Genomic DNA, 104960 nt, shown 5'->3' on the forward strand with positions numbered 1-104960 from the left:
CGCCTGTCGGAATAGACACTTATTGGTGTTCCAAGGGTGCACTGATGAACTAGCACGTGCCGTCTCCACTTGGTAGAATTTGCAGCTGGCGGCTGGGGTCTTAGCAACAATTGACAGCGATCTGCGTGCTTGGCTACGCACGTGTTTCCGTTCTTCTACGGATGGTGGAAGGCTCTGAGGGGCTCCCGAGCTGCCACGAGGGGCGTCGAACTCAGTGTCGTGCTGGGCATCGCATTTGTCTGCCTATAAGCAGGCTCCTCTGGTTGAGGAGACTCTCTCCGCATCGACAACGCAGGCATCGCTGCGGGCTGAGTGCTCGAACCCCAGAGGCCCTTCTACGGGGTCTGCCGGGGGCTGCAGGACTCTGCCATATCCGCGAATGCGCTCGCCTGCACAGGGACGCGCTTTTCGCTAGACGACAGGAATGAAGAAAAGGCAAGAAAAAGAAATTGAGCGGGATTCCAGTGGTGCGGCGCCACCGCAAAACTCCAAAGAGTGGGGAGCAGCTGAATCTAGCACCTGCTGCACGACTGAGGCTGTCGGCGCGCAACGTCGGCGCAAGGCTCCAGACACTCCGTCGCCTCGAGCAGTCCAAAGATTCTGTCGACTTCCAGCAGCGCATCTGCGAGGAGCAACTTGCCCCGAACGGTCGCGCCGGCCGCCACTTGATGAGACAGATACAGCGCGCGCTGCATCTTGGCCTTCTCGCTCGAGAAGTCCTCCGCCGCGTTCATCCTGCTTGTCGTCTCTCCCTGCTCCGCAGGCGCCTCGCTCGTCGCAGGCGCGTCGGGCTCGGCTGGGCGCTTCTCAAACGCGGGCGAGGAGGCAGCAGCGCCGGCCGCCGGCAGAGGCCTGCGCTGCGTGGCACACCGCGCAACTTCGTGGACGAACTCGAGCCAGTCATGGAGCAGCGGAAGCCGATGAAAAAGAAGAAAAGCTGAGAGCGCATCTGCCGCACATGCCAGACTTCCTTCCTCCTCTGTGCGCCCAACCTTCTTCGCGTCTCGTTCTTCAAACGGCCTCATGCTCTTGCCTCCCTGCCACCTGTGAGTCCCTGCAGCCCAGGCGCCGTACGCTGCGCTTCCGCGAGGCGAAGGCGAGGCGCTGGCGCCCAGGCGAGCGCTCGACAAGTGAAGCGACGCAAGGCCTGCGGCGGCGTAGTACGTGACGCAGAGTTCGAAAAGAAGGGAAACGGCATCTATTCGAACGTCCGTGCGTGGCGCCCTGCCCGCGGGGCGCCCTCGCGGGATGCACGGACTCGCGGCGGAGCTGCTTGGAGGCGCCGTGCGCGCCCTCGGCTCCGGCCTGGCCATGGAGGCGGCAAAGCGAGGCGAACAAGCAGCCGCCAGGAGGAGCGATGACGGGAGCGGCGTGAGCGAGAGGCGGCGTGTGTTGCCCTCCACGACATCTCCAGTGGAAGCAAAAAGGAGTGGAGAAAAATGCGACGAAGCCGCAGAAACAGACTCCAGGGCTGCGCGCCGGAAAAAATCCTGCATGCGGCGAAGTGCGAGCGCTGCCAGGACGTCGCGCGGCGACGGAAGGTGCCTCAACGCGGAGACTGCAGAAGGTAGTCCCGCGCTTGCTGCCGCCGTGTCAAAAAAAACTCTCGTCCGGCAGTCCCCTTCGGATCCGCGATCCGCGTCATCGTACTCTCGATTGGAGAGCAGGCGCCGCAGGGGCGCGAGCGAGACAGGAGCCGCCGCGCCCGCGTGCGCGGGCTCGCCCTCGAGGAGACAGTTTGAACAAAAAGGCGCCGAAGAGGACGCATCGCGCGCAGGCGAGCCCGATGACAACCTGGGCAACGCAGCTATTTCCCTGCGATGCGCATACTCTCGCTCGTCTTCGGTTGATGACGGCGAGAAGCCGGCAGGGAGCGCGTCGGCGCCTGGTGGAGTGCCTCGACTGCTGTCGCTGCTTCCCAGGCGCTTGGGACGCGGCGATGGAGAATGAGAACGACAGAGAGAAACGGCGTTTGCACTCAGACTGTCCTGCCACACGCGCAGCATCGCCTCGTCTCTCTCTTCTCGGCTTCGCTCCAGTTCCCCCTGAAACCAGCGCGAAAGGCGTCGTCGCAGCCAAGCGCCCTCCGCCGCATCTCCCGGCTCCCCGGTGTGCGTTTCGCAGTCTCTGTTGGCACGCACAGCTTCTGCGCGCTCAGCGACATTCACCTGAGGCAGTATTCGCTTGAGGGCCTCGCGAAGTGGAGTGCCCTCCCCGCCCAGCGACCGCGGGTCTTGGGCTCCAAAGCGTCTCTGCCTCGCGGTCGGAGGCACCGAACATCGAGCCGCCGCCGCGCCCGAAGTGTCTCGGCCCGCTACAGCTTTTGAGAGATTCTCGTCGTTTCCCTCTTCTCGCTGCCACGCCTCCAGCGACTCCACGTGCGCACGCAGCTGCTCGCCGACTGCGGCGGCGTAGGCGGAGGCGAGCGCCGCAGACGCGCGCGGGGGCTTTACGGGCTCGGCGGTGAGACCGGAGCGGAGGCACGCGTGCGCGGGCAGAAAAGATCTGCGGGTTCTGCGTGCAGTCTGCTGGATTTCGCAGGAGACCGGCCGCCCACGGTAGGGGACTGCCGAGTCGCGCCGCTGCACGAAAAACCCGCCCAGGTGAAGCAGCCGCGCGAAAAGCGACGGCGCAGCGGGCGCGTCCTCCGCCGCACCCTCCGCCGGCATGCGGAGTCGCGGCTCGCGCCGAAGGACCAGCGGCGCGTACCGGTCGCTGGTGACGTGGAGCTGCAGGATCCGCCTGGGCGAGGGCAGCCATCCCGGCAGCCATAGGTCGACTCGCTTCACCTCCGCACGCCTCCTTTCGCGCACAGCCTCCGCGTCTTCGGCCTCGTCTGGAGTGCCCGCGCGCCGCACGAGGAGCGAGACAGGCAGCGCCACGCGCTGACCCGCGTCGGCGTCGATCGCCGCGAGGTGTCTCGGCTCAGTCGCCAGCACCCAGAGGTGCCTCGCCGCCTGCAGGTGGGCGCTCTGGTCGGCGGGGTCGCTCGGCGGCCTGACCGGGAAAAGCGCCATCACGAGGACCGCAGTCGCAAAGAAGGAATTTTCCTCGAAGCTGCGCCGCCCGCCAGCCATACAGACGAACCCGATCGCCTGGTGAAGCAGCAGAAGCGCCCCGTACTGCGCGTCTGCTTCGTTCTCCTCGGCCGCCCGGGCACACGCCGCCGCAGTCTCCGCCGCCGCCGTCGCGCTCGCGGTGTCCTCGCTGGCCAAGCCCGCCGCCGCGGCGGCCGCCACGACCGCCGCCGCCGCCGCGACCGCGGTCGCGCCTCCAACGGTCTCTGGGCGCGGGCGCGAGAGCCGGAGCTGGCGCTCGGCGAAGAGTGCGGAGAGGACTTCGTCGTCGCAGGATCCCGCCGCCACACAGGCCAGCGCCAGGCAGCAGACAAGCGCACAGAGATCGCGCGCCTCCTCGTCAACATGGGCCGCGGTCGCGGCGAACGCGGCGGCGGGCGACCCCGGAGCCGGTAGCGGCAGCGAGAAGCGCGACGGCAGCGACAGAAAAAGGGCGCTCTGCGACGGCGAGAGAAGGTTCGCGCAAGAGAGCGGCGCGGGAAAGGGGGGGAACGGAGACTGGGCGCCGGCCGACGACGCCGAAGACGGCAGGCGCGACGGAGCCTCTGCGGTCCCCGAGGAGTCCCTGGAGACGTCGCCTGTCTCCACCGGCGCATATTCCGGCTCGAAGCCGCCTCGACTGTCTCCTGCTTCTTGCAGTCCTGCCGCCTCCTCGGCCCCCGTCCGCCGCCCGTCGCGCCGGTCTCCGCGCCCGCAGGCCTCGCGCTTGCCGCGGCGCCCGCGGGCCGCCGACGGCGGACGCCCGAAGCCAGGGCCGCGCAGGTAGTGCAGGTAGCGCAGCAGCAGGTGGATGCAGCGGCGGCTGCGGGTGCCCGCGTAGCGCAGCCCGAGAGCCCACAGGGCGCCAGCCAGCGCATGCGCGCGGTACTTGGCGGCCGCGGCAAACGGGAAGCTGAGCGGCGCGGCGGAGCAGGAGCAGCAGGAGGGCGCGGCGGAGCACGCGGATGCCGATGAGCCAGCAGAGGACGCGGGCGAGCGAGGCGCGCCCGCCGACGCCTGCGACCGCGGAGAGGGCGGTGGAGACGCGCCCGCAGAGTCGGCGGGCGAGGAGCGTGCGACTGGCAAAATCCGTAGCGTGGCAGGGCAGACGACGCGGCGGAAGGGAAGCGGGTTGCGCTGGGATTCGGAAAAGTCCGAGGGCAGCAGCCGCAGGAGCGGCGGAATCTGCGCCGCCACCCAACGGTGCGACGGCGTGATAGCCGACCAAAAAATGAGCGCGCGTGCCAGCACCTGCAAAACCAGAAACACAGACACAAACGAGGAGAAAAAGTATACGAGGTGAGTGGCGCAGGGCGCTGGTGTGAACGCCTTTCAAGAAAGGGAACGCCACTCGCGCCTCGCACAGGCGGACGCCAAACAACTTGGACTCCAAGATGTGGGGACGACACTAAAGCTAAAAGCTGCTGTGAGTCGCGGAGAACCCAAGGGCGGCGACCCGATATCAGCCGCTGCAGACGAAGCTCATGCGAGACCGAAGGACTCAGACCTCTCCTGCGCAAAACAGCGCATCGAACAACGCCGCTGCAGACGCCAGAGGGCTACGGGCGGGGCCAGATATCACATACCAGCACAAACGCGTATACATATATATATGCATATGGATGGATATGTACGAATATGAGTATGTTGGATATATATATATATATATATATATATATATTGGCGCCGAATTACGGCACGCCTGCCGCAGGAGGTACGCACCTTGCAGAGAAGGACGTGAGGGAGGAGATCCATTAGCTGGTCAGCGGAGTTGGGCAGTATGAGGCCGCGGCGCACTTGATCGTTTTCGCTGTCGAGGAAGGCGAGGCCGAGGGCGAGCGCCGCAGGCGCAGAGACCTCGCTGGCGTTGAGGCAGCCCCAGTGGAGGTTGCTGCGGTGTGCGTGGCTCGCGAACGAGAAAGCGTTCTCCTCGCCTTCTTGCTCAAACAGGAAGGCAAACCGTGCACCGTCCTCGTCCGGCTCGCTGCCCCCCCTGGTGGCGCAGTCGCCTCTTCGTCGTGTGGGGTGCCGTCGCGGGACAACTCCTCGCAAGCCTCCGCAGGGGGGAAGCCACGGGAGGTCGCGGTCGCCGCGACTGACGCGTGAGGTGGTGCATGCGATGCTGTCCACGACTCCTGTAGAAGCGGCAGGCGACTCGCCGGCCCCACGTGGCGAGGGCCTGAGACCCCTGAGACCCCGGAGGCGAAGAGAGAAAACCGCGCAGCCGCGCGCAGGGGGCCCCTGCGCAAGGCGCCCTTCAGCGGCTCGCGGTAGAACGACCCCCACGGGCGCGACGTGTTCAAGTTCGCGAGTGTGATCAACTCCCTCCAGAAGAGAGACAGCTCGTCCTCCTCTTGCTTCTCTCCATCCCGGCCGCAGCTCTCGCGGTCGCTTCGCGCCTCGCCGACGCCTCCGCCGCGGGGGGCCGCCCGTCTGGAGGCCCCGGCGCGCGCAGCGCCTGCTGCTCCATCGCGCCCTGCTCCTTCCCGCGCTTCGCCCGCGCCTGCGTGGCGCGCCTGCGCGAGGCTCGGCGCCTCCCGCGAGGCCCTGGGCTTGTCGGCGCCCTCTTCGCCCTGAAGCCTTCGGCTGCGTCGCAGGCCACGCCCTCCGTCCAGGCGACCGCGGCGCCGGTGACCGAGCCACACCACGCCGAGGCTCCAGGCGGCGGAGAGCGCACAGGCGTCGCGGTCGAGGCCCTGTTTGTCGGCGAGGAGACACGGCGACCGCAGCAGATGGTGCAGCAGCGTGGCGGACATGCCGCGGCTTTGGCTGCGGGCGAAGACGAGCCCGAGGGCGACGAGGGCCGCGCACTGCGGTGCGGGGTGCATCTCCGTCTCGATGAACTGTCCCGTGAGCGCGTAGGGCAGGTGCGCCGCGCACAGCTGCAGCAGCGCCTGCGACCTCGAGCCCACGGCGCTGCCCGCCAGGCCCAGCAGAAGCCCCGTCTGCACCGTCTCGCGGTCGAACGCGTCCCAGAGGAGCCGCAGCGAGAGCGTCTGCAGCTCTTCCTTGCGCGCGCCGCCTGCGACGCGGAAGAAACCACACAGCCCCAGCGCCAGCACTAGGCCGCCGAACTCGTGCGGTCCGTAGGCCTCCGCGTGGCGGCGCAGGAACGCGGCGAGCTGCTCGTTGTGAGAAAGCGAGTCGCGCTTGCAGCGCTTCGCCTCGCGCTCAAAGGCGGCGGCCGCGGGGGCCGCCGCTGCGGACGACGGGCGAATCCACGGGAAGAGGTGAGCCCAAAGACCGTCGCGGCTCGCCGCATCGGCCCGCCTCTCGTCTCCGTCCCTCGAGCGCCGCCGCTTGCCGTCTCGGCGTCCCGCGCCGCGCCCAAACTCGGGCGAGTTGCGAGAGGCGAACCCCTGCGATGCCACCCCGCCCCCAGCGCTGGCTGCCGAAGCCTTCGTGGCGTCCGTCCCCCGCAGTCCCCGCCCTTCGGCGCTCGTCTCTCCCTCGCGGCTCGGGCTCCAACTCGCCGCCGCCTCCGCACCGCCGCCCGCAGGCGATCGGTGCCGGCGTCTGTGGCTCGTCGGCGTCGCGCGAAGCGTCGCGGCGGGCTCGATGGAGATCGCGGCGGGCAGCAGCGCGAGGCCGGACGCGCAGCCGTTGTGGAACTGCGCCCACGCGTCTCCTTCGGGCGGCTGTCTCTGCGGATCTCGACTCACGAGCTGCGCCGGCAGCGGCACGAAGGTGAAGGGGGGAGGCGCTCGGCCCCCGCGTCTGCGCCGCTCGCCGGAGCGCCCGGGGGGCAGAGACAGGGCGGGAGCCACGGCGGCGGATGCGAAGAGACTCGTGCGGCGTGAGAGCGCGGCATCGCGCGTGAACGACGGCGACGACGCCAGTCGGGCGGCGGCCGCGCCTGGCGGACCGCGCCCGGCAGCTGAGAATCCAAAGAGAGACTCTTCTTCTGAGCTCGCTTGCGAGGCAGAGTCGTCCACGACGAGGAAGCGGCGCGGACGCTCGCCCCCTCTCGCACCTCGCCGGTCGCTTCCGGAGCCCCTGTCGAGCTCCGCCTCGTCGGCGTCGGCGGAACTCTCTTCGCCGTCCTTGGCGACGGCCGCGTAGGGCGCGAGGAGGACGCGGAGCTCGATCGGGGGCACGTCGAGGAGCGAGAGCGGCAGCAGCTCGCGGTCGCGGCCGTCGCGCGCGCCGCCCTCGAATCGCCCCAGCGCGCCCAGCGTGAGCGCCCCTCGCCCCACTGCCAGGGCCTGCTGGAGGGCTACGCCGCGGTCGCGACTCGCCAGCGCGAGGGCGGAGTCAAGCGGAGACAGCTTCTGCAGCAGCAGCGGGAGCGCACTGGCGCGCCCCTCGTCCTCGCTCCCCGCAGCGCGCCCGCTGTGTCGCGCAGTCGAGGCCGGGAGTCGCGGCGAGGAGATGCCGCCGAGCGACGACGCGAGGGGCGACGCCAGAAACGACGCAGAGACTGCGTTTTGCGGCGGCGGCACCAAGTGCTGCGCGGCGGGCGCCAGCAGCGCGTGGCTCTCCCCGATCGTGTCCAGGACGTCGGCGGCCTGCGGCGAGAGGCGCGAGACAACGACGCGCAGCGACGAGGTGTCAAGCGCAGACGCGACAAGCAGCAGGCGCGCGCGGAGCTCCGGGCGCGCGGCCGCCCACGCGCTCATGTTGGGCGCGACGCCGCCCCAGCGCGTCAGCACGCCGGACTCTCCCGAGGTCGAGGACAGCGACGACGGAAGTGGCGACACAGGGGGCGAGGCCTCTGCAGAGACCTCGCGCGGCGCCAGCCAGAAGAAGCCGCTCGTCCGCGCCTGGCAGGAGGCCTCCAAGTGAACAAGCTCCTGCAGGTCGAGCGACGCACGCCACGGCGAAGGCGGTGAGGGCGCCAGAGGCGCCGCCGAAGGACGTGAAGGCAGCAGGGGCGAGGGAGACGTCGTGGAGGCCGCGGACGAAGCGAGGAGAAGAACTGCGTTGGCCGCGAAATCGCGACGACCCGCGAGCAACGCAGCGGTGACAAACAGATCTCCCTCCTCCTCGCTCTCCTCTGCGGCATCGTTGCCTGCCTGACCATCACGCACCAGCCGCCGCGCGCCCAGCACGTCCGCAGCGGCTCCAGCGAGAAAGGCCAGCGCCTCGCGCAGCGCGCTCTGCGCAACGGGCTGCAGATGGACGAGGTTGCGCGCCGCGCGAGGCGTCTTCCGAAGGAGGGCGCCGACGATGCGCCAGGCTTCGCGCGTGCGCTGCAGCGTCTCGCAGTCGGCCGCCGCGGACGGCGCGGAAGACCGCGCACGGCGCCCCACAGGCGCAGAGGCATCCGATCCGGCACAGAGAGAATGAAGCGCGGAGGCCAGGGAACCTCCTGCGGCGGACGAGCGCGATGGGGCGAGCTCGGAAGACGGCGAGAGAGAGCCGCAGCTTCGCCGAGCTTCGATGCTTCGGAAGTCGAAGTGCAGGCCGACCTCTGCAGATGAGAGCGGCAGGGAGCAGAGACCGGCGCCGTGCGCACCTTCGCGCTCTGCGAAGAATTCCCCCCTGTCGCAGGGAGATGGGAAAACCGAATACGCGGAAACACCTCCATCGAAACCTGCTCCACCAACTTTGCCTGTGGCGGCAAATCGTCGCCTCTGCAGCTGAAAGAGCTGCTGCCTCGCCTGCGCGCGGACGTCTCGCTCGGCATTCTCCTTCTCCAGCGAAAGTGGGCAGACTGATGAACTGACCTGCGCGCCCCTGACGCGACCGGCGCCGTCGCCGCTGACTGTCCCGCCCTCGCCTCCCTGCCCGTCTCCGCGCCCGCGCGCCCCGGGCGAGAGGATGCGTGTCTCCTCTGCGGAGACAGTCTCCGGCGCCGTCGCGCCCTGGCGGCGCTGACGCTCAAGGCGTGCCAGCGCGGCAACAAGCCTCCGGCCTGGGCGGCAGGCAGCGGCGGCCCGCTCTCCCGCCGGGGAAGCAGAAGAAGTGGAAGAGAAAGGAGGCAACGAAACGGCAGCAAAGGGGGAGCGAAGTGAACTCGGCGCGCCTGAGCTGCTCTGCTTCTCCTTCTCGCCGGCATTCGACCCCTCGGCCGCCGCCGGAGGCGTCAAAGCAAACCGACGCTCGAGCGAATGATACACGGAAGGCAGGGCTTTCCACCTTCGGATGTTCTCCAGCGCCGCGGCTCCTCGAAGCTCTTCTTCTGCGCCGTCTGCATCGCCTCGCACCTCAAGCGCCTCGTCGACCTCGCATTCCAACTGCCCGCCTCCGCTGTCTCCTATGTCTCCGCTGTCCCTTTCGCAAGCCTCCATGCGTGCTTCTGCAACCAGTTTGGCGCCGCTTTCGCTTCCCGCCTGCGCGGTTTCTGCGCGCGGGTGAGAGGGGATCCACGCGCCCGTCACGCCCTCGTTCGCCGTCGCCTCCCTCTCAGGCAGCGCGCCGAGCAACGCATCGAGGCGCCGCGCCTCCGCCGCGGAGAGCCGCGCCGCGTAGACTGCGAAGAAGCGCGGCAGGCGAAGCAGACGAGCGAGCAGCAGCAGGAGCCTGGCTAGAGGCCGCTGGACGACGGCCTCCGCCGCACGCAGCAGCGACGCGTCTTCGAGCAGCGCATGCAGACTCAAAAAAATCTGAGGCAGATGCGGCCTCAGGCCGAAGGAAGGCACTGCCGCCAGAAGCGCCTCACGAGGCGACCCCCCGCCCTCGCACAAGCGCGGAATGGACCCCACAGCGCCCGACGAAGAAGCTTCCAAAGGCGGACGCTGAGACGCAGATTGCGAGGAGAGCGCGGGATTCGTTTCGTCTGCATTCGAGATGCAGTCGAATTCTTCGGTTTCGTCCTCCAGCGCATCCTTGACCAGAGGTCCTAGGAAGGGGTCTGCGTCGAAGGCGTGGAGCGCGGCGTCTGCGCGTGAGGCGGGTGGCGTCCCCGCGCCCTCTGCCGCCCCTCGAGCGCCGTCGGCCTTCTCTTCAGCCTCAGCGGCTCCTGCCGTTGCATCGGCGCGTGTGTGGGTCGCGCGCAGCAGCTCTCCCAGGAGGCGCTGAGTCGCGCGCCTCACGAGCTCGCGCCGTGTGCAGGCAGATGAGCACGCGAACGGGGAAGGCAGGAAGGAGCACGCCTCCGCCTCCTCTTCCCTCTTGTCCCGCGGGCATCGAGCCCCTGCGCCCGGCGTCGCGTCCGCCTCTGTCGCCTCGACGCGGAGATCCGCAGCGTGCACGACGGGGATAAACGGCTGGTGTGCGTCGCGTTCGCTTCCTCCTCGTGATCTCTCCTCTTCGCAGGGGCCGCGCTCCCGCGGCAGAGAAGCAGCATGGGCGCTGCGTCCCCCCCACACTGCGTCTGCGGTACCTGCTTCATCTTCTCTGTTTCGCTCGCCTTCTCGCAGGCCGCTCGCGACCGCCTGCGCCGCGGCTAGCGCCGCGCCAAGCGACAGAGCGACAAGACCGTCGCTACAGCAAGCAGCGCCCGGCGCGGAAGCGGCAGGAGTGGCGGGCGCAGAGGAGGCAGCGAGGCGCCGAGCTGCGGAGATGGGCGCGGAAAAAAAGTCTCTTGAATGCTTGAGAGGGAATCGCGTCGCCTCCGCGAGGAGGACGAGACAAAAGGCCGTCCACTCACGCTCTCGGTCCGGCGTCTCAGACGCCGCGAGGGCCCTACAGAGCCCCCTGAGGCGAGTCGGCGCAGTCGGGCAAGCCGCAGGAAATTCCAACGATGAGGAAGAGAACGAAGACGCCTCCGCAGGGGAGCCAAACTCCCATGCGACCGCTGGGGTCACCCGCAGTCGCACGGCCTCTGCCGCGTGCGTCATCGTCCTCTCCCTCGCGTCTCGCCGTTCGGCCGCAAGCCCTGCGGAAGCGCGCGGATTCAACACCCAGCGGAAAAGCGACCTGAGGAGGCGCAGCGCGGCGCTCGGCGGAAGCGTGGGAAGCAGAAGCGAAATGACGAGGCGCAGAAGCGGATGCGAGGGAGTCACCTGCAGCGCGCAGCGATACGTTGACAGGGCAGCGAAGCCGCCAGAGGAGGTAAAGGCCGCAGCAGCCCCGAGAGCTGCCGGCGCACGCGGCGGAGAAGAAAACGCAGACAGGGACTGAGAAGGCGCGGGGCGAAGCGGAGCGAGCTGCAGAGAGAGAGGAGGAAGGGAAACACAGCGGAGATCTCGAAAATTGGCCGAAGACGAAAACCGAGAAACAGCTTGGTAACGCTGAGAGAACTGAGCTCCGCGCAGCCGTCGAGCGACTGCGGAGCTGCGCCGCTTCACTGAGGCAGGGCACATGCAGGCTTGCATGAACGCCGAGGGAGAAAAGCAGATCTCCCACTGCCAGAGAGGCCTCGCATTCCGCATCACTCGCCAGCTAAACTGCGACTGTCTTAGCATCGGCATACATGCAGGCCATTTTTATACTTCCATATTGCTTCCACGAATACCCTCAGAACCTCAATATATATGTATACGCCTATTTATGAAGATACGTGTACTCGCATGAAAACGTATACTCGTATATGTGTGCAGCTGGATTCACAAATGCAACTGTCCCTGAGTTAGCAAGCGTCTGCCCTCTATGCCCTGGAATGACGTCCCAGGACGCGGAGCATACCGCAGCCCACACTCTAGCTACACAGCCGGAATCTGAAAGATTTTTTAAAGTGTTTGGCTTTCAGCTTACAAACGTTAAGTTGAAGCGGTCTCCGACTGCATGCGCCACCGCCACGGGGAAGGGCCGCTGTGTCTCGCGCGCGACTTGCTCTGTCTCTCTGCGGCGCGCCTCCTGGGGCGAAGACGCACACGCCGGCGAGAGGGTCAGCGAGGAAGGCGGAGGAAGGAAAACGTGCAAAAACGAGAGAAGATACGCGCCTGCGTAAAGCCCCAGAAGGCCGCCGCGATGGAGGACTACCAGGTACGCTGGCAGCGACGTCGCGCGCAGAGATGTCGAAAGGCGAAGCGACTCAGGGGAAGCAGAAGAAGGCGTGCGAGGAGAGAGACGAGAGCGGGACGACGCGGCAAGGAGAGGAAACGCGAAGGACAGGGACGTGGTCCGTTCGCCGGCGTTTGTGTCCAAGAGGTGAAGCAGACGTGAAACACTAAGGGAGAGCGCAGATGACGAACTCGCCTCACTCTCGTCAGGCGTGACCGCGACGAACCCCACGACGTCCTTAACGCGTTCAATGGCGCAGGCCGCCAGCCGCAGACAACAGGAAGAAGACGAAGCCGGCGAACGAAGAGACGACCGAGGATAACAGGAGGGCGAGGAGGGAGAGAGGGAGGAAGACGTCGCGAGCGACGACGGCAGCGGAATCAGCGCAAGCGTTTCTGTGCGCTCATCCAGCACCACAAGTCGTAGGCGCGCCTGCCGCGAGCTGCGCGTCCCTGCCCAGGGATGCTTCTCTACTCGATTTCTGCGTCGTCCCTCGAGGCTCGGCGGCGCTGCAGCAGCCGCTGCATCCGATTGCGTTCGTGCGTCGCTCCGTCGTGGACTGCCGCGTGACGTCTCTGTTTTAAAAACGCCGCTTGCGCCTGCGACTGCCCTGCCGCCGCGGGATCCGCTCTGGTCTCCACAGGCCCTGCTGGCGGCGGGCAGCGAGGCGGGGAGAAGAAGAACTTGCGGCGGCGACGACGTGAGAAACGCAGGCAGCAATCCCGCGCTTCCGCGTCGAGACCTGTCCCCTCTCACGTCTCCGCTGTCCGCGTATCTGCAGTGATGTGTTCCCGTCTCTGGTGTTCTGCGTTCGGTTTCCTCCTCGGCGTCCATCGCTCCTTCTTCTTCGGGCGCGCGGAGGCCGTCCTCAGATTCTATTCTCGGGTCGCGTTCGAGGGGCTCTGCATCCCCCGGGAGTCGAAACGAGAAGAGCTGAAGCGCGTGCAACGAAGGAGCCGAAAGACGGAGACGTGCCTCAAGCTGCTCCGCGAAAGGCCGCGCCGCGAGGCGCCGCGCGGCGCGCGGCCCTCCGACCGCTAGTTGGGCGCGGAGACACCAGTCCCCTCCGCGGACGCCTTTGGCCACGCGCCCGAGAAGGAGACAGAGCACGCAGAACCTCGTCTCCGGGGCGTAGGCGAGGCACAGGGAGAGTCCTGGTACGCTCGAGACCCAAAGGACCTCCAGCGGCGGCCAAACTGTAGATGCCATCGAAGGCGAAGAAGGAAATGAAGACGAATTTGACTCAGACAAAGAAGGACATGGAGCAGAAGCGGCCGGGAGATTCAGAAAAGTTGACCAGGAGGAGGGAGCGCCTTCGAGGGGAGGTGCATCTTCCCTTTCGTCGCTTACTCGGTCGGGTTCCTGCATCTCTCCGTCTAAACCCGCGGCCGCAGCAGCGCGCGCTTCTTTCCCCGAATGATCGAGACTGTCGGCTGTACGTACACCAGGTCTGCGCCTCCCCGTGTCCCAACGGTCGGCGCCGCACGGGGCGCCGGCGCTCTGATCCCCGCTGGCGGGTGCCGCGCACTGATTCTTGGTGCGCCGAGGCGGCGCGCCTCCTTCGCGGTCGACTGAGGGCGAGGCCCTCGACGCGACGCAGCAGCGGCAGCACGTGAAGAGCAGCGGCCGCGGCTCGAGGCGCCCGCCGGGCGTCGTGACGCTGAACGCCACAAACGAACCGGCAGAGGGCGACGAGGAGAGCGAGGCCGCGGTGAGGCCAGAGGGCTGCGACGAGCCGCAAGAAAGAGCCTGAGCCTCGCGGTCGTCTGGCGGCCGCTGCTGCGCGAGAACGACAGCCCCGCTCTCTCCCTGCGGTGTACGTACACCCCAGAAGGTAGTGGGGACGTAGGGCAGCGGGACGCGGATGCTTCTGTCGAGGCTCGCCGAGTCGAGACCTGGCGAGCTCCGTCGGTGCTTCTCGCTAGGGAAGATTTCAAGGAGGCCGTGGCGCCCGTCCCGGTCTTCTTCCTGCAGCACCGCCACTGTCATCTCGCCTTCTCCCCACGCACGCCCCGCAGCCTCACCCGCTGCTGGCAGCCGCAGCGTATCCCCGCGCTCCGCGTCTTCCGCGGAGATGCTGAAGGCCACTGCGCATCCAAACGGCAGAAACGCAGCGTGGACAGGTCGCGCACGCGTGCGAAGCGCCCCAGAGGAGGCGAAAAACGGCGAAGACGCCACGACCGCGAGACCGCGGCGGATATGGAGCGCGAGTTCCGCGGCGAGGACGGGGCCGCCCTCGCGACCGTGCGCCGCCAAAATGTATCTAAAGGCGCTGGCTCTCTGCGACTCCCATGCGACTGCCGCGGCAAGCTGTCTGCGCACCTCTGCCGCGTCCGCCTGCAGAGACATCGAGGCGAGAAGCCGCGCGGAAGCGTGGGTGCCAGAGAGCAGGGCGAGCTGCGCCCGCTGGAGGCGCCGCGCGCACACGAGAGACACCCCCGGAAGACGCGTTCTCCCGCGTGGCGGGCTCTTCCCGAACGCCGCAGAGGCAGACTGCGGACAGCTGCTCCGCCCATGCGAGGCCTGAAGCGAAGCGAGCCGCGGCGGAATCTTCGCGCGCTGCCTGAGGAACTGAGCCAGGCACTCGGCGTCGGCGAACGCCACGTCAACCTCGCCCGCAGCCGCGCAGCGGGCACTGGGGGCGGCGACCTCCCGTCCGCTCAGCTGCGCCAAACGCGCGAGTGTCTCTCGTCCCGCAGGACGGAAAACGTCCTCAGAAACGACGCAGCAAGGGAAGCTGCCCTGCGCCGCGTCGGGCGCGGCCGCCGAAGCACCCGGCAAGACGCGCGAAGACGCACGCAGCAGCAACGGCGGAGAGAGTGGAGAGCCGAAGGAGACTGCGGGCTCGCGGTGCGCGTCTGGCGCCCACGGCCCACCTCGGCGAGGCGGCGCGCCCGTCATGGCGAAGCGCCTGGGGCCCGCAGAGAGCGAGTGTCCTGCCTCTTCTGCCGAAACTCATCTAGCTCTCTCCGCCGTCTTTCCGCTGTCCTGCGACTCTGCGCGGAGAGTCGCGTCGCGGCGAGACAGACAGAGAGCAAGAGGCCTCCCTCTGAGCTGTCAGCTCAGGCATGGCGCCGGCGTTTCTGAAATCGCCAGAAGGCAAAGTGAGGAGCGACGCGAGAGGAAAGGCGCGTCCCCCTGTTGGCTCATCGCCGAGAGGCCGGGAGAACGCCTCTTCATAGACGAGACACAACAGAAGGAGAAAGGAAGAAGAGGGGAACCGAGCGATCGCTGAACTCCCGCGCCCCGCCTGTGTCAAGGGTGGGAAAGAGCGAGCCGCGACGAGACTCAGCAGGGCAGACAAAATGAGCAGATCAGGATGCCCGACTTGAGAAAGAGAAGAGGAAACTGGAAGGGCTGAAGGAACAAATAGCTCGTGAAAAAGCCAAACCTAACCACCGCACAGAAGCTAGCGCTCCGACGTCTTCAGCGCCGAAGACAAGGCGTAGGCGAGGAACCAGAAGAGTCAAGAAACAAGGAGAAGAAGGTCTCGGAGAGAAGAAAGACTAACGACCGAAGGAGACGGCGAAACGACCAGATCATGCAAGAGATGGGAGGCGAGCGCCCGAGGAAGACGGAGGTACGCTGGAACAGTGTCTAACGATGAAGAGTCTACTACGAGGGAGGAAATGACGCGAGAGTGAAGATGCCAACGGCTGCAGAGGGTTCAAAACGACGAATTCTGCGATCGCACAGGGTGAATATCTCTTCACTTCTCTCAAGGCGAAAGCTCCCTCGTGCTGGCTCAGACGAGTAAAACGAAACGAAAGAAGAACAGAGACTGAGACCCTTGGTGGGCGCCCAAGAAGGACGCAGAGAGCAGACACAAAAGAAAGACAAAGAAGTAATTGGGCAAGAAGGAAGTCCTCTTCCTCTCTCTCAACCTCCAGGCATGTCTTGCTTTTTTCTTCGTCCACGCTTTCGAGAAAAACACCGACGCGCTTGCGCTGCACACCTCTGCATGCAAACCCACGAGATGAGACCACCTGACGCTTTTTATTCTCCGCCTTCTCTTCCTCTTTCTCTTCGCAGATTTCTGGATCTGCTTACCGGCAACAATTGTGCTTTGCAGTTATTATCGTGCCGGATGTGTGTCTGTTTCATCTGTTGCCTCACGCGCCCTCGGGGTTTCTTTGCGCTGGCAGCAGTAGACCGCCGGCGGAGTGCGCCGCGAGGCTGTCCCCAGCTCACCATTTCTGACGCAGCTCACAATCTGCTAAGAGGGGAAGCTAGCAGACGAGCCGCGAGCTCGAGGGAAAGCTTAGGACGCGAGGGAGAGAAATGCAGGAAGCTACGCAGGTCAAAGGTGGGGAGCAGGGAGGAGGCCCAAATTGACACGACTATAAAGTGTATCGGCTGTAGAGAGAGAAAAGACACGCCTCTTGTTTGAATTCCGAGGCAGTCTAGCGATCCGCGCTCTCTGGGTCATTTGATATCTTCCGCAAATGGCGCAGACAGGCGAAATGAATTTACTCCCTGCTCCGCCCCCAGTTAGTATATAGGGTACATGTGTGAGTCTACATTAATACATGTAAGTATTTGTATGTATGGTGTGTATGGTGCAAATCTACACCAACGTAATGAATGTGAGTTACTACCAGAGGAATGTCTCGTCACGCCCGCAGCGGCTCAGACGCTTCTGAAGGCAGACTGGAGCTACAGGGAAGACTAGATTAATAGATTTCAAATGTAGAAGGTACAGCACTGCATAACTCGTTCGACGAGTGGGTGCCCGATATTCAATGGCCAAACACTCTACAGCGACCCATTCAACCCTGAAAAGGTGTCTATAATCTTGCACCCGGAGCCGTCTCGCGTGCCGTTTTGATTATGCTTACTCTCGCCAGCCTCTTACGCTGTCGATACGGAGTTTCGTGGGGAACTCGCACGCGTGCGCTTCTCTTGTATCATCTTAGGCGTCCTGTGTGTTAAAATGCTCGCGCATTATCGCGTATTTATACATATATGTACATGTACAAATATTTCTGCATACATAATTATATAGATATATATATATATATATATATATGATGCAACTGTATGATACGTGTGCGGCCTGCCGTCCATTCTCTGCGGGAACCGCAGGCGTCTGTTTCTGTCTCACACCAAAGGGACGGGCTGTGAAGAATACTTGGGATGATTTCCTTATAATAATAGTCATGCATTTGGCGACGGTCTAAAAGCGGAAAAATGCTTCTCCTGCCCGCCTAAGCGTTATAAAGGGTGGAGGCGGGCATCGAGGGCTAGTCCTCCGCAGTCGCTCCACTGCGCGTGACGTGCTGCGACGGTCATAAACAAGGCGTGGCGCATCTCGAGCAATCCCTTATCGGAATTTGCAAATAGGTGACTCAACAGCCTGCAAATGCTGCTTTCCTGTGTAACTCAACAAAAATGAGCGCTAAGCCTTCCGCTCTCTTGTCTCTCCCTGAGGAGAGGGGATGATGGAGGCCGCGCGACAGCGAATGTGTGAGAGAAGGCGGAAGAGGCAGGCTGAAGAATCTGTTCGCCGCTGTGCGGGCGCGCCTCAACATGGGGAGAGGAGCCCGCCCGTGCGTGACGCGAAGAATGAAGCATCGGTGCTGCGCCTGGAGGCAGATAGTATGCGCGGGCGTATGACAGACACAGCGAGTTGGGAACGGAGGAGAGAGGCAACAGAGGCCCTACATGAGTAGCGAACCTCGAAGCGCAAGTGAAAACGACTTGAGTGCCGGCGCCGAAGAGACAAGAGGCAGCAAAGAAAAAACGCGCGTAAGCAAGAGGCTTGGTTCGCTACATCCTCTCGCAGAACGTCTGCTGCTAACAACTGAAGCCACGGTTCCCGTGTGAGGTCTCTGTCGTTTATTGTGTGTGCCGAGCGAAAATGTATCGCGTCTTTCCACGCAACCCCGAGTGCCTCCTTCCGCTTCAAAAACGAATGCACGCGCGCGCTCCTTCACGCCCTCCTCCAGGTCCCTCTCGCTTCCCCCCTGAATCGAGTCGCTGTGTCGTCCCTTCGTGCTTTTTCTTTCTCCTCGGGATCTTCTCTCCTCTCCCCCGCGTTCCTCTCCGTATCTAGCCGGGAATCGCTTCCGCAGAATCTGACGCTGCACGAGCCCAGAATCTCTGCGCACCCCGCTCTACACCCTAGACCGCCCGCCTTTCTCCCGCCCCCCCCCCCCCCCCCCGCCCTCGGCTGCTGTGTGCCGCTCTGCTCGGGAGTCCCTCCGCTTGCGCCTCAGAGCAGCGTCGCCAGCAGGTCGCCGCCCGCGCCTCTGCTCTCTTCGAGACCCTCTGCAGCCCCGCCCGCGTCGCTGCGCTTCTGCAGGAAGGTCGGGCTCGCCAGGCCCGCCGACGACCCGCCCACAACGGGAAGCGGCGACAGCGGAGACGAGAAGGGCGGCGCGCCGCTGCCTCGCGCGTCGGCTGCTCTCTCTTGCGCTGCGTGAGCGCCCGCGGCGCCGATGCCCCTCTCGGCGCCCTGCAGCCTCCGCGCAGCCGCTGCGCCATCCACCTCGCTGCGGAGACTTCCCAGCGCATGTCCTGACGAAGTCGGAGCTGCAGACGAGGACGCGGCAAGGGGCGACGCGGCGGGGGCTGCCTGCGACGCCGCAGAGCCCGAGGGCTCCTCGTCTGCCGCGAAAAGCGAAGGACTGTACGCGACGTCGCCCGCAAGCACGTGCCGAAGAAGGCCGAGACGCGAAATCGCGGACCCCACAGCCCGGCGAACCGAGACAGGCGAGGCAGCGGACGAAGCGAGCCTGCAGTACCAAGCAGAAGAGAAAGCCAAACGCCAGCTGAGAGGCGAAGGAAGCCACATGCGTGAAGGCAAGTGCAGGGGACTCACGAAGCCAGTCCTTGGGGTTTTGTTTGGCTATGGAATATGATCTTGCTTATTTTCGGTAGTGCTGTTCAGTAGGCGACTTATAAATCTTCTGCGAACGAAAGGCGAAGGCGCACGCCGAGACGCACCCCTGCAGCTGTATCCGTGAAGGGAGAAGGGCACCCAGGCGACAGCGAAACACGAGTGAGACGCGAAGTTGTCAAGGCGGGAGGCTGAACTTGGGATCAGCAGTGGATGCACTTGTTGCTGAACTTGTTCCTTACATGGCGTTGCCGGTCCTCCGCTCGGCCTCAGAAGCCTCCTCCGCGTGCGCCGCGGCCTTGAGCGTCGCGAGGATCTCCCCGACGTGGCGAGCAAGCGTCAGCCCGCTCACCCCATCGCCGGTCCTGAAATCGAAAACGCGCGAACACCCGAAAGAGCACATCCGAGGAGACCTGCTGGGCGTCAGCATGCTGTGAATCAGACACTTGCAGCCGCATCACCCCTCCACGCATAGCAGCAAGAAGCGCGGAAGACAAACGGAGGGAACGCCAGCCAGAGATCGCCGTTGGCGTGCAAACAGAAAGTGGGCGGCCCCAACAAGGCGGCCTCTGAGTCGAAAACGTCGTCTGTCTGAAATGAACCCTATGCTTCGTCTCTCGTCGCCCCCTGACCTTCCCGGTGGCGCGTTGCATGCGCTTGCTCCTCTGTCTCACTCGCCTCCACTGATGCCTTCTCGCCTCTCGGATCTGTTATACCTACGCGGCACCCTCCCCTAAAGTACCCCACCAGCTCTTGGACCGCTTGCGACGAAGATAAAGGCGCTAGGTTTCAATGCCCTAGAAAAACAGTCAGGAGGCAGACGCATCGGCTCCCCAGAGTCCTCTCACTCGCCGCGTCTCCTCGCGGCCTCTTACCGTGCGCCGTATCCAACTTTGATCGAAACGTCTCGAGACAGACTGCCTCCACCTCCTCGGCCGCCCTCGTCGCCGCCGTCCCGTTTCACCGCGGTCGGATTGCTGCAGGCGTGCGACGGCGGCTGCGCGGCAGGGTCGCCAACCTGCGGTGCATGTACACCGCTCGTGCCGACCTGAGGCGTCGTCATGAAGAAGTCGCCGTTGCAAACCGGGCGCGCCGGGCTTGCACCGAGAGCCGCCGTCGCCGCGACGGACACAGAGGCCGTCGACGAGGCGTCTGTCGCAGAGGCGTGGCACTCTCGTGAGACGCTCTGCGGTGCCGGTGGAGAGCTCCTCGCGCCGCTGTCAACTTCTGCAGCCCTCGCGATCGCCTTCCGCCCTCCAAGAGCCGATGCAGGTGGTGGACAGAGCTTGTAGAGCCCGGCGTCTTCGTCGTGTCGAGACGGCAGGCGATGCTGTTGAAGCGACGCCGCAGGAGACAGAGCGGAGGGGCACGGGCGTGCGGTCTGCGCGGCGCGCGCCTTCTGCGGCGAGCGCAGCGCGAGGGCAAGGAGAATCAGGGGTTGGAGGGACTCGATAGGAGGGAACTTGAGCAGCCGGCGGAGGCATAGCGTCTCATCGCTCGCCATGAGGTTTTCGCGAATGAATCGCAGCATCGCGAGCGCAAAGAAATCCGTCAGCGGAAGCCGCGAGGCCGCAGAGGCGCCGAGCTTCTCAGGGACATACGACGGCACCGAGGACGACTGGGAGCTCCCCATCGGCGACGCAACCGACGCCACGGACGCGCGAGTGCTGCTGAGAAGGTCAACGCCGCTTGAGGAAGCGGGCGCGGAGGTCGTCGAACCCGAAACAGACGAGGCGACAGCCGAGTTCGCGGGGGCGGAGGAAGATGTCGGCGCGGAGGCAGAGGAGGAGGTTGCGCCATTCTGGAGGTAGGCGTCGGCGAAGACGGCATCCCAGATGAGGATCGTGTCTTGAACGTGGAATTCGCGGCTGAAGAGGAGGCGCAGCCAGCGGAGGAGGAAGAGCTGCGGCTGCACATCCATCTCGACGAGGTGTTCGTACAGCGCGCTGTCCGTCTTGCGCAGAAGTTTGTGAAAGATGTGCCCGCAGCGCCACAAGATCGCAGACTGCTGCGTCTGTGGGGCGGCGGCAGCGGGCGTCGCGCCGAGCCCACCGAGAGGCCCGATGCCCTTCCCGAGGATGTTGCTCATGGGGGACGCTGCGGGCTTGGGCGGCGGCGGCGGAATGTACGCGGCTCGCATGAGGAAGTCGTTCATGAGGGCGTTGAAAAGCGAGAACGAGTCTGCCTCGACGTCGTCGGGGACGGAGGACAGCAGCACGCGCACAGGCTGCGGAAGGTCTTCTGATCCTCCTGTCGGCAAAGCAGCAGACGAAGAAGCGTCGGGGGGAACTTGTTCCCTCGCGCAGATTAGGAAGAAGATGGCGAGCAGCTCGTTCATGCCCTGTTTATACGAGATGTCTGGGTTTTGCCGACTCCAGGTGAAGAGAATCCGCTGAAGCGCTTTTCGCGTGGCCTCGCGACAGAAAAGCGCACGATCTGCGAAGGTCCGCTCGACGTCTTTCCAGATTTCTTCCATCAAGCAGTCGTTCAGCTGCTTCTGACTCCACGGGTTGTCCGCCGTGGAGGCCAGCGGATGAAATTTTTGGGGATCCAGCGAAGTCAGACGCTTTGCACTCAGGCGCTGCTGATCTAGCAACTGGCGATATTTCTTCCTATGGGCCTCCGCCTGCGCAGCCCACTCCGCGGGGGCGTCGCCGCGGAGCAAGCCGAGGTAGCGCTGCCATGTGATGCGCCGAAGAAACGGGTACGACGAGGAGAGGAGATCGTCGGAAGAACTGGACACAGATGAAGAAGAGGACGACAGCGCATCTGCGTCTCTGGAGCGCCCGGAGGCGAGGACTTCGTTCGCCTGCGAGGAGAGCGGGACTGCAGTGAGAGACGCAAACAAGTAAGAAGTATACGAGGAAGTAAGCGGAGGCAAGCCGTCGTCGTCTTCGTCAGGCAGGAACGAGGCGCCACCCAAGCACGACACAGGACGACTCAGCTCCTGGGGTGCGGTTGAGCCGCCCCCGGCAGAACTTGGAGAAAACATCGCCAGGGGAGGAAAACAGACGAAGGGAGGGCTGCCGGAGACTCGAGGAGGAAGGGCTCGAACAAACACGAACAAGATCCTCCGGACACCGAGGCGAAGTCAGTGCTGCCTCTCGTTCTTCAGACGCTGGGATGCTCGGCTGCCTGCGGCGAATGTCGTCTCGAAAAGCAACCAGGTTTCATCAGGAACGGGAGTCACCCGGGAACAAGCACTTGAGCGCCTGATGACGCTGCCGTTTCGCCTCTTTCTCGCCACGTTCCTGCCGTCAAGACAGCGTGTCAGGGAATGCGAGACGATGGGAGGAATCCTTTTTGGCTCTCGAGACAAAGAAAAGATTGGGGCGTTTAGGAAGGGACGCGCGCCGGCGCGCCCTCGGAAGAAAGCAAGACAGAGGAGCGGGCACCTCGAGCAACACTGAGAGAAAGAGAAGAGCGAGGACAGTCTCTGGGCCCTTCGGAAGAAGTTGAGTTGGAGTTGCAGTCAAGCGTGTAGTGAAAAGCGTCTAGTTTTCATAGCGGTGTGCGACGTTTGCGATTTCAAAATCGAACACAAAACGCTAGCCTGCAGCAGCCGATGGGACACGGGTGTCGCAGGCCCTGCCTTCAGTCTGCTGCTTTTCGGGACGCAGCCCTTTGGACTCGTTTTCGCCAGTAGACAGAGACGTGAACATGTGAAGCGATAAGATTGTTAAAGGGGGAACAGATGCTGCCTTAGGGTACAATCCGTAGCCAGCTTCCCAAACACACGCTTACCGTTCAACAAGCGAAGCGCATGTGTCAGCGCTCGCGGCGCCACCGGGAAAAGCCGCCGCAGAGGGAAACCCCCGACGCGCTCCGCCCTCCTCGTCGCACACGGAAGCTGTACACGAAGCTGGCTCTGAAGGATGCCAGATCACTTCGGAACTCCACGCGCCGTCACAGGAACCCGAAACCCGGGCTTCACAGCGGCAACTGACTCCTTTATCCTCATGTCATGTCCAATGCGCCTGCCTGATACACGCAATGCGCTCAGCGTCAGGGGCCGCGCCTGACTACAGGTAGAAACCTTTCACCAGGGTCTCAAACGACAGTCTACGATGTGCTCGCTTGGTTTTTTATCCGAAGCGATGCCATTGCATGTCCTCCTCCTTACTGTGATGGATCCTCCACCTACTCTGTTCCTTTTGGCGTCGCACGCCGGACTACTGCCGCAGCTCAACACGGCCTCGGGGTTTGCAGACGGGAGCTAACTCAAGAGAAGAGACTCTTCTTTGAGCCTTCCAGAGACGTGTGACAGCGTGAACACAAGAGAGTGTGCGGCTACACATGTGTAGCCGGTTCCCCTAGACTTCTCTCGGCTGTAGTAATCATGCGCCTCCCGTTTTGAGCCAGTATGAGCAACAGTCTACAGGCCTGAGCATGCCGAGGGCGCGCGACGCTTCATACAGCCACAGAGTAGGGCGCCGAGAGGGCGGTATGTTAATAGGAAAATGAAAAAGCTTCTCTCGGCGCCTCACCGACTCGCAAGACGCTCTGTGTCAGCAGTTTGTGCGCCGCATTGGCCCAGACGAACGACCGCAAGCGGCCTCATCATCACAGGGCCATTTGTGAGACGAGCATTGCCTCATGTGGGCGCGAGATACATGCGCGGCGACTTCACTGGGAGAGGCAACTCTGCCTCGAAGTGGATATCTGCTGAAGCTTTTTGTACTGGATGGTTTAGATCAAGGACTGTGCAGGAGCGGGGAGGGTGTAAAGGCACTTCTGGCTGTGACCGCGGAGCCAGACCGAGTCACACAAGCACCACAACGGCATGGAAGCTTGTCTTGCGTCTCGCGTGCCGGGTAATACATTGGCATCGCAAAGCGGATACTGAGTCGAACATATTGGTGACCTAGGAATCACTTGCTGCGTCGGTGGGAGGGACACCCACACTGCAGACAGGTATACACACACTACTTGCTGTCAATTGCAACAACCGGAAAGGACTGTTTAGCCCAGTCAACAGGGACGAGCGAGTGCACATGTGATGCATGTTCACCTCATTACGTGTTTACACGATTCTCTCGGTACCTAAGGGGCCGAACGCTTGTCAGCCCTCACGGTGACTCTGGCACATCCAACATGATCGAGACCTTCTTGTGCTTTTCCGCCAGAAAGTACTTGAGTTTCCTTGCTCTTCAAAAGATTTCGTGACAAAGCGATAAGTGATCCCCGGTCAGCAGCAGTAGACCAGACAGTACTGAGGTACCGAAGCCAGACACTCAGCGGCCTCTTCTAGAATGAATAACGGCAAGATGGCGGACCAGTATGTTTTACACCGGTCACACCTCCATGACGCAGCAGTAGGGACAGTCAGTGTCAGGGGAAAATGGTTCTCATATCTTAAGCGTGTTGATTTTCATAGGCTCAAACGGGCGATGCGAAACGCGCTGTCTATCCGGAAGGAGATCACTCAGCCTTCAAGCATGGTGAATTTGTGCCATCTCAGAAGAGCTTCGCATTCAAGTCAGGAGCATGAAGTTCCATCGTTATGCAGACACACAGAGAGACACGGTGCTGTATCTTTCCACAGTCACCACATGCGCACAACTCTGGCGGTGTGCAAGCCCATAGTGAAACCCGAAGCTCTCCTTTGCTCTGCATGTTAACCTAAGGAGCTCACTAAATTCCCGTCCCAGTAGCGAATTCTTTTTTTTTTCAAGCACCGGGTACGGAAAACTCGATCAAGCTTTCACTCGAGAATGACATAACGTCCATGAATGAATGTGCTGCTCTCGGCGGTTTGTCCGAGTGGTTAAGGAGTTGGACTTGAAATCCAATGGGCTCTGCCCGCGCAGGTTCGAACCCTGCAGCCGTCGTCATGTCGTCGGTTTGCCTTGTCCTTTCTTTTACTTCCTTTGAAGCAGCTAATCATTATTCTTCCTTTTATACGAATCTCGAATTTGTCGCTGTAGTCAGTTTCACCCGAGGCTCCTTGTTCATGGTTGTTTTTCCAGTCAGGGGACGACGTCGTCCGAGGCACGCAGGCACATCGTCCGAAGTGTCGTGTGGCAGAGCAAAAATATTCTTTGACAATGAGCGCTCTTGGTATTTCCAAGGTATTTAGCTTAACCAATAGAACATCCAGTGTGTCGGGGGTTTCCAACAGCACTACATGGGAGAATACGGTTCTTGATGGAGAAATGCACTACGATGTCTAGATGTCCACGTGCAGGGTGTGGTGCCGTTGAGTCTAGCGCTCCAACAGGTTTCGATTGATGTCTGCTTTCGTGGCTACTTGCTGCTTCGGGTTTCTTTTAACGCTTCGTCCTCCTGAGATTGCTAGTTGAGGGCTGCAGCTGTTTTAGCCGCGCTGCTGGTTCAGCCCGAAGTGGTTTCGTGTGTATCAAAGCGAACCGCAACGCACGCACAAGTTACCCGCGTGCCGGCATCTAGCGTTGGCTGAAAAGCGACCCAAAGCCTAGTCATGGGAACTAAAGAGTCCAGTACTGAAGGACTCTTCTACCCAGGTGCTAGATGGCGAGTGCGCAGCAGAGGTGACGCGGTCCTTGAAGCTGAGTCAGTATCGCCGCGCGACAACTGCGCATCAGTCGAGGCTGGACAAAACCCCATAGAAAGCAAGCTCTTACTCAGCCAGCAGACAGCTTCGTAAGGAAGATCACTACCACGAGTCTGACTCTGAAGAGTCGGACATCCTGAGAGAACCTGAAGAAGACTCCCCTGGCTGCGTGATTGACAGCAGCAGCGCGTGTGCTGAAGTGAACGTGTCAGTAGGCTGTCGCCGCCATGCGCGGGCGGGAGAGGGCCGTGCGCACACGGGAAACCCAACGGCTTCAAGATGCCTGGAGCTCAAGTGGACGGATGGTAAAAGGTTAATTTTATCCTGGGCAAACCGATGTCCGACACTCTGTTTTGGGTTCGAGCTCGGGCTGTCTCGCGAAATCCGAGCGACAGATGCATTCTTGTGTCTTCTCTGTGGCGGTTGGTTACACAGACACACGTCGGATCGCTGTCCGTGAGCACTGTCGCAACACTCTTCCTCTCTTCTCTTTTGGCTCCAGAGCGACCGACGCCACACTTACACTTTCCGTCTTCGCAAACTGGAGGCGTTTTTGGTGAGGCGGCCGCTTGGCATTTTCGTTCGGGTCCTCTGCTCGCCCCTTCTCCGTGCCCCCCCCTACGTCTGTCTCCCCGTGGCGAGAGCAACGGCAGGACATGTATTGCATCTGCAGGCCTTCCACTTTCTGCCCCTGTTAAGACATATGAACAGCTGCCTTTGTTCTCACCGTCTTTTGTTCTTTTTGTCTTCATGCAATCACAGTCCCGGGTGGCTATTTCGTCGTCTTTCTTCGCCCTCCCGCTGGCCGCACAGGCCCTCCGTCGCTTCTTTGGTCGCGCAGGGCTACCCGCGAACGTGTCGTGAGGCGCAGACTTCCCGTTCCGTCACATTGGTCGACGCTCAATCGTCTCCTCTGTGCCGGTAAAAAGATGCGCTTGTCTTTGCGTCGGTGACCTCTCCCTTCTTGAGTCAGGTGTATGTACGCAGGTGGATGGCGCACTGGGGTTCGCATCGCCACGCCAGAGGGACGAATTCTCGTCCTTCTGTGCGGCGGCGCACTTCTTTTCAATCTTTCCTTCCCGTCTCCGTCTTCCTCTCTTTTCTCCTTTGCTTCTACTTCGTTGCACTCGCCCCGCGAGTTGACGCGCACACGCTTCTGCCTTCTCTACGTTTCTCGCCTCTCGCGCGCTCCTCTGTGGATCGCCCCCTTCACCGTGGGAAATCAAGCGAGTCCGTCGATCCCGACATCCCTTCCTGCGTCCGCTCCGCGTCTTACTCTCGTATGCCGGTCTCCACTCAGGGGGCTCTTTCCCCCTCGATCTGCCCTCTGTCGCTGACGCTGCCTCTCCCGCCTTCACACGCTGTCTCGCCCTCTCCACTGCCGTCCTCCGTCTCTGCGTCGGTATTGTCGCCTCATGCTTCATTTGGGACGCGAGAGGAAGATGGCGGCGGCGCTTTTCTAAACGCAAGGATGCGTGCCGAGCGGCCTGCGCTGTCGAGCCCAATTCATCCGCATGCACCCACCGCCGAGCCTCTGCCGTCGCAGGCCTCGCCTTGGCGACACACCTTCGACCCTCCAGCAGCGTTTGTAGCTCCATTCAGACCGTCGCGTCCGAAGGCGTCCACTCTCTTTGCGTCAAGCACCCGAAACTTCGCCCTGGCGAGCGAGAAGGTAGTCCGCGGCGCCGCTTCAAACGCCCTGGCAGCCTCTCCTCGTTCGTCACATCTGAACACTCCCCAGTCAGCAGGACAAGCCGCTTCTCGCCGGCCTCAATCTACCTCCTCATTCCTTCGCTCTGCCGCTGGACGAGGCGCCGCAGGGGATTCGCAGATGCGGTGGCGGTTTCGAGACTTCCCTGCGCCGCTGGTCAGCCTCCTGGAGGGCGACTGCGATTTCGGGGTTGTGGCTCGAGAGGACGCAGCGGAGACAGCCGCCGGAAAGCGATCCAGGCGCCGCGAAGCGCCAGTCCTCGTGGAGGTGGAGCTGCTTCCAGCCGCCCGGTCGCGCCGGTTCACCGGAGGCAGGAAGCGAGGTCCGCTGCAGCTGCCGGAGGACGCCGAGACGAGGGGAGCGTCTCGCGCGACGCCGCGCGGCATAGGGATGTTGGAGATGAAGGTTCGAAAAGGCAAAGAAATTCGCGAGCTGTCGACGCCAGAAATCGAGCGCGTAAGCACCTGGGGAGCTGCCTGCAGACATGCATGTATACATTCGTACAGTCAAACATACATACTCACGTCTATACATACATGTATCTGCATTTGTATATATTTTTTTCTTGCATGTGGATCTGTGAATATGCGTGTGTACGTCGGTACCTAAGGGAGGATTCGCCCTCACGTTGGAGATTTCCTGCTGTTTGCTTGCGTAAAGCCTGAACCTTGGTGACTGCGGACGCGTGTCGTTCCGTGTGCTCAGGAGATTCTGTGGACGCGGCAGGAGATTGCGCGTCTGGAGCTTCTGAAGCGTGCGTACAGCACCGAATATAAGCCACATCTGCTGAAGGAGGCGCGGCATTTGCTGGCGCAGCTGCTCACGATTCGCTACGAGCGACACCTCGGGCTGCGCAAGGACATCGACCCGTGGCAGCAAGGCCCTCTGGTGGCGTCGGGCGGGTCCTGTGCCTCCACAGCCACGGGCACAGGCGCAGAAGTCGAACAGAAACCAACCCCGCCCGCGGACGCGAGGAGTGCGCCTTCCCCCGCAGCTGCAGCCTCCAACGAGAACGCAGAGAAGACGCCGAAGGCGCAGAACTCTTCGCCTCCGGCGTCTCCTTCTCCTCGCGCGGCGGCGTCGGGCGCCCCTTCCTCGTCTTCGAAGGAGGGCGGCGCGGCGCCCGCGCAGACGAGAAGAGAGCAACAGAGCGAACCCCGCAAAGCACCAGCGCACGAACGCCCGGCAGAGAAAGCCGCGGAGCCGCGTAGGACCGAAACCGTGAGCAGCGACAAGGCCCCTGGCACGAAGGCAGTCCAGGGCGCTTCGCTCTCCAAGCTGACGACTCGGGAGACGCGCGAAACCGATAAGGAGGAGACGAGCAAAGAGACGACCCGCGGCCGTCCCAAAGGGCGGAAGACCCTCGCCGACGGAGATCCCCGCCCAGACACGAAGAGGGAAGTTGCGGCCTCCTCTCAGTCGCCTCGTGCACTGGTTTCCAGCGAGTCACCGGGCGAGCTGCACGGGCGACAGGGCGCCGAGGCACACGGAACGCCGCGCAGAGCGAAAGAAGAGAAGACAAAGTGCACCGAAAAAACGGCGAGCGTCGCGGTGGAGGCTGAGAAGTCCGCGGCAAAGGGGACTCAGACGCGGCGCGTCAAGCTCTCAGAAGGAGCGACGGCCAAGACTGTGAAGACGTCGAAGGCGGATGAAGCAGCGAAGGAGGAGAAGAAAGCGACGCCGCAGGCTGGCGGGAGAGGAAGAAAGCACACACAGAGTGCGACGGCGGAGCCTGAGACTCTCGAGGCGTCGTCTCACCGAGCGCCAAAGGGTTCCTCGTCAGCGCTCAAGAGCCGCGGAGGCGGCGCTGAGGCAACCGCTCATTCTTCCAAGCTTTCTGTGCCCCCCGTTGCGCCGCCAGGTCCCCTCCTCGCCTCTTATTCGGCACCCGCCTCTTTCTTCTCTCTGCAGCCCGTGTCCGCTGCGAGGCCTCACTCGTCGTCGTCGCTTTCGCTCGCGCCTTCTCTCCCGACACCTTCTTCCTTCAAGGAGTTCGTCGCCTCGGAGTTCGCCCGGGCGGAGCAAAATCCGGTCTCCTCCGTCTCCTCGTCGCGGCTCGCCAGCGACCGCCGCGGAGGCGTAGGCGCGAGGCCCGCTGGAGAGGACGGGGGACGGGTGTCTCTGATGAAGGACGACCAAACCCCCCACGCCTCTGCGTCGGCCTCCATGTCTTCTCTTTCTTCTAAAGGGACTTCGCAGAGGCGCTCGCCGCACGTATCGGGCGAGGCGGCGGCACGCAACGCGAGACCAGCGTCGGCGCTCACGCTCTCGCTGTTCCCACGCGGCGGCGGGCCTGCCGCAATTGACTTGCGGAGGGACGCCGCGGCGCAGAAACCTGCGAGCCTCCAGGGGATTGAGCGGCTGTAACAAGACCAAGAAATGGTTGCGAGAGAAAGAAGGAAAGCGCGACGGACACTCCCATGGCCTCGCAACTCGTAGAGGCGGCTAAGCGGTAGCCACTGGTGTGCGAGAGGACATCACGCATGCCGCGTAATACCCTGAATTTATATGTGTCTATCTTTATAGAGACATACGTATTTATGTTGTATAACCTTAGGGAGGTGCGGGAGAGCTGTGTGAATACGTAGAGCCTTCTTCTACTTGCGTGCTGCTTACGTCTGAGGCTTCTCAGCGTGAGGACACCGATGCCTGGTGGACTTGCATGTTTGCTCCACGTTTTTAGTTGCTTTTTGTGGATGCATGCGGGGATACAGCGCTGAGAGAAGCCGCGCGAGGCTCTCGCGAAGCGGCTCTCAGGCAGTGAAGAGAGAATCTGCCAATGTGATTTGGCGTGCGGGTGATCGCTACCCAAAGGGCGAGGGCAACCACGAAACGAAACAACAGCGGCAGGCGCGTGAGTGCGCGCGAGTGCGAGGCGAGCGATCCGCGTCGGTGTGTGGACGGCAAGGCCCCCGAGTTTCTGTCCGCAGTGAACTGCTCAGAATGATAGCACAATGAGAGAAGAGCTAGGGGCGAGCCTGTCGAGTTATTGTCTTCTCTTGGGATTTCGTGGCTTCGACTTCGCCCCCGGTGCGTCAGGAGACAGCCGGGCGCCTCAGGAGGTGGGAGAGGGGACCCGCGAACGTTTTCAGGTTTTTCAGACTTTTTCTTTTTCTTCGAGTGCGGAGGCGAACGCGCCTCTGCACGCTTCGCAGGTCGTTCGTCGCTGCCCTGTGTCTCTTGACCGGCAGCGTCTTTGAAGCAGAAGTTCTGTTTGGCGGTGCCCGCGAATTTGCGGTCGTATGTGGAAGCCGCTGCTGAGCGGGCGGCGAGGAGAGGCACAGTGGATGCTACATACAGAGCCGCGTGCCCTCGCCGTGTTCCGCTGGCAGCAAGAGATGGGAAGTGCAACGAACATTTGAATAAAAGCCGATGCATTTGGCCTCATCCGAACTACGCAGTAGACAGGCGGCTTCGGCTGCCCATGAACGCCCCTAGACAGGGGACCTGAGGCGTAGGTCAGGAAGTGCATGGAGACGGCATTCGCGCTACAATAGGCTGAAGGCTGAGCGCAGACGCTCAACAGGCTTGACGCTTGAGCGTTAGGGTTCGGGGTCTCAGCTTAGATGGCGCCGCGGGTTGTGTTACAAATTTTTAGTCAAAATTTCGAAGCAAAAGCCTCCACGCGATCGACAAACCCCTCCGTGTCGGGAGCGTGCGTCTGTGATCTCGCTTCTATTTGCCACAGTATCTAAAAAGACTGATCAGGCGCCTCGCCCAGTCTATACGCTCATTCTTCTACACTCTCAATGGGGCGAACGGTGCGAGCTGGAGTTGTCTGGAATACTATTATTCCTATATCCACCTGCGCAGCCAGCATTTTAGAGCAGAGGCAGAGGTTGAGCTAGAGGGGACTCTACTCTACACCCCACAGGGTCATTTGCACATTGGGCTGGGCCCCGCGTAGGAGTCGTCAGGAGCGCTTATCAGGCCGCTGGCGAACCCTCCTCCCACGCGGGCTCTTCGTTTCTTCGAAAGCGCGGCGGCCGTGGCGCTGAGCGCCGGAGGCGCGCGAGAGACAATGTTTAAATTCGCATGCAGAGTTTGAAGGCCGCACTCTGTATCGGCGGCGGGACACCAACTGCCGACGCTTCGCCGGAATGACTGCGCGTCTGCCGAGCTACAGACCGCGTCGCCACGAGAGGACTTTGACTGTGCGCACACGCGGTGGGGACACTGGCGACAACAAAAAACAGTGACGCGGCTCGTATGTGTCTCCAGAGACACCACACGCAGGTACATACACATCCACATATTTTGCCGTCTGCGCTGTCGCCCAGGCCGCAGGCGCCCCGAGCGTGACAGCCCGCACATTCCGCATACACACGTGACACAGGGCCGATTCGTTCCCAGCGCAGACGAGGAATGTCGAACGAAACGAGTCAGAGATTGGGGGGCTGAGGCGAGCGGGGCCTGCGCACACCGGACTTGACTGTGGAAATTGGTGCTTGACAAAAGCGTCTCTAGCGCGCTAAAAGCTGCGAGTGAAACGCTGTGGATATCAGCGACGAGACTCCGCGGCGGAGAAGTCTTCTCTCTAGCACCCGCAGTCTCCTTCTGTCAGCCGCGCGGAGTCTGCCCGAGGAGAAACCTCAGTTCAGGGCGGCGGCGAAGGACGACAGCTCCGTAGGTGCCCGCGATGCTCCTGGCGAAGACACTGCAAGCTGGAGACAGTCGAAGACAGCGCCGACGCCTACACGACCGCGGCTGGAGACAGCCCGGGGCGCCAAGCGACACCGCCGGCGCCAACGACGCGGCGAGCCCCCGGATGCAACGGATTGCCTCGGCGAGGCGGTAGCGCGATGTGAAATTGGAAGGCCCCCTCCGCGTGCAACGCTCTCTTTGCGCCAAAAGCCCTTCGCACTCGCACAGCTAAGAACGCCGCAGCGAGACGCCCTAGGTGGAACAGCAAACGCTAAAACAAATGCGAGGCAACAAGGGAAACAAGAACAGACAAGGCGTCTCAGACAGTCGGGACTGGCCTCGACTCAGGCTCGCGAGACGGCGGAGGCTGGCGCTGACTTTGGTCCGTCAGAGCGGCAGCCGCTTCCGCACCCACGTTGGCATTTTGAGCAGAAAGGCGAATGCACGCGCCACAAAAAACCGAGTCTCGGCGGCGTCCATCGGTGGTAGGGACCGACGTGGGGTGGATGGAACTCCCTGCCCTCGGTTATCCTTCGACGCACCCGAGCCCTGTCGTTGGCGGCCGCACCTTCGCGCCCTTTCGTCCGACTGAATTGCTTCTACAACTCCACGTTGACGCGGGCGCCTCGCGCGCTGCTGGGTTCGAGGCCCTTGGCCCCCGCAGGGAGGAACCGCGCGTGCGTGACTGCGGCAGCGGCGATCTGCTCGTCTGTCCAGAGCATCGGCACCATGAACTCTGAGGAAAAAAAGTCACACCCGCTGACTCCCGAGGCGATGGCCGTGGCAGGAGCCACCCGTGAAACGCGAGGCAAAGCCCGCGACAAAATCCCCGAAACGAAGCTAAAGTGGTCGCACCAGCGGCCTAGAGAAAAGCGCAGAGATAACGGAGTTTCCAATCTGGGCTGCGACATCAAGAGCTGAAGCAAGGCGATCGAAAGGGGACGCACCCACGCCCCAGGGCAATACATACTGCAGCCAAGAGGGTCACGACACACACGAAGACGAGAGAGTGGAGACGATTGCACGGGCCTGCTGAAAGGAGAAAGAAAGACCGGCGAATACACCCAAAGCACACGTCTGAGGCGTCACGGAGCGCGACCCCTTCCGTCGCCCGCGCCTCTCCGCTTGTCCTCTCACCTTGTCCTTCCTCCATGGTCTGCGCCATGTCGTCATAGTGGCGGCTGCCGACCCAGCCCGAGACGCCCGGCGCGAAGGCCCAGAAGCTGTTTGAAAAGTTCCCCGTATCGACGACCTGAAGGCCAAACACTTCCCGGCAGGGGGCTTGCGCGGTGTTAAACGGGAGTTGGACTACTGCCTCACGCGAAAAGATCCAAACTCGACTTCAAGACCTCTCGATCATCGTAGTCACTGGCTTCTCGGCGCGCGCGGTCGATCCTCGGCCTCCTGCAGTGTCTCACCTGAGTCCACCTCTACAGCTGTTGCGTTCATTCGCTGAGTGGACGCGATTCGCTCGAGCGCCTAAAGCGTATCGAATTAGGTGCCGCCGCGTCTGCCTCTATGACTTGGTGGACTTCTATCGACACGTACACACGCATCTATCTGTCATCTTCGCAAATTCCGCCTGCCCGCGCGAAACCTCGATGCATTTCACGCATTCTCGTATCCCTGGCGCCCGGATCCACCTTCGCGCGCTCGCCACACCAGCCGAAGGTAAAAACAGACTTCTGTCTCTATGCGGCCCTCTCACCATTCGGAAGGCTGGAGTGTCGAGTCCTTTCGTGTACTGGCTCTCTCGCGGCGTCTCGTGACTGAGGACTGCGGAGCCGAAAACACGCGGAGAGAGACATGATAAGATTATAACTTTTTTTTGAAATAGACTGAAGCCTCTTAGCTCATGTAAAAACGGCAAAGACACGAATGTGGGTTTTACTGAAAGCGTCGAAAGGTGCTCAAGCCGCTCGTACCACGCGCGTTCCGAGACCTCAGCGGACGGCCGAAAAACAGATGCGCAGTATTTCTGGCAGCGCTTTCCTAGAAAAGTGGCAATAGGCGTCGCGGATTTCCGGCGCTCACCATGAGGCTCGCTGTGGTGGGCGCGAACCGTGCCATAGTTCCCGCCCCAGCTCAGAGGCCCGATGGATGCGGAGTGCCGCAGAAGCGGAACGGCCTCGCCGAGGATGTGCGTGAAGAAGCGCGCCCGCACAGAGCCCCAGCGCCAGGCGCGCGCGTCCCCGTATCGCTCTCTCAGCCACCGCAGCGCGGACGCCGCGCCCCTACACAGCAGCGCGACCGGCGTCGTCACGTCTGTAATCACTCGGTCTGACAAGCGGCGCACGCCAAACACACAAAACGACGCGCTGCGGAGGCTGACGAGGCGCGAAAAAGCGCGAGATCGGACGCGGAGACTCAACGAACAGAGGGCTACCCGCCAAAACTATCGCTGCTCACTAGCTACACTCTACATGCAACGGATGGAGCCTTTGGGATGCGGCCTCGCTGTACAAGGATGAAAGAATTCATATGAGGACTGCCACGGATCCCGTAGAGCGCAGACGGCAACACGAGGATGGTGAGACCGCGACGACTTGAAGGCGCGAGCGGCTCTAACGGGCGCCACCGAGGCGCGGCCTCCAAGACGAAACACCAGCATAGAAACAGAGGCGTGCGACTGTTATATGCCCTATCCAGCGAGATGACAAGAAGTCACGTTGTTGCAGAATACGCCGTGCAACGGAACCTGGCTGAGGCTCACCGCCGGTCTCGAGAGCCCGCATCAAATTGCCTCTCCAGTGATTCAGCATCTCAGTCCGCGGAAGCCAGATCGAGTGGAGTCCGCCGCCTGGAAACCGAGAGAGACAGACGCGATGCCACATTGTAGGTGTAGGTATACGTACCTTCGAGCGACGTTGCACGCCTCAACTGCTAAATATCTGCACATGCGTGGATGCTCACATGCCGTGTGACTTGGGGGTGTTAGGTTACCTGCGCTCCCACCACCATTCTACGCTTTTCACGCAGACACATGTTCGACAGGCGTAGCCCCGCGTCGACGATCCGCTGGTCCTTTCAAGAATGGAGAGAGCCGCAGCCGCGCGACACATCTGGCACTCAGAGTTCCGCCCACCTTCCAGGGGCTCCAACAAAAAAAGGAGGGGAATCACCTCAGCTTCGCCTAAATGCTAGACGCACCCCGTAGCCACGAAAGTGCCCTACACACAAAGTAGGTAAGTTTATGTAGCTGTCGACGTGTATATCTACGTACCTCTGTATCTACCTATCTATCCATCCATCTATCAATCATATATCTATATGAATATACTTTCATATTCGAGCGAGGAGGTGTCTGGGTCAGAGGCCGAAAAAGAGCTTCGCACCTGCCACGACAAAGAGCGCGAGATCCGAAAAGTTGTGAAGTTTGAAGAGCTCCTGCAGCAGCCACTGGATCCAGACTTCGTAGACCGTGGCGGCCGTGGAGTCGCCGTTCATGCGGCCATCCCAGTCGCGGAAAATATCAGCCAGACTGGAAAAGGCACGCCAGCGGGAACAATGCACACGAGACAGAACGCGTAAGCAAATGACGACACGCCTCTCACGAGACACCGCCGTCTGCCTCTCCATACGTGTTTTTGGCTACAAATATGTTGACGCCAATAGAGCCGTGGCGCCGCCGCCCTGCCACCCCCCCGTGTCTCCGCGGCTGTGGACACGTCGCCTGCATGCGGCGGCTCTTCTCCTGTGCATCCCAAACTGTTGGCAGCTTTCACTAGACACGACACGCTGATCCTGTCTCCCTGAGTCTCTCCGCGACACCTACAGGTCTCCGTCGCTCTGCGTCAGACCTTCTTTCGCGCAGGCTTGGCGCGTGGCTTCGATCTCCAGCGAGCCAGGAGGCGATCTGCCTCGCTCTGCCTCTTCACGTTTGGTCTGCTCCTGCAACTCGCCTTCTTTTGCTTCTTCAGTTGCTTCGTCTGTTCCTGCTGTGCCCGTGGGTGCTGCGCCTGGCGACGGCGCGCCGAAGGCGAAGAGGAGCTTGCGGAGGACGTAGTCGCGAAATTCCCGTCCGTTGATACTTTCGACGTCGAGCTGAAACACAGGTGAGACAGCAACGGAGACAGAGGCACTCCATAAGATTAACTCGTTCTGGATGGCGGCTGCCAAGAACGGAGAGTTGTATGCTGCGCGGCGCCGGCATCTCTACGCGACCCCAAGTCACGTGCCCCCTATGCAAGCACACGGCTGGCTTTTCTGCGCACCCAATCGCGTCTGAAGTCTCCGCTAAAAGCAGGTAGTGTGCTCGCTTCACACGCGTTGGCATGCACCCCTCTCTCTAACCCACGGGCACGGAAACGCTGAGTAACCGCGCATACGCGTGTGTCTCGCAGCCTCACCTGCATCTCCATCATGTCCTGCACGGTAATCTTCTTTTTCCGCCGAATCAAATCGCGGAGTCTTTCGTGTATTCGCCGAATCCGGTTGCTGCAGAGCGCAGGGGCGTGCACCACCACAGACACAACCGCAGACATACCGTTGAGGCAAGCCCCTAAAGCGGAACGACGACGGCTCAAAGAAGCCTGTTTTCCACATCGGATTCACGCATTCTGCGGTGAGGTCCGCTCTCTTTCATCCGAGTGTTTCTTAAAAGGCTCCCGGGTTCGCGTACGCCTGTATTCGAATTTGCAGCTAGCTGGATCTCCCCGAAATGTACGAAGGCTGCGTATCACCCTTCATATGCCAGTTCAGTTCGAGGACTTGGCTCGTTCATCGGATGTGATCCGGCACAGAAAAAGCCTCGGCTTCATCTGCCTTCGTCTCCACCTGACGCGAGATGCAAGCGCCCGCTAGCTCCCATCCGGGTGGCCGCGCGCGCAGCACCACATATAGATTTTATAAACTGCGTCGCCGATCCCTGCAGCAGCGTGATGCGACAAGGCCTCTCTCGATACGCTAATCTTGCTTGCGACCCATGGAGACTAGTGCGCGGATACGAAAGGACACAGGTAGAGCGTCGAACTGCAGACGCATGTCCAACATATATATGTATATTGCTCGGTATATATATGTATATATAGATAGACAGATATATAGAAAAATTGTACGGAGCGTAAGAGGGCGTCCAGACTCATGCGGCTATATGGTGCCGGTGTAGACCTAAGAGGGAGTCGGTCTTCGATTGAAAACTTTCATCCAAGCGAGAGGCGCTTGCTTACCCGGGCACGTAGACCTGGCCAAGGAGGTCGTCGGGGTCTGGGGCGATTTGGCAGTTCGCCGAGGCGACGAAGCCTTCCTTCGGGTTCATCACGTGCGGGAGACTCTCCGGCGTGATGATGCCCTGAGAAAAATGAAAACGACCAACAGCGGAGCAGCCGTTTCGATGGCAAGTGTCTGCGGGCCTGCCTGGTCCAGCGTGCAAGCGTGCATGAATATGACTCGATGTCTCTCAGCCGGGAAAGAAGTCTTTCCTCGATCGAGAGCCACCCCCCACACGTTTGCCGAAAATCGGGATGTGTGCCTAACGGCTCGCTGTCAGGCACGCAGGACACGTTTAGCGTCGCGGTGGATTCAATCAATTATGCGAAATGTATGTTGTCCAAGAAATCTACTTGGAATAGGAGACTTCATAGAACTCCTGTGGGTACATAGTATACAGTGCCAACTGTAGCGGCTAAACTATAGAAGAGTCGATTACTATCCATGCATACCAGGAGTACAAAGCGTTCATTCAGTTACTGACCAGGTTTCTAGGCAGAGACTGCGGGCGGGGCATCTGCCTTGCAGGTATATACCTGGACATGTATCCACAGATGTAATCCCATCTGTTGAGCCAAGCTCCATAAGATTTGAACATTAGGAGCGTGAGAAAAGACATTTCACGTTCATTCAAAGTGACCTCCTACACACCAAAGATCTTCATCCTCGCGTGCACGACAAGAGGCTGATCTACCCAGGACCTGAACTTAAGATAAGGACTGCATCTCGCGGAGTTGCAACAACTCGAAAACTACTTCTCACGTTCCAGTCGGCTGCAGAACTCGACCCATCTCTGAAGTCGCCTTCGGCGTCGCTCGCCTTGGCTCGTACAGGGACGCCGCCACTCAGCGACGCGCCGATGTCTCCTTCGCGGGTCGCCCAGACTGTGACGAACTCCGACTGCGGATTGGCTCTCGACTGTACAATTGAACAAACGAAGAGGGAGGCATTAACGCAATTACTGGCATGTGTCGGCAGCACCGCTTAGGCTGCAAACGCAAATATGAGTCGTCTCCTCGTTCTTCCGCGGTCGGATGGTTGACGAGGCCACAGATAAACAGTTACACATTGTTGGGAACCGAGGAGCGAGGACTAGCCATTAAGCAGAGACCGAGAGTTTTTGATATTTTGCATTCGCTCACGCAGACCGCTCATTTCGTCGCGCATGTTTGCACGCATCCGCAGAACGAGCTCGTTGGAAAAAGAAAACTATCCAAGAGAACAAATCCACGCGCGATCTGACGCACCAACCCAAAAAGTGGAACTTCGAGAGGAGACACGACAGGCTCACCACGCTGAGCAAGTCGCGCCAGTCCTTTCCGAAGTTCAGCGTCGGTCCAAACCCCATTGCTGGCGGCGACCGAACTGCGAAGAAAAGAAATGACTCAAATTGAAGGGAAGGCGCCGCCGATGAACGCAGGAAATCAGCTCTAGAATCGACGGGTGGGCGGCAGCGCCCGTGCACGCCGCGCACGGAGCGAGCGCGGCTTGAACCTCCATTCACCTGCCTATCAGATTGGTGTCTGTGCTTGTATCCCAGCATGCACATAAGTCTACATATATACACACATTTATGTATACGTAGAGACTTGTGTGTCGACGGAGAACAGAAGTAATACGTTCCTGCGCGGCTTTGTCAATTCGCGCGCCAGAGGCCGGCAAACACCTGTCTCTCTAGGAGGTATCGACTCAAGGGAGACTTGCTTGCAGCGGACGCAAAGGCGAGAGCTTCGTCGGGCTGCAGCAGCGCCTGCAGCTCCTCGTAGGCGTCGCTGATGAGCGGCCCATGGTGCGTGTACCGAAGGAGGTAATTGACGGGCTTCTCGAAACCCTGGAAGCAGACGCATCGTGCCACGGCTCGGGTCTCACGAGTGAAGGTACGCGAGAGAGTTCCTGTCCACGGGTGCATCGCGCTTCACAGTGAGCTCGCGCCTTTTGCCGCCTTGCTACATGTGCGAAGAGTATGCCTAGGGCGCCGACGTGCCGTTCAGCGCACACACACAGCCACAGGCTGCAGCGCTTTCCCACACACTTGAAGTCCCCCAGCCGCTACTCGCCGTCCAACTCTACGTACCCACACATGCAGGGTCAGGCCAGTCCGCACGCATATACATATATTTATCTATATCCACACAAATCTATGTATACATGCATGGAGACGTGACTGTTGCGGGCACGTGGCGGCGCGAACTGAGCTGCGTCGTGCCGAGTTTCGCTCACCCGCACGGCGATCGCTTCAACGCGCATGCGCAGGGGGACCCAGCGGCCGTCGTAAAAATAGTGTTCTCCGGAGCCGTCGAGCTTCACGAGGAACAAGTCCTCGATGTCTGTGTGCGCGACGGTCTGCGTCCAGGCTGTCTGACCGTTGTGCCCAATGAAGACAGTCGCGAACCCGACGAATCCCGCCCCCGTCAGGCGCGAGGGCTGCTCCTGCGCAGCGGCGGCCTTGTCGCCAGGCGCCGCGTGCGAGTCTGCAGGCGCACTGGCGGAGGCCTTGGCGCCGTCCGCCACCCACGGCGGAGTTGTCAGGAGCGCGGAAGGCCCAACGGCGCGGAACAGCGGAAGCCAGAAGGCTGCGAAACGCGAAAGATGGAGGAGACGCAACGGCGAGGAAGACTGGCGCAGAGGCTGCGCTGACAGAGTCGAGGGGGGAATGTGCGCTCTGCTAGGCCACAGGCCGACAGTAGCCTCCACACGGGTGGCATTCGAGGGAAATTCCAGACATATAAAACAACGCTTTCAAACAAAAACGGATACGCGTGCGCCCCGCACGCGCCACAGCACTGTGATACGCCCCCGCCGCGCTACACGCCAGCCAAGATATACATAATCATATATATATCAAAATTTGGTTTGCGGTTATATATATATATATATTTGTAGATGTGTGCGTCCATATTTCCAGGGGTCTCTGAACGATGAGATGAGTGTGTTCACGCACTCTTCCCCGACCACATGCACATGCGCAAGCGGCGAAAACGGATCCTGGAGAGGCATTTCGGCAGGTCTATTCGACGTGGGTTAACACGTGCCTGGGGCCGTGGCCTCGAGATGCGGGTCGCCCGCGAGGATCGGGTGACCTGACGCGCTGTACTTGCCGGCGACAGCCCAGCCGTTGCTTCCTCCCTGAACGCCGCACGCACCCAGATAAGCAGTTCGGAGAGAAACAAATCCGCGCAAGAGGCGAGACCCTTGCTCTCAATTCAAACAAAACACTGCAGCATCTGTAGAGAGGCAGGTGGGGAGACTTGGACAGGATCTGCGCGAGACACTTCATGAGTGAACAGGTCCTCGCTCCTCGACGCTAGTAAGGCGGTGCGGGTTGTTCCACTGCACGCCTGGCAGTGCACATAGCATCCACGCAACGCGCCCACTCAGTCCCAGGTTACAAGCCTGTACTAGCGTACAAACATGCACGAATTCCCGCACACACGAATACAGCCGCGAGCGTGTGTTTCCGTTCTCCCCACCCATTTGCCGAGTGAGATGCCGGAGTCTCTTTTCGCCCGCGGCGCCTGCGCCGCGCCTCGGGGATGCTTTGCCTGCTGGGCTTGGCTCTGTGTCTGCGAGCGCGGCGCTTCTGCGCGCCCGTCGGCCTCCGCGGTGCGCTCTGCCTTCGCCGCTGGCGCCGCTGCCCGCGACGGGGACTGCGCGTCTGCGCCCCCGTCTGCCGGAGACGCGGGCGGCCTGCGCCGGGCCCAGGCGTCGTCTGGCGGGCCTGGAGACCCGTAGGCCACGCGGACCCCGCGCTGGTCGAAGAGCGACGGAAAGAAGCCCTCGGAGTTCACGAAGGGAATGCGCGGATCCGACAGCCGGATGTCGAAAGCCTGGCAGCGAGACGCGGCACGCCGGCGGGAGAGCGCATGGACACGACGCGCGCCAAAGACAGGCGCAACGCGACAGTTTACGTCTTCGCAGTGCATGCATGAGTCACAGCGTACTTCGGCTAACTGCCTCGCCATCAAGGGGGGACAGGTCTGACTTTCGCTCGACAGCCAGCCTTGTTCACGTGGGCACCCCTGCACGGCTACGGCTTGTCTGCCTGTGTAGATATATGTGCGCTTCTCTGTGGCGCGAGAAGCCAGACGACTCGACGCGTCGACAGAAGAGATGTTCACGCAAAGAGAGGCAAAGCGCAGTCGAATGCCGACAACACATGCAACGTGCCGAGGAACTCCGTCATGCGTACTTTCCAGTAGGACCGGAGTTCCTTCTTGAGCAGAGCGCGGCAGAAGTCCACTGTGAAGCCCCGGTTGAGAAAAAACGAGACCGTCGACGAGACCTGAAGGATCTCCGTCGGCGTCCACGAAGTGTGGGGTTGCCAGTCGAGCAACGCGAACTCGATCGGCCGCGCCTGGAGCTTCGCCGCCGCTTCGTTCCACGCTGAAGATAGAACAGGGAAACAAACAGTTCAACTCTCGTCGTACCAGCGCCGCGGCGACCAGCAACAACACGGCCACAGAAGTTAGAACGCTACAGCTCTCCACTATTTCTACGCAGAAGCGTGCTTGGCAGCAAACCGAGAGTCTACGCCGATATGACACACCCCGACTCAGGTACCTCGCGCAAGATGGTGAATGTGGAAGAGCGCATCCGGGGCGAGTTCCTTGAGTTTTTTCTCCACCGCCTCGCGGTCCACGAGGAGCCTTGAACAAGGAAAAGAATCCAACAAAGCAAGGCTTGCTCTTCGGCCTCATCCAGTGGACCTAGTGCGGCCTGCTCGCGTTGAGGGCGAGATCAACGGAGAATGCTGGGTGTTAAAGACAAAATGCAGGCGTGTCTGGGAGCCAGCAGGTCTCACGCGAGAGGCACACGAGCCGCACGGAATTCATGCGCGTGAACAATCGATGTCACCAGGGTTATAGTTACGGTACTTACGTAGAAGATACAGTGTACTGTGACCTCTCTGTGCAAATGATCCCCGATCCAAAAGTGTATAACGCAAATCGAATAATGTTTGTAAGATCTGAAAATGCAGCGAAATAATCATGCATAACACGTGGATCCTACAAACAGGAACAAATGCTTGCGTAGATGAACCACTGATCGCCCACAAGAGAGGAGTCTACACCTGGAGGGGTCTCGACGCGTTTACACACTCTGCAGCAGACCCTGAGAAAACATGCGAGGAAACGGGGCTGAACAAACTGGTCGTTGACTGCAAATGAGCCGCAGCCTCCTCGTCAGCGTACGCGACTCACCGAGAGATAAAGTCCGCGCTGAGGAGCTCCTCGCCTAGCGTCTCAGCGAGCTGACCCGTCGCCAGCCGACGCAGAAACTCGAGCTGGAAGGGCCTCTCTGCGGCGAGACAACCAGTCAAATGTCACAACACAGGAACGAAATAAAACATAGAAAGGCAACGCGTCCTTGCAGCGACTCACTAGGGTACTATCCACCCGTATCATGTATGAATGCTTGGTTATATGTGGATATATTTGTATATGCATGATGTATGAGCCCGTGGCTGAAGAGGAAGTGTAGTCTGGGGGAGAAGGGGAAAACAACACTTTCATACACACACACGTGGGACTGAATGCGCACGTGATTTGGCATGGTCGCGAGTATCTCCTTGTGTACATGCATGGGCTAGCTAGTGGGTTCTTGTTGGGATCGGAATAGTCCTACATATCTATATCTATCTCTCTCCCTCTCTCTCTCTCTCTCTATATATATATATATATATATATATATATATATATATCTGTTTAGGGTAATTATGGTGGGCGCGGCCGAGTCGTTTGCCTTGCGTATCAGTACAAATTCTTGTCAGGTCGCAGGCCTTCTGAACACGGAAACTTCTATTTATTGTTCGTTATCCTCTTCGAGTCTCACCTGTATATTCAATGAAGGCTTGAACATAGTTTACGTCGTTCACTGAAGGCGCACAGTGAGCACGACACAAAACGCGCGAGAGCAGACTGACTTGAAGAAAGTACTTTCGTCTTTGCGCTTCTGAAAAACTCCACCATTTTAACGAAACTGTCTCTTAGATTTGGGGGCAGCCACGAAGCGGAACAGAGGGAGGTCCACCATGGAGGATAGAAGCTCATAGCCGGCTGCTGGCGCGTTTCGAGCTCCTTGGAAACTGGGACTCGAGCCGGCGAAACAGCGCAAAACGAGCCTCACCTACACGCGTCCGCTTTCATTTTCTGTCTATCCCGATGATCAATCGCTAGAGTGCGAGACTCTGACTCTTGTTGTCGCGACTTCAGACAACGTAGGCGCAGGGCCTCTGGAAAGGAAGCGCCTAGCGGATGCGGCGTGAGGATCCTGAGGGCGAAAAAAGCCAGGCGGGGCCTCACCGTTGTGTCCGAATATGTACGGAACGCCGTATTTATCTCGGTAGACATCGACGCCTGCCTTCAGCCCTTGAAGCTGCAGACAAAATTCACCAGTATTTGGGCTCAGGACACACACTCAAAGCCACTGCCGAAGACTGCTTGCTGTAGAGTCCGTGGCAGGCAGACGGAAGGCGCGTTCGCAGGGCTGTCGAGAGCGAGGCGAGGCGCACGCGGCCAGTGGCTCGCCTGCCTCTCTCGAATTTAGAATGTGAGGCAACGACGAGTCGCTTCACAGAGAAGCGCGGCACTGCGTCATCGGAAGAGGGGGGTAAGAGAAACGAGCCACTTGCAGGCGCTGGACGGGGCGGCGAGAGAGCATTTGAAGGCGACCGGAGTGGCAGCCAGAAGAGAGGGCGGAGTCGCAGGGGGAAAGGAGCGAAGACACCGGAGCGAGGCGCGGAACCTACCTCGTGATCCTGATCCCAGAACGTCTCGTTGATTGTGAAGAACTGCCGAATCACGGGCAGGGCGGCGAAGGAGATGAGGTAAGACAGGAAGTCAAGCAGACGGTTCACAGACCGGTGTGTGGGGTACTGAACGCACGAAGCGGCAAGCGAAGAGACAAGAGCGGCCTGAGGGACAAATGAACAGCCTGAACCGCCTAGGCGTGCGCGCGGGCGACGCCCTGCCATGTCTTTCGCCCCCCTGCACGACGAATGCGCGAGGGACAGTGGCAACGCGAAGTCAGCGCGGAGTCAGCCGGGAGAGCCCTCCTCGAGCCATCTGCCATGATCTGCGTTTAACTACGTCAGAGGCCCGCTGGCGCAGTGCTCGGCTGCGCCTGCGCCTGCCCAGGACTCTCCCAGTCTCGTTTCAGCTAGGCAAAGTTATGGCACCACGCGGCTTGCCGTGTGTGTCGCGCGTTTGCGTTTCGCGGGAGTCGGAAACTCGTCGCTCACTTGGGTGTATACGTAGACCTGAAACAGGACGGCAAGCCCGAGGATCCCCAACGCCCCAGACGCGAAGAGAATGCGCCGGTGAAGACCCGCCATTGGTTCCACGGCGCGTGCGGACTCTCTTCGAGAGAGCGCTTGGTTCTCAGCGCTGGAAATGCAGCGGAGGCAGACTGAAGACGCGTTCTGTGAGACTTTGTCGCCGGCACGCCAGCATCATGTCTCTCCCAATTGGGGAAGACACACCTCGAGCGGCTCGACCGCACACGCTCGGTCAGGTCTCGCTTCGTGTGTCGCCTGCCTCGTGGAAAAAAGGGACGAGGGCGGGTGCGCGGGGCTTTGACGCCCGCGCGAAACAAGAAACGCGGAAAAAAAATCGCGCAAGAGAGTCAAAGGTCACTTTGGAAGTCTGAAATAGCCAAGGGTTGTCTTGTCTCGCGTCCTCGCAGTCGGAGTCACGGCGACACGCGAGCCTGGCGCCGCCGCCGGCCGAAGGAGATAAGACAAAATCTGCGGATGTCCCCCTTTTTCTTCATCTGTCAGCTGTGCTCCACGCGAATTGGCTGCCGGCGCGGGAGAAAGAGAAGACTCGTTAAGCGGCGCCTTCTCGATCCTTCGGTGTCGCGCGTGACGACGGACTGCAGAGACTCTCCGCCGTCGACTCGCGCGGCGCGAACGCGTTGACGAAAACAGGGGGCCGCTTTGCAGAAATATGCAAGTTGCAGCTCGGGACGCAAGAACTGTGCAAATGTGCGCCCGGCTCGCGACGAGCTTGCGAATATCGCGGATTCTTGCCCGTGCGAGGGCGCCGCGCGGCCTCTGCGCGGCTCTCCGCAGAGGGTGGCTGAGCGTGCGCGGTGCGAATGCGGTGTGTGCCGCGGAAAAAGATTCTCATTGCGTCTCTTGGGCCGAAACTGGGACCCGCGGCAGCAGCGTCGCACCTGCCAGGAGTCAAAGCCAAGCAGGCAGCGAGCGCCCGCTCAGCTCTCCGCGGGGAAGTGACGGAAACGCGCAGAGTCCACTGCGTCCCCGTCGAGCCGTGACCTGCGCCGCCGCACAGAACGGACTCTGGGCCCCCGGGCGGCGAAACTGCTGCGAGGCGCGCCAAACCGAGGAAACTGGAGAAAACCCGCAGTCGCGGCGTTGGAGACGCGCTTGAGACCCCAACAGGTGACTCCGAAGGCATCCCGCGTGCCCTTCCACAGACTTCCCCTCGGCAGCGGAATGCGACTGACTGCCGCCCGAGGGGGGGAAGAACAGCGACGACGAAGACGACGCGAGAGAGGGAGGCGGCGAATGCCGCTTCGAGCCTCTCGGGAGTGTGCAGGCGCGACAGACAGACGACTCCCGTTGCATTCGAAGGGCCGGCTTGTCGACTCAGTCGCTCGGAGGAGAATCTGAACTCGTTCGCGAGAAAGCACGAGGGCACGGAGACAGCAGCAAGGGCGTGGACTCCGTGTCTCGCTGGCTGCTGCTCTTTCGAACCAGACGGCTTTGCGCGTGGCTCTGAGCCGCTGCTCGCGAGAGCCCCGCTCGACAGAATGAAAAAGAAAATCGGCTTCCCGCTCGCAAAGAAGGCTCCGAGCTTCGATATCCGTTGCTGGTGAGGCAGACGATTGGGTCTCTCCTCAACTCTGCGCAAGGAAACTCGAAAATTCCCGCACAAGGGCGTCGCTGCACACCTCCTCCAGCACAGTCAGGCGCCGAGGACGACGCGCCAGCGGAAACAAGAGAGATTGCATGCTCTGAGGAGAAAAGCCGGGCATGGACAGAAAAAGCTGAGAGTGAAAAACCCTGCAGTGCGATCCTCTCTTACTTTCTGTGCAACTTGGAGGGATCCTCCTTCTTCGGGAGGTCAAGCTGACTTTCTCCCTCTCCTTGACAGGTTTTTCTCTTTCTCCTCCGTCGTCTGCAGCAGCACGATATTTCGCAAAGTGCTGGCCGCGGCAGTTCTCTCTGAAACGGAGAGCAGCCTCGTCGTTTCACTCCCTTTTCTCCGTCCTTCTCCGTTTTTCAAGAGTGTCTGTGTTCGTTCACGTTTCCTTTTATTCTTGCCGCACCGGTGTTGGATTCGGCTCGGAAGAACGGAGGTTTTCCGTCGTTTTTTTTCAGCCCCCTCATCTCGTTGTCCGCCTTACGATCTCTCCTCGTCCGGTTTCGTCCCCTATTTCGCATTTATTTCGATTAAAAAACCCGGCGCAGTGCTGGATGCGACTGTGAGACACAGGCAGAAGAAGACAAACAGCATGACACCCGTGCTTCCTTGCCCGATGGATTATTCGGCGCCTCGCACTCTATAGCTCCTCGTTCGCCTCCCGTCCCCTTCTGCGGCTTCTTTTTCAGTTTTCGGAAGGCGCCAGACTCCTTTCTGGTTGTCTCCTCCGTTCTGCCTCTCATTTTCTTCTTCACTGTCCCTTTCACTCTCTCTGTCTCCAGGCTTCTCGCTCCTCGTGGCGCGTCACCCGCGGCCTCTAAGGCACCGTCCTGTGCGCGCGCGCCGCGGCGCCCGTTCGCCCTTTGAGGAAAATGGCGCAGCCTCCCTCCGCGTCGGGCGCCTCGGCGTCTGAGTCTGGCGGCGCGGCGAGCCAGTCCAGCCAGGCAGGCTCTTCTGCCTGCGGATTCTCCTCACGCTTCTCCTCCTGTCCGCCGCCGCCGCCGGCGTCGAGTTTCCCTGCGCCGCCGCCGGTCTCCGCGCCGCCGCCGCGTCGCTCGAACTTCTCCTCGGCACCCTCGGGGTTTTCTTCAGCGCCACCTTCCTTCTCGGGTTTTTCCGCAGCCCCGCAGATGCCGTTTGCGAGCTTCTCCGCGCCCGCGCCGCCACCGCTCCCGCCGCCGCCCAAGCCGCCGCGGCCGACGGAGGCGGAGCAGGAGGAAGAGGACTTCCAGGCGGCGATCTTCTCTTCGGCGGCTGCGGCGAGTCGCGGCCGCGCGAAGCAGCTGCAGGCGCCCGACGGCTGCAGCAGCGCCGGCAGCGCCGACAGCGCCGCCGCCGTGCAGCAGGCGCAGGCTTCCATGAGCGCTATCGCCGCAGGGTCCCTCAACACGCGCAACGCTATCCAGGGCTTCTCCCGCGCGGCAAACGTCGAGGCGCCGAGCGCCACCGCGCGCAGCGGCGAGAAGGCCGCCCCCAAGGTGCAAGTCAATATTGAGCCAGTCAACGCCACCGACGAACTCGGCCGAAAGGTGAGGCGGGCGCCGGCAAGGCGCTTGGGAGCGCGGCGCCGATCGCCGCGGCGCGGCGTTTCGTGTTCTGCGCGTCAGTCTTGTCGAGCCACTGTTGTTTTCTGCGCGAGCCGTTCGGGGGAGGAGGCCGCTGGGCGGGTGGAGGGAGGCGAGGGCCGCCGAGACCCGCGCGCAAAGTGTCAAGCCTCTGTCGTCCTGGCTGGATTGCTTGCAGAAATTCAGCGTGCTGCTGCTCGACCGGGGGAGGACGTGCCTTGCGTTGAGTGCGCGGCAGAGTGTTGGGCTGTGTACTTCCCGGTGTGCTTCTGCGTTCGCGTGTGTCTCTCTTTCGCCTCCGTCGCTCTCTCAGGTGTGGGATAAAGCGTACTACGAGTCCCTCGCGAAGTCGAAGGAAGATGACGACGACGTGTTTTCCTACCTGCCGCAGCCCAAGCAGAAGAAAGCCGCGCCGCCCATCGAGCACCGAAAGGCCTTGCAGCGGCGAGATTTCTCCATTGACCTGACAAAGGAGCTCGGAAAAACAAAAATCGTCACTCTCCAAACGCCTCGCATGCAGCAGGGAGGGTAGGCAACCCCAGGAAACGAAATTAGACATGCCTCGTATCATATATATCTCTATATATACGCACCCGTCTATGGAGTGTAAGGAACTAATCTGTAAACGCTTTCGAGGGTTCACGTATACGCGCGTATACATGTATGTTTGTAACTCTGTATGCATCTATGTAACGCCTGTGTGTATATATATAGATGTTTATGTAGATAAATGTAGGGAAATAAGCCTGTACATTGTTGTAGTCCGCTTTGCATGTATATATATATATGCATACGCATCTGTGGGCGGGCAGGTTCGTCTTCATCTTTGTGAGGAGTTCCGTGGTCTGGCGTATCGTGAGTTGGTGTGTGCGATAGAGTCGGAACGGGGTCCGGCGGCTTTTTTAACATCCTGTGTAGGAACAGTGTCTTCCGAGTTTTGTTTTTACTCTGGCAAAGGGAACACGGCGTTTTTTATGCGTCCTTTTCCTGTTTTGTACCATTTTCTTTTCTTCAGCTTCTGGTGCGACGTGTGCGAGTGCCTTATAAAGGACTCTGCGGCATACATGGATCACATCAACGGTCGCAACCATAACCGCATGCTCGGTAAGGCCCGGGGACACCTGAGGGAATGTCTTCCGCCGTTTTTTCAAGAAATGTTTCGTGCCATTTTCCTGCAGGTTGGTCTGCATGCTGCCTGAAATTCCGTTGGCATAGCTCTCCGAATTTTTTAGAATTTTTTTCGTGCGTGTTTTTGTGCGTCTCGTGTTTTTTCGGCGCCTTTAGGTATGACGATGCGCGTAGAGCGCGCGGCGCCGAAGCAGGTCATTAGCAAGTTGAGAGAGATGCAGCGACAGTCCCAGTTGGAGCTCGAGGGAGAAGAGGGCGAAGGGCCTTTTTCCGGCGACGCCAGAGGGCAGGGCGGGGGCTCGGAGGCGGCTGGGGCTGCGGCGGCGGGCGGCCAGGCGGCGATTGATGAGAACTACGACGACATCGACAGGATCAAGCGGCGGCTCGAGGAGCTTCAGAAGCAGGAGGAAGAGCGCAAGATGCGGAAGAAACTCAAAAAGAAGAAGAAGGCCACGAAGAGCGAGGAAGACGCGAAGAACGGCGACAAAGACGACGAGCGTGCTGCCGCCGGAACGAAGGCCTCAGGGGCAGTGAAGCACGAACAACAGGAGGAAGACGAGGAACAGAAGATGCTCAAAGCCGTGGGGCTTCCAGCGTCGTTCGTTGGGAGCTGAGTGGAGACGCACACGAAACAGGCATTTGTCCGTGCAGAGAGGAGCGCCGCAGGGCTGACAGTGAAGGGGAGACGTCCTCGGCGGCACTGTTTGGCGCACCGGAAGGTGTGCCGCCAGTTCTCGCTTCCACTTGCTCTGTTCTTATCCCGCTCGGCTTCCAAAAGTTCTCCTCTCTCTTTCCCATCTCTTGGTCTGAGAGTTGCCCCTAATCCTACTCCTTTTTGCTTCATCCGGGATGCGCTCCCTGTTTCTACTCGCTTTTCCGTAGCGCTAGCGAGCAGTAGACGGCTGTGGCGGATGACGCGTCTGTCGCAAACTTCCGCGCCAGCACACCACACGTTCAGCTACGCAGAATGAGTGCGAACAATACGCGTACCTCAAAAAGCTCGAGCAATGGTACTGCGGTGCGGTCGTCTGTCGGTCTCGAAAAGAGCCGAGGGGTAAAAGAACTCCGAGCACATGGCGGCCTGTTTGCGGACCACTCTACGCCTCACAGTCTCATCTCACGCGTTTGCAGGAGCCGGCGAGAGGTTCGGCAGTGGCTACGGCTGGATTTTCTCTTCAAAGTCTCTGAGTGGTACGGACGCGTCGGGCATCTCGAAAACAGGGCGTGCGTTCATTCACACTCCAACTCTGTCGCTCCAAAAGACAGAACTCGTGCACACTCGAACTCACTTGTTCTCACCCGCGGGTCCCTGCCATTCACACTAATTGGAGTGCCTTCACACAACAAGGCGCCACGCCACTGGCTGCGAGACTTTGTGTAGACGACGGCCCCTCTTTGTAGCGGTTTTCAGGCCAGGCTCATACTTGACATGGGATCTCGTAAAAAGACGCCCGTTGTCAGCCACACACAAGTTGCAGTGTGAGGCATCCTGTACGGTCTCTCCATGTGCCGTGTTCATCGCTTTTACGCCAGGCCCGTACAGCAGTAAGAAAGCTTGCATCAGCACACCTTCCCTGCTGTCAGTGGAACATGCGCAAGGAGGGTCCGGGGACTCAGGCACACTCGGAGAAATACAGAACGCTTAGTGCCAGCGCCTCCAAGACCCCCTGGCAAGCGTAGAGAAACGCCATACCACGTTGGGGAGGGGAGGGAGGGGCACACCCCCGCTGCTGTTACCAGATTGAGACAAGCGTGTGAGCTGGCGAGCAAGAAAGGGCGGGGATCTGCGCACACAGCGCGACGACTGCTTCGTCGACAGCATCATAGACTTGAATCTCTGCGATGGATGCAGAGCGCAGGAGCCCACACGCTTTCGGTTAGACTGCTGGGAGCCGCCATTCGGTTCGTTCTCCCATGCGTTACCTTACACACGCGGCACACCTGAGATGCCTACGCGACAGGCCCAGAATGAACTGTGTGGCGGACGGATTCCCGATCTCAATGCAGGTGTGTTGAATTGTGCCTACAGGTCGCCGACTGTTACAGATAGTATATCCCACGCTTGCTCGTCACTATGCGAACGCGCTGCCTTCTTCGGTACCGCAAAGAGAGTTACCTGACGCACCACATTCATATAGGGTCTTTTTTATCGCATCGATACAGGATTCTGAGGGTCCTCCAAGAAACGAAAACAACGTGACTTGCAGGTGCATCTCACTGACATACTGTGCTGGCCTGACGGCGTAGTATGCGACTTTGTGGCTAAGCCGGGCTGACGTAGAGTCCCACTTGGCAGAAGTCACCACATCTGCAGACCACGTCTTCGCATAGCAATGATGAAGAACATGCGTTCGGTAAATTGTCCTGGGCATGAAACCGAAGGATTCACTGGCGGAAGGCCTGCTGTGGAAAGTGTCAAGGAGCGGACCCTGCCAGACCCGGCTTGCACATGGGCGAACCCGCGCCCCGAACGGAAGTCGTTTTCGCAAGGGAAAAGACGCCGCGCGTGCCGTCGAGAGTTTGACGGTTCGGCCTTGCTTTCGGGGACCACAGCCATCCGTTGGAGACAATTAGCCTCTCTTCGGTCCAAACATATCCAAAAGAGAGGGAAGTGATGAGAATTTTCTTCGTCCCCAGACCAGCCGGTGGCAACAACGTCTTCTTCTTCTGTTCGGGCTCCCGCTGCGTCCCCCCTGCAACCGTGGCGCGTGTTATTCCTCCCTGGTCGATTTGTCGAGGTTCCCTGGCAACTTGAAAATGGCGGTGTCGCGGCACGCAAAAAGTATGTGGGGAATTTGCTTCACCGTTTCGGCGGTGTTGGTACTTCTGGAACCAATCCGCGGTCACGCAGAAGAAAAGCCTGCGTCCGGTGAAGTAAAGACATGCACGCCTCAAGCGACTGAGACCGAGGTGGCCTTGTCACTCACTCCCGAGATGTCGAGCATTTCGTTCAACTGTGGTACCAAAACTGCAGTACTTAGTCCCGCAAACAATTCTTTCAGCGTTAAGCCTGACTGCAGTGAGCCACAGCCTCTTACGAACCTGTGTTCCGGCGCCACACTAACGAAAGCCGGAGAGACAACAGGCGAATTGCAAACTTACGTGCTAACCGTCCCTCAAGAGGGTCGCAGAGGCCAGATTCTGTACTACAGCTGCAGTGAAGCCGCTCCCATTGAAAACAGGCGACAGGTGAAGGGAGATCCCGGCGCTGCTGGCAACAAAGGCAAGTGCACTCTCAAGATCACCCTCGAGAAACCACCGACTGAGGCCCAAGACGACCAGGGAAAGCCGCCCGCTGCCCTCGAATGCAAGGCAGGCACGTTGACCGCGACCGCTTCCACAGAGAAACCCGTTTCCTTCAAATGCTCTGAATCCATGGTGCTGCATCCAGAGAATTCCGCCGACGTGTTTGAGGACAGCGACGGTAAATGCGCGAAGAAGGAATCGCTCGCGAAGCTCGTTGATGCCACATTGAGTTCCAAACCACAGGGTGGAGACCAGCCTGGAGCCAAAGAATACACATTCGCTGTAAAGACGCCTCCTGTTCACGATACGGCGCTTTGCTACAAATGTGTCGCCGCGGACACGGACAGCCAGAAGAGTCGCTCTGCGTCTATGCGAGCAACACCGGCTGACGAAGGGAAGGAATGCGTGGTCAAGATTTCCGTCACGGGGACGTCGGGGGCGTCTCCGTCTGGAGCAGCAGTGTGGGCTGTGCCTGTCTGCCTGATCGGGGGGGGATTAATCATGAATCTGCTCTACGTGTGATATTGAGGTTCAAGGTTCGACGATGTGCTGGTGCGCCAGATACTGACCCCAGCCGGCTGGCTGTGATTTTGAAAAGAGATGGTGGTGCATGCCAGCTTGGTGTACTCAGCATTCCAGGTTTTTACGTGAGACTACCCGGGACTCTGCTTTTGAAAACGATGGTCCTCAAACATTTGGAGGCCCGCCGAGGCTTCTAGGGTCTGTCTAGCAATAGACACTTCGGAACGCAGTTCGACACGACAGGTATCGCATTGACTTGCTGAGGAGTGTCGAGAGGGCATTCTACGGTGATTACGGTGTACGCAGATATATTCTCGCTCGTCACTTTGCAAGTGTTCAGTGGCGATCGCATGCTCACACTCTGCCTGAGGGAATGATAGTCGCTGAGCCGCAAGTAGGGTCAAATCGCCACGCATTTGGATCACGGGAGAGGAGCACGCACCGGTATTGCGCTCTAGCTCTGAAATGCCGCACCGGTTGTCGTCCCTGAGACAGAATAATACAACACCGGGTAGAGAGCTGGGTTCGGAGCATTTGTGAGCCACGGAGGAACCTCAGGTAATATGTCCTGCCTTACGAGCGCAGCGGCGAGGACCCGTGAGAGCTGGCGACCCTCGGGAACTCCGCACGATGACTAGGTCACCTGGCGCTCCCTCAAAAAGCTGAAGATTTTGAAGCTGAAGACCAGAAGTCCACACTCTTCGGTACAGCGCAGGGACCCAGAAGATGCGGGTGCGCTGCAGACGCCCACTAGGTGGCAATATAACCAACGCCAGAATGTGGCGAGTCACAAGGTACGCGACACGAGATCCGCTTCAGAAGGCATGAATCGTCGGCAGCGGTCAGCACACAAGCAGCGAGTGGCGGCGGGGGGAGCGCGAAGGCGTTGCAGATGAAGGGCAGAACCCAGAACATGCACTAACGCCAACTGCAAGTGCTGCGCCTATTTTAAAGCAGCTACTGAGCATTAACGGGTACGACAAGCTCCTTCCGTCTGAAGCGACACATGCGTGCATGGGGTCTGTAGAATCCGGTTTGCTAGCGACGGTGAGTTCCGCCGCCCGCTGCAGTGAACCGTGCGCAGCCTCGCGGATCAATGACTCCTCCAGCAACGGCAAAGACATCTCGCGCCGGATCTTTTCCAGGTTTGCAACTATCGAGACAATAGAGTTTGTCGGTTGTCTATGACACACCCGAGTAAACGGTACTTTTTCTGGCACTATCGGGCCCTGGGCAGTCGATTTCGAGTTTTCAAGTTCCATTAGAGTTTTGCGGGTGCGGTAGCTACTGCTTGTTGCCTGGGTGTGAGCGAATTTCTTCAAGATGAGTCTACATTGTCGCCCCGTTAGGACCCACAACTTTTTAATTTGCGTGACAGTTGCAGTCTCCATTTTTGAACTGACGTCCCCTCGTGTCGACGCCACGGGATCGCCACCGGCGCATGCCACGCCTGCAGAAAATCCATGTGAACCTCAAACGGAAGGAAAGCAGATTATCCTCAGTCTTGCTGCAGACTAGACCAGCATATCTTTTACTTGCGGATTAAAGAAGGAAACAGTACTCTCGCCGCCGCTGAATGACCAGAAGTTCTGCGCCTCACCGTCCTGCGACAATCCAACACTCCTGTCGACCCTGGGGGCGGATACGAAGCTGACAAGTGCGTCTAAAGAACCGCAGCCAAGCCAGCAGTACACGCTAACAATCCCAGCAAGAAAAGGTCCCAGTCAGCTCTACTTCACTTGCTCGACACCCACGAATCTGGTGGTAGGCAGCGCGCTACAGGAGAATGAAGAAGGACCAGCAGACCCTAAACCGAAGCCAAACACTTGCGTTGTGAAAATCAACGTCGAGGCGCCGAAAACACAACCACCGGAACCCGAGGACCAATCCAACGACGGAGGAAATGCGCATCCAGCCGGGGAGCAGAGTACGACTGTGACTCAGTGCAAAACTGGTACCGTGAAAGCGAATGCGTCGCCAGACTCTCCGCTTGTCTTCCAGTGCGGAGACTCGATGACGCTCGACCCGAAACCTCCTAAAGAAGTGTTCGACGATCATGATGGGCAGTGCACGAAGAAGGTTCCCCTCACGGATCTTGTTGAAGCTGAGTTGCAAACGTTAAACGAAGCAGAGAAGAAATACACCCTAACCGTGAAAACAGCACCCGTCCATGACGCCGTACTGTGCTACAAGTGCGTGAAGGAAACTACTCCGCCCCAGCCCACGCCGGACCCCTCTGTTGAAGCTGCAGCCAAGGCTGTCGAGCACTGCATGCTAAAAATTGCCGTGAAGGGTACATCGGACCCATCTACGTCGGCAGCTGCCTTATTGGCTGTGCCTTCTTTTTTCGTGTGGGAATTCGTGCTCGGCAGCTTGCGTGCTTGAATATAAACATCTAGATCGCTGACGACGGCAGCAGCCCGAGGGAGGGCGGGGAGTGATGCCGACGGTTTTGGAGAGCGACTCTGTTTGATTATTCGTTCCCGGCGACCCCCCACTTCATGGAGTGGAAACCGGTGGAGCTCTGCGGGCGACGCCAGAAAACGGCAGTCTCCTTGGAAGGGCGCCCCGGAGGCGACGGACAAGGCAGGGATGGCCTTGGAGTGAGCCCCTCGGTGGCGCCTACGGTTTAACGGGTGGAGCTCGCACAGCCGCTTGTCAAGTTTCCTGCGCGGTATTACAAAACGCACGCTGTGCCAGCGATCGATAACAAGCATGTACAGCTGGTGCACGCGGGATCTGATGAAGGACATTTTTCACTCGTTCCATTGCGGAATGTTATGCTGGGGGGAGCGTTCTGTGTTTAATAGCTGGAACCCATGACTGCCACCGCATTGCGCTTGTTGTCCTGAGTTGCCCATTCGATGAGCGACCAGCGCCTAACTATATCATCGTCGCTATTCGTCCTTTTCATCAGGCACTCAACACTCTAGGCGCGGATATTCATGCCTGTGTTGTGCTCCGGTTGTTTCCGTGTGCATGTACATGGCTCGTTGTGGAGAGTCTGGGCGGCGTCACGTTAAGGTACAACGCCTCGCGTAACCCACTAGACGTGCTTCATTACGCAGGCAACGGAACGGGTCACGGATGCGAAGCATTGGTCCGCCTCGGCCGGCTGTATCCATTCTCATTGCTGGCGCAGTACGACGTTGAAGGCGCTATGTTGGCAGAGAACTGGCTGGGCACGCCGACAGCGCGAACTATATACTCCAGCGCTGTCCCCATGTGCAGCTGGAAGACAGTGTGACTGCTATCCCGCACTCATCCGAACTTGCGAGACTATGTGGCGAGTTTGCTAGATCATACAGAATGCGGCCTGACCCCGCCTCAAACATGTGTAGTAAATCCCCACAAGCGATGCCGGAATCAAGAGCGACGTATACTGGGTCGTGATCATATCGGGGAGGGCTATATTGCCAGAAAAGCTGTAGTGGAGTTCGCGACCGCCAGATAGTAGACGCCATGTTGGATTCTGAAAAAAGGGTGAAAGACGACGAAAAGTCTATTCAGAAAGAACGTCGACGATCCATTGAAGAGCTCGCAATGCCTTCATCGCGATGGCCGCTGGCAAGGTCCTTGGGGTGGCATGCAATGGCAGGCTCGGTAGTCGGTAGACGCGCGCCTCACACTGTCGGATCTTAAAGGCGTGGAACTGCATCACATTTTCCGGTACTCTACAACTCCATGCCGTTGGCAGAGACTGCGGAAGTTTTCCCGTTTTTTTCGTGCACATTTCGTAGGAGCCTGAGACTGGCACGACAACGAGTTTTCGTTGACAGCATTCGTCGGTCGCGCTCCCTTGCAACCGTGGCGCGCCACACATCAGCCAACTGGTCAGCGGTTCTAGCACTAGCTTGAAATGAGTTCGTTTCGATTCGGTGGCGCCTTTGTCGCCATTGCCATGGCTCTGCTGAATTCGGGATTCATCTCCTGTTCGGCGACGGAAGATGTCCAAGAGTCCAGTGGCACCACGTCGTGCACTCCTACACCCCAAGGACATACGGTTGAACTGACCCTCAAGCATAACGAGCCAAACATTTCGTTCGACTGTGGCGTGCAAGATGCCAAACTTACTCCAGAAAATAGTATGTTCTGTGACAAACCAGACTGTCAAGAGCCACGACCTCTGACAGACCTCGGTAAGGACGTCTCCCTTGCTACCCCATCTCCTCAGAAAAACCCGCCGACGTACCTGCTGACGATCCCTCAAGAGAGTCGCAAAGGCCAGATTATGTACTACAGCTGCAGTAAAGCCGCTCCCATTGAAATCAGGCGACAGGTGGAGGGAGATCTCACCGCTGCTGGCAACAAAGGCAAGTGCACTCTCAAGATCACCCTCGAGAAACCACCGACTGAGGCCCAAGACGACCAGGGAAAGCCGCCCGCTGCCCTCGAATGCAAGGCAGGCACGTTGACCGCGACCGCTTCCACAGAGAAACCCGTTTCCTTCAAATGCTCTGAATCCATGGTGCTGCATCCAGAGAATTCCGCCGACGTGTTTGAGGACAGCGACGGTAAATGCGCGAAGAAGGAATCGCTCGCGAAGCTCGTTGATGCCACATTGAGTTCCAAACCACAGGATGGAGACCAGCCTGGAGCCAAAGAATACACATTCGCTGTAAAGACGCCTCCTGTTCACGATACGGCGCTTTGCTACAAATGTGTCGCCGCGGACACGGACAGCCAGAAGAGTCGCTCTGCGTCTATGCGAGCAACACCGGCTGACGAAGGGAAGGAATGCGTGGTCAAGATTTCCGTCACAGGGACGTCGGGGGCGTCTCCGTCTGGAGCAGCAGTGTGGGCTGTGCCTGTCTGCCTGATCGGGGGGGATTAATCATGAATCTGCTCCACTTGTGACGTTCTGATTTCAACTATGCGCTCGTAGGTCGAATTCTGCAAGCGCACTTGCTTGAGTTGTTGATGTGACGGGACGCACTACGCACCACTTCAAAATGCTGCCAGCGGACTCGAGTTTTTGTCACGTGTGACTCTGCACCGTGTGGACAAAGGGCATTAGCGCCCCATGGGTAGGGAGGGTTGCCATTTGAGTCTCAGACACACTCCCGTCATGTTGGATTCAACAAACGGCAGGAACAGATATGCTCTGCTGGTGAGTGGCGACGCCAATATAGGGTCCGAGCAAGGTATTACCATGTCTGATCATAGGTGGGCTGGATTTCGACCACAGTGGCAACCCGTTTTTTTGGCGAGACTCTGCCAGAGCACGGGCGCGAGCGTGGCGGTCAGCTCTCTCACTCCCAGCATCACCCATGACTCATCACAGTCCCTTTCAAATCGTTGTGGCCGTGGCATGGCGCGTCACAATAATGCACGCCTGCATCCGACAACCCCGACAGAACTGCTGTCTGGTTCTAGGAGATCGGCAGCTAGCTCGCTCACAACGCATGCGTTCGTTTTACAAATTCATGGCAGATCGCCTGTACACGAGAATGCATTGCGGTACCCTGCTGGTGGCAGTCGATATGCCGTAGTGGAGCAAGGGCGGCTCCTTCGTTACCTTTGTTACATGGCTGAATGAGGCTCCTGCTCTATTGGAGCGGTTCCGTTCATGTTGAGGTGGTTTGCATTCGTCGTATATACGCAAGCATGTTGTCGCGAGGTCACGCGTCGAGGTTGGCCTGTTTACTTACCCACAAAGGAGGGCAACACTTGTCGCTTGCGCGTGGAACTCCTCTGCTGCACCCTTTTATTGACAACAAAAAGGCATTGAGGAGTCTCCACAATGCGTGACGGCTGCCGCGAACAACGCCAACAACAATATAATTCCTAAATCACAGGCGTCCAGCGTATGGGGACAGGAGAATGGGACGTGTTCTCGCTCCCTGACACAGCATGAGTGCAACCGTAAACATTGATGTCCAGCTTAAGTGACGACAACGTCAACAACTGGGGCGGGATCTACGCGCCGCTCAATCGTATGAGATGGATGCGAAAGTGTATGGGAGAGTCAGTGGTGCGAAGACACGCTGATGCTCACGCGTGCGAACGTGCGCGTCACCAAGCAATGGGAATTCGATAGCAGCTAACCGCTTTCATACCGTCTACGTCACCGTCTTCCGCAAGCTATGCAGTGGTGACTGTCGTTTGCAGCAGAGACAGAACAACACGATGACCCAGAATGGGTTAGGACAACTGACACGGCACACCCCAGCTTGTCTAAAGGAGATCAACTTCTATCCTGAACTCCCCGTGGAACCAGATGCTGGAACATTCCGCTGCCGTTTGCTGCTTAGGGAAACCAAATATGCACTGGCTCGACGCCGGTTTCCGTGCCGCGTCTCTCAGCCGGACTGTCACTGACGCCGTCGCGAACGGAAGCCCGTGTCTCTTCATGCGCCGCTGTACGGCCGCCAGAAGGGAGGAGGTTCGTGTATCAAGACGTTACAGAGTGCACTAAAAGCTATGGATACTCGTTCTCTATGTGGGTTGCGCATCGAGCTATCCCAGCGGTGTCTAGGGCGAATTGTTTTGTATCAGTGAAGTCGATTATTCCGTTACGCTGACCGGGCACAGTCCTTTCTGTGGAGTGGAAATTGAGACACGCCGAATGACCCTTCGCAGGACAGGATGGGGCATTATCCTCTGAAGACCATCTGCGCCGCTATTTTCATAACCTTGGTGCTTTGCAGCAATCTATTAGAAGTCCACTGCATGAAAGACATCCCGGCGGGAGGGGATGTTTCCGCCGCCCAAGCGATATGTGCACCGAAAGTGGATGCAGATCAGGCAATCTCCTTAACGCTTGCTGTCGATCTGCTTTCCTCGGTTATGTACTACCATGGGGACAGATGAGTTTCTGGGGTGCTACAGTCATTACTAATCTCCTTTCTCCAATACCATATTTAGTACCTTGGTTAGTCGGTGGATACTATGTATCTGATGTAACATTAAAACGATTCTTTGTATTGCACTTTATATTACCTTTTGTAGGTTGCATTCTAATTGTATTACACATCTTCTATTTACATATTCCACATCGGTTATGTTCTAGGCGTAATATATGGATTCTTGTTCTCACTCATCTTAACAGCGAGAGAAAACTACTACTCAGATGTTAGTCTAATCAGTAGCATCGTACTTGGAGTTATCATCTCTGAGACAGGATTATTCATCACCTTTTTCTGGGGAGAGAATGCCGTATCGTTCAGTTGCAGTCCGGATCCAAAGGCCAGTCTTATGCCGACAGCGGATCTGTACTACGTTAATCCTACCACTGAGACGGTGAAGCTCTTGGATGGAGTTTGTCGCGATGCTGAGGTATACGAAACGGACGACTGGCTGGCTAATACATACACACGGTGTGTACCTCGACAAGCCGCAAGAAGGCGGATTTGTTTTTTAGGTGCATTGTCCCTGCAGGTGGTGCCCCCATGGATATGCACGGCTTATATAGGGAGGTTATCCCCAAACAACCGGATCGTGTTGGCTAGGTGAACTAATCACGTTTCATTAATACAATCAGTGAAAGCCCCGCAACTCTGTCAAAGGGAAAACTCGCACAGTCAAAATCAGTGTCCTGCCACGGAACGAGGATGACAGCCCTGCAGGCGGTTCACGACCAGGAGTAACCGCACAAGGGGAATCCACGAGTCCACGATTGGCAGCGCTTGGCTGTATCGTGGGAAGTATCGCGCTCGGACTCCTCCGTCTCTGAGTGTACACCGCAGTAGGAGGTTTACGCGTGGATCAAGCCAGTCATTTCATGGCCGCTCGACAAGCAAGAGTGCCGGTGGACACCCACGAGGGTTGCATTGCCCTAAAACCGTGCGGTGCCCACTCACCTCTTCCAACATTGTGGGGGAAGGAAGATCAGATCTGAGGACTAGAACACGCGGTATAGGCGTGGTGTCGAGAGCCTTTCAGATGGGGAGTGCTGGCCTAAGCGCTAACCGAAACAGCTCTTGTATCGCTTTCAGACTGCTCAGAGTGAATGCGTTAGGTTGACACATGGACGAAAATACGGAGAAAAATGGAGAAAGTGGCGTCAATATCGAGAGAGAAACCATCGGAAGAGTGATGCTGCGCAGATGTGGTCACGTGAAGCATGACTAGCTATCCGTTACGTTCCTACAAGACTGATGAACGCGCCGATTTGCTATCGCATTATTTTGTGGCAAACATCTGTGAATAACTGGGCCTCTCGAACCTCTTTTGACCGCTGCTTAACTGCGAGGGTCTATTTTGACGGGACCTAGTGGAAGAGGAGGGCGGCACATTGTGGATTTCAGTTACAGGCGCTGCTCGTTAGAGCAGATAGGGCTCCGGCTCGAGACAGGACCGCCGGCACTCCTCATTTCACCCTTTTCCGTTTAGTCCTTTGGAAGAGAGGCAGTTGCTTTTGACCAGAGGCCTGGACTGGGGGTAGTGACCCTACACGTCCGATGCAGCAAGGCATTGCCGAATGTATTGCCGGCTAGAAACGGAGCTCTGAAAATTTTCTGCGGGAAGAATGGCTATGCCGCGACACCAGGGTGCGCTAGGATAATGGTCGTCGGGCATATTTATTCCCTCATATCTACAGAGTCCCTGACGCATCAGTGAGGGGGAGTCAGTTGAGTGACGCATCCACTGGTATGTGGAACGGAAGTAGTCGAGGCAAACCTCAGAGATGTCATGGAACTGAGGCTGAGTACAGAGCTGATATGGGACACAGGGGAACGAATCGAACAAGGGCCGGCGGGCATGGAGACCTCGTCGCTACGCAAGCTCAAAAAAAATCTCTGGAGCCAGATGCCGCGCCCCGGTGGCATGGCGTCAGGCGCCACTTGGGCTTCCAGATGATTCTGAGGTCACCCGACCATTCACGTCACCGCCTTCTCCCACCAAGAATGAGTGACACATAGCTCTTGGACCAAAGTGTCGAAAAGAGAAAGGATCCCGTCACGGCACCCCAACCTCGTATACCGTGTGCGCGCTCGATCCCCTCCTTATTCGTGTGATTTTGATTCTGTAAAGCAGATCATCGACAGCGTTGTCTTTTTGTTTTCCTGCACATGCTTTGTGTCTCGCAGGCAACCAGCGAGGCAAATTTCCATACCCCACGAATAGAAACGATTTTTCCGGTTTGTATGTAATAGCTCTGTGCGTCCTTCTCGACGTGGCTGGGGATGGGAGGGGGCGCTTCGTTTTCTGATTGCCTCCGCAGTGCATTTGGTGGTCGATGTTTCAAGCAATCCGAACTCTGGCAAGAAGCCACTCTGTCGAGTACCGCACTCGCGCCGTCGTCTCCTCGCCAGCATGAACCCGCTCCCTAGGCTCCGCGAACCCGGGGTTCGGTTACCCCGTAGTACCCGACGATGACCCTTGGGTTCGCACGCACAAGCGCGAAGAATTGGCAGCGCAGAAGAAACCGACCCGCGGTCACTCCCGGGAAAGGCTAGTCTCTGAAGAAGCCGTCACAGCTGCGTGATTCTGCCCTCTCCGTTGGTTTTTTTATCGGAATACGTGCAGCTCTTGCAAACGGCGTGTCTCCTCCCGCTGTTGTTCGTTTTGGGGTCTACTCTTGCGGCGGTTCAGCATCGCTGTAGTAATAAGTTGCCACCATGGACGGCTTCTGCATGAAAATGTTTGGACTTCTTCCTGCCTTTTTCATTCTGGTGTTAGCTGTGGCGCCCAAAGAGACCTATGGAACACCCTACGCTTCGCAGCAAGGCTCTAAAATCCCGACGTGCGATGATCCAGAAAACGGCGGGCTGAAGCTCTCGTTGACGCTGGACGACGAGAAAGATTATGTATCCTTCAAGTGTTCCTCAAATGGTGACCCTGCCATCGAGCCATCCCCGGTAGAAAGCCGATTCTACAAAGGTCCGGACTGCACGACGCCGGCGGATCTACATACCGAGGCTCCTGGCGCCGTGTTGTTGACGTCACCAAAAGCAGGGGTGGCGCACTCCATCCCAACGACATACACGCTCAAGATGGCTTCAGAGGACCGCAAGCCGGTGGAGCTCTGTTACGTTTGCAAGCTCCCTAAAGACGCCAGCGAACATGGCGCCGTGCTTCACAATCGTGTCATTCAGAAAACGCAGGATTGCCAAGTGCACATCGCCGTGAAAGCCCGCCAAAAGACCGAGGTGCCCGAACAACCCGAATCGGAAGACAAGCATGATGAAGAAAACAAGGATCCAACGGGTGTCACTGTCTGCAGCGATGGGATTCACGCTGCGACGGCGTCGCCTGAGACCCCTTTGACTTTCAGATGCGGCGCGGCAATGGCGATACAACCCAAATCACCAAAAGATGTCTTTGAGATTGCCGACAACAACTGCGGGAAAGAGGTGCCTCTTGCAAGCATGTTAGACGCGACCTTGGAGGAGCGAGCTCCATCAAGTGGCGAGTACACACTGACCGTGAATAAGGCCGCGGCACACAACACCGCGTTTTGCTACAAATGCGTGAAACCCTCTCCTCTCACGCACAAGGGGTCTGCACAGTCCAGTCTCGGAGCCGAAGCCATTGGGAAGGAATGCGTGCTGAAAGTCTCGGTCGCGGGAGTTTCGGAGTCAGCTGTATCTGTGTCTTCAATGTCAAAGGCCTTTGCTCTGATCGCCGGCAGCGCCGCTCTGGAGTTTGTCTACGCGTTTGTGTAGCCCTTAGTGGAGCACTGAGTTAGACACAGTGCACGTCGGATTTCAAGGTGGTCAATACTGCGTTACCCACCAAGTTTCTAAATATGGGAGAAAGTGCGGCTGATGCAAGTTCGCTTTCTAGGCAGGGCTTTGAGAAATCGGCAGTTGTTCTTTCTGCTGTTGCCGCCTACGTGGAGATCCAGAGTGAATCCTCGTCCTACCGGTCGTTAGCTTCTGCGGCGGCCGCGGTATCACATCGCATGGTACGTGACGAATGCCTCAGAGAACCCTGCATAGATTCCACGCTGCTGGGATAATTAAATACTTCAACAGAAAAAGGATGGGGCAGTGCCAGCAACTCATGGACGGGAGAAGCATACTAAAGGCTCCTGCTCATGCACACCAGGCGGGTTAGCTCGCATCTGAACTTTTCCCTCTTTGCCAGCGTCTACGGATGAGCGAGAACGACCTCTTGAAAACACGTCTGGCATGGAGTTTTGTCAACACAATAAAGGTGCTGTTGCAGAACACAAAGAGCTGCTTCCGATCGTCACCCCGTCCTTTTGAAAACGTGCATGCTCCGCTGCTCGGTCGCAGCGCAGCTAGTATGTCAGAAGATATCATACTTGAAAGACCAGGGAGGGCGACTTCTCAGTACGAGGTGGATGAGAGAGAAAGCGGCGAGCTCAGGAGGACGCACTTCTCTGCAGTCGTCTCGGAGTCGCAAGTGTTAGGCAGGAAAGCGACCGCACAGAAGCGAGGCAGCCCGATCGCAGACGGACGCAGCCAGCAGGTCAGGACGCCGCATCCGCGGGCGGAACGGAATGCCTAAAGCGCGCTTATGTCTGCTCATCTAGGAAATATGCGAGAAACGTAACGCCGCAGCCACAACTCCGCCCACTCCGTAGGGTTTAGTACGGCAAGGCTCCTGGCATGCGATGATGCATAATAACTCACAAGAAAGTAGAGAATACCCCTGACACCAAGAGAGCCGCGCTGCCAGATCACTGTAACCCGAGGCAAAGCAAAGGCTCATAGAGAAAGGCGACCGAGCATCTGAAATGGCGACGAAAACCCACCGCTTGAGGACGCGTCTAGAGATGGAAGAGGGCCTTGAAACGTCTGATCCAGGATTTGCTAGACTAGACGCCGTCGCCTGTTTGGCATTACGGCTCCATTATTGGAACTGCGCAGGCCATCACTTTATCTACGCGCCGCGCATCGGGCACATTCAGCATTAGTATCTGCGCCACATGCACGATGCCTACATCCAATGCCAACAGCACAGCGCTATCCACCTCACTAAACGTTCCCGAAGATCGTTCCAGGCATCGATAATATTGCGCTATCGGCTTCAGGAGCCGGTGCCACGGTCTGTACACGCGTAGATAGTTAGGGACCGTCTTAAGGGTTTAGGGTATACGAAACCGGCCAAGCTGGTGCATCTAACGCCTGCAAATACTTACGGTTCAATATCGTGAAACGAAGTTATAGGGTTTCTGCCGCATGGAGATTGCCTGCGTCGGGGGCCGGCAACTATGGTTCTTCTGGGGACAAGTCTACGTACATACGAAGCGCTGCTCTCTATTCCTGACAAGAAAAGTGGAAATAACTACGGTAGCCTGTTGGTTGCGACTGATTCAAATGAATTTCGAGAGGCACATGCTCGTACCCTAGAACGATTTCTACGTGCACAGCACTAGCATGAAGATGTGCGTAGCATTGACTCCCGCAACGCAACAGGTCAGCATGCCCCTGCCATTGCAGCGGTAGTCCAGTGGCACGCAGTTCAGCTCACCTGTGCTGCCTTACCCACAATCACTTCTAACACTCGTTAGTTTTCAAGTTTTCAGACTTTGTGTTGCACACCACGCATCATTGTCGCAATCGCCTCGGCCCCTTTGCACGACTACCACGTAGAAAACCACGCCAGACTCTCGGCCTATCGCGCTGGTGCGCCCTCGGAACAACAGACTGTAAAAGCCTGAATACCAAGGCGAGGGCATGTTGGCACGAGTTTCTAAAAATGGCGGCCAGGGGGTCTACAAAGGGACGGACAGGCTTCAGGCACACAGCAGAAATCTTACAAGATTGTCGTCGCTACTATGCCCGAGCACGACGCGGCTCTGTGTCACAAGTATTTCCAGCCGGTCACAGCAGAGCCACTGTCCGACCCCAAAGCATCACGAGATGCTGCAAAGGAGGACGCAGAGTGCCTGATTAGGATTTCACTCAAGGGGACATTGGATCCGGCGCACTCCCAGCAGATCCTGCGAGGCAAGTGCCTCCGAGCCTGGTGGGCGGTATTTTCTAATGTTGGTTTACACGCATACGAATATGTGATGGGTGGTGGGTGCATCTAGCGAGGTAGCAGGAAAGGTGGTGATCCGCGCCTTTCGTCTTCAGTGTGTAAAATGCAGTCGACATCCACTGCAACTGTGAAGGGGCTGTGAGTCTTCTGGCCTTGAGGCCGTTTTCACAGTGGTGTTCTCTGGTCATCTGCGCGAGGAGCTTCTCTCTGACGGACTGGTACTAGCTCGGTACGGGCGCCGTCAAGTAGACAGTCTAGAGTCATGTCACGCACAGGGGCACTGCGTGTGGAGTGAGACTCTTCAACTCATCCCTTTGGAACATCATAGTAGCGGCTCTCTACAATTGTTTGTAGCTAAAGTGCTGACAGGCTCCTGAGCACACTAAATAATATGTACGGTAGGTCTTGCGCAGTCGCGGATCAGTAAGCTTCAAAGAGTGTGTGCAGAGAACACTGGCTGGCCCAAAGCTCAGATCGTTCGTTCTTCATCACTCTGTCGAGCGGACTGATTCTGAGTACAAACGAAAATTTCGAGGCAGGAAGAGTTGTCGCAGGCCGTCATCGATGGCAATGGAACAATCCTGTGTTTTGCTCCGTCATTACTGTAGTGAACACGGGTTTAGGAAGGGTTCTTGCACCCTCTAAACGCACGGATGAGTTAATGAGGCTTTAATACGAATGTCTATTCTGTACTGCGCTGTGGCCGTAAAAACTCTACACTGTTGTGACCTTAAAGCCTCTACACTGTGGCTGTATCAATAGGGGAGTACGGCGGTGTATCCCTAACTGTGGAAGAATATCACTCCACTGTCTACGAACGAAGAACACGCGGACTAACCGTGAGCGAACTTCAATGACGCAGATGCAATTATTCTCCTAAGCAAGAAGGGGAAAACAAGTTCGGCGTGCGTGAGCGAAGCATACGGGAGAGTTGACAGAAAACGAGGTGAACTGGCGAGACGACATCTGAAACGACGGCTTAGGAAAGGAAGAGTGGGCACTTTTGTGCCTCAAAAGTGGCAAAGGAAAGGGTTTAGAAAACGGCTGGTCGCAAAAGAGTACTGATACTCTTCCGAGTGAATGTTTCTGGGATATCTGGAAGATTGATGATGTGTGAAATTCACAAGGAAGTGCACTGTTCCCCCGAGCACCGGTGTCTGGCTGAGGCGATCGGGTTTTTTTGGACAGATGGCATGCCATTTTGGGCCATTTTGGTTCTCTGTGCCAGAGAGCCTGGAAAGAACGCGCTTGAGGCATTGGGTCCTCTTCTAACCCGCGGGACGGGTCGCAGAACCCGCTGCGCCACGGGGAGCACGACCGCGGCGGGAGCTACTTAATACCCTATCCAGGCGTACGTCGCCTTCCTCAATAAGGGGTTCCGCGGCAAGCAGTCACGAATCTCCATGACACAAGCTTGCTGCGATTTCTGCCAGCTATTTCGGTCAAGCGTCCTATTTTCTGAGAACTTTCAAATGCTCTGAGACTCCATCCCTTCTATTCCGCCCCTGATATGGGGTATTGCTACCAATAACAACTCTTCCCTTCTGCGAAAACCTAGCAGCAAAGAGCTGCGCTGGGGATCTTTTTTCAACCTGTCAATCAACGCGCGAGACCATGTGGTATGCCAGACTTGCCTTTGCCGCCTTCTTGGCGTTCGCACTGCTCGGCATAGTATCGGCACATGACGATGTCTCGGGCGCTGTTCCTGATCCGTCTCCAACAGTGCATATCTGCGACGATCCCACGACTACCCCACCTACAAGTCGTACTTCTGAACTAAAACAAGTGCTAACACTCAACGAAAATGAAGAAAATATTTCCTTTATGTGCACCTCATCGCAAGGCAAAACAGCGGACCTGTTGCCGGACGCACAAGGCGAGCATATCTTCGATAATGAATCGTGCACCCATACGCTCAAATTGCAAGACTTGTTTCCTAACGCCACCCTGAAGACACCACAGCCGCATCCAAAACCGGGTAGCACTGAGCCAGTCTACACACTCAATGTGCCATTACAGAACCGCACGAGCCGTGACATTTGGTACAAGTGCGTCATCAAAGACAAAGGGATCGAGCACGACGGTGGCAGATCTCTCGATCTACAAAAGCAGGGCAAGGAATGCAAAATCAAGATCACTGTCCGAGCGACACCGAATCAAGAGCAGACAAGACCTGAACAAGAAATCCCGCAGAACGGCGACCAGACAGGACCGAAAGTCACAGAGTGTCCGGCCGATTCCGTTACGGCACGTGTAGCCCCGGGCACTCCATTCAAGTTCAAATGTGGGGGTGGAATGGTGTTGAAGCCAGAATCCGCCAATGAAGTCTTCGACGACACAGACGGGCACTGCAAGAAGTCGGTTGCTTTGACAAGTCTCGTCCCGGGGGCTTCTCTGGAGCGTCCGGACGCAGGCAAACTTGAGAGTGTCTACACGCTTAGTTATACAGCAGCCCCGGAGAACGACACCGCCCTCTGCTACAGGTGTGTGAAGCCGACCAATTCATCGCATGGCACCCGCTTGAGATCCACGGACAACGAAACGAAAGAGGAGCAGTGTCTCCTCAAACTCTCGATTCGTGGGTCATCAGGGGCGTTGCCCTCTGCTGCCCTCATGAGCGAAGCTGCAGCCTTAGCGCTGGGTGGCACGGTTCTCGCCGTCGCCTATGAATATTAGCAGCACCCCGCCGCTGAAATGAAGTCTCTGTTTTGTGTAGTTGTGACACCCGATATTCCTCTGTTGCTCCCGAGCGTGTCCGGGTATTTCGAGACGGAGCCATGAACAAGACCAGGCGTTCCTGAGACCTAATAATGCATGCGAGGTGTGTGGATTCTTCGCTTTTCAAGGCTCTCCTTGGCAGCTCTATGATGCTACGTAGCCGAGGATTCTTACAGAGGAGCTATTGTCAGATTGCAAACAGGAGTCAGAGCAGGTATTCAGGGAGAAGAAGCCATGTGTTGGAGCACGATCACCGAGAGTGCACTCACGCGCGAAGGATTTGTATGCGCGGGGGCAGGAGATGGGCAAGTGAGAGATAGAAAAGCGACGCAAGTACAGTAATACGCCCTGCCGACATACAACTGTGTCAAAACGGCCGCCGCATAAGAATCAGTGCAGCGCCTGAAGTCAGATGACAACCCCAACGTCGGTCGCGATTGACGCCTTACACTTCTTGGCATCTGAAGGTGCCTGGTTGCCAAGTGAATGGCGAATTCCCAGAGGCTCATGCAGCGCATTGCGATGGTTCTCTGCGGCGTCGCGACACATGAGATCTCGTATGGTGTGATAAATGTACCTTCACAGTGATGGTACGCTTTTAGACTTTCCGTTTTGAATATGCTTGTACTTGTTTTCTAACCCACAGAAGTTGAGAGCCAATAAACAAGCCATTTGGAAGTGAGGGAAACGGTGACGGTGATCCGATGATCGTATGCTACGCTTGGAGATGCCTAAATTACGAGGCCGAGGGGAAAGGCAATGCGTGGTACTCGCCTGCGAGCTCGGGAGGCTGCAAGTACGATGCATAACTAACTGATGGCGGGGCGAGCTCCTACGTTAAAAACGCATAAAAAACACCGCGGTGTTTGGAGCCACTATGTTAAGCAAGTGGTTTCGATAACGAATTGGCGAGATACGCTTGTTCAGCTATGGCCGCGCAGCAGTAGTAGTGAGTTATTCCATGAGCCTACGAGAGCCCGTATCTATTTGGCAGCACGAGTCTGCATGCGGAATCACAAAGAGTATCCGGCCGCAAGTCTAATAGAACTTGATCGCGGGACCTGTATGTAGGTACTTCAAAAGTGCGTCAGTCGGACTTCACTTTGCTCAGATCTGTTGAAGCAAGGTCTCACACAAGACATCCACCTCTTCCCACGCGGTCCTGGCTGACACGTATTATGTAAGACTCAGCGCATGCGCGAGGTCAAGATTGCCTGAGCAGTCGAACGTCCTCAGAGCCCGCCTCTGTTTTGCGGGACACGACCCACATCCTCACAAGCCGCATCGAATAAGCATTTTCAACTCCAGTCGGATCTCTCCATGGGAAGAATTGCCTGTGATCAGGTTGTCTTCTTCCTCCGCTTTAGAGTCTTCCAGCGCGCACCGTGTCAATTCACCATTGCCCAGCGTGTCCTGTCCTCATCGGGTTTCTGCAACCACAACACATTGTTTTCGAGGTTTCTCTGCACTTCTTTTGAAAAGAGGGAGAAATGCGGCTCTCACGCAACTCATTGGGGTTCCTCGGAACCGCTGCTGCCATATCTGCACTTTTCGCAAGTCTGATATCAGAAATCTCCTATTGCGAACCTGCCGGCGGCAAGGACGAGACCGCGAAGGCAGTGCCAGCGTGCGATAGCAAAACGCAGGGCCAAGAAGAACTACTGCTGACTCTCGACAGTAGCAAAGCGGAGATCTCTTTTCTGTGCAGCGTGGAACACTCTGCTGTGCTCGAGCCTGCTACGCCTCCTGATAGTGTCTACTTGACGAAAGAATGCGCCAATCCGACAGTCCTGAAGGCTGTGTTCCCCAACGCCTCGTTCTCGCAGTCTAGTTCGGAGCAAAAGTCGCCGGTTACCCCGATAACCTACACCCTGAAAGTACCCCTGGAGGAACGGAAACAGCAGGATCTGTATTACTTATGCAAAATCACCAAACAGTCGAGTCCGGTCCTTGGCCACAGAACAGGTAGTGATCCGCTGGAGACCACGACGACGTGCAGGGTTCACATCGCTGTAATTCCACCGAAGGAACCCGAAGCTCCCACAGCAACCGAGTGCACATCTGGGTCCGTCACGGCCACTGTATCCCTGTCTAGTCCGCTTGCGTTCAAATGTGGTAGGGAGATGGTGCTGAAACCTGAATCCGTCACAGACGTCTTCGACGACAGCGACGGCAAGTGCGAAAAGCGTGTCGCCCTGAAGAGCCTCTTGGAGGCTGAGTTGGAGCAAGCGCAACCTGCGAGAGATGGATATAAGCTTCAAGTTAAGGAAACGCCGGGACACGACGTCGCGTTCTGCTACCGGTGTGTGAAGCCAGCCGTCTCCTCAAACACAGACAGCTTGTCACCGACCCGAGGTGCTGACACCAAGAATGAGGAGTGTCTTCTCAAGATTTCCGTCAAGGGCAGTGCGGGGGCGTCAGCGGCTCGAGGAGCCGTGTGGACAATGTCTGCTTTTATGGCGTGGCAATTCTCCTACGGGTTGTTTTCTTCGTGGATGTAAGAGTGTTGTTCGAGACGGGGGCCCTCGTTTGAGAAGGACGCACGACCATGTTGTTTGAGTAGTTGTTCGTCGGCTAGGGGACTCTGGTGGCAGCTGACACCTGCTACCCTCCAAAACTGCTATACCCCCGGCATGATGCAACAGACAGCGGATGCCCGCGATGGGAGGGATCAGCGCGAAACGTTGACAGCGGCCAAACGGGCATCAAGCTGCTGCAATTGAGTTACCGTTTGAATGGCGAGCAGACCATAGTACACGCACTGGAAAGTGGGGGTCCGCACTTCTTCAGACGCGCGAACTAAGGCGTCGATTGATCGAAGAACGCAGGAAGACGGAGAAACGAATTCAAGTCCTTTAATGCTGGCGGCAAACTCACAGAAGAGCGCTCCAGTTTCGCAGTTCCGCGTGGCGCGGACTGGCGCACCGGTCTGCGGCTCTCAAGCATAGTCCACCGAGAATCCTCAGCATCGTTACGACTCTGCAACGGCGTCCAGCTGGGCTCCATCCGGGTCCTTCGCGGAGGTTACCGCATAGACTGTTCCAGTCTCTGTTCTGCGGCGTTTGCCTCCACGAACCTTCCTCTGCACAGTCTTCTTGTCTCTGAAGAAATATAATGCTCTGCCATGTGTCTTGATAGAGCCGGAGAAAAGACCGCAGAATCAAGGCAAGCGCACATGCCGAATAACCAGTGTTTCGCTTGGATGTCATCAGTGTGTGCACTGTTTTCTGGCATCGTGTACTGCGCGTGCTACTCCCATTCTGTGCGTTTTCAGTTCTGAGTTCAGTTGCCGCACGCGGGTGGCCGCCTGAGAATGCATTCCCCGCGGCCTGCTGCCTCGTTCACAAAAGAAAGGGTCACGCAGAAAGAAATGAACATGTAGTAATAAACAACAGCTGCACTAGGAGAGGAAGCCACGACATAGAGTTGATCCTGTCTTCCTGCCCCAATCCCAACATGCAAAGTGTGCCCTGTTGAACATGCTGTTTTCTCGACCTAGCGCAAAATCAAAACGCAGCGTCTGCCAGGGCGTCGTACATCGGTGACGAATTCAGGCTCTGATACAGAGTGGCAGGTTGAGGACAGAAGGAACAGCTTGTCCTCTCGAAAAGAGACGAAAACAGTGATAAGGAAACAGAACTATGTAAGATCGTAGGAAAGAAACTCTACCCCGAAGTGCACATGTAGAGTTTTTAAGGGAGCGGAAGCTACCACTCCCGGTTGGCGTGCTAGGATGTCATGGGAGGCCAACAGGACGTGGGGGAAGCCGTTTTTTGCGTTGGAGAGCCTTTGCCAAATAGCGTTTCCACGAAGGACCAGTGTGCTTCGCGTTTTGGCATGGTTTCACTGGAACACGTTGTTTGCTTGTCTGTGTCTGATACCGCCTGGCGGCAGCGGCGCAGGCGCGGCTTCGCTGTTATTTATCGTCGGGCCTGAATTCGGGCACGCGCAGCTTGGCAAATTCTGAAGAGAGCAGCTAGAAGCTTTCGATATCAGGTCCAAAATAAGATAGGAGACATTTCCAATGCTGTCTATCTGAGCCAAAAGTTCAGCAAAGTATCGCATACACTGCGTTCTGTTGCGTGCCGCACATTGTTGGTTCTTCTGTGTGAATGCGTTGGTAGAGTCTCCCGTAACAGGTTCTCGCTTCGCTACTCTGCTCTGCAGTGGACACCCCCAGAAGGATCGTCATTCGCGTAAAATGTCTGCCCTACACATTTCAATGGCACAGTTTTGTGTCTGCGTCGGCGTCATCGCGGTTATATGCTTGACGGGACCAGGGCGGGTCTACGGCGAGCCGCCTGGTGCTCCGCCGCACTCACCGGATAACGGCGCCCAGGTTTGCGACCAGGCCACCGGCGAAGAACCAGAGAAACGAATTCAGCTCACCCTTGACGATGAGAAGGAGGCCGTTTCCTTCAAGTGCACCGCAGACAAGACGAAGGTGGTGCTTGAGCCGAACCCAGCGAAATCGAATGTTTACGTCGGTTCGGATTGTTCCCCCGCCTCAAAGAAAGAGTTGCAGTCTGAGCTTCTTAGTGCCGAACTAACGGAATCACCTGAAGGCGATCAGGGCGATAACACTGTGAAAACCTACACTCTACGTCTTTCTCCGGAGAAACGCAAGGAGATAAACCTCTGCTATGTATGCAAGATTACGAAGGCCTCGGTGGGTCGCAGCAGAGGTCGTTCCGGTCCGGATGTTCAAGAAACGACTGTCTGCCAAGTCCATATCGCCGTTAAAAAGCCCAAAGCAGAGCAAAGCGGTCCTGATCAACCGCACGCAAGTGACCCTAAAACGGAATGTCGAAGTGGATCTGTGACGGCAACTGCGTCCAAAGAAAAGCCCCTTAGTTTCAAGTGTGGGGATGGGATGATGCTGACGCCGACTTCACTAACTAAAGTCTTTGACGACAAGGACGAGAGGTGCGAGGCGGAGACTGACCTGCAGAGCCTATTTGATGGTGAACTGGAACAAGGAAAATTAGGCGACGGCACATATACCCTCAATGTTAAGAAACCGCCTGCTAACACCACACCCATCTGCTACCAGTGCGTGCGAGAGGCCGGTGGCACTGACAGTAGCCAGGTGCCGCCCCCGCGAGGTGCTGGAATGGTGGATGGAAAGTGCCTGCTGAAGATTTCTGTTGCCGGAACATCCGGCATATCGTCTTCCGCAGGCCTTTCCGTAAGGCATCTTCTGAGTGGTGGAGGTGTCGCAGCGGCACTCCTTTTCATGGCTGTATGATGCAACAGAGCGTTGGTTGTGACGTTTCTGATGTGCCTTCATTTCGATGCTTGTCTCGGATGCGCTTACACCAAACGCGAGAGCAGTTCACCATCCTCAACGAAAGAATGTGTGCCGACAGGAAGTATGGTCACCGCAGCGAAACGTATCGCAGGGCGGTTTGGACGGGGGAAAATGGTGGTGAAACGTGTCAAAGACCACACCCGTGATTCACGACCCAACTAGAGTTATTTCAGGGTTGCTAGACCTGATATTTGCTCTGCGTTTCCACCGTATGTAGCTAGTGCAGCATACTCTCAAGCTAACGGTGTGCCCGGGAGGCCTGGAAGGCACGCTATCAACCGCACTAACTCTCTAGACACGTGACGGAATGTTGGCTCTGAACACCATACAATGCCAGATTCGCTGGTACTGTTCCGCCTAAGTGATGGCAATCCAGCGTGCTTTCCACGCGCACCGAATGAGACGTTAGGCTGGACGTAAGTTACCATCCATTTCTGCTGCTCAGCAGTCCCGAACAGCCTCTTAGAAATGGGCCAGGAGTTTTGTGGATACGGTGAAGTAACAGCTCCTATGGCGAGTCAGACACAGTGAGTAAAACGAGGAGACCCGGTAGCACATGACTTACGAGTGAAGAATGCAAATGATACATGAAGTAAGACCACGCTGCGCTGAAGGCAGCAGGCCATGCGGCTGCACAGTCAGACTTTAGGCGCCGGAGAGAGCAGAGATTGCCACCTCGTATCAATATTACTCTAGCCGCAACAGTACAGTGTTCGAAGGCCACATGGTTTGACATGTCTGACGGCGTCAAGCAGCTGCTGGGCGGCAAGACTGGATCATGTAGAGTCTGTTCCAGTGTCCGGGCTTCCCCTTTACGAAGATGCAAATCATTCCCGTGTCGTGGACGAAGGCCGAGTGCCTCATGACCATGTTGTTTGGTCTGCACAGACAAACTACCCACCCGCTTGCATTCCTGGATATAGAAAAAAATCTTCGAGAACTGAACGTCTCTCACCCTGACGTCGTCCCGCAGGAGACAGCGTGGAGGTCACGGCGACAGTTCGCATGGATTGCACAAATGATACGGGGGCAACGTTGGACGACAGAGGGTTAGAGACGCCGTCAGAGCAGCGGGGCACGTCACTAGACTAGAGAGACGGACGGCAGGAATGGTGCGGCAAGCGAAGACCACTGAACGGGACCTAAATTGCAATGCTGCAAGTAGGATAAGGTAACAGAACACGCATCCTGCACTGGATGAGATGGCCGTGGAGGGGAACACGGGGGCGTGGCAGGAGTATGCAGGATCACAGAGCAAGGAGTCAAACCTTGGCACGCCGGACACAACTACAGGAGAACGCTCAAGAGCTCTAAAAAGTGCGGCAACGCGAGCTGATCGTTGTTCACGCGACAGATTGCTGCGGGGACTAGCCTGCTCTTGGCGTGTGTGCAGGACTGCCCCTGGAGAGATCCTTCCTCTCTCAGGAGCACTGCGCCAACTGTTAGGCATGAAGGTGTCATGCCCAAGACAAACTCGGCAGAACGCTTGCGTGCGATCATGACCGATCGGATGTGCTGTTCATGCGCCTGACCTTTGTTGGTGCTGGGGCGAAAGGTAGCAGAAGAAAACGGATGGGTCCGTCGCACCCGCCAGTGACGCAACCCGCAGGCGGCGCTGAACATAGTTTGACTTCTAGGCGGGGAGTGTACTCAGAGCCCCAGAAAGGACCCAAAGCGCAGGAGAAGCTGGTGGGATGCGCGATGACTGATAACGACTTGAAAAGGTGCCAAACAGAAGCAGTGCGTACCGCCTCCAAGTTGCACGGCGCCATGAAAAAAAACGGCGCAGGAATGCGTCTGAAACCAGCGGGAGTGCTTCAGCACAAGTATACACAAAGCAAAGAGCTGCTGTCCATGCGGAAGAAGCATTTGGCAGCCAGCAATGGGGAAAACTTGTTAACAGAGAGAAAACTGTACAAGACACCGCTCGCAGCAACTGCCAGTGAGTGACGTCTCTTGGCATTGTGGAGACAGATCGACTGTGTGCCATCGTCCTCGCCTCGGCACAATTCACGAGCGAGAAAAGGCTCTGCACACACGGGCTGTCCTGGTGTCCCCTTCATGGCATTTCGCTTCTTGAGGACGGGATGGACGAAGAACGAGACAGAGAGTAATCCAACGGTACGCCCCAGCATCGATCCAGTGGGGCCGTCGCGCATCCGACGACGGCAGGGATCCTTCTACACGCCGCGCGAGTAACTTGTGCTGAGCAGAGAAAGACGCGACGTGACTTCGCCCCAGCCTTCGGATGTGCATTTCAAACAGCTTCAGGTGTTTCCTCGGCTTCCAGCGCTGGATCGCTGACAGCTGTTGCCGGAACTTCCGGTCATCCGCCAGGCAGCGGCGCCGTGTGCTTGAGGCCCGCCGGTGTCAGGCCAGGGTGTTTGATGACTGCGTCGCATGGTTAATCCCAGACAGAGTCCACCAGAGTACTTCAGACGTGCGGCGCTTCGTCACTTCTCGCAGTTGCACTCCCTCGAACAACGTGTTGCTGCGATGCTTCCGGAGCGAGTCTGCGGCAGCCCAGGGCCGCCTGAAGAAAACAAATTCGAGCCCTCGGGCACTAACAGCCTTTCGGAAAAAACGCTGAGGTTGACCTCTGGTGCTGGCTCTATCAAATTCAGCTGCGGCTCAAGTCCGAAAGCTGAACTTTTGCCCTAAACTAGAACTTAACGATGAAAAAAACAAGGCAGCAACAGACGGCTCGCCTTACACAAGCACCGCGTGCTCTGAGGGCGAAACAAATACGTTGACGGACCGGTGGGACAGTGGTGCCAAGCTCGAGGCCAATCCAGAGTCATCAGACCTGTAACCGACGCCTCCCGCTTTATTTCAGCTGAGCCTTCCGAAGACGGAACGGGTGTCATTCACTACTGGTGCACTCTCGGCGTAGGTGACAGAGTGAGACTCGCTGAACACGAATCTGAAGGACACGGAGCAGAAAAGAAGAAATGCATCGTCACCATTAATGTTGATGAGACAAAGCCGCTACCACAGCCCCTTCCGGACCCGGGTAAGGAGGAGGAAGAACACCAGCCGGCAGCCGGCACGGTCCTGCCTCGCCTCCGACTGGGACTTGCGACCTTGACCACACCAAGAACTGCTACATCTCGCTTTCACTGGAAGCCGACCAGAAAACTGTGGAATTCGGCTGCGGCTCTAACAAAGATGCAGAGCTTACACTTGACGCTGGAACGAGTCAGTTTTGCCTGGACGCCGACTGTAACAAGCAGGAGTCACTCTCGGCTCTGGGAGAGGGCGCGACACTGGATGCAGCTGCAGAAGGAGCGAAACCAGTCTACACACTCACCGTGACTTCTAAAATGGCCAAGGACCAAGAGATGTTCTACGCGTGCGACGTTGGAGGAGCTCCCGCAGCTGTTGGGGAAGCAGGCAGATCTCAGCTGACTGAGGAAAAGATTTGCGTAGTTAAAGTCGCCGTCAAAGCCGACCAGGATGCCTAGGAGCCTGCGGTCGCGGCTGCTGTGCCGTCCTCCTGGATTCGTGGAAAGCTCTCCCTCGACCTTCTGTCGACCATCGTTTAAAGCGCCTGCTTCTGCCTCCTGTGCTACTTTCCCTCGGGGGATGCTACTGCCACCGGATGAGCTCCATAGCTCCCGATCAGTCACTTGGCAGCACAGTGGACATTCCGAATGTGCGCGGCACGACAGTTACAATGAACACGCGGTAGGCGAGGGTTCAGAGGGGATGCAGGCCGTGTGTTGAGACCGGGGTGCGGATACGAGGATGTCCAGAATATCGGGAGCCATGGACCAGATGCAACGAAGGCGATATAGGGTGGTCGTCAGGTACAACCCGTGAAATGAGGAGCGAAGATGGAGACGCTGGTGGGAGCAATGCCGGCAGGCACGAGAATGGTGCTGCGAGCAAGGGGAGACACGGCGATATCCGAGCGAGAGCGATGCATAGGCAGCGCCAATAAAGTGTCATCTTCCCCAGAAGAGGCCGATGGCCGCGGCGTCGAAATTCTCACGCATCACAAGAGACGTTATTCGACTAGTGAACAGGATTTTTTTTGTTGGTGAATTGACGTCACCCCTGCGTAGTTCCTTGCGCCCGTGCAGCCTTGTCGGCCTACATCACGGTGAGTTTCTTCGAGCATGCCCCAGTATTAGGCTGTGGAGTTCCTTTCCCCACGTCGCCGGTCTCTTGCCTCGGATTTGAGACAATGAGGTAGCATAGAAGAGTGGAAAGCTTCCGGACGTGCAGAAAGCAGACGACGGAGAGATGCAGCTGCTTACCTGAGCAGCGCAACCGATGAAAAACGGTAACACGTATGGAGAGACATGCTTCCCTTCTATCAGGAGTGGTGGTGCTGCACCATCGTGCACGGCGAGTCCACCAGGATCCCTGCAGACTGGTACCTGAGCTGACGGCAGCACTACATAATATGCGCGCAAAAGAGTTCGAGGAAGGGGTGACGCAACAGTATGAGCCAGGAAAGGCGCATTACAAAAGAGGAAAGACTGTGGCGCAACCTTTGACAGACAGAGAGCTCGGCGAAAAAGCGGGCAGGGCCCCAGCTACTCTGCGCGATGCGACGGCGGGATAGTCTGCAGACGTCTCACTCTGCTTCAGACAGTAGGGCGCTCCCAAATATGCGCACTGCCAGCACGGAAAGGTCGTCCACCTTCAGAAGCAATGTGAATCCCACTGGAACGTCTGGGCGGAGAGTAAAACATCAGCAACTTCTCTCTTGCGAGGGGTTTAGCTGCACAGTCTACTGTAAAACACGTCTGTCTCTCCTAGTTCTGTACCCTCGGAGGGGGAGCGCGGATTTCGCGCCCGTGTGCGCGGAACCGACGGGTTTCGCCGCGACCCGGGGTGGCGAGCGCCCCTTGGAGACGCAGGCAGGCGCGTGGAAATGCGTCCCTCTCTGTCAAAATCGTGCACTTCTGACAGAGGCTGCAGCACTTGCTGAACGAAGCGTCCCGCCGACGCCGACTTCAATCGCCCATGTAATTTTGTCTGCTGGGTTAAGATCTCCAATTAGTGCCGGACGCGGGTTCGCTAGTCAGGTAGCGACAACGCTGGAAACTTGCAGATTCCATCCCAGCCCTATTTTCGAGGGGCTATGCTCTTTTATTCCATTGGTTTATCTTTTTCTCGTGGTGTGCTACCGTAGTGGACGGTCGCTTTCGTCTGTGTCCGTCTCGCCGCCGATACAGTGCTGCGCGCTAACAGTGGAGGTCGGACGTGGAGTGGCGGTTCAGTTCACTTCGCGTCTGCGCTTCAAAGAGAAGCTGGTTTTTGCAGATTCTCAAGATGAGTCGAAAAAAATTGGAATGGACCTCCCTTGCGATCATTAGCCTCATGTTGCTGGTGACGGTTCTTCCTGAAACGAATGCTCTACGCCAAGTTCGAGCTTCTGGCGATCTGCATCCAGCTCCTGAGACAGAAGCCGTATGCGATCTTGCAGGTAGTGCCTCTCCTAACAAGAAGCAAATAGCGCTGACGAAGACAATGTCGACAATCAGCTTCAGCTGCGGCAAGCAAGCTCAGGCGACTCTCTCGCCACCGGTCACGGCTCAGTGGTTCGCTACGGAAGCGGGCTGCCCTCCCACGAAATTTGCGAGTTTGAAAGCCGACTGGGGGGATGGAGCCGTATTGAAAGCTGACTCAAAAGACACGGATGGTGTAGCGAAAACATACAAACTAACTGTTCCAGCGACGGGACGGAAACCGGGGGTCCTCTACTACTGTTGCTCTCTCGAGGACAACCGGGTGGTAGAGAGCCCTACAGCATCCGTCGCAAAGGCGGCAGAGCCAAAATCACCAAAAACCTGCAGCATTGTGATCAACGTCGAAGCAGGAGAAGGGCAGATGCCGCCTGCAGCGAGTGGAACCGAGGCAAGGCAGGGAGGCGCGGGCGACTCGACAGCGGTCTCCGTAGAAGTTTGCGACCCACGAGCTGGGGGACAGCGTCGAATTGACATGACTTTGGCCAGCGACGCAAAAACCATCACCTTCAACTGCGGCTCAAGTCGTCAGGCTAGGCTGACGCCTGCGGCCTCAGCCAACCAGTTCTGCGTTGACTCCGCATGCTATCGAAAGGAAGATCTGTCGATCTTGGGCAACTTTGCGCAACTGTTTTCGGCGGAAGCTGAAGACAAACGGACTGTCTACACCTTGAGCATTTCCAGGAAACCCGACACGGACACAAAGATGTACTACATGTGCGCAGTTAAAAGCAAGGCCGCAGGTGCCCGGAGGGCTGGACTGGGATCGTCCCAAAGGGACAAGCACTGCTTAGTCAAAATCACAGTCAAGGGTCAAACGGCGCCCAATCCGTCGGCTGCTGGGCTGATGGCCGCGTCTGCCGCCGCAGTCCACGGACTGCTTAGACTCATATGAATACAAATATAGATGTACATATTCGTTATTTACATTCGGGTCGTTGGTAAAGAGTGAAGAAAGAAGGTTCGTCACCCCCGTTCTTCGTCCTCTCATCGTACCACTCCCCGGTGGACTTCGTTCACGGACGGCTCGACATGTCTTGCGCAGGACTCTGGCTTCTGCGGACACCTGCCACGTTCACACGACTGAGAGGATATGCAGTGGGCACGAGGAACTTCCTCCGTGACCTTAGGAATTCGTCTTACGGAAAGAATGAGCTCAGGTAAATTTCAGAAAGACGGGCGCGGGTTGCGCAGGGTCGCAACGGGAGGACGAAGCAGTACTGGACCCTCGGTGTGAGACGTAACTTGAAGGACGCCAGAGAGGAAAAATTAAAGGGGCATGGAATTAAAATGCAGCTGTGGATGGGCAACATCGAGAAAAGGGAGCTTGGAATGACAGGGAAATATGCAGAAGCGTATCTGCAGCGACGACGGCAAAGGAGAACGCAGCCAACCAGGCAACGTGAGGCCGCATGCGGAACGAATGCAGGTACCGGTGTGGTGAACTTCTGCGACGATGCACGCAGTCGAAGAAAGGGTATGACAAGAACGAATCCACCACGTTGTGAGGCCGGCTAGATGTCACTTTGTTGCCACAGTAGGAGCTACTGCAGTGACGAATCCCCTGGGTGAAGTTTGCCGTAGTTTGTGGGCTTGCAATTGTACGGACATGTAGAGGAGTCTCTACGCTCCCTTGCTTTTGTTTACCACGGGGTATAGTGGACTTTGACCTTCTGGTGGCTTTTTATGCCAACGCCTGGCCTACAGTACGAATATATATTGTTTACGTGACGAGCGGTGTGTGTAAGACCACTTTTCGTGCGCCAAATTGCTAACCAAAATTCTATCGTTCCAGCGTGGTTCCTAGAGACACTAAGTATCCATGAGTCTACTCTGGCCACCTCGTTCAAACGTGCAGGCAGGTCTCTCTCCGGCGGCAGTCTTTGTGCGCGATATGTCTGGGTGTGCAGGTCCTATGCAGACTTTGTCTTGAAATTGTACGCAGTGAAAGCAACGCATTCGACCACGCAGAAAGCACGCGAGCTACACACAGCTGGAGCGTTAGGGAATAAATGGAACGGATGCGCGTGAACAGGGAGGATACGCTGCTGACTTCGTGTGGCGTGGCACGTGTTCTCAAGCCTCGGAAGGCGGGCAGACAGCTGGACTCTCGGCGCATAGCCGTATGCAACGCAGAAAAAAATCAGTTACACAAAAACGCAGAGGGGCAGCACTACTCACGCACAGAGGATGGTGCAAGAACTTCTCGACAGAACGATTGGTAGTGAGGTTGCCACTCGCCATATTTACGAGAAAGCCGACAGGCACGGAAGGCCGCAAGGCATGTCTCCGCTAGGCTGCCACAGAAATGCGCCGTAAGGCGTCACCAGAGACGCGCGGGCGGGGCCGACAGTACTTTCTTGAAGACAGAACGCGCCCTGGGTTTCGACCCCCGCGGCTCGACACTCAAGCATCCGCGGAGATGATCCGCGTCTTTGCCGTGATCCTTGACGCATCTTTGTCGGTGTGAATTGAAGCTTTGTAGAAAAATCGTGTCTTCTCTGAGAGACTGAACGAGAAACCTACACGATCGCGCATGCGCTGGCACGGTGTGTCAACCCCAATAGCGAACTGCCGTGCTCATGCGGTGTGGGACGCGGGGTAGCGGACCGCTGGTACACCGAGTGCACATGGCGGGTACGACAAATTTTGCGACTACTAACACGTGTTCAACTCTGTGCTGGAACTGTCTGATTCGCGGATATTTGGGTCTTCCAGACTGGTGAACATTTGCGTGTACGTGCAGTCGGGTGCAGGTTGACTCGCTTCCTGACTGTGAGTGAATGGCGTTCACCTTGGAGTCGACGTTCTATAAGCACATGGCGTCGCATTTTCCTAACAATGAAGCAGGTGTATCTTTGTCAGAGGCTGAGGTTTCTAATTGGTGTATTTTTGGTCGTGTGTATTCTTTCGGGAACAAACGTATTTTCCGCTGACGGCGCGGTGCCTAGCCTTCCGCAGAATGTCCTCGACAACAAATGCGAGCCTCAGGCTGTTAGCAAAGACGCGCGTAAAGTGCTGACGCTGACGAAGGATCTGGATACCATCAGCTTCAGTTGTGGATCCAACACAAACGCGAAGCTTTCTCCAGATGCAACTTCTGGGAAGTTCTACGCGACGGAACAATGCTCCACGGATAAGCAGAAGACGTTGAAAGACATTTGGGGCAACCACGCTGTACTAACCGCGCAACCAGAGGTCGCATCACAACCGAAAGTGTACCAGCTGACCATTCCTAAGCAGGAGCGGAAGGCAGACGTCCTTTACTACAGCTGCAGTATCGATGAAAAAGCTAGAGAAGCAAAACTGGACGATGCCATGAATGATGAAGAGCAGATGCAAGGAGCGACAGAAACGCAGAAATGCACAGTCATCATCAATGTTACTTCAACAGTTCTGGACCCTCTTTCTCCTCCAGCAGCGCAGGAGAACGAGAATGGGTACCACGAAGATGGGGCTGGCGCCGGGGCAGCTCCCGCAGGTACCTGCGACCCTGGTAACCCCGAGACACAACAACTCCATCTGACACTCGAGCCTGGCCAGACCAGTGTTAAGTTCAATTGCGGGTCGAGCGGAGATGTATCGCTCACCCCTAGCGTCGCAGAAAAGAAGTTCTGCGTGGACGCAAGTTGCGAGCAAAGAGACTCCCTCTCGGCTCTGGGCGAAGGTGCGGCTCTAATTGAATCGAAAGAGACAGGGAAGTCTGTTTACACTCTAACCGTCCCGTCGAAGCCGGAGAAGGATCAGGACGTAAACTACACGTGCAATATTGCAGGAGCGGTCGAAGCAGATGGACCCAAAATGGCTTCAGGAACGAAGGAGGACAAGATATGCTCTGTGAAAATTAGTGTTCGTGCCGAAGGCAACTCGCCGACATCTGCTTCCCTAGTGAATGCGGCGTCGTGTTCTGCCGTTGGACAGGCACTCTTTGGCCTGTTGTTTGCACTAACGTAGCTAGACCCCCCTCAGTAGTGTCGTGATTCCAGGGAGCGGTACTTGCACTGTATTGAAGATCTAGTGAAACGCCCCTCCACAGATCACGGTGACTCAGCTATTATTCCGCGGAACCATGGTGCTTTAATGGTAAAGAAATGCCAGATATGGGAGTAGAGGGAGACGATCAAGTCAGCCTGCGGATCAAGAGTCCTAGCACCGATTCGATTCTGTTTGATGTCCACGTCTCAACACCGGTAATGAAGCCCTTCCATTCTTTACTTCTCCTGTATAACGCTCGCTGTGTGCGAGCAGCCAGCACCTGTCCCCACAAATGATCAGCATAAGCATGATGTTCCTCGCAAATGAAAGTGAGGATTTCTGTATTTGTTGCGTCTGCCAAATCAACGGCGGGGGTCTTGCTGCCACGAGAGGTCGGACGTAGACCACCCAATACCAGCCACGAAATCTACTCGGCTGGCTAGTACAAACTACGCGCATCCCTAAGTTGGTGTCAAATATAGTCTGCGAATCTGCTCCTCTTGAGGGGTCCTCTCATCTGGAGGTTGGCTTTTACAACGCAGGCAAAGAACGGCCCCAATGAGAGTCAGATACAAAACAGGACTGAAAAGTAGATTGGGAGGGTCACGAACCAGTGCGCGACATGCTGTACAGGAGAGGAAGGGAACCGCCTTACGCAGAACATGCAGGGAGATAGCTGGACACACGCACGCTGCCGCAAGCGCGGAAGGCAGCACACGATAACGGTTGTTGCGGGACAGCTGAGGATTTGGCAAAAAAAGACAGTTATTTGTACGGGAAGTCGTACCATCATCTCGTCGGAGAGTTGAAGGGAAGATTCTTTGCACAACACATACGGTCTTTCCTGTCACGCGATAAGCTCATATTTCGAACCTGCGTGGCGTGCAGCCTCATGCGCCAGCGCTGAACGAAATGAATTTGCTAGATGCTGTCTTGTCGCAGGTATCCACTCTAGATATCGATTTGCCGGCCATCGTTACATGATGAAGTGGATCGGGTACGGGTGAAGCGTTGAGAGACGTAGCAGAACAAGCAAGTGCCGATACACCTTTATGAACCACCAGAAACCGGACTGCAGAGGAGCGTGTTGCCTGGAAGTAGTTTGCATTGGTTGTTCGTACCTGCTGCACTCATAGACTGTGTGTGAACAGCTGTTTGGTGTGTCGGCCGCCTTCCGGGCAGCATACGAACATAGAGGGGAAACAGCGAGAGAACCCGTATGACAGGAGAGAACACCCTGTGACACGAAAGCTCAAAAATTCCCTGTACAAAAATCACGCATGAAACGAATATATGTATCATCGGTCACACGCGCAACAATCCATGTGGCTGGCGCTGTGAAACCTCAAGGCGCGCCGTTCTGCTTTGCCTTCTCGGCGTGGCTTGTTGCCTGTCGGCTTCTGCGCGCGGAATCAATCTGCAGACATGTCATGTAGGAAACGTGGTGTGTTTACTCCACCACATCCACAGACTTGGCCTCTATTATGATCAGCAAACAGGGGTAACGCCTTCCTGTCGTGGGAAAACACTAGGCCGACTTTGTCAATTTTTCCGCAGTGCAATGGCGCACGTAAACCGACCTCACTCAGCTTGCCGCGGTGCTGCAACGCCTTGAGCAGGGACGACGGAGGAAACCAGAAACAGCACAGCTCTTAACAGGGCCACTAGCCGTGTGGAATTCACTCCAAAGAGTTTCCGCTTCATCATCAGCATCTTTGTAGGTGTCCTCCTCGGGCCTTAAGAGCTCTCACACTGGCTACTTTACAAGTTGTCTCCGCTCGTTCGGTGACCTTCACTACAACTTGTGCTGTTGGTTGTGCAGGCCTTATTAAAGTGAACGCTTGCGTGGACGCTCAAAAAAGTGTCGAATGCTTCTTTTTCTCACACCCTCGGCATCCTTCTGTGCCAGCGTTGAGGCCCATATGTCTCGAGAAACTCATCCATTCTAAGTCGATGATTCACGTGTAAGCAGTCGATCACCGACCATGGAAACTCGTGCAACCCTACGGGTGCTGCCAGACCTACCAGAAAGGGACTGAAGCTGGCTGCAAACAAGTCAACCATTAACTTCAGTTGCGGGCCCAAGCTAATGCACAATCTTGCCGCAGAATGCCCTTACTGGACTATTCTAAACCACAGACGGATGCTCTCAAAAACATATGAACACGCTTAAAAATGTGTGGGGGTCTGAGGCAGTGCTTACGGCTCATCCAGGCGGCGGATATAAACCGCAGAGATACAGGATAACCGTTCCCTCCATCCAACAGAGGGGCGAAACCCTGTACAGTAGTACAGGGTTTCGTACTGTAGTTTCGAAGGCAGCGATTCTCCAGGCCACACAGACGGCCCAGTGTTGCGAACTGGTGCAGCGGCAGGCGCGAAGGCCACAAAGAAGTTCATTCTCACCATCACTGTCGAGGCAAAATAAGAAATAGCCGGGAGCCGAGGGAGGCGCGCGGGCAGGACCGAATGAGGAAACTAAAAACAAGGACCAGGCTGGGTCGGCTCCCAGCGTCCAGGGCACCTGCGAACCAGGCCCAGCACAGAAGAGGCACATTCATCTGAAGCTCGTCAATGAGACCAACGTCAAATTTGATTGAGACACAAGCAATGACGCTACACTCACTCCTAGCCTGTCAACCAAGGAGTTCTGCCTCGACACCGCTTGCGAGAAGACACAGCCACAGTCAACCGTGGCGGAGGGTACTGCGCTAGTTGATTCCGACGATACCAACAGGAAGGGTTACACCCTGCCTGTGTCTAAATATCCGGGAAAAAAGAGCGGGACATCTACTTCATGTGCGGGGATGCAGGGGGAACGCAGGAGACGGACAGGCAAATCTTTCAGGCACCTGGAACTAAGACATGTTCAGTAAGAATCCCCGTCAGGTCTAGGGCTGGTCTATCGTCGGCTGCGGGCGTCGTGAGCTTGCCGCTCGCACTGGGAGGCATTATGCTCGCCCTTTTCTCCTCATGATCATCGGTCTATGTCCACTTTTATTCGGTTGCTTCAATATACAAGGCTCGTCGGGTGGTGCGTTCTTCTTTACGTATGCGTTGTCGACGGTTGTGCAGATCCAGGCTTGCTTTCTGGGCTTCTGTCATGCCTCAGCGATCCATCAGTGCGGCTGTCCCGCTGTGGATCGACCCAGCATACGTGTGGGAACAGGCACTCAATGGCGAATTTGAAACTCTCGTCGGTGCCCGCTTCGTCGCTGTGTGCGGCGGACTGCTCGCGTCATCATGTCCATCCGCTTTCCTTGATGAAGGCAAAACTCTGGGTCTGACATTGGTTGCCGCCAGCTCTCGGGCGTAGGTTCCATCCCAAGATGACAGGGGCAGTAGCGGTTGATGCAGGAGGCCAAGCACCTGACGCACAAGACCAAGCGTAAAATCAACGCTTGCGTGTGTATTATGGATAACAAAGAACGTGTCATATGTGAATTATTAGCGAGACGGACAAGAGGTGAAGAGCAGTTCATCCACTGGAAGAGAACACGGCGACGAAGACGTCAAGATGAGGTTTTAGAGGGACACTGAGGTAAAACCAGGTAGGGTGAGGCTAACGAGAGAGGCGGCACAATTAAGAATCTGAAATGATGACAGTTCGGAGTTTCGCTGCTCAGAAGGATCCAGGAGTTCGCGATTTGTAGTGTGTGCAGCCTTGTGGAATCATACCTTCGGATAAATCCACCCATACCATAGTGCTTGACGCAAGCCAGTTGCTGTTGCCCGCTGGAATACAGTTACCGCTCCCTTTAAAAGCATGTCTTTCTGTCTAGTCCACAGCGAACTGGGAGTGGATTTTTTCGTTTTTGTGGGCGAAAGGGTCTGTCCACGTGCTCTCCGGTATGGATGAACTGAAGTGTACCGGCATGTCAGCTGAGTAGTCGGCTTCCCGGATACCTCTGCGGCAGTAGAACCGGCACCTATATTGCAAATCGATAGCACGCAAACGGTACCAACTACAAGTATTTCGTGACCGGTAATGAAACTGCGACTGGTGAAACCGGAAGCCGGCGGAGACATTGTGAGAGCGCAGCGAGGGAGAGCAACAAGTTAGACTGAGACCACGACGAACTGCTATTGAGTGAAACGGTAACGTTGATAATCATACAGAAGGAAAGTATCCGTTGTAGGAAGTCGCTCAATTCCAGAATGCTGCACAAGGTGCTATGCTACCGTGCCATTCGCAGAGTTGGATGGGCACACGCTCTCGCTCGAAGTCGGCAGAACGACAAGTGCTCTATGAACACCCTAGGATGCCGGAATATGTCAGCTGCCAAGGAAGGCGTCGAAGATCCGCAGTCGCACTCGCATGCCGTACAACTTCTATAAGCTCGCCCCGCTCTCTCTTACAGGTAACTCTCTGCCTGCGTAGCAAAAAGCCGTGTGGAAAAGTTCTGCCAATCCGCCTGTAGGTGGCAATTTGGGTTGCGGCCACATGCAACAACGAGCCTGCGCCTGTGTTTGAACGGAGTGCCAATATCGCTTCCCAAGATTTTACATCCGAGCTCTGATTCATACGAAAGACTTCTGAGCTTACCGGCAAACTTTGCATCGCCCCTTGTATCTGCAGCTCCTCATGAATGTGGTCTCCTACGCCCGACGCCACTGTAGTCGCCCAACATGCAACTGCGCGTGCGGTTCCAGTCGCCACAGAAAACGATGGCCGCATTCGCTGTAGCATGCCACAGAAACAAACCCACTTCTGCTACGCGATGTCATTGTTTTGATTGTAGTCGCTGCTCACTTCATGCCACTCGACCCAAGACTTGGCAGTCCGCCTCTGTCCCGCTAAAATCGTGACCCTGCACATCAAGCACTTGAGCCATTCTGTGCGCCACGACTCCTTCTCCGCAGCCTCGCAGAATGCAAATACCACGGCGGCGCCTACAACAGTGCCGTATGCAGTGTGTTGGCTTCTACACCTACATTTCCAGTCGATGCCACAATGGGTAGCGCCTTGCCGGAAGGGCTCGACCCAAAAATCACCTGCGAGCCTGCAGCCCTTGAAGCTGCTGCCGTGAGGAAGCTGACGTTGTCTGCCTCGACCCCGACTATCCGCTTCAGGTGCGGAAATGATCCCCACACGCAACTGTCTCCGAAGTTAGACTTGCATGAGTTTTTTTTCTCAACGGAACGTTGTTCATCAGATCATATGAAGCCCATGTGCGACACTTGTCCTGAAGCAACTCTGATGGGGCTACCAGCCGTAAAGCCGGAAATACATGAACTGACCATACCGATTACGAAACGCAATCCCTAGTGCTCCGCTACCAGTGCATTCTGGACGAAGCCTCCAGTGAAAATGGGACGAAAAGGACTCAAATGCGTTGAAACTTAGCAGTGGACCTGTACGGACCCCCGTTCCGAGGAAATGTGTTGCAATTGATGTTGCCGCAAAGGAAGCACCTCCTCCCGAAGAAAAGCCTCTGCCTCCGGAATAACAGTCTAACAAGAAAAAAAGAAAACTAGCAACAACTCAACCACCAGCCCCACCCACCCATGCGATCCGGACCGCTCTAACACGAATCAAGTTCGTCTGCGCCTTGCAGCCGACCATCCCGCTGTCGCGTTCAACTGCGGTTCAGGCGCTGGAGTTGCACTCACTCCCAGTGTCGCACATCAGAAGTTCTGCCTGGATGCGCCACGTTTGGAAAACGAATCTCTCTTCACTTTAAGTGAGGGCGCGGCGCTACGCGGAACAACATACGCAGGCATGTCAGTTTACACTCCGAACGTCGCTTTAGAACCGGCGAAGGATCAGGACGTGTACTGCTTGTGCACGCGTACACTAAACGGTGCACTGGCCGCATCGTTTCGAGCTCAGGCAAGCGCCGAGGAAACGACATGCTCGGTCAAGATCACTGTCCAGGCCACCAGCGCTCCAACCTGGGTTTAGGGTTTAGGGTTAGGGGGCGGCTGCGGTGAACAGGCAGGCACCGTTGTTTGCTGCCGGCATTCTTTCTGCGGGAGTTCCAGGTGCGCGGAATTTATTTTGAGGACGGCAACATCTGTGAGAACGTAACCTCGCTTCTTGAGTTGATGGATCATCCACCTGTCGGTTTTCATTTGCTGGTAGCTGCTCTGCACACCGGGGCAGAGCAGCTACCGCACACACAATCAGGGTGGTCCGCCATCAAAAGGGAACAATGTATACACTGGACGAGCAGATGTCGTACCAGTAGTAGTTTTGATCCCTTGCATGCCACCATTCTGCGATTGCGGAGCCACATTCGGGGATGAAATACAAATTAACAGGTGTCGGCACAATTAAAAGCCGAGAGGAATGTCAGCACGATGGGGGAAGCGGCAGCCGCTCACTGAGTGTGGAAACTTCAGGAGAATGGTGATCTACGCACGTATTTGCAAAGGTCGCCGGCTGCCCACGAAGAGCGTGATGTGCCGTCACCTCTGACATATGGTGGCAGCTTGAGAGTTCTTGCATTGATAGCAGCAACCATGTCCGGGTGTGCCTAGAAGCAAATGGACAAACACAACGGCGGAAGGGCTGTCAATCACACAGTCCCTGGCGCAGCGCGACTGAGAAGACGGACAGACAACGTGCAAAAACAGACAGCCCCAATAATGGGGTTGATAGACCGGACAACCCAATATTTGTAAAAGGAAATCCACATCGAAAAAAAAGAACAACCCTAAGAGGGGTTGAACATACTGTTGATCCTGTGGTAGGAATTAAGCGCATTACCATAGAACACCGTGGAAGAACTCCACTTGGAAACAGCAGCAGATAATAACGCTACTGATTAAAACTTAATCTGGCACCATATGTATCGGGTCGTAATCAGTAGGAGCAGGGTTGAGCCCGGCTAGCAGCTGGATGCCCAAGAGGTTTCGCAAGGAGTCTCTCAAAGCGATTCCTGAGGGTATAAACGGCAAAACGTCGAATCGAGGCAAAAGCAAAAGTACCAGTGTCAATACATAGAGTCCCCCCAGTAGGAACGCGCTTGATGTCTCACCGCCCGCAAGCACGCAGGTTGCACACCAGTACACACACGCAGACACGGCCAGTAGATAAGACATTGAGTGGCGTCAAACGGCATTGATACCTGGGCGGAAAACGGGGACACGCAGAACAGCGAGACTCCTTACGACAGTCACACATTCGCTAGGTGACGGTTCTGTAGCATTCGTCTCGACGGATTCACGCGAGCCACTCCAGATGGCGACCATTCAGCGCTGGCATCAGAGTGTTCGTGCGTGTGCACAAGATTGACCGCACTGGACGCAGGGGACACGCAACGGCGCAACGAGCTTGCGGAGGATAACAGAGGACCAGACTAGAAACGAGATGAGGCAGGAGCATACAACCAGACAGATTCCTCGGGCACCGCATTTCGCGCTTCTTTTTCATATCTGGCGAATCGTCTGTCGTTGCACTATAGTCCAGGTGTTCGCCCGCGGGCGCTCTATCGTGCGTAGCGCATGAGCGCAACAAGCCTGAGGTCACCCAACGGCGGAGCTGACGCAGGCTTTTTACGACAAAGGCTACATTGACACGGATCATCGCAGTATCGACCTTTAGGGTTGCTCCTCAGGTTTTCCATGCGCTCCCGCTTTGTTGAGCCTGTCTTCTGAGGCCGACAGAGTTTCCGTTGTGTCGGGATACAAATATTCGCTTCAAAGTTTTTGTTTAGTTTGATCCTGGCGAGCTTTAGTCACCACGTTCAGCGAGAATGGGATGCTGGCAGTTCCTTTTTCCGGCGGCTTGGCCGGTTCTGCTTCTTGGTGTAGCACTACAGTATATTCCTCTGGCTCAAGCTGCTTCGATTGGTAACTCTGGCGCACAGGGGCAGAGTTGTGATCCCTCTGTGGTATCAACTGCGGAGAAGGGACTGCAGCTGGAAATCACACCTGGGCAGAAACAGGTCGTGTTCAACTGTGGCCCGGAGAAAAATAAAGCAGTGCTTCTTCCAGTGAATCATGCAACACAGTGTTTACAGGCCGACTGCTCGCAAAGCTCTGCACAAACGCTGGCCGACGTGTGCACCGATGGGGCACAACTAACGGAATCAGCAGGCGAGGCGATGACAGTGTACACCTTCTCCATCACTCCGCCCGCCACCAAAGAGTGCCAGGTCTGCTACACCTGCAGCATCCCACCCTCAGGTTTTGGGAAGAAGGAGGCTGCTGGAAAAACCTGCAATGTAAAAATCTCTGTCGTTACATCATCTTCCACTACGAAGCCCACGAGTGGACAACCTGGTTCTGGTGCTTCTCCAGGACCCAGCAATCAGACCCCCGGTACTCCGGCGCCACAAGACTCTCCAGGCGGCGGGACTGCAGCCGGTGGGGACCAACAAGATTCGTCATCGATGTCCCGGACGCTAGGAGGCTCAAGCCTTCTGGCAGGTGTGATGCTGTGTCTTATCCACATGCCGGTGTGATCGTTCCCTCTCGTGCTGGCGCCAGCATCAGACAACACCGAATCACGTGGTGAATAGCCTCCGGCACGCTCTCGATGTCATCGTAGAAAGAGGATGGGTTTCGGGTTGTGTGTGTGTATGTGGCCTTTACCTCTCTCTCCGGAGAAAGAGCACTGAGGGACACAAATAAAGGAGGGCTCGTGCTGCGGGCTAGCAAAGCGGAATGTCTGCGGACCATCCCCCCGGAAGTCTGAATCGCAGGAATGAAGGTGCATTAATTCCCCAATATCCTGGGACAGTTTGAGAGGTGCCTGTGAATGTAGAGAATCTAAGTCACATGAAAATACAGGGAAATCGGGAGAGGCCAGATGTCTAACTATCACCGGGGACCTACGCAGACAAAGCTCAACATTCACCGAAAGTTGGCAAGGACAGGGAAAGACGAAAATGACGACTCCGTAGGAATACATCGTGAAAGTGTGCAGCAGGGCCGCGCGGTAGGTTGATGCAAAAAGTGAAATCCAACAGAGCAGGATGCCTATAGGGGACTTGGCTCGACCAGAAAAGAAACGTCAGTGGGACGACTTATGCTATGAACAAGTGATACGAGAGGGAGGTCAGCTGGTTTTTTTTTTCCGGGTCCGGATGTGAGACGGATGGTAGCGCCCAAGCATCTCCCAGTCTTTCGTTGCAGGCGGCAGCGAGAAGATTGCGGTTTCTCTGTATGTTTTTGGAGTGCTTTTGATGGTTAACTACATCTCCTACTGCCTTTGAAGGGGGCCGAGGGGGCAGTGTTGCTTAATTATTCCGTGGTCCAATCCTGTACGGGATTTTGAAACAGACACAGTTGCCGATGGTTGCCGTAGTTTAAGGGCTAAAAGAAACTGACCTGTCACCACTACCGCGGCGACTCCTCAGCAGACCACGGGTGGCACTTGACACTCCGTGTTAAAGGCGTGTATATCGGCCTTTCATGTCTTTCGCTAATGGAGAACTTGCCTCTTGACCATTAGCTGACCACGCGACGGCAACCGTCACTACGTTGACTGCACGAATGATGCCGCCAATTAGGGTAAAACGGTTGTACAATGTTGAAAGCACCAAGCCACGTCAACATAATGGTTTCGAGAGAAGAATGTTTCACAAACAGCTTCACGTGGATGCTCAATCTCGAGCTGCAAACACCACAGCAATGCTCCGGTTACACGCCTATTGTCATTAGGGTAAAGCAGTCTCTCCCCCAGTTGGCAATGATTTGCATTGTCAAAGTCCGCTTAGCCTGCGTACAGGAAGGAGGTGGCTGAAGAGAGCCAGTGCCTGCTCAAGGTTTCGGTCAAGGGCACATCGGGCTCGGCCTCATCCGCATCTTACGCAAAGGAGTATTCTGTCTGATGTTGCTTCATGCGCACCTTGATATAGCGCCTGCCCAGCTGCTCCTTGTGCATCGACCAATTTCTGCAAGTCGACAACTAACTGAAGGGTCGGACACAACGTACGTCCTGCGAGTGCAAATGAGATGCGTAGATAACACTCCGCTGCGGTGGCCATGCGTAGCATCTGACAAAGAGGGAGACTGCCTTCAGCCTCGCAGCATAAGACAAGGGGTCGGCGGCGCCAGGAAACAGCCCAGCCTCACTGTTTCACAGAATGGGCACACCCTGGGTGCGGCAGCGTTGTCGGCTGTATCACCGTCGAGCCATTGCTGTACGGACTCAATCGTGACCGGCTTGCGGTTCAAAGCACCATTCCTCCAGACGTCCTTCTGAAAACACTCACAAAGCCTTGATGGGAATGGGCATGCGGAGGCAGTCAACAAATCTAGCTCGCTAACACACCGAACACGTTGAGTGTAGAGGGATAGTTTGGCAGTCCAGGCAGAGAGCGGACGGTGAATGAAACACAAAGCCCTCTAACGAAGTCAGCGAAAGTAAGTACGAGGGAGTCAGACGTAGAAGAGATCCCGTGATGCGGCTAACGTCGTATATATTGCAGAAACCGCATGCGAAGAAGCAGCTGATACGCTGACCGCCTTGAGAACGTAGAAGCAACAGTTTACAGTCGTGAAAGCTGCGATATAACCCTGCACACTTTCGAGCCCCCGGCAGGGCTCCGTGTGTGTGTGTGTGTGTGTGTGTGTGACGCTCGCCTGCGCGAAAGGAGACTGCAGCGCGGCAGTGCGCAGCAAACCAAGGCGAATGTGTACTTTTTCTAGTCCGTATCGGAGCTGCTGGCTATCGGACGCGGACACTCCTAAACGGCATGTGCAATGAAGAAGAAGCCAAATCTACAAGACACCTGCGCTGATCCGGGTCTCCGACGTTGCCGGGCGCCAGGGATCAGCAGAGAAAGCAGAGCTTGCTTAGGGCAAATGCACAACGGCTTACAGCAGCCAAGTGTGTTGTCGCAGATCACTCTCATTGGCCTTGTATAGGCTGTTGACTTCGTTTTGTACAATGTATCCTCTGGTTACTGGCTTCTCTCAGCGACGAGAACGGTAGACATGCAAGCGCGCATGCGAATGACCTGGGCTCCACTCACCACCAACATGCTCAGCTTCACTGGGTCACCGAAAAACTGTTCTATGCACACAAATATCTGGTCACACAATACGCGACGCTGCGTTATTGTCGCACAATGGTTAGTTCACTTCTGAACGTTCTCACGCCGACAGCCGAACGTGCCCAGTTCATCAACGAGGCACATTGATTATTCCACCGGGGCTAAGTTGTGGTTATGTAGCACGGCTATTAGCTTCGTTGTAGAGATTCAGTTCCGCTGTCCCAGCCCTTCCAGAATGGCGGAGACGTCGCTTCACATCCGGCCCAGTGCTGCCGTCCTTTCATCCTTTTTTATTCGTAATTCAAGATCATTCCACAGTACTGTCGCGACACCTCCTCTTCTGCGGCAGAAACCCGCCACATCAAATATTTGCGACCCTAGCGCGACCACTGCTAAAACCGAAGAGATGTGAAAGGTACCCGTTTCTACGGATAGGATTGCCGTCAGCTATGGAAAAGAGAGTAAGACGAAGCTGGTACCAGCGGTAAGCTCCCAGAAGTTCTACTCCACCGTGGATACTTCGAGTCCACATACAAAACCACTTACGAGCGCATGTGCTGGCGCCACTATGAATGCCTTGCCCAAAGGCGACGCTACCCCAACAATGTATGAGATGCTTCTTTCGAAAAGAAGACGCACACAGGATCTGCTAATAATCGTTTGCCTTTCGAGGGAAGATGCCACCAGAGAAGCGGTTGAGCCAAACTTGCGAACAAACGAAACGCCTGACACGGAAAAGACTACCAAGAAGTGCACGATCGTACTCGATGTTGCGCGGGGAGAGAAAGATCCTGAAGCTCAGGTTCTTCCACCAGCAGATGAGTCTGAAGATCAACCTGTCGAAGATGTTGGTAACCCCTGCTCGCCACCCACAGACATGTGTGACCCCAACAACAATGAGAAAAAACAGATTCAGCTCATTCGTCCCGAAGATCAGGCCGCCATCAAGTTCAACTGCGGATCGAGTGACGACGTCACACTTGGGCCCAGAACCAAGGATCAGGAATTTTGCCAGGATTCCTCCCACCTCGAGAGAAAGTCCTGCTCAACTCTGGGGCAAGGCGCGTGACTAGACGCGTCTCAGGTCGACAAAACAACCATTTACACCTTGAGCCTCGCAGCAAAGCCTGCCACGGATCAGGACGTGCACTACGTGTGCACGCTTGCAGGAAGGGGAGAGGGAATAAGGGATACACCTGACAAAAAGAAAGCATGCGTTGTCGAGATTTCCATCAAAGCACAGAAGAATTTCGTGATGTCCGCAGCCGCAACGGTTTTCGTCATTTTCTATTGTAGGGAGTCTGATTTTCGGTGTCACGTGTAGATTCGCGTAATGGCCCGCACAGAGCGGAGACGTGAACCATCGTGATCTCCGCTCTGCGTATGGCGCGTTTCATTCAACTCGTTCGCATACTTAGCAGATGTGTCTTGACTGCTACGAATTATGGCTATGTATGCATGGAAGGAGATCAGGTGGACACGGCTGCGGCCAGTCTCCCGAAGGAGTGACAACACCCGAGAACCATCGGCGTTCCTTTGGTTAGCCGGATATAACAAAAGCGGTGGAAAACGCAGTTGCAAACGAGCGGTATCCGTACCTTCATATCAGAGGACCTCACCTCTCTGCATGCCGCCTCCACATAAGGGACGAGCACTCTGGGTTCGCATGCCACTGCAATCGCAGAAGAAGGGGAAAGGTAGTACTGTGGACAAAACTCTGCACACTACACCAATAAAATCAACCCTGAAGGCAGAAGGCAGGCATGTGGGAACATGATAGCCAACAGGACAGTCCATCAGAAAGTGACGGCAGAAGGCCGGACGTGATTGCGTGACGGTGCGGTAAGGCCGCAATTTGAGTGCTACCTCTCAGTAAAAAACAAAATGCGGAATGAAATATCTGGGAGTTTCAGCAACAGGAATGGGCAGGTGGGTACGTCATTGACTCTGCACGTGTGTCTAGACTATGTGACGTGTGTGAAGAGTGGAACAAGTGGGCGATTGAGCCACGGTAGTCCAGGGAGCGGTGCACAGGACAGCAGAGTATGTCACGACGTGTAGAGGGAAGTCAAACCAAAAAGATAAACTCTCGTATCTAGTAATACCAAATGTATTCACTGACTAGCAGCCGGTACATCTGTCGGCATTGGTGAAACATGGCTGGCGTCCTGGAGAAGTGGCAGGGCGTAGCGGCAGCAGCCGGACAGGGATGGAATTTTCTCAGCAGCATCCGCACTATCGCCAGTGACTGCTGAGGCCGCCAAAAGGCGCCTGGCGGTAGGAATCTAACGCGTACCAGAACGGAATCTCGGGAATGCTAGTTCTGTGAGGTTCACTGGGTCTCAGCCAATGCCAAATTGACAGACGTGTCAAAGCTGCTGGGTAGCGGGGGAGCAATTTCTTGTAGGGGTAGTTGACGTCATGCGCATTTTCTGCAGCGGTGAACACGCGGTTCAGCAGAGTACCGGTAAAAACGGAGGTGGTATTTTGATTCCACCATCTAGGCAGACATGAGCGGACAATATATATTGTGGATATATATTGTGGTGCTGAGACAGCCTGTAACTGTACTGTGTTGTCGACGTCTGCATACTTTTCTTTGCCGGTTCTTCGCTTCCTACTGCTGCGTTTCTCTCGACGCCCTTGAGCGCCATACAACCGTGAGGTCGTCGTACACATCGTCGGTGCGCGCTGTGATCAGGGCGTGCATTTGCCACCTGTCAGTGTGCGTCGGAGAAGATGGGACGCGGCCGGCTCCTTGTGCACTGTGTACGGGCATTATCATCGTGGCGCGTACCCTAAGCTAGTCTGATTCTGCACCTTCTTATGGCTGTGGGGACCAAAGGGAAAGAAATGGAGAGGCGCCAGGCTCGGGCAAGGCACCGCCGTCCTGTGGTCCAAGTTCAAATAAAGAAGGGATTATAAGTGTTGTGCTGAACAGCAGTGCCGGCCAGAATGCGTCGCCGTGCAAGTGGCAAAGCACCGGGTGTGCAGCTTCAGCCCACGACGCCGACTCAAAATTGCTACGCCTCAGACTGCCAAGGACACAAAACGCTTGCTAATGCGTGTGACAGTGCAAAACCTCAGCTCCAGGAAACAGGGGGCAAACCAAACATCTATACCGTTTCATTCCCTTCCCCACCACCCGAGAATTGCGAACTGTATTACATGTGCAAGATTCCCCAGGCAACCTTGGACGCACACGCCCAGACCGGCCTGGGGATTCAGTGCACCGTCAAGATATCTTCGGGCACGGCAGCATTACCTGAGCCTCCGGGGGATCAGAGTCCTCCAGCCGATGGGAGACTCGAGCTCTGGCAGTACGGCAGCGCCAGCGCGTTATACGTCGCCGGGCGGTAATGAACACGACATTTACGGAGCACTGCAACTCTTTGAAAGATCTCGCCTTCTGCAGGGTGCCGTGTTGCTGTTTGCTATGCCTGTATATGAGCCAGATCCCTCAGGGCGGCGGCATGTGCGGGATATAGCGGCGGCGATTAACTCGGCGTCCCCTGTTCTTCATGGGGCTGTCTCCCCCGTGCGGCAGATTGTAAACGGAGAACGTATATGTTGCGTAGGGCCAGGGAGTGAATAGAGTGGGGCTGTCGTGACCTAGAGCAGGCGGCATGTTTAGCGGAGTCTCCAATATCGTACAGTATCGGCGGCCCGTCTGTTCACGAACAGTTTTGCGCGAGCGTAATCGAACCTGCGAGAGAGCTCGCGAATGTACATGGATTCTACAAGACCCAGTACATAGCGAGCCCCAGAGTTCAATGGAAACACACAGGGCAGCCATGTGTCAAGAGGCCGTAGGCGAGGCACCTAACAGGGGCAAACAACAGCGGCTGGACGGCGTGCGCAGCGAGAGCGCTGCAACCGGGGGGTGCCTAACGGTCCGGACATTGTCAATATGGTGACAGAGGTAGTTCACAATAGTTGATGGATGCACGTGTCCTGTTGCAGTGAACGCCGAAGCAAATAGGTGCGTCACTCAATGGCGATCTGTTGCACCAAGAGGTATGCGTCACGGCATATTCATCAGATATAGATATGAGTTTTCCATGCAGAACGAGAACACCCGCCGTACTGCATTCGTCCAGCACTGGAGAGCCAGTGATAACGTATTGTATGCAAGAGGCTCCAGACACACAGAGCGCGCCACCATGGTATCCCAAATGCGTGGAACCAGGAAACACGTTATGCGTTCACGTGCAGTGTCGATCTGGGAGGCGTGAATTGTTAACCTGCGCAAGTCGCACTACAGTTCGGTTTATGCCTCAAAATGCGGAATGCATACTGATGCCGAAGAATCTAAAAACAGAACCGCGTGGCTGCTGCATTGCAGGATGCGTTGACAGCAATCACCCCTCCCCCCCCCCCAAAAAAATGTAGATTCTTGTTGTGCCGCATTGTATAGATTAACGCACGTCACACTGAATTCTGTATTCTCTTCACGCAAGCTGTGAGTCGGCACCGGCCGAACGGGAAATTTTAGCTTGCCGTCGTTGTCATGTGAGTCCCCGCATCCATGGCTATGAGCTCAGCCTCTGCGACTACATTCCAGAACCGTATACACTTACCTGTAACAGCTCAACAATGTATTATAAATCCCTCAGCCGTCAGTACCACATGAGAATAGAAGACTACTTACTGTATGTATGGAGTCAGTACATGCAGCGTTACTGTAACATCTTGTCTTTATTGAAAATCCCCTGTAAGGCGCACACAACTTACACCGCACCCAATCCGTAACCAGGATGATAGAAAAAATCCATCAACAGTTTCGATATAGCCTGAAGAGTAACAACTAACGAAGTCATCCGAGACACAGTAACGCTAGCCGCACTTGGTGTCATCGCTTGTCGCCTTGTAACCTCTTGTCGCAAGAATCATTCGTACGAATGAAACGTCCACTAATTCCTGTACAGCATCCGAGGGAGCGTACACCGAAAAATCAGGAAACCACAGAACGGCACACCGCCGACCACTGAGAAAACGGGCTCCGGTGCGATTCACAAGGGGAAGAACAGAAAGTGGGAGCAAGGGGCTCTACTATAGTAGAAGGTTCTTCTTGAAGCAGCCTGCAAAATAAGGATGCTCCAAGCAACTAAATGGTTTGAGCGGTACTGTTGTTTCATTCAATAGTGTAGAAGTGGTGTAGACAACTGAGATCCCGTCATGCTAGGCTGGCGAGTTGAACGCTGGATGACAACACATTGTGCGAGGAGGTAACACAGAACTCACAATTAATTTCTCTGGTTCAATGCACAAGTCCTCTCTATTGAGTGCAGTTCCGCGCGAATACCGTTTCTTGAGCTAGCACGCCCGCCATCTCCGATCTGCAGATTGCCTCGGTGCGGCAGAGTTGCCACTTCCTCAGAGCCGCCACCGTCGCAACTGGCCGTCGAAGACGAGCACGGGGGTTGGGTCATGGCTCGCGGGAGCCGTACATGTAGCGGCAACGCATGAAGGTTTGACACTAATGTGCTTAGCAATCTGCTTGCATAGTTTTTAACTTGGCAAATTCGCATACCCTGGTGCGTGGCTGCGTGAAGAGTTCCTGTAGTGGGTTAGCTGCCTTGCCGTGGGGGACGAGGGGCGCACCAGGGCACTGGCAACGACAAAAGCACTCCTTGATGTTCAGAAATTTTGAGCTAGCGGGACAGACAAGTACCGCGAAGTACCGTCACAGCCTTTATTTTGCCAGTATAAGCGACGCCCTCTTTTATTTTTTGTGGCGGGTTTCCCGCTTGGACTTCGGTTTCGCTTCGTTCCAGCGAGCGAGCTCCGGACCACCTTGTCCTCGTTCACGGCGTGATTGTCCCCGTGTTTTCGACCGTACAGTGTCGGCCTGTCACGGTGAGTCACCGAAAATGAAAGAGGGACGGCTCCCTGTCCAGTGGTTCTGGATCTGCCTCCTGGTGGCGGTACTTCTAAGGTTTTCTGTTCCTGCAGCGTCCGAGGGGAATGGGAACGGAAAGGGGCAGAATGGGGCAGTTGTGAACGGGAGTGAGGCAGTCCCGGACTGTGATCCGACGGGAAGCTCCGGGACAGAAAAAGAGCTTGCGTTGAACATTACCACCGAAAAAAATCAGGTGTCGTTCAACTGTGGAAAGCAGAACGACGTGCGGCTTCTACCAGAACACCCAGAAACAAATTGCTACGCAGGAGATTGCCATAATCATCAAACGCTTACGGCTGCTTGCGAGGGTGCACAGCTTGTGAAAAAAAATGACACGCCGACGACGTACACAGTGACAGTGACCTCGCCAGGCTCCAAGAATTGCCAGTTTTGCTATATTTGCAACCTCCCCCAGGCCGTCTCGAATGTCCCCGCAAAGGCCGGCGCCGCACAGCAGTGCAAAGTAAAGATATCGGTGAACGCAAACGCAGACCCCAACGACCAGTCGACAGAGACTTTTCCTTCTGGTGGAAATGGCAGCTCAGGTAACACTCCAGCGCCACCGGCGAATGGAGCTTCTCCTGGAGGGAACCAGGACACCTCGGGAGTGCTTCGTCTCCCACAGTGCGTGGGTCTCCTGCCGTGCGTCTTGCTTGCATTTGGCAATTTGTGAATGTGAACGGACATGCCGGCATTTTTGTCCCTGCGTCTGCCTCATACAGCAACGCGGTTGGGCCCGGAAGGTTACTCGGTAGCGCACGTGGAGTTTTTTTCGTTAGGGGTATTATTCGTCGATGAACTGTAGAGGGAAGTCACCTCTATGTGGTGCCATGGCGTATTATTGTAGAGAAACCGTTGTGACGGCGTGCGCGACCAGACCCTGGATACGGAAGTAGCAACAAGATAGACGGTACTAACTGTCCCGAGGCGCTCGCGCACGTTGTGATTTCACTAGAGAAACGCAAGTGGGTGGTAGGTCAGGGTGCAGAGGCACTACAGGCAGTCAGCAGTACGACAGAATCAAAGGTTTCGCAGCGTTAGCGCTGTCTCTTGTTTTAGAGCAGAGAGGCGAAGTACCAAAAAGAGGGAGAGTGCCTCTCAGTGCAAATCGCGGCGGGGTCAGCAAAACGGAAAAACAATGTAATGGATTTCTGCTGCGGCCAACCAGCAGTGCAAAATGGATGCATTTTCGGTGGCGATGTGTTAGTCCACAGCGCCTGAGTTGCAGCGAGACACTTTCATCATGCACCTTCTCGGGGCTTGCAGGACGACTGGCACAAACTCCGATTCTTATTACGAGCGTGTGACAAGCCGCTTAATGCAGGACTGTGTAGCGCTGAAGCCGGTTTGCTTTGAATTTCACCAGGCGGCCTCGTTCACCGCAGTCGGCGTCCTGTAGGCGATGCTGAGGTACTAGGCAGTTCCCGGCTTCACAACTCGAACGCTGAGCATCCTGCATCTAGGGAACACTTTTCTGACCTTCACTCAACTTTGCAGTCCATTGTCTGCAGATGGATTCGTCGCGGTGCGAAGTTGGTGGCCCCTCTCGGGTGCCAGTGCTGGGTAGCAACTAGACTCGTATAGATGCTCCTCGAGAGCTGTCTAAAGACGCACGCTGTATCTTACACATGTGCGATAAATCTTTGCGTGCTGTGAAATCATAGAGGAACAACACATTGTATGGTGCGATGCAGCGGGCACCATCTGCACCGTCTCAGTGCCAAGTCCGGCTGTGGCTGTCCCCTCTGCAAGCACTCTGTCATTCCCGCACAATATGTCAACCATTTCGGCTGAAGAATATGTCTATGAGCTGGAACTAAACATCACGCCTATCGCTTAACACGCCTGTATCAACAGATGCCTATACGGTACGTACTGCTCAGCGTCAATGCAGAATGCATTACGACAGAGGCTCAATGACAGTTCACATATGGACCCCAGTGGGCAGCGTATTAGTGTTGCCAAGGAGAACAAGGTACACTACCAGGACGTCTCCTAACGGCAAAAGATTTGGTGTGGGTGGGGAAGCGCGCAACTGTTTCTTTTCCTTGAACATTTCAAAGTTGTGACAAGAGAATCAGGCCGGCCATGAAGCAATTCAACACATCGCTTAGGCAGCTAGGATTTATGGACGGAACTGCAGAGGGGCAAGAACAGTAGAGACAAGGCTTGCTTGTGATTTACGCCGAAGCGAAAGAATTTACCCTACTCGGGGGGCAGATCAATTTTTGCGGCGGTCTGGATCTCCTCTAAAGAAGCCTACTTATATCAGAGTCAATGGTGAGGGAAGTGACAGGAAGGCTGTAGTAAACCAATGTAGCGCTTGCATGTTCGAGATCGGGTTTGCCTGGTTCCTTGTGAATATTCTCTCCTTTGTGGTTACCCTTCGCAACCAGCATTCGACGAGGCTCTCGCTCTGGGGCGTCTGCGGATCCGAAACTACATTTGTGGTGTCGTCCGTCCACCGATTCTGACAGGTCTCGTTCCCTACAGCAAGTGCTTGTGAGTAATATTAAGTAAATATTGCGGCTTGACGCACTATATATCATTGCTGCCACTTCTGGGCTACCTGTATGAATCCTACAGTATTATAGTGCCCTCGCCTTCAACAACCGAATCACGTGCACATTCGTGAAGAGGTAAAAGATCGACCCTCGAGCGAAATAGAAAACCATGTAGTAGGCCTATCCCGTATGAGCAGGAGCCACACGATGTACGCATGCATGCAACGGTGGTTACGAGAACGAAGTGCAGTTTTACTGTTCAAAGCATACCATCTGCCCCTATACGAAGAGTAACGCGAGATAAGCCTCCTCAAAGAATACATAACCCGAAGCGAGGAAATACCCTGGGCGTGGGTTCAGCGCTCTCACGGTGGGGTTGATACCTTTTTGCTGTTCGAAGCTATATCAGCACCTGAATTTTTGCCGTTATCGGCAACTGTGGTCATACCAGGCGCGTGGCAGACAACTTACAAGTCAAGTTTTTTGCGGCTCGCATACCGGTCCCGACCGACCTGTCACGACACAGTATAGCTCGAAGGTGGCGCCGGACCCACGACGAGGCAGAGCACCATGAAAGTTTCTATTATTAGCTTCTGAGGAAATAAATCGCCAAAAAGTGAATCTCTTTCTCAGTGTCTGACCTGTCAAGTTGTGTAAGCACTGCTCTAAGCCACTCCCAAAAGTGTCCCATTCGACCCCACCCCTACCTGGTCTGGCTCAACCCGAGCGAGAAAGAGCGCCCCTCTTGTTTCGGAGAGGGGCTTGCTGTAGCAATGCATGCTCGCCTCAGTGTATGTATTATTTTGGCTTGTGCATGATTGCAAGTTACCATCTCATCCATTTTGCAGGCGGTGCCTTGATAGGTAATGCGAGTGCCTGACAGAAATCTCCGGGAATGCAAAAAGGGAGTCCACGTGCACTCGCCTAAAGGCCCAGTTGGTAGTCCGCATCGAGTGACACAGCATCGCGGAGATGAGACGATTCCGGAATTTGAATGAGGTCACTGGCCTTGCTGCCGCTGTTTTGGTAGCTGTTGCCATTTTGGGATGTCATTCCTCATTCGGGCAACCAGCCTCAGATGGCCCTAAGCAAGATGTTGCTGACGCTCAAGTATGCGATGACCAACCCGGACCCTCCAACCCTGGGGTCACCTTGACCCTGCATCCAAATCAAAAAGCTGTGTCTTTCAAGTGCACCGAAACACGGATTGCGAAGCTTTATCCAACGAGCTCAAGCCAAAATGTCTGTGTCGACCCCAACTGCGACACACCACAGTCGCTGAACCAGGCGTGCCCTGGAGCCAGATTAACTGAGGTTCCTGCAGATGGAGACGGGAACCACACGCCCAAAACGTTTACGCTCACTGTCCCAGAAAAAAGTAGACCGGAAAAAGATCTGCACTACAAATGCAAACTGACGGATATACCCAAGCATTCAGAAGGAAGAGACCGTATTGCGGAAAGAGTAGCAGGAGGCGGAGGAGGCGTGGGTGGAGTGCCACAAGCACAGACCGAGATAGACTGCGTAATCACGATCAAAGTCAAGTCAACCCAGCAAGAGCACGTGCCGGAAAGTCAAGACCAGTCTGATAGCCAAGGACCGCCCCATACAGACCAACCGAACTCCCATGCGGTTATCACTGAATGCAACAAAGACACCGAAACGGCTAACCTGTCGGCTGAAAAGCCTCTCCAGTTCAGATGTCAAAAGGGTCATGTGCTGCGGCCATCATCGATCACAAACGTTTATGACAACAACGACGGGCAGTGCACCAAGGAGGTTCAGCTTTCTTCCATTTTGAAGGCGACACTGAAGCCGCCAAAGTCCCAGGTGGAAGAAGGTGAGGCGACAGACTACTACGAGCTGGCGCTTGAGACCGCTCCGGTGCACGACGCTGCGCTGTGCTACAGGTGCGTGTTGCCTGAACTAGGCGCCAGTTCGTCTTCGTCTTCCATGAGGACAGCAGCATCTGAGAAGAAAGAGTGTCTTCTGAAAGTGTCGGTTAATGGGACAGAGGGGCCAGCCTCGTTGGCGGACGTGTTGCCCGCCCGGCAGCTCTGGTTACTTGGTCCGGTGATCTTCTGCCTGCTGTCCTCTTCGCTGTAAGGACAGGCTCCGTCGCTGGGTTTCCGGTTTGCAGTTCGGAGTTCAAAACATGGATCGAGACGAACCCATAGTCTGTCTCAACACTCTCTTCAAAATTCGCGTCCTCTATAGTCGTTCTCTGGATGGGGGAGCGGTCGAATACTTGCTGGCGAAATTGCTAGGGAAAACGGCCGTGTCTTTCCAGTTCGGCAAGCGGACACGCGCCCGTCGATGCAGGCTCCGGTAGATATTTCTCGAGCAGGTGTATCGAGATAGTTCAGCAAAACGCCGCGGATGTTGCGAAAAGGCGAGGAGCTCCGCAAAAGGCTGCCGTATTCCACACGTTAATTTGAAGCAGAGAGAGGCGCATCCTTGTAACTCTTAAAGAGGGAACGATCGAGAGTCGTTGTTCCAACACGAAAGAGTCTTGTCGGAGGTACCGAGGAAGCTCATGTGCGAGTGGCGGCCTTAGGCGGTATCCATGTGGGATAATAGCAAGACAGCAGAATGCTAGTTATGTGACGTTCTTGTCTGCATACTCAGATGCAGTGACCTGTTCCCGTGGACACGAGTGCAGATAGAGATGCTGTGACTCGGATAACTCGCTTTGAATATTTCCAGAATCCGAAGCTGATCGTGAAGGACACTTGTTTGCTCGGGGCCAACGTCACTTGGTGTCTGATTGGTACTGCATGCTCTGGGTGCGTACGGAAGAGGAAAGGGCAGACGCTATTTAAACACAGGGGATACCGTGTCTGTAGAAGATGCGAAATCTAGAGTATCTCTATTAAGTCTCTAATGAATTGTGATCGCCTGATTTCTTTTAGTCTCGTATGACGAATTTGAGAGCGCTCTCCGTATGGAACGTCACAGAAATTACATCGGACACCAAAATCCAAGTAAGTTCCGGATGCATCAGTGTGCGAAACTTTATTTTTCTTCCACCGCGGAGTCGTGTTGGCACCG

At 56.9% G+C, this 104960-nt stretch overlaps 16 protein-coding genes and 1 non-coding gene across 17 annotated transcripts; 13 read left to right on the forward strand and 4 right to left on the reverse strand.

Moving 5' to 3' along the window:
• Window positions 1–512: 512 nt before the first annotated feature.
• On the reverse strand, window positions 513–14786 carry BESB_033650 (uncharacterized protein; the record flags this gene model as incomplete). Its single annotated transcript, XM_029361951.1, has 3 exons — window positions 513–4307; window positions 5024–11089; window positions 11637–14786. The coding sequence occupies 3 exons, from the start codon at window positions 14784–14786 to the stop codon at window positions 513–515; spliced, it is 13011 nt and encodes a 4336-aa protein (XP_029220916.1).
• A 3313-nt stretch (window positions 14787–18099) lies between these two features.
• Window positions 18100–21718, reverse strand: BESB_033660 (TBC domain-containing protein; the record flags this gene model as incomplete). The annotated part of the gene is made up of 3 exons (XM_029361952.1): window positions 18100–18622; window positions 18969–19091; window positions 19602–21718. 3 exons carry the CDS (start codon window positions 21716–21718, stop codon window positions 18100–18102), a joined length of 2763 nt encoding a protein of 920 aa, XP_029220917.1.
• Window positions 21719–24475: 2757 nt separating this feature from the next.
• BESB_041440 lies at window positions 24476–24557 on the forward strand. The gene has a single exon. It is a non-coding gene; the product is annotated as a tRNA-Ser (tRNA).
• A 2172-nt stretch (window positions 24558–26729) lies between these two features.
• Window positions 26730–29336, forward strand: BESB_033670 (ribosomal protein RPL29; the record flags this gene model as incomplete). Its single annotated transcript, XM_029361953.1, has 2 exons — window positions 26730–27425; window positions 27675–29336. The coding sequence occupies 2 exons, from the start codon at window positions 26730–26732 to the stop codon at window positions 29334–29336; spliced, it is 2358 nt and encodes a 785-aa protein (XP_029220918.1).
• Window positions 29337–32212: 2876 nt separating this feature from the next.
• Window positions 32213–44154, reverse strand: BESB_033680 (penicillin amidase; the record flags this gene model as incomplete). Its single annotated transcript, XM_029361954.1, has 22 exons — window positions 32213–32475; window positions 32751–32865; window positions 33322–33389; window positions 33648–33893; window positions 34327–34413; window positions 34949–35094; window positions 35389–35657; window positions 35963–36050; window positions 36782–36903; window positions 37584–37739; window positions 38113–38186; window positions 38526–38652; window positions 39042–39394; window positions 39848–39947; window positions 40292–40648; window positions 41011–41204; window positions 41382–41467; window positions 42023–42119; window positions 42654–42695; window positions 43124–43196; window positions 43570–43695; window positions 44062–44154. The coding sequence occupies 22 exons, from the start codon at window positions 44152–44154 to the stop codon at window positions 32213–32215; spliced, it is 3282 nt and encodes a 1093-aa protein (XP_029220919.1).
• Window positions 44155–44647: 493 nt separating this feature from the next.
• BESB_033690 (uncharacterized protein) lies at window positions 44648–46452 on the reverse strand (the record flags this gene model as incomplete). The annotated part of the gene is made up of 2 exons (XM_029361955.1): window positions 44648–45689; window positions 46349–46452. The coding sequence occupies 2 exons, from the start codon at window positions 46450–46452 to the stop codon at window positions 44648–44650; spliced, it is 1146 nt and encodes a 381-aa protein (XP_029220920.1).
• A 129-nt stretch (window positions 46453–46581) lies between these two features.
• Window positions 46582–49016, forward strand: BESB_033700 (uncharacterized protein; the record flags this gene model as incomplete). Its single annotated transcript, XM_029361956.1, has 4 exons — window positions 46582–47238; window positions 47588–47802; window positions 48290–48378; window positions 48559–49016. The coding sequence occupies 4 exons, from the start codon at window positions 46582–46584 to the stop codon at window positions 49014–49016; spliced, it is 1419 nt and encodes a 472-aa protein (XP_029220921.1).
• A 2143-nt stretch (window positions 49017–51159) lies between these two features.
• Window positions 51160–52170, forward strand: BESB_033710 (SAG-related sequence; the record flags this gene model as incomplete). Its single annotated transcript, XM_029361957.1, has 1 exon — window positions 51160–52170. One exon carries the CDS (start codon window positions 51160–51162, stop codon window positions 52168–52170), a length of 1011 nt encoding a protein of 336 aa, XP_029220922.1.
• A 2013-nt stretch (window positions 52171–54183) lies between these two features.
• On the forward strand, window positions 54184–54555 carry BESB_033720 (SAG-related sequence; the record flags this gene model as incomplete). The annotated part of the gene is made up of 1 exon (XM_029361958.1): window positions 54184–54555. One exon carries the CDS (start codon window positions 54184–54186, stop codon window positions 54553–54555), a length of 372 nt encoding a protein of 123 aa, XP_029220923.1.
• A 1474-nt stretch (window positions 54556–56029) lies between these two features.
• On the forward strand, window positions 56030–57004 carry BESB_033730 (SAG-related sequence; the record flags this gene model as incomplete). Its single annotated transcript, XM_029361959.1, has 1 exon — window positions 56030–57004. One exon carries the CDS (start codon window positions 56030–56032, stop codon window positions 57002–57004), a length of 975 nt encoding a protein of 324 aa, XP_029220924.1.
• A 4729-nt stretch (window positions 57005–61733) lies between these two features.
• BESB_033740 (uncharacterized protein) lies at window positions 61734–62780 on the forward strand (the record flags this gene model as incomplete). The annotated part of the gene is made up of 1 exon (XM_029361960.1): window positions 61734–62780. One exon carries the CDS (start codon window positions 61734–61736, stop codon window positions 62778–62780), a length of 1047 nt encoding a protein of 348 aa, XP_029220925.1.
• Window positions 62781–66684: 3904 nt separating this feature from the next.
• On the forward strand, window positions 66685–67746 carry BESB_033750 (uncharacterized protein; the record flags this gene model as incomplete). Its single annotated transcript, XM_029361961.1, has 1 exon — window positions 66685–67746. The coding sequence occupies one exon, from the start codon at window positions 66685–66687 to the stop codon at window positions 67744–67746; it is 1062 nt and encodes a 353-aa protein (XP_029220926.1).
• Window positions 67747–69278: 1532 nt separating this feature from the next.
• BESB_033760 (SAG-related sequence) lies at window positions 69279–70289 on the forward strand (the record flags this gene model as incomplete). The annotated part of the gene is made up of 1 exon (XM_029361962.1): window positions 69279–70289. The coding sequence occupies one exon, from the start codon at window positions 69279–69281 to the stop codon at window positions 70287–70289; it is 1011 nt and encodes a 336-aa protein (XP_029220927.1).
• A 1700-nt stretch (window positions 70290–71989) lies between these two features.
• On the forward strand, window positions 71990–73036 carry BESB_033770 (uncharacterized protein; the record flags this gene model as incomplete). Its single annotated transcript, XM_029361963.1, has 1 exon — window positions 71990–73036. One exon carries the CDS (start codon window positions 71990–71992, stop codon window positions 73034–73036), a length of 1047 nt encoding a protein of 348 aa, XP_029220928.1.
• A 5349-nt stretch (window positions 73037–78385) lies between these two features.
• BESB_033780 (uncharacterized protein) lies at window positions 78386–79474 on the forward strand (the record flags this gene model as incomplete). The annotated part of the gene is made up of 1 exon (XM_029361964.1): window positions 78386–79474. One exon carries the CDS (start codon window positions 78386–78388, stop codon window positions 79472–79474), a length of 1089 nt encoding a protein of 362 aa, XP_029220929.1.
• Window positions 79475–81420: 1946 nt separating this feature from the next.
• BESB_033790 (uncharacterized protein) lies at window positions 81421–82533 on the forward strand (the record flags this gene model as incomplete). The annotated part of the gene is made up of 1 exon (XM_029361965.1): window positions 81421–82533. The coding sequence occupies one exon, from the start codon at window positions 81421–81423 to the stop codon at window positions 82531–82533; it is 1113 nt and encodes a 370-aa protein (XP_029220930.1).
• Window positions 82534–102881: 20348 nt separating this feature from the next.
• On the forward strand, window positions 102882–104015 carry BESB_033800 (uncharacterized protein; the record flags this gene model as incomplete). Its single annotated transcript, XM_029361966.1, has 1 exon — window positions 102882–104015. The coding sequence occupies one exon, from the start codon at window positions 102882–102884 to the stop codon at window positions 104013–104015; it is 1134 nt and encodes a 377-aa protein (XP_029220931.1).
• Between the last annotated feature and the right edge of the window lie 945 nt (window positions 104016–104960).

This window comes from Besnoitia besnoiti, chromosome II (assembly GCF_002563875.1).
Source record: "Besnoitia besnoiti strain Bb-Ger1 chromosome II, whole genome shotgun sequence".
Classification (NCBI taxonomy): domain Eukaryota; phylum Apicomplexa; class Conoidasida; order Eucoccidiorida; family Sarcocystidae; genus Besnoitia; species Besnoitia besnoiti.